General features: G+C 53.3%; 2 protein-coding genes across 3 annotated transcripts; one reads left to right on the forward strand and one right to left on the reverse strand.

Annotated features, from left to right (window-relative positions):
• Positions 1 to 21,624: 21,624 nt before the first annotated feature.
• On the forward strand, positions 21,625 to 64,927 carry PITRM1 (pitrilysin metallopeptidase 1). The gene is made up of 27 exons (XM_080810914.1): positions 21,625 to 21,725; positions 24,059 to 24,158; positions 26,252 to 26,358; positions 26,652 to 26,803; positions 27,309 to 27,423; positions 27,498 to 27,594; positions 28,779 to 28,939; positions 36,838 to 36,964; positions 37,241 to 37,329; positions 38,132 to 38,260; positions 38,863 to 38,976; positions 39,209 to 39,305; positions 40,240 to 40,374; positions 49,758 to 49,896; positions 55,375 to 55,491; positions 56,477 to 56,609; positions 58,031 to 58,151; positions 58,249 to 58,325; positions 58,526 to 58,691; positions 58,952 to 59,052; positions 60,368 to 60,488; positions 61,181 to 61,252; positions 61,798 to 61,910; positions 62,967 to 63,092; positions 63,825 to 63,970; positions 64,310 to 64,412; positions 64,509 to 64,927. The coding sequence occupies exons 1-27, from the start codon at positions 21,673 to 21,675 to the stop codon at positions 64,603 to 64,605; spliced, it is 3,108 nt and encodes a 1,035-aa protein (XP_080667040.1). The 5' UTR covers positions 21,625 to 21,672; the 3' UTR covers positions 64,606 to 64,927.
• A 728-nt stretch (positions 64,928 to 65,655) lies between these two features.
• PFKP (phosphofructokinase, platelet) lies at positions 65,656 to 118,232 on the reverse strand. 2 transcript variants are annotated; one of them, XM_080811234.1, is made up of 22 exons: positions 118,039 to 118,232; positions 104,191 to 104,264; positions 94,830 to 94,907; positions 92,160 to 92,349; positions 91,559 to 91,724; positions 90,663 to 90,707; positions 90,382 to 90,490; positions 87,571 to 87,666; positions 86,257 to 86,349; positions 85,562 to 85,687; positions 84,323 to 84,387; positions 83,792 to 83,861; positions 83,527 to 83,673; positions 81,941 to 82,011; positions 80,795 to 80,882; positions 80,157 to 80,309; positions 73,658 to 73,822; positions 72,089 to 72,150; positions 71,102 to 71,213; positions 70,087 to 70,186; positions 66,359 to 66,461; positions 65,656 to 66,075 (listed from the first exon to the last, which is right to left on the reverse strand). In XM_080811234.1, exons 1-22 carry the CDS (start codon positions 118,148 to 118,150, stop codon positions 65,928 to 65,930), a joined length of 2,373 nt encoding a protein of 790 aa, XP_080667360.1. In that variant the 5' UTR covers positions 118,151 to 118,232; the 3' UTR covers positions 65,656 to 65,927. The 2 variants fall into 2 exon arrangements, with proteins under 2 accessions (XP_080667360.1, XP_080667361.1); XM_080811235.1 differs by lacking the exon at positions 104,191 to 104,264 and having other exon boundaries at positions 118,039 to 118,082.
• Between the last annotated feature and the right edge of the window lie 22,893 nt (positions 118,233 to 141,125).

The following is a 141,125-nucleotide window of genomic DNA, read 5'->3' on the forward strand; positions in this document are numbered from 1 at the left end:
CCGGGGGGAGTCCTCGGGGCACCTGCTGGGGGTGCAGCCTCCTCTGAGCGAGTGGGCAGGACCGCAGAGCCCAGGCCCAGCACCCAGCGTCGTTTGCATGCCCTAAAAACATGCCCCAAAAGATGACATTTCAACACCAGGCAGCCTTGGTACTCTAGAATAATGTGATCCACTTTGGAGTCCCAGCCTCGGTCCTGGACTGTTTTTAGCAAACATTTCTCCAAACTTCCAAATAAAATCTCTTTTCAGATGAGTTCACATAAACTTCCTGGTTCTTGCCACCTGTTCTCTCGAGATGGTTCTTCTCCTGATCAGGCAACATTCCCTCCAGGAAGCAGGCAATTTTGATCTTCCCAGATATTATTCTTTTTTAAAAAAGATTTTTTTACTTACTTGACAGAGAGAGAGAGAGAGCACAAGCAGTGGGAGCAGCAGAGGGAGAGGGAGAAGCAGGCTCCCCGCTGAGCAGGGAGCCCCATGGGGGGCTCAATTCCAGGACCCTGAGATCATGACCTGAGCTGAAGGCAGAGGCTTCACCATCTGAGCCCCCAAGCGCCCCTCCCAGATATTATCCTGATAGACAAACACAGAGTTATCAGCAAACACGCATGAAGAACCAAGAACACGCTTACACTACATAGCACGTCTGACAGGACCTTGCACAGAGAAGAAGCTCAAATTAATATGGTCAAATTAACATGACCGCGGGTCCAATAGACGCCCTTCACTTTGGTCAGGAAACATTGGGTACTTTAAACAAAAGCAAATAAGCTTTTTGAAGCATAGTTGATTCCTGCTTTGAAAGAAGTAAAATCTTGGGGCTCCTGGGTGGCTCAGTGGGCTAAGCGTCTGCCTCCGGCTCAGGTCATGGTCCCAGGGGTCTTAGGATCGAGTCCTGCATCAGGATCCCTACTCAGTGGGGAGTCTGCTTCTACCTCTGCCCCTCCCCCTGCTTGTGCTCTGTCTCCCTCTCTCAAATAAATAAATAAACAAATAAAGATTTAAACAAAAAGAAAGAAAGAAAGAAAGAAAGAAAGAAAAAAAGAAAGAAAGAAAGAAAGAAAAAAGGAAGGAAGGAAGAAAATCTGCCACCACAGCTGTGCTCTGTCTACCCGCGGAATAGAATTCAGTTTAGAAACAGGGGTGTGGACAAATCCATAGTCACACGGATTGCAGGAGAAGAGGTGATCTTGTCCTAAGGGTTTTGACTTTCATTTTTGAATTTGGAGGAATGCAGCTGAGGGAAGATGAGTCAGTAGTCACGATGGGTTAACAAAAATTAGAAATGCTATTAGAGACTCCATTTTCTATTGTAATAGAGATAAAACTTAGAGATAGAAATTGTCAGTATATTCATTAATAGGGAGTCCTTGAGCACCAAAATGTTAACTCTATTGAGTTGTAATCACCTAATATTCAATTCTTGTTACAATCCTCCAAACCAGTCTCCCAGGAGAGGCTTTTGCAAGTTTGATTTTGCAAAACAGTTTGCAATTCACCAAAACATATTCAGCACAAAATCCAATCACATTAACACAAGTGCCTGAAAAGAGCAACCTGCAACAAAGGGCGAAATGAGCAGAGAAATGAATGCCCTTCTCCTGAGCCGGGAACACGGGCACAGGGGCCACCTCCTGCCGGCCCGCGGGGGAGCCGCTGCCACCTGGTGAAGGCGTGCGGGCCTCACTCTTGCCTGCAGGCACGGCTCAACTCCTGGCCAACGCTCCATCCTTGTGTGAGTTCCTGGCGGAGTATTTTCTCCCAGAAATGACTGCAATTGGAGAAGCTCTTTCCTAAAAGGAAATATGTCATATTATGTTAGAAAAGCCAGGATCTTTGTACAGGAATTTAGGGCTATTTTTTAGTAGTCGGAGTCATATCGTGAATCTCCCGTGAAGATGTTCAAAGAGATAAACTGATACTCAGCCTTTTTGACAACGGAAAGGCAGAAGGGAGAGCAGGACAGGAAGAGATGCTCCTTGTGGAAGGAGCAGAACGGAGCAAGTGGAGTGAGTGGAGGGGTGCCCAGCCACTGAGAATCACAATGCAGAAGAGTATTTGGGGGCAGAGAAATGTCAGCAGGAAGGAGTCTGTCTCGGATCACAACACTAAGTATGACCATATCTTTATAAACAAGTACACAGGGGGAAAAATAGAAGCAAAAACACCAAATATTGGTAGAGGAGGAGAAGGGGGTTCGAGACTTAGGGAGTCGATCAGGGGTGGCATCGCAGGTGAGTCGAGTAGGGCTCTGAAGACCCCGCTGTTATAAGACGTCGGATCTGGAAGATCCCTCTGTTACAAGACGTCGGAACACAGACGGTGCCTTTCAGTTTGTCAAACGGTGGACAAAAACCACGAGCTCATTCAATAAAGAGAAGGGGCCCCAGAAAACGAACTCCCCACAGGGAGAAGATGCACCATCAGCTTCTCCTCCCGTTTCCCGGATTTCCCTCCACGTCCAGGGTGTCAGGCTGTTAGGCTGATGTGGGGGCAGGTGCATGGATAAGCCCCAGACACACCTCACCTCGGGCTGGGAAGGTGGGTGCGCTCGTCGCCGCGGGGCTGACGGAGCCACGCCCGACGTCCGCTGCGGAATTCTCAGGCCACCGGTGGTTACCCGACGGGTTGCCCACGGCACACGGGGGACCTCAAAGAGGCGAGGCGAGCCCAGCGGAGGAGGGCCGCGTTTCCAGGAACAAGGCCGTTGGTCCAAGACTGCGTTGAGAAAGCCTCCAGGTCAGAAAATGGACACATGGATTTCGACTTTGTATCCCCAGGCGTCTGGGTTGTCCACCTTACAGGTGCGAAGACCCGAGAGCAGAGGGGGCCTCCGACACACTGAGTGTGGGGTACGGGAGTCCTGCTCTGCTCTCGGCCGGCATCTCCTGGGGGCCCGAGCCGAGAACGGAGAGCTTCCCTTAGAGTCCCCCAAAAAGGTCTAGAAAAAGGAGTTTTCAGCGACGTGGCTCGCGTGGTCGTTTATTGCTTACCCCATTTGTGCGGCCGCAGGGACAGAACGCCGGGGTGCAGGCCTGGGGCAGGTGACCATGAAGTCCACGGACACCAGCAGTGGGGTCCGTGGTGGGGCAGGGGGGTGGCCGGGGCAGCGGGGCTCACACCCAGAGCTCGAGGGAGCGGGGAAGGGAGGCACGCGAGGAGCAGGACAGCCTGCGCGCCCTTCGGGCCCCGGGTGCTGGGCTTCTCCGTCCAGAGACAGGGTCTGGGCATGTATAGACCGTCCGGGACCAAAGCTCCTAGTTTTCGGGAAACTCCTGCTTGCGGCTCATTGTCTCAGAGCAACGATTGCTTTGTCTCACGTATCCTTTGGACGCGGCCACCCAGGCAGCTCGAAGCGGTTGTGCGTTGGAATAACGGTCATGAAGCAGTTTCTGTAAAAATAAGTAAACCAGGGAAGGAGGCCGGTCGTCAGAGGTGGACGCTGGGCCCGAGGAGGACGGACGTTGAAGCAAGAGCCCCATCTAGTGGCTGCAGGCGCACGTGGTCGCCCGAGGTCTGACCCGGGGACCTGGGGACGCAGCCGTCTGCGGATCACTGCTTTGTCAGCCGGGGGAAGGAAGAGGACCGGGGAGTGGGTGTTGTTCTGCACCTTCAAACACAAGCCCTAACCGCAAACAATGGGGGAATTCATCAAAGAGTCAGCTGTCCAGAAACGACTTTCCTTCATGTCGTCGTGCCTGTGAGGGCTGGGCCCTTCCCCCGGCCGGCTGGGGACACTGAAACCTCCCTCTCCCGCCTGCTGACGCGGGCACGGCCGTAGTTCAGGGTTTCCGACAGGTGCGTTTCCGTTCAGGGTCCCCGGACCCCTCACCGCCACCACCGGTTGGACTCCCACGGCCAACCATGTAAGTCCTGGTAACCGAAGGGTAGGTAGACAGGGCAAGTCCCCCAAATTTATTATTTTATGATATGCTATGACATGACGTCATTTTCAAAGGTTAAAATCCACTACCAAGGGGCGCCTGGGGGGCTCAGTCGGTGAAGCGTCTGCCTTCGGCTCAGGTCATGATCTCAGGGTCCTGGGATCGAGCCCCACATCGGGCTCTCTGCTCAGCGGGGGTCTGCTTCTCCCTCTCCCCCTGCCCCTCCCCTCCTTGTGTCTCTCTCACTCTATATCAAGTAAATAAATAAAATATTTTTTAAAAATCCACTACCCTAAGACAGATGTATATTTCAGAACGACATACAGATGTAATATAGACAGGCGAGAAGTGAAATGAGGGAATGTTTTCTTGGGTTGGCGGGAGGGAGCGCCGTCTAGGTACAGACTGGCTCTTGTCACATTTTAAAAGATTACAAAACACACGAGTATACATCATGCTGGGTGGTGTTTGTACCAGAGAGGTCTGCTCATCTAGTCCATCCCTCAGCAGAATTTTTGTCGTCTGATGTGACACCAGGTCTGAGTTGCTTCAGGAGACAAGGGGACAGAGGTCTGTTTTCTCGGATGTTCACACGTCTGTAGAAAAGAGTGGTACTTGTTTAAAAGTTGGAGTCTCCCCTAAGGTCATCATTGCTGTCCAACGAATTCCTCAGATAACAAAAGGTTAGAACAGAAAGAGACCTTGGAGGTCTGCTGGAACCTCTTTATTTGGTAGAAAATGAATCTGAAGCCCAAAGAGGTTATGGGCGTTTCCCAAAGCCACAGAGCTAAGCAGGACACAGCCTTCAACTCCCAGCCCAGTGCCTGTGGAAGCACCCTCAGCGGCCACCTCCCAAATACAAATGAAGATCGGTGCCATGCCCATGACCTTGTTCTGCGTGACCTTATCAGCCTTCAGTGGACGCTTGCGAAATGCCTTTCCAAAAGCCTGGGAAAGAGCAGTTTGCCCTTGAACTCAGAGACGGGACAGACGCTATTCATGGAACAGCTTCATTTTGTCCAGGAACCAAACGGAGTGGATGGTGCACGGAAGAGACTTCTTTTCCTTATGAAATGTTTCATTAAATTATTTCCACCCACAGATCCAATGAAGTCAGATCGCTTATATTTGAGTTTTATATAAACCGTTGTCTATCACAATCACAAGAAATACTTCAATATTCATTATTGAACCGTGATGAAAATACCACTTCAGGAAACAGGAAATACAGTCTATCCTACTCAGTATTCATGGAAAATAAAATAAAAGGATACTGATTGTGAAGAACCAGCTAATATGTGGTCCATCTAGACCCGCCATTTACATTTTTAAAAACATTGGGCTAAACATTTTCTTATTAAAGGCATGCAAAGTGTTCCTCAAGGAGAAAGAATTAGTGATTCGCATCGCCTGTATTTTGAAAAACCTTCAACTTTCATTCAAAGTGAGGATGATCTAAGCTCCTCGTGCCCTTGACTGACTCAGCACTGACCTTTGATAATTGCTTCAACCTGCCTCTGTTGCTCTTAAGGACTAGACGCACTCAGCCTTGATGATGAGTGTGTGTGAGAGGCAACAAAGACATTGAAACTCAGAGGAATTTTTTTTTAATTTATAGATGTTATTTATTTATCTGACAGAGAGAGAACGAGCGTACAAGCAGGGGGAGAAGCAGGCTTCCCGCTGAGCAGGGAGCCCAACGCGGTGCTTGATCCCAGGACCCTGGATTATGACCTGAGCCGAAGGCAGACACTTAACCGAACCGACCGAGTCGCCCAGGCGCCTCTCTCAGAGGAACTGTTAAAAATCTTAAGAGGGAATCAACTGCATTATCATCCAAGATCCCACAAGGGGGGACCCTGGGACCTCACTCGCCGTCAATGTGATTCAACTACTCTGTGTTCTAGACGCTCCCCTCGTTTCCTGCTGGCCTGGCCGTTCTTTGCTGTCCAGTATAACTTTAGGCGAGGGCTTCCGGTAGGCTCCGCTGATAATGTCAATAAATCACATCTGAGCGGAGACTTTGGCATTGAATCATGCCGCAGCCCCGAGACCAGCTGGTGAACGGGCCGTCATTGCCTGCCAGGCCCATTTCTAAGTCAGGCTGGGCCAAAGGATCTGGTCCTAGGACGCATATTGGCGCTGACAAACACGGGCCACCCCAGGAATGGCGGCCGTTTTCTTGAGGGGCTGTGGCTACGTCAGGCACTGTGACTGATTTGTCTCCTATGTGTGCTAATTTAAGGAAATACGTTGCACATTCTTTCTGCAAATGCAAGGATAAGAGTCGTTGAACAGCACTGTGTGAAGGGTGTGGCTTCCCTGGTCTGGCCGCGGAGCACCAGCTGGGGACCTGTGTCTCTTAAGTTCGAAAGTATTTTTATAGTAATATGTTCAAGTGTGTGTAGTCAACAACTAACCAACCCCAGAGAGCACCGGCCTTTGCCCCTGCCCCCTGGACGGTCATCTCTAAGCCTCTGGAATGTCCTGCCTGATCAGAGTGTCTGTTTACCTGTAGACTGATCGTCTATAGTGGGATTTCTGGTAGGGTCTGTGGGATGCACGCTATCAGCTCAAGGTCAAGAGGGTCTGGAGACTAAAGGTCAGACAGGCGGGGAGTCAATTATGACAGAATCCTAATGAAAACTCCAAACACCAAGGCTCTGGAAGTTTTTCTGGTTGACGAAACTGCCTGTGTATTGCCACACGTCGTTGCCGGGAGAAGCCGGCGCTGCCCCCCGTTGCCCGGGACCGGAGAGCTGAAGACCTCGCCTGGGCGTGTCCCGCTCGCTGCTTCCCCACCGGCCCCTCTTCCCTTGGCTGACTTTTGTCCCTATCCCTCTGCTGTAACAAACAACTGTGAATAAAATAGCTTTCCGTGACCCTGTGAGTCCTTCTAGTGCGCTATCAAATCCGAGAGTGTCTTGGGAATGGCCGAACTCTGCAAAGCATGATGATTGTTTGCAGAACTTCAATGATCTAAACGGGTAACTGAAAGATCATCAAGTGAAACGCATGTGCGATTTAGAAGGACAAACATACACACACGAGCCAAATAAGCCACGACAAGTGCATCTCGGGAGTTAACATTCAGCCTTGCTGGAGGAAATGCCTTCATCAGATGTCAGCCAAGGGCTAAGAGAAACATCCTTGGCCTTGCCAGTTTTTCTCAGTGTCCTAATCCCAGGTCATTGTGTGTCCTCCTCTCCAATCCGTGTTGTTCTGTATGGACAGTGTTACTTCCTTACGTGCAGCTGCCTGCCGTTTTCAGGGTATGTAGCGGGGCTCCCAGGGCTGTGCTGGAGCTGGCTTGGGCCGTCCTTAGCATCTCTGCCCGCAGACCCTCACGCTGGTCCCTTGGAGTCACCCGCGACGGGTGTATTTCCAATCAGGGAATCTGCAGAGGCTATAGATTCTGGCTTCCCTCCCCAGCCCTCCAAGGCCATGGTTCAACGCTGATCTGCCTGCAAAACACGAGTCTTTAACAACCCATTTCCACATCGATTTGCTGCATTTCACCACCCACTCTAAACCACCAGGCAGGACCCCCATCTAGACTAGCATCCCGACCTCTGCCCAGCACACCCCGACCAGGCTGTTTGTATGTTTCTGCTCCAAGCTGTATCTCATAGAGCACACCGTTGGGAAGGGGGTCTGTAGGTCCTTCCAGGTGGTGGAGAGACCCCAGGCTAAAGGTCTCTCATTGCAGAAAAAGTGTTTCTCCCTGTGAGAACTTCCCAAGCCTTGGCAGGGAAGTTGGCGCAGGACCTGTTTTGTGTTTCTTTAATTTCCAATTCTGATGCACTGATTCTTCTTTAAAAAAAAAAAAAAAAAAAAAAAAAGCGCTTAGAAAGATTAAAAAAAAATAGGAACCCTACATTTTTAATAGGAGATTTAAAGAAGTAACATTTCTGTTGGAATGTTACAAAAGTTTCTAAACTTTCTAAACTCAATTTCTACACTAAAGTTTTTCAGTTTCTAACCTCCTAATTTCATACTCTGCCCTCTAAATGCTCTGGTCTGGGACTTAACTTGCTGTAGGCCAGAAAGACACTGTTCGTGGACCATCCCGAGCCGCAGAGAATACCCTCTCCACAGCGATCTGATCGTTGCCCCAGCAGGCGAGCATTCGTCCGTTCAAGCTACCCTGCGCCTTCCTGAAGGTCGTACGTCATTTGCATTTCCCACTGTTAGAGACCAGGCCTAGTGAGTGAAAATAAATCACGAGTTTGAAACTCAGTTTCATTTCACATAATAATTGATCATGGACAAGCAATTGAATCCTAACCAAGTTGTTCCAATTAGGTAAATTTGTCTGTAAACCCAGTGAGTACTGGTCTGGAGGCTCAGTCCTTAGGAAGCAATGAATTAATTCTATTGGAATTCATTGAGGTAATCCTAAGGCAATTGACCAGATCACCAATTAGTTGGTCCCAGTCATTTATAATGACAACCAAGGCAGCTCAACAGACCCACCGAACACATACGTATTTTCTCTGAATTGTAGCTTTATGTTCCTCTTCCAAGATCCCAAGAACATGAATATTCAGGTCTCCTAAAAGCCGGAACCTGTGTTGAAATTGTTCATGCCTGACTTATGTTGAGAAGAGAAAGCCCTACACGAGACATGTTAATTTGGCGGTTAGATTACCCGATACAGACGCGCAAGTGAGAGCACGAGGACCCATTTAACGGGAATCCGTGGAAGGTGCGGCAATGGGCTCCGTCCTCATTCCTACTAGGGGAAAATTCATTAAATCAGGATGATTGAACTCAGAAGCCTTGAAATGCACTTGCAGAGTGGCCACCCTCTGGAGCCGCTGAAGCTCTGGAAAATGGGTGCGAACAGCAGACTGTTCTCAGACACGTTCCTCTTGTTAGGAAGCAAATATACTATGGGATACAGGAAGTATATATACTCTGACTACAAGAGCAATTTGTGGGACAATGTGACTGGCACTTTGGGTCTGTTATTTCCTTAACTTTCAGCAAAATCCTATGAGTTCTATTACCACTAGACCCTTTAATCTTACAGAGGAGGGTACAGGTTTTTTGTCCTTTTTTTTTTTTTTTTGGTGGTTTTTGTTTTTTTTTCAGAGGAGGATAGTTTTATGCAATGAATCACGTGTCTGGAAAAGTTTACCGTGATCTGTTCCATTGGGTTAATTGCACCTATCTCTAAAATAACAATTTCAAATTTAAATATTTTCAAGAGAGGAAAAATTTTTAGCACTTACCAAGATTGTGAAGGGGCAAAAAATTATAAGCAGTTGTGTTCTGTGTATATGTACTTTAAAGTGACGTTTCTTAACTAGGAGTAGACCCTGTAAAAATTATGTTTGGGATAATTTAGGTTCCTAGAAGGCCAGTTATCATTATAGCAGTAGTAATTGGTGATAGCAGCTCTAAAGCTTTTATTTTTTCTTTTTAAGATTTTATTTATCCGTCAGAGAGAGAGAAAGAGAACACACAAGCACGGGGAACAGCAGGCAGAGGGAAAAGCAGGCTCCCTGCTGAGCAACAAGCCCGATGCAGGAATCAATCCCAGGATGTGGGATCATGGCCGTAACCGACTGAGCCACCCAGGCATCCCACTCTAAAGCTTCTAAAGTACCATCTATCCTTCTACGTAAAGGAGACAATGCCAAATACTTTATATTTTCTATGAGATAGGTACCATGGTCTCTTTTGTACGGGAAACTGAAATTTTAAGGACTTAGGTGATGTGCTGAAGCTCAAATTGTTCATCACTGGTGGAACTTTTCCAACTGGAAAACTGTATTCCATACAGCAGTGTCCTCTCAATGTAAAGGGTAATCCTAAGAAATTGGGTGGAATTAAATTTTATGCATTCTCATCAAACACAGCAGAGCCGAATGAAGAAATGTTACAGGAAGGAAGGCAGTGAAGCGATTGGGCATGAAAACACCCAGTATCTCAAAGCCTCTTCTCCTTCCCAAAGGAAACAAGAGGGGCTGTATGCGGAGGAAGAAGAGAAAGGAGAGACACTGAAGAGTCATCATCCCTTCTGAAAAGCAAAGAGCATGGAGGTGAGAAATCGCTCTCAGTTCACTTTTGTATTTTCAGAGATGAGCAAAACTAGTCAACAACAACAGAAACCCCTGAGTGCTCTCTACACGCTAGAGAATAAAAATTATTTTTATGATATAAAATTATTATAAAATAGTTTTATATTTCATATAAAACAAATGTATTTCTATAAATGCTTAAAAAATAATATTTTATTAAATGTTTTATAAATAAATTATTTTATAAATTATTTTATAGATTATATAAACAAATATTTATAAACATTTTATAAATAAAATTATAAAAATTATACCCAGTCCCTGCCTTCAAAGGGGGCTCAGAAGAGCAGAGGAATATACTTCCTTCCCAGGAAAACTCATGCAGAAAAGCAAAAGTTGTGAGCAGCACACTTTACATTCACACAGGAAAGGAGCAGCATAGAAGCCCAAGGCTTTTCTAAGTCATGGTTTCTATGTACCTGCTGGAGAGGTATCCATAGACATGGTATACATTCCTACTGGATGTAACTATTGAAGTCATAGATACACAGGAAAAAAGAAAGTTTCAGAAGGGTGTAAAGGGAAAGATACATATCCTCTATGGCTCACATCTGTTTCTACCCTCCACAGCCATTCTTAACAGATGCTTCCGGTTATTTTCAACTGCCATAACATGGATATCTGTGCCTACATTTCTATTTTAAAAAGTTTTATTTTCAAAAAGGATCGTACTAGTGGTTCCTCAAAAAATTAAAAACAGAATGACGACATGACCCAGCAATTGTACATCTGGGTCTACACCTGGAAGAATTGAAAGCAGGATCTCAAAGAGATATTTGCACACCTGTGTTCACAGCAGCATTATTCACGACAGCCGGAAAGTAGAAGCAACCCGAGTGTCCGTTGACAGATAAATGGACAACGAAATGCGGTAAATACAGACAATGAGATGCTTTCCAGCCTTTGAAAGGAAGGACGTCCTGACGCGGACTAGCACACGGATGAACCGTGAGGACAGTATGTCGAGTGCAACCGGCTGGGTGCGAAAGAAGAAACAACCGTCGTGTGACTGCATTCACACGAGGAGCTGAGAGTGGTCGAATCCATGGAGACAGAGAGGAAGGAAGCTGCCAGGGGCCAGGGAAGGGGAGACAATTACTCCTGAGTGTGTGCACAGTGCGTGCACGGTTTCAGTTTGGGAAGATGAGTGTTCTGTGGATGGACAGTTACACAGCAATGAACGTGCTTCCTGCCACAGAGCTGGTGATGTGAAAATGGGTAAAATGGTCAATTTTCTGTTACTTGCATTTTACTAAAATTAAGAGTTTTTTTTTTTTAAAGGAGGATTATACTTTTCACAATTTGTTCTTTTTTAGGCAATACTGTTGATGGGCCATCTTGTCCTATGGGCACACGAAGCCCGGCTCTTTGTTATTACAGAATATTGAATGGGTTGTCCTGTTTTTTAAGAATCTGCTAAAAAGGGGCGCCTGGGTGGCTCAGTGGGTTAAAGCCGCTGCCTTCGGCTCAGGTCATGATCCCAGCGTCCTGGGATCGAGCCCCGCATCGGGCTCTCTGCTCAGCAGGGAGCCTGCTTCCTGCTTCCTCCCTTCTCTCTCTGCCTGCCTCTCTGCCCACTTGTGATCTGTCTGTCAAATAAATAAATAAAATCTTTAAAAAAAAAAAAAAAAAAGAATCTGCTAAAAAATAGGGGCGGGACCAGGGCCCAGCTCGCCAGGGAGTGTGCCCCACGACAGCGGGTTGAGGAGCCCTATGTGGGTAGGGATGGCTGGCAGCCGCCAGCTCCGGACCCCGGGAGCTGGGCGAAGGTGGCCCAGCAGACCCGGACGTGGGCAGGGGGAAGGCCTGGGATTTGGGTCATAACCGGGAGCAGTGGGGTCTGAATGTACCTTTGCAGTGGCTGCAGGAGACTGGGAGGATGGCACCTCTGTGAGATGGGGTCAGCGAGCAGGAAGGGAGACAGAGAAATAACACCTCTTCCCTGGGCTCCAGCTGTGTCATCAACAGGGCATGGCCCTAAGGGTGGCAGGCACTTGCAGCACACTCCATGAGAAGAACGTGTGACAGTCTATTAGAAGGCACGTGGGCCCGTCTGCACTTACCACGACCCCATACACACAGTTCCGCCGTCTTTCCTGTGTCTGTGCCCCTGCTGAGCTGTGCGAGGTGACTGCGCTCCCCGGGAGCTGAACTATCTCACCTTTTACCCGTGCTACAGGTGTGCTTTTAGGTGCCTGCAGTGACCGGTGCTCCCACCGTGCGTGCACGAGGGCTGTTCCAGACACCGACTGTTGTCAAACACCTAAACCTTAGCCAGTGGGACTGGTTAAAAATGGTTTCACGTTTTATTTTAATTCTTATTTCCTTACTTGTGAGTTGGACTTTCTTCCTTTTTCTTTTTTTTTTTTTTTTAAGAGGTCATCTGTAACTCTAATTTGGAAACAACCTTGTTTGTAAAAATTGTTTGTGTGCTAAGGCCTTTTCCTGCCATGTGATTTTCAGGGTTTTGGGAGGGTTTTTTTTGTTTTTGTTTTTTGGGTTTTTGTTTTGTTTTGGTTTGGTTTGGGTTTTTTGGTTTGTTGGTCTTCTGACTTTTTAACGATACTTTCGCTGTGCCCATATTTTTTAATTTTGTAATGACAAATAAACCAGGTTTTTTATTTAGTTATTTATTTATTTATGTGAGAGAGAGAGTGCAGGGGGTGGGAGGTGGCAGAAGGAGAGGGACAACCCAACTCTACCCTGAGCAAAAGCCCAGTAGGGCCTCCATCCCACGACCCTGAAATCATCACCCGAGCTGAAATCAAGAGTTGGACGCCCAAACAACTGAGCCACCCGGGTGCCCCAAACCGGGGGTTTTTTTGTTTTTGTCTTTTTTTAATGGATTCTAGATTTTTATATCATATGTATAAGTAATTCCTGAATTGTGTTTTAAATTTATCCACCTTTCTTTTATGTTTTTATGCACTCATTTTATATTAAACTCATTGATCTATCTGGAATCTCTTTTGGTATAAAGAATAGGTCTGTACTGAACTTATTTATTGCAACATCATTTCTTAAACAATGGCCATTTACCCGGTGATTTAAAATGCTTCCTTTATCGTGGATGAAAATTCTGTATGTTCTGTTGTCTGTTTCTGGACACAGTGTCTGGGGTCCTTGAAACCAGTCCATCTGCTCCCTCCTGATAGCCATCCCTGCTGGTTTCCTGGGGCCACCATACCAAGCACCACAGACGAGGGCTCAAACAACAGAACTTTGTGGTCACCCAGTCCTGGACGCCTGACGTCTAAGACCCAGGCGTGGGCAGGGCTAATGTCTCCTGAAGCCTCTGTCCTGGGCGTCCAGACGCCGCCTTGTTCCCCCCATGCCCCATGTCCTCACAAGCTCTCCCTTCTGTGTGAGTCTGTGTTCTCATTTCCCTCCTTAAGAGCATACCAGTCAGATTGGATTCAGGCCTGTCCTAGTGACCTCATTTTACCTTAATCACCTCCATAAAATCCCATCTCGGAAAGTAGCCCCATTCTGAAGAACTGAGGGCTACTGGGGGTTAGGGCTTCAGCATAGGAGTTTGGTTGAGAAACGATTCAGCTCATAACACCGTCTTATAACCAGAGACAAAAGATGGTTTCAGGGGAAAGATAAAATCAGGAAGAAAATAAATCCTGTCTGTTTAAACCATAATGACTCAGATTATCCACTGTCTGCCTCCAAAGCTTTGCTAATGATCATGAATGGACATCCCAACACTTAATTTCTCTGGAAATATATCAGACAGGTCCACAAATTTAGAAAGGAGTCTGTGAGGCAGAAGGTGCAGAACCCAGACATCTGCTTCTGGCTTGTCCATTAAGCCCAGGTCTCTAAGTACCTTCCGCACACGTGTCAGGGTGGGGGGTGGGGGGAGCAGGATAGAAATGAGTCCGAACCGAGTGCTAACATGGGATGTGCGAGGTCCCTTAGGAACCCGTGCCTTTCTCTCATCCAATTCCTGATTCTTAGTTCTGTCTCCCCTTGGATTCAGACTTAATATTCGAGTTGAGACTTTCCCAACTTTGTGTTTTCAAACTCAGTTCCCCTAAAAACACTTTCATTAGAAACAGGACCAACCCTGCCCTGGAACAGGACCAGTCCTGTGCTCCCCACCACACACTAGCCGTGGGGGTAGAAGAGCCACTTCTTACCCAGTTTTATTTTTCAGTTTTATTTGGCTCCTGACCCAACAGATCCTCTTTGTTTCCCCAAGAAGTGTATTTCAACAAGGAGATGACTCCTTTATTATCAGTATTATCAATAAAGGAGTAATTTTCATGATTGATATGTTGAAAAATGTGTTGAAAGGAACGTACTTTAAAGATATGTTCTCTGAATTTAGAAAAGAACCAATTCAGAAGTAAAAAAACAGCTTTTCTCCCATTGAGCTTTAGGCTGTATAAATATGCTGTCGCCTCTGGCTTGTTTCCACTAAAAAGACATTTCACTAATGAATATTTATTTCACTGCCACTGATAATAATGCATAAAAATGCTAAATAAATGCTATCCTGGGCTTTCTTTCCCATCCTCCCTCCTCTGATATGCACCCATTTGTTCTTTCTCTAACTGACAGTTATTTGTTTCAAAGCTCCAAAAGTGATGTTTGGAAATTCAATTATAATATTCATTTCCTTCTATTTCTGGCATGTCAAAATTCCTCCTTCAAACAAATAAGCTAGAATACGGCAGCATGTTTTGCTGAAAAGACCAACAATTTGCCATAAAACTTCACATTTGTTCTGTGAAATAGTGATTTTGATCAGTCAGCGGAACTCAAGGAAGAAGCTTAGAGGGAAAGCCCAAGGGGTGCATGGGGGAAGGGAATGGCTATCCATAGACTTCCCCTTTTTAGGATATAAACCTGACAATTGTGTTCTAAAGTATCAATAGCAGATTAGTAAGATACTAATTTTAACAGTGTAGCACAAACATAAATATTAACATTTTATTTTGAAAGATCTTTCTAGCCTTTCATCATACAGGAAGCTGACTTATTGTAACATGGAGGTGGGGTAACATAATGGTTCCCAAGTATGTCCACATCCTAAACCCTCTAGAACCTGAGAGTGTGTTAAGGTACATGGCAGAGAGGAGACAAGGTAGCGGATGCAGTTAATGTTGCCAATCAGATGGTCTTTTTTTTTTTTTTTTAAAGATTTACTTATCTGACACAGAGAGAGAGAGTGAGAAAGGGAACACAAGCAGGGGGAGTGGGAGCGGGAGAAGCAGGCTCTCCACCGAGCCGAGCCGGGAGCCTGATGCGCGCTTGATCCCAGAACCCTGGGATCATGACCTGAGCAGAAGGCAGACGCTTAATGACTGAGCCACCCAGGCACCAACACCCCCAATCAATGAGATGATCTTAAAGGGATTATCTTGGATGATCTGGGTGGGACCAACATAATTACAATGGTCCTTAACTAGGGCAGCGGAAGACAGAAGCATCAGAGACAGAGAAGTGGCATCGGGAGAAAGACTGGACCAGCCATTGCTGGCTTTGAAGATAGAAGAAGAGGTCATGAGTCAAGGAACGTGGGTGGCCTCCCCAGGCTGAAAAAGGCAACAAACATTCTTCCTGGAGTCTTCAGGGGAAGGGCAGCCCCTTCACGTTTCTTTTAGCCCAGGGAGACCCGTACTTCTGACCTCCGGAACTGTGAGATAATTAACTTATGCTGTTTTAAGTCAGAAAATGTGTGGTAATTTTTTGTAGCATCAATGGGAAATAAATACAAACATGTCACATTGTTTATTAATTCCCTGTTTGGGGGAAGTCTGATGTGTCCCCTTCCCCAGAAAGGCTTCCCTGAGCCATCATTTGCCAGTAAAATCTTTGCCTTTGCCCTCTCAGTCATTTCCCACTTACTTGTCTGCAACCTGTGCAAGACCAAAAGCTCCATAAAGTGGGGACTATGTCTTTAGAACGAGTTTCTAAACTTTTCCCCAAGTTTTTGGCCGCAGCTAAGTCGCTTATCCTAGGAGTCCAATAACTACTTATCCAACCAGAGTGATTATGGACCCATTCCATTTCCCTCCCTGGAAACCATTTAGAAACATCATAAAGTGTTTCCAGTTTTATAAAATGGCTTGTCCTGTGAAAGATGTAACCCATGACCACAGAGCAGATCACAGGTCAAACACAGGGCCTGGACCTGAATATTGCAACCAGCCAACCGAGCTGTGGGTGAGTCGCAATAGCTACCGAGTCATTCACAAGGATAGAGTAGCATTTGGGTTGCAGATAAGACACCGGAAACAGACAAAACCATGAGAACATGAGCAATCACTAGCCTTGGAAAAGAAACATTCGAGGAAAATAAACTTGGGCTTTGGAAGTCCCCAGAGTTGTGTCTTCCCTCTTCATTTTATCCTTTCTACCTGGTGATGACACCCTGTCCGCACAGCCTTCCCCAACTACTCAATAAAAGCCATTCCGTCTTGTTGTGAGTTTTGGTGAATGAGCATTTGCATTTTAAGCATTTTGCTCAATTTGGAACACAAGTCCGTCTCCTTCTAAAGTATTTCAGGCAACAGTAAAGATGCGCTAAGGGCACGATGCAGGTGGAGGTCCTTTCTCTGCCTGGGTTCCAACCCTAATTTGCATCTTGGGGGATGGGGGGACAGATTTACTCTGCAATCATTTTAATCTCGAGAATTTCTCTGTTACAGAAGCAGAAACAAAATTCAAAATCATGTGTATTAAAAGCATAAGCGAGAAAAGTAAAACTTCTAACTCCTTTGAAGAAACATGATATCACTATGGCCTTGGGGTAGGTGCAGACTGATTTGAACCAGCAATTGACTTTTTCCCACATAAATTATAAGATTCATTGAGTCTGTTCTCCATGACCTACTTCCAGGTGCCTATTCCTGGCTTTCTTTATATTCCTTTAGACTCTTTGACTCTCTCAGTGCTAATATTAACACACTGTCTTATTTCTTATAGTTTTTTATAGACTTATAAAAGTCCTTAATAATAGGACTTGTCTTAATATCTGCTAAAATACGTTTCCCACATTGTCCTTCAAAACTTCTTTGCCTGTTCTTGAATCTTTTCTTCTTCATCTGTATTTCAGGATCATTTCGTGCTCCTAATCTATTGGGATTTTTATTGAAATTGCATGGCATTTTTTTAACAAAGAAATGACATCTTTATCACACTGTGTTTCCTATCTATGAATATAGACTGCCTTGCCATCTATTTAGTCTTCAAAAATTTCCTTTCATTAAAATGTTATGTTAGATCCATAATTAAAATCTCCTTTCAACTTGTTCCACTCAAATGGGAGTATATGTTTCCCACTCTATGAGAGTTTCAGTCTACATCCAGCTTTCTTTCCCTTACTAATCTGTGCTATACACGGATGAAAAATAATGCATATCCCTATTTTTACTATCTGTGTAGTATTCAGTTATATACTGTGTATGTATATACTGTATAGATACTGTGGTACTTCGTTATATAATGTGTTTTATTTTATTTAAGAAAACTCTTCTTGGTAGACTTTAATGTTATTCAGTATTTGCTATGGTTGAAAATCCTGCAGAGAACATTGTTACTTATAGATCATTGTGCCCTCATGAAAATAGAGCTGTAGGGTAATTCTCACGAAGTGTGATTTCTAATGAAAGAGTACACTCACTTAAATTTTGCATAAATTGTACCAAACTGCTTTCTAAAAGGTAAATAGAGAGGCAGAGTAGCACATAGTCCTAGAGCATAAAAGTACCTGATCTCCGTAACTTCACTAGCCTCACTGGTCTTAGATTTTATCCAACCATTACATCTGATAGATAAAATAATATTCCATTGTTATTTTGATTTTCTTTTTCTTCAATTATGATTAATCCTGGATTTCTTTCACATATGAATATATAAATTTGTAAGGTCTTTGAAAAATTACTATTATTAATATTAGAGGCATTAGGCAAGTGAGATCACAACATCTTAGATTTTTTGAACCAACTGTTCAAAACATCTGAAGTCAAAGTACATTCATGCGGAGAGCTTCTCTCCAGCAAAGGTGGCTATAAGATAGCATTCCCAGAAGCAGAAAGGGGACCAAAATCTGTCAAATTAATGTGAATTTCTTAATGGGTCATTGCAAGCAGACAGAAAAAATAAAGCTGAAGTCTGGGATTGATGCTGTACCAACGTCACTATTAAGACCTGAGATAACACAACTACGGGATCTTAGCGTTGAAAGTCAACGTGCAGAAAATCACAGGCTTGTTTTTATGAGTTCAGCAGAAAGATGAAAGGCTTGTATTTAACTCAAGGTGGCAGAGTTCAGGTTGGTAAGTAGATGACACGCAATTTATTTCTGTTGACTGAAAAACAGTAAAGGGGCACTGGCGCCAGGGCTAGGTTTTAGTATGGGGACTTCTCCTCCCTCCATGTTATTAGCGGTTTTTGTTGACATTTTATACATTTCTATAATTTCATAATTTTAAAGTTGGATGCCCTGAGGTAATCCCTTATCTTGTATTTCCGACAGTCATCACTTGTGGATTATGATAGACTCCGGAGAAAGGAGTTCCACAAAGTATGCATTGTGTCAATGACATGCAATCCTGAACAGCCGCACATTTTGTGTTTTTCTTCGGGAGGCGGAAGAACCTTGGCTTCTCTGCATTAGTTGGCTGGGGCGGCCATCACGAAGTACCACAAACTGGATGGTTTAGAACACCAAGTTCATTGTTCATCAGTAGACAAATTCCTTGTCTCTTCGGTCTGGAAGCCAGAAGTCTGAGAGCGAGCTGTGGGCAGATCGGTTCAGGGAAATCTTCTCCATGCTTCCGGTGTACAAGCAGTCCTCGATGCTCTTTGGTGTATAAAAGTGTCATCCTGACCCTTGCCTTCATCGTCACATGGTCTCTTGTACGTGCCAGAGGGTCCAAATAGCCCCTTTCGATAAGGACCCTGCTCGTATTCTAATGACTTCATTCTCATTTCATCACCTCTATAAAGACCCTACTTTCTAATGAGGTCACAGCTTTCTGGGGAGACGTAATCTAATCCGTAACCCTCAAATATTCACTCGATTGCTTTTCTACATCCCAGACAGCAGCCATTCTGATCGGTGCTCATCTTACTAAAACAGTGTTTCATTATGACACTGGATGTGTTTTTGAACATAGGATATGGCATAGAGAATTTTTTATTTTTAACTTCACCATTGAAATGATTTTTAATATATGTCGAGATTACATACAAGTGTTAAAATTATATTGGGTGCTGTTCAAATAATTATTTATAAACTCTTAGTATGTGTGTGTGTAGGTGGCCATCAATGAGGTTGTATGCTGTGGGAACAGAGCAGTAAGTGGCAATTACCAGATTTACACAGCATCTGTCCTTCAGAGAGATCAAAATACTCTAACTTCTGGTGCTTACTTCCCTAAACACTCAGTCGGGTTAATCACACCCAGCTGTGTCTGCAGGGTCACAGGCATGTGATGGTGACTCGGTAACAGTGATCACCCAGATTCCCCCAGGAAGTAAGGCTCATGCAGGGAGTGTGTTTGTATTTGCGGCTTCTTATCATCACCTCTCCTTGTTCTGGTTCAGCTGGTTCCTTCTCTGGATAAAGAGGTACTCAGTTACCTGCAGAATCCATGGCGCCGTGGAGGGTTTTTTGGAGACTTTTGGAGGCTTTTCAATGCGACATCACCCTCTGCATCGCTGCCACAGCACTTATATATTCAGACAGAAGGCGCCTGTCTACTTAGAAGCCTTTCTTTAGAGGCCAGAAGTTGGGGCAGGCAGGGGTTTGAGTCCGTCTGCACTAGAGGGCCTGGGGGATGAAAGAGGGAGAAAGAGAAGAGAGGAGGGCCATGGCCCTGAGACTCTGCAGACAGATGTGGGACCGGGTTTCTCCTCACTGCTGCAGTGCCCAGGGGTGGTTAATCCCAGATGCCCCTCCCCCCCCTTTTTTTAAAGATTTTGTTTATTTATTTGAGGGAGAATGAGTGAGAGAGAGCATGAGAGAGGAGGAGGTCAGAGGGAGAAGCAGACTCCCCAAGGTGCTGGGAGCCCGATGCGGGACTCCATCCCGGAAGTCCGGGATCATGACCTGAGCCGAAGGCAGCCGCTCAACCAACTGAGCCACCCAGGTGCCCCCCCCCCAGATGCCCTTCTACCCCACAGTCTCAATGCGGGCCCACCCGCATGACCTGGCCTCCTGGAGCCTGCCTGTCTTTGCAGTTCAAGAAGGGCACGTGGGTACTGTGAACAGCTTAGAAGTGTGCAGTCTTGGGGCGCCTGGGTGGCTGAGTGGGTTAAAGCCTCTGCCTTCAGCTCAGGTCATGATCCCAGGGTCCTGGGATCGAGCCCCACATCAGGCTCTCTGCTCAGCAGGGAGCCTGATTCCCCCTCTCTCTGCCTGCCTCTCTGCCTACTTGTGATCTCTGTCTGTCAAATAAATAAAATCTTTAAAAAAAAAAAAAAAAGAAGTGTGCGGTCTTCCCAGACACGAGATGCAGGCGGGGAAAGCCGTGAGTCAAAACACCCCTGCAGGTGCTCGGAGATGTCCTGCGGCTCCCTGGGGACATTCTGAGCGGGACCATTCGTAAGGAGGGTGGTATCAGGGTATCCCGACCCAGGAAACCCTCTGGTGCAGTCCTCAGACCATTTCCACCAAGCCCCAGAGCCGGGGGCTGAGGAACCCGGCGTGCCCGCACCGCAGACCGACGTCCTTCACTGTCACTCAAGTATCCGAGACCCGCAGGCAGAGCTGCGAGCACGCACAGGTGCGGGCTCACGACCTCCTCCGGGAGAGCCACAGGCCGCGGACCCGGCCAGCCCGCGTCCGCCCCACCCCAGGGAAACCCACTGCACCGGAGCTGGCCAGCCCCTCGCCCGCGCAGTCCCCGCCCCTCGCCCGCGCGGGCCCGCCCCTCGCCCGCGCAGTCCCCGCCCCTCGCCCGCGCGGGCCAGCCCCTCGCCCGCGCAGTCCCCGCCCCTCGCCCGCGCGGGCCCGCCCCTCGCCCGCGCAGTCCCCGCCCCTCGCCCGCGCGGGCCCGCCCCTCGCTTGCGCAGTCCCCGCCCCTCGCCCGCGCGGGCCCGCCCCTAGCCGGTACAGTCCCCGCCCCTCGCCTTCGCCGTCCCCGTCCCCGCCCTCACCGCCCCCGCCCCTCTCCCTCACAGTCCCGCCCTCGCCTTCGCAGTCCCGCCCTCCCCCGCGCAGTCCCGCCCCCCGCCTTCACAGTCCTTGCACCTCGCCCCCGTCCCTCCCCGGCTCAGGCCCGCCCCTCGCCTTCACAGTCCCTTCAGCCCTCCCTGAGCAGTCCCGCCCCTCGGCTTCCCAGTCCCCGCCCCTTCCCTGCGCAGGCCCGCCCCCTACCGCGCACGCCCCTCCCCATGCATGCCCCGGACTCCTCCCTCAGCGACGCCCCGCCCCCGGGCTCCGCCCCTCCCCGTGCCCGCCGGGGCTCCACACGCAAGCCCCGCCCCCCGTGCTCCTACGCTCCGAGGCCCGCGACGCTCCGCCCCCATCGCCCCGCCCACCCCGTGCCGCGCGGCCTTCGAGTTCCGCCCTGCCGCCGCCGGAGCCCACCCTTTTTCTCGCCAGCCTATTAGAGAGAGCGTCGGCGTGCTCGCTGACCAATGAGAGTCGCGGCCAATGCGTCACGCCCCCCCGTCCCCGCGCGTGTGTCTGGGTACGTAAAGCCGCGACCTCGGGTCTGCGGTGGTCACACGCCATGTGGCGCTGCGGCGGCGGGCTTCGTCGCTTCGTGAGGCGGCTGAGCGGCGGGTGAGACGCGCGGGAGCGAGGGCGAAAGGCGTTCCGGGCGGTCTCGGCGGCGGGGAGAACCCGGCAGGCTTCAGGGTCTCGGCCCGGCCCGGCGGTGCGGCACCGCGGCCCCCGCTCTGGACGCCCTCGCCCGGGGACCCCCGACGCCCCCCGCCCGGGGAGCCCCGGCTCCCGGCCGCCCCTCCCCCAGCCTAGCCCCGGGAGCCTTGCGGAGCCTGGGTGAGGGTGCGGTGCGGCCCCTGCCGTCGCATCCGCCGCCGGAGGAAAGGAGCTCCCGTCCAGTGGTCGGGGTTGGGGACTGCAGCCCCGAGAGCCGGTGGGAAGGCGGGCCCGGGCGCAGGGAGCCCCCGTGCCGCCGCCGCCGCCTTAGGCGATCCCGGCGGGGGCGGCCTTGCGTGCGGGTCGTCAGACGTGAAAATGGTCCTCGATGCGGGTTTCAGTCCGTGGCGTTAGGGTAGCCGCTTGCGGTTCTCATCGCCGTGATCGCGGCGGTGCTTCCTGGGCTGTGACCGGGGAGTCCTCGGGACGCCTGAGGCTTCCGCACTAAGTGCTTCCAAACTGCGGGGTTCTTGGTAGACACTGTAAAACGTCGCAGAGACGAACCGCAGTCTTCTTGATAAAATTGGAGCGTCCAGAAATGGACGTTTTTTTTGAATGACGAGGTTCATGGAAAACAGACACGATCCAGCCTTGAAGGGTCACACTCAGAGTTTGTAGGAAAGTTTCGTCTCGTGCCAATTCACAGAACCTCGCTTGTTGCATGGGGCGTGTGGCTGTTAGCCCACAGGAAGAAGTCGCGGTGTTCGATGCGGGTGCCCCGGGGGGGGCCTTCCTGTGTGCTTGGGTGCCCGCAGGCATCTCGGGGGGAAGCCCATGTTGCCTCCGTCTTCGGCATTTGCAGCACGAGCCTTGTTTTGGGGTTGTGTTCTCGGTGGTAAGTGATCTCCTGGGACCCTCTATTCTGTAACTGTAGGGTTAGCTCAGTCAGTCAGGGAAGCACTGGCTGCATAATGTTGCCTGAGTCCGTGTGTTTTCTTCTCCTGTGTGTATCTTCCTCAAAAGAAGTATTTCTTGTGAGGTGTAACCATGTAGAAAACTCTTTCAAGCATGTAATACAGTTGGGACGGAAAATACTTAAACATAGTGTCACCATTACCCAGATTAAGGTTACCCCTACGTGGTTATGACCGTCCCTCCCTCTCAGATGTGCTTTCTCTCCTGGTTTGTTTCCTGCTTCCTTTATAGATCTATGTGTGTATATAAGATTAATCTCCAGAGATAAGCAGCTGCAGGAGTCAGCGGATCCACAGCCCCTTTTCCCCCATCTCCCCACCCACCTCCCCAGTGGTGACATCAGTCCCTTCTCTGCAGTTGAGTCTGTTTCTTGATTCATCTCTTTTTTCTCCTTTGCTCATTGGTTTCTTATTCCACACGAGTGACATCATATGTCTTTGTCTTACTCGTTTCACTTAGCATGCTACGGTCTAGCTCTATCCATGTTGTTGGTTTTCTTTATATTTTTACCATCTATATGTAGTCCTACAACCCCGTTACCTGTTTAGGATAATACTGTGTCTATCCTTTGTGCTTTTTTGTTTTGTTTTGTTTTTTGGTTCAGCGTTATGCGACCCACATTTTTTGTTACATGTGGTTGTAGTCTGTCCATATTTCTGGCTAAGCTTATTTCACCTGTTGAATAGTCCCCAGTTTATCTGTTCTGATGACGGTCGCCCTGGTTGCTGGAGGTTGGAACTCTTAGGACTGTCGCCAGCATAAAGGGTGTGTGCTGGCAAATGATGAGTACTCGTTCTCCAGGACACACATATGTGGAGGTGAATAGTTGCTGATTTAAATGATGCCAGATGTTATTCCAGAATTACTATTTGCCCAAAGTGCAGTTTAGGCATTCCTGGCAATGATAGAGTTCTTACTTTTTACGAGTTTGGTAGATGTGTAATGGGAGTTTACTGTGATACTGTGTACTGAGACAGAAAAAATCATTTTAATGTGAGAGTTTTTTATATGGGTAAGGAAAATCGGTATCATAATTATAGTTACTTATGAGCATTTACACATAAAAGGCTTGAAATATACAATTATTAGTTGATATGAAGCTTTAGCTGAGTAGAGATAAAGATCATAAAATTGAAAGAACTTAACTAAGGATTCCAGAAATCAGTTTTCTGGAATCTGTTTGTAAGATGTAAGGTTTAATTTTTATTGGAAATGTCTTGATCATGTGAAAATGTTTTTGTGATGTTGCTGAATTACATTAGCCATACGGTTGTCCTGCAGGAGCATCTAACCTTGGTTCCTTTCCTCCCATGGAGCAGGGCCAGCCCCCAAGCGCGGAAGAGGAGGGACGCCAACGCCTGTGAGAGGGCACAGCAGTATGAGGTGGGAGAGCGGATCCATGGGTTCACCGTAAGCCAGGTGAGCATGGCCCACCTTGTTGCCCAGCCCAGACCCCAGGGGAGTTGGCATCTCTGTCCCAGGGCTTGGCTCATCCATATTTCACAGTGTGGGCTCTACTGAGCAGAGTTTGCAAGTGAAAGGATTTCCTGATTCTTAAATAAGGGATTCCCTGAACTGAACCCCTTGAAGCCAAATGTCTCTAGGTTTTAGAAAGTAAGTCACACACATCGAGGTTTGTGCGTCCACACACGTGGCTGGTCACTGTGCTAGGACGGCCCCCATCTGTGCGGGTCACGTTTTGCCTAGCACATGAGTTTGCGCTACACACAAAAGCTTGGTTTTTGAGCTGAGTAAGGAGCTTGTGACCCTGTACATTCACAATGTTGTTTTTTTTTTTTTCTTTTAATGCAGTAATTGAAACATATGTATTTCATATCAGTGACTGTTGGCTTCATACTGTAGATAACACTCTTTTTTTTAAAAAAAATATTTGTTTATTTGACAGAGAGATCAAAAGTAGTCAGAGCAGCAGGCAGAGAGAGAGGGGCAAGCAGGCTCCCCGTGGAGCAAAGAGCCCGATGTGGGGCTCGATCCCAGGACCCCGGGATCATGACCTGGGCTGAAGGCAGAGGCTTTAACCCACTGAGCCACCCAGGCGCCCCTGTAGATAACACTCTTAGAAGACAGGCAGCTCACAGTCCAGAAGATACAAGTGCAGCTGCAGTACGAGGGGGGACGTGAGGAACGTCTCTGTCTCCGGGGACGTGCAGAGACCAAGAGAAAGACGGGAGGAGAGGGTGCTCTGCTGGGCGGGGAGGTGTAGGGACAGGTTCACGGAGAACGGAGGGGTGTGTAAGTGGAAGACGGAGGGCTGGACGTGCCCGTGGCAGCAGTCCATGCTGGGCTCCTGGGGGGCCGGTTAGCTTGAGATGGGGGGACTCAGGACACTGGATGAGAGCACGTGAGCACGTGTGAAGCCCCTAGAGGCCAAGCAGGGGAGCTTGGCTGTAGAACAGTGACTGTCAGGGAGGACCTCAGAGCTGTGTTTCTGTGTTTTTGCAGTGTTACAGAAACTTCCGATAAAGCATTGTCCTTGTTTGACGAGTAGTTCCCATGAAAGAGGTTAGGAGGCGGACATTTACTGTTTGAACTGATTTTAAATACGTTGATTATTTCTTACAAAGTCAACTCTTAGCTATAGATAATTTAACACTTGTAAACTAAGCAGGCATTACAGGCCTCTTTAGGCAGTGTCATTTGCGTAGAAGGCCTCCACAAGACGGTCTGACACCCAGTTCTAATCTCTGCCCTGCTGGTAGCTTGCTGTGTAAGCACAGACGAGATACCTTCACAGCCTCTGAAGAGTGGGGCTTGATAAACAGTGTGGCTGTCGCAGTGATGCACTATTGTGATTGAAGGGGAGAGGACCCTGACGTGGTTGGACGATACAGCACTTTCTAAGGGCCACCAACCACAGAAGGTCTCGGGAGGCTTGCGTAGCTAGGAGACCACTGTCCTCGGGGTCAGGATGCTTTGTTCTTACTGGAGGTGATCTGGACCCTCCCAGTAGGAGCAGGTAACTGGCAATACCCCAGCGCACCCCTGGGAATTCCTCGGAACTGCAGCAACCAGGTGAGGCACAGTTCAGTCCCAGGCTGTGGGCCTGCTCCAGCCGGCATTCTGAGCATTCCTGCCGATGTGCGTAAAAGGAGGCCGGCTGCAGGCCTGGCCGGTGAGAGCAAGGCTCCTCTGGTGCAGCGTGGCGTGAGAGCTGGCGTCTGTGTCCCTATCTGACTGTTCCTCCGAGCCTCAGCCTTCCCATCTGCAGATGGGAGTGAGGATCGCCCCCTCCCAGGGTTCCCCGGGAACCATTCACAGACTGTCTCGCCGATAACAAGTGTGCAGAAGGCAAAGGCGCCCAGGATGGTCACGTACATGGGTCTTACTTGGCTCGTTTGTGAGATTCAGGGTTTAAACAAGGTAGTTTCTGCTGACATGTCGGCTCCCTGCTGTCACCGGAGACACAGGCCAGGGCCTGCGGTGTGACCATAACCTGTGCCGAAGGCCTTCCCATCTGAGTTCAGCTGCTCGCATGTTTCTTGTTCACGCAGGTAACGGCCATCCCTGAGCTGTCCCTGACTGCAGTGAAGCTCCACCATGACGGCACAGGAGCAAAGTACTTGCACTTGGCCAGAGAAGACACCAACAACTTGTTCAGGTGCGTGGGCATCGCGAGACGCGTCCCAGACTGGCTCCATCGAGAACATCTGTCAGACGTTAGACAGTATACCATCCCCGTTTGCTCACGTTTTAGTTTTCCTGACCACATCCTGGAAAACAAAAGAAAAGGTGAAATCAGTTTATGTCTTCAGCTGCCTAGAGTAAGAGCTGAGTCTGAATTAGTGATTTTCTGCGTTGCTGTGGGAGGCTGTTGCGGTGAGCGGCGGGGCAGGCGGGGCCAGAATCGAGCGTCTGCCTGGGCCTTCACCTGCTTCTCCCGTCTGGCCGCAGCGTGCAGTTCCGCACCACGCCCACGGACAGCACCGGCGTCCCGCACGTGCTGGAGCACACTGTCCTGTGTGGCTCTCAGAAGTACCCGTGCAGAGACCCCTTCTTCAAGATGCTCAATCGGTCGCTGTCCACCTTTATGAACGCCTTCACAGGTGAGCGGGCGTGCGCGGCGGCCCGGCCTCCTGGAGGCCGGAGCGGGCGCCCTGTCCTCTGGTCTGCTGCAGGGGCTGCTGGAAGTGGAATCCTGCTCGCGTTATAAAAACCAGTTTTAGGGAAAAGGTCTCTGATCTTTTTCGGGGCAAGATCAAATTAATAATCCTTTGGAAATCTTGCTATGAAATTTGAGCTGGGCGCCATATGTGAACATGGTGGCCGTGGTGTTTGAGTTGATTTCCAGGAGCTCGGCAGCGTGGGGCTGCTCCTGGGCGCAGAGAAGTGCCCAGGCCTCCGGGTAACTGGTGCACTCGGGCCGCGCCCGCGGGTCAGGTCGCTGTGTAGGTGTGTGAGGTCGTGGCTGGCTGTGGCCCTTCCACCTACTGCCAGCCAGGCCTGCCCAGGACAGTAAGGGCTCAGGGTGGGGGCCTGGCGGTGGGGCTGGACGTGGCTCATTCCTCTGGGAATCTGTTGAATTTTTAAAATCTTTTCATTTATACCCAGCTAGCGATTATACTCTGTACCCATTTTCCACACAAAATCCCAAGGACTTCCAGAATCTCCTGTCTGTGTATTTGGATGCAACCTTTTTCCCATGTTTACGGGAACTGGATTTCTGGTGCGTAATGATTAATTGATTTGGACATTAGTATTAGAGTTATTATCATTCTGTAATTACTTATCATTATTTAGGCAGGAAGGTTGGCGACTAGAACATGAGAATCCGAAAGACCCCCAGACGCCCTTGACCTTTAAAGGAGTCGTCTTTAATGAAATGAAGGGAGTGTTTGTGAGTTTGTTTGTTTGTTTTTTTCCTTTTTAAAACTGTTACAATGATCTTCTGTAAAATATCGGGATGTAAATGGGCCTGGGAGACAGCGGACATTCTTTTATGTCATTTGATATGCTTCTCATGTCGGAATTGTTGAACTAGCCCGAGACAGTGCAGTGAGCACCAGCTGTAGGACAGTAGAGGGCCACACACTCGTGGCAGCTGGCAGCTCTGGAGCTGTGGGGTGGGACCCCTGGCATGTGGTCTGTGGAGGTCTGTGAGATGAAACTGTTAACATGATAAGTGATAAGACCTTGTCTTTTTTTCTCAGTTCAGGACTTTCCCCAAGCCTGTGTTACATGTTTTGTAATAGTTTATAGGATACAGTAGCAGATAGAGTACCGCTGTCTCTCCTTAAGCCAGACATTAAGGAGATTTGCAAAATGTGCAAAACAGTGCTATTCTTCTCATTAATATTTCCGCTTTGTTCTGAGAAAGATTCCAAAAAAGTATTTGTTAACATATTGATGGGTTAAGATAATGAGTGGATAAGTAATGTTTTATAAGGTCTCAGCTTGAACTTCTAATGTGGAGAAGTTATGTGTACACACACACACCTGTGTAATCAGGAAACCCACATGACCAAAAGCTCTTTGGGGGCCTTGCTGATCTTTAGGAGTGTGGAGGATCTTGAGACCAGGCAGTTTGAGAACCTCTCCGCTGGGCCCGTCCTCCCAGCTCCTCTGACTTTGGAGTGCTGCCTTGACATATGGGGCTACTCGATTGGGGCCTCATTTCTTCCAGCACCTTCTGGAAACTCAAGCTATAGTGACCGTTCTTGCTCCAGAAGACCATGGGACCCCTCCCTGCAGCTCAAGGACAGGGACCCTTGTGCCTGTTTCCTTGGTCTGCACGTTCCCTCCCCTGCCCTCAGCTGTGCCTTTGCTGGCAGCCCACGCACACCGCAGAGAGTTTTTCCTTCTCTTGAGAGCCCCGGGTCTCTGGGTCCTGTGCGGAGGTAGTTGAAGGAGCGGCGCGCTCTGTTAGGCAGGATCCGCAGGGACCACCTTGCTTTCCACTGCCGCAGTTTGAACGGCAGTGTGTCACGCCTGTATGCGCCCAGAATGTGATTAATCTGCTGCATTGAAACGTAGCAGTGGGCGTTATTTTTCACACACGTGTATATTTGTTTATATTTGAAGACGGACAACGAGAGGATATTCTCGCAGCACCTACAAAACCGCCTCCTGCCCGACCACACGTACTCCGTGATCTCCGGGGGTCACCCGCTGTGCATCCCAGACCTCACGTGGGAGCAGCTCAAGCAGTTCCATGCTACCCATTACCACCCCAGTAACGCCAGGTAACACTTCCTTTCTGTAGATTAACTCAGGGTGGGTTGATTAAGAGTAGGCTCTTTTGCACACACTAAAGGGCATGGCTTCTCTCATGTGCGGCGAAGAACTGTTTGCGAAGAACTGTGTAAATTGAGAGCATTCTCGGCTTGGCGGATCGCCTCTCTCCTGTGGGTGCTCTTTCTGAGCGTCTGCAGCGGGAACCTCTGTGCCCGGCCTGAAGGGGACACCGCCTCCTGAAGGAGGAGCCGTGTGCCGCCGCGCTCCCTCCCTGCGCCTCTGCTTTCTCATGTCTAACACGGGAGCGCGGGCCGCTGTCCTCTCCTGAGGCTGCCCCGGGACCCGGAGAGCTCCTAAGTGGAGCTTGATCCTAGGACCCCGAGATGATGACCTGAGCCAAAGCCAAACGCAACCCACTGAGCCACCTAGGTGCTCCGATGTACCTTCCATTTTTTTTAATTGTAATTCTACTGTAGTTAACATACGGTGTTGTATTAGTTTCAGGTGTAAAAGACCGTGATTCGACACTTCCGTATATTGTCCAGCGTCCATCAAGATTCCCCGTCATTAGTTGTTAAAGCTAATGTCACCTATTTCCCCTGTTGCCCCCATCACCTTCCCTCTGGTAACCATCAGTGTGTTCTCTAGAGTTAAGACTGTTTTTTCCAGTTTCTCTTTTTCTTTCCCTTTGTTCATCTGTTTTCCTAAATTCCACGTGATGCTCGTCCTTCTCTGGCTGACTTATTTCACTTAGCGTAATACTCTAGCTCCATCCACGTCAGAGCCAGTGGCAAGATTTCGTTCTTTTTTACGGCTGAGTAATATTCCATAGTATATACACACCACATTTCCTTTATCCAGTCATCTGTAGACGGACACTTGGATGGCTTCCGCATCTTGGTTATTGTAAGTAATGCTGCTAGAAACACAGGGGTATGTACACATGTGCGTACCTGTGTTACTCCTGCATGTTCACAAGCGTGTGTACACAGCAGCTATACCAGTTTGCATTCCCACCAACCATATGAGAAGGTTACCTTTTCTCCACACCCTCACCAACGTCTGTTTCTTGTGTTGTTGATTTTAGCCATTCTGACAGGTGTGAGGTGGTAGCTCATCATGGTTTTGATTTGTATTTCCCTGGTGATCAGTGATGTTGAGCATCTTTTCATGTATTCGTTGGCCGTCTGGTTGTCTTCTTTGGAGAACTGTCTGTTCATGTCTTCTGCCCGTGTTTTAATTGGATTACTTGGGGTTTTTTGGTGTTGAGTTGTAAAAAAAAATTTTTTTTTTTTTAAAGACAAGGATGTCCTACATCCTGCTTTTTTTTTTTTTTTTAAGACTTCATTTATTTTTTTGTGTATTTATTTGTCAGAGAGAGAGAGCACACAAGCAGGCAGAATGGCAGGCAGAGGCAGAGAGAGAAGCAGGCTCCCTGCTGAGCAAGGAGCCCGGTGTGGGACTCCATCCCAGGACCCTGGAGTCATGACCTGAGCTGAAGGCAGCGGCTTAACTGACTGAACCACCCACGCATCCCTAGTTGTAAAAATTCTTTATGTATTTTGGACATTAACACTTTATCCGAGATGTCATTTGCAAATATCTTCTCCCATTCTTTTTCCCATTGAGTATGACGTTAGCTGTGGGGTTTTCATATATGGCTTTTATTTTGTTGAGGTGTCTTTTAGCTTTGTTGACTGTTTCCTTTACTGTGCAGAAGTTTTTTGTTTTGGTGTAGTCCCAGGGGTTTAATTTTCCTTTTTTCCCCTTGCATCAGGTGACCTATGTAGAAAGAAGTTGTGAAAGCTAATGTCAGACGGATTTCTGGCCTTGCTCTCTTCTAGGATTTTTATGTTTCAGGCCTGACATTTCGTCCTAAATCCAACTTATTCTTGTGTACGGTTTGGGAAAGTGTCCACTATCGTTCTTCTGCATGTTACTGTGCAGTTTTCCCAGCACCGTTTAGTGAAGAGACTGTCTTTTTCCCATTGCATAGTCTCCTGCTATGTTGAAGATTAATTGACCATAGGATCATGGGTTCATTTCTGGGTTTTCTATTTTGTTCCCTTGATCTGTGTGTCTTTTTGTACCAGTACCGTACTGTTTTGCTTACTACAGCTTTGTAGTATATCTTGAAATTTTGGTATTGTGATACTTTTAGCTTTGTTCATCTTCAGCATTGCTTTGGCTGTTGGGGTTCTTTTGTGGTTCAATACAAATTTTCACAAAATTACAAATACAAAACATTTTGTGGAAAATGCTGTTGGTATTTTATTGGGATTGCATTAAATCTACAGATTACTTTGGGTAGTTTTAATAATATTGGTTCTTCTGGGGCGCCTGGGTGGCTCAGTGGGTTAAAGCCTCTGCCTTCAGCTCAGGTCATGATCCCAGGGTCCTGGGATCGAGCCCCACATCAGGCTCTCTGCTCATGGGAGAGCTTGCTTCCTCCTCTCTCTCTCTGCCTGCCTCTCTGCCGACTTGTGATCTCTGTCAAATAAATAAAATCTTAAAAAAAAAAAAAAAAAAAATATTGGTTCTTCCAACCTATGAGCATGGAGTGTCTTTCATTTCTTTGTGTCCTCTTCAGTGTCTTTGGTCAAGAGTTTTGTAGTTTTCAGCGTACAGGTCTTTCCCCTCTTTGGTTGTGTTTGTTCCTAGGTTGGTTTGTGTGTTCGTTTGCTTGTTTGTTTGGGTGCAGTTATGAATGGAATTGTTTGTTTGTTTTTTTTTAAGATTTTATTTCTTTATTTGACAGAGAGACAGAGACAGTGAGAGAAGGAACACAAGCAGGGGAAGCAGGAGAGGGAGAAGCAGGCCCCCTGCCGAGCAGGGAGCCTGATGTGGGGCTCGATCCCAGGACTCGGGGATCATGACCTGAGCTGAAGGAAGATGCTTAACAACTGAGCCCCCCAGGGGCCCCGGCATTGTTTCCTTCATTTCTCTTTCTTCTGCTTCATTATTAACGCATAGAAATGCAACGGATTTCTGTGTGTTGATTTGTATCCTGCAGTCTTATGAATTAATTCAGTTCTAGTAGTTTTTTGGTGGAGTCTTTAGGGTTTTCTGTACATAATATGTCGCCTACAAATAGTGAAAGTTTTAGTTCTTCCTTACCAGTTTGGATGCCTTTTACTCCTTTTGCTTGTCTGCTTGCTGTGGCTGGGACTCGCCGTGCTCTGGTGAATAACAGTGACGAGAGTGGGCATCCCTGTCGTGTTCCTGACCCATAGGAAAAGCTCTCAGTTTTTCCCAGTTGAGTATGATGTTAGCTGTGGGTTTTTCATGGATGGCTCCTACTACCTTGAGATGTGTCCTTTAAATCTGCATCGTTGAGGGTTTTTATCATGAATGGATGTTGTGCTTTGTCTGATGTTTTTTCTGCATCTTTTGAAATGATCATAAGGTTTTTATCCTTCCTCTTACTGATGCAGTGTGGCGTGTTGATTGACTTGTGGATATTGAACCATTTGCATCCTGGGAATAAATCCCACTTGATGGCAGCAAATGATTATTTTAAATATATTGTTAGATTCAGATTGTTAATGTTTTATTGAGGATTTTTTTTCTATGTTCACCAGAGATGATGGCTGTGGTTCTCTCTGTGTGTGTGTGTGTGTGTGTGTGTGAGCGCGCGCGTGTGTGTGCCCACGCGCACATGCATGTGGTGTATTTATCTGGTTTTGGTGTCAGGGTAATGCTGACCTCATAGAATGAATTTGGAGGTTTTCCTTCCTCTTCTATTTTTTGGAAAAGTTTGAGAAGACTAGGAATTAACTCTGCTGTGAATGTTTCATAGAATTCACCTGTGAGGCTGATTGGTCCTGGACTTTTATTTATGGGGGTTGATTACTGATTCAGTTTTGTTTCTACTTATATAGGTCAGTTCAAATTTTCTATTTCTTGCTGATTCAGCTTTGTTGGTTAATATTTTTCTTGGAATCTATTCATCTTTTCTAGGTTGTCCAATTTGTTGGCATATAGTTTTTCATGATATCCTTTTATAGATGTTTGTATTTCGGTGGTGTTGGTTGTTATTTCTCCTGTTTCAGTAGAGTTTTTGTTTATTTGGATCCTCTTCCCCCCCCACCCCAACCCTTTTTTTTTTTTTTTTTCCGTGAGCCTGGCTAGAAGTTTTATCAATTTTGTTGATGTTTTGAAAGAACCAGCTCCTGGTTTCATCTGTTCTATTTTTTTTTTTTCTAGTTTCTGTATTATTTATTTGTGCTCTCATCTTTATTATTTCCATCCTTCTGCTGGTTTGGGGTTTTCCTCGTTATTTTTCTAGCTCCTTTTAGGTGTAAGATTAGGTTATTTGAGATTTTTCTTGCTTCTTGAAGTAGGCCTGTATTGCTATAAAGTTCCCTCTTAAAAACAGTTTTGCAGAGGGCGCCTGGGTGGCTCAGTTGGTTGAGTGACTGCCTTCAGCTCAGGTCATGATCCCAGACTCCCGGGATCGAGTCCTGCATCAGGCTCTCAGCTCCAAAGGGAGTCTGCTTCTCCCTCTGACCTTCTCCCCTCTCATGCTCTCTCTCTTTCAAATAAATAAATAAGATCTTTAAAAAAAAAAACAAAAACACTTTTGCTGAATCCCAGAGATTTTTGGACTGTTGTGTTTTCATTTCCATTTGTTTCCATGTATTTTTTAATTTCCTCTTTGATTTCTTGGTTGACCCATTCATTGTGTAGTAGCATGTTACTTAACCTCCATTTATTTGTGGTCTTTCCAGATTTTTTTCTTATAGTTGATTTCTAATTTCATAGTGTTGTGGTCAGAAAAGATGCGTGGTATGACTGATCTTTTTGAATTTGTGGAGACTCATTTTGTGGCCTAATATGTAATCTCTTCTGGAGAATATTCAATGTGCACTTAATAAGAATGTGTATTCTGTTTTAGGGTGGAATGTTCTGGATCTTTGTGTCAAGTCCATTTGATCCAGTGTGTCATTCAACGCCATTGTTTCGTTACTGATTTCCTGTTTAGGTGGTCTGTCCAATGATGTAAATGGGGTGTTAAAATCCCCTATTATGGGGCGCCTAGGTGGCTCAGTGGGTTAAAGCCTCTGCCTTCGGCTCAGGTCATGATCTCAGGGTCCTGGGATCGAGCCCCGCATCGGGCTCTCTGCTCAGCAGGGAGCCTGTTTCCCTTCCTCTCTCTCTGCCTGCCTCTCTGCCTACTTGTGATTTCTGTCTGTCAAATAAATAAATAAAATCTTTTAAAATCCCCTATTATTGTTGTATTTTTGGTTAGTTCCCTTATATTATGAACTGTTTTGTGTATTTGGGCGCTCCTGTGTTGGGTGCATAAGTATTTGTAATTACATCTTCCTGGTGGCTAGTTCCCTTTGTGGTTATGTAGTGTCCTTTGTTTCTTGTTGCAGTCTTTGTTGTAAAGCTTATGTCATCCGGTGTAAATATTGCTGCCCCGGCTTTCTTTTCACTTCCGTTCGCGTGAGAGTTGTTTTCCATTCCTTCCCTTTCAGTCTGCAGCCCTTTTTAGGTCTGAGGATGGATAGGTCTTGTTTTTTTAGTGAGTCACCCTGTGTCTTTTGATGGGAGCACTTAGTCCATTTATATTCAAAGTAGTTATTGATAGGTATGTACTTAGTGCTATTTTGTTACTTGCTTTATGGTTATTTTTTTGGTTTTTCTCTCTGTTCCCTACTCTCTCCTCTCACCGTAAGTTATTTTTTCAGTGCCATGCTTAAATTCTTTTCTGTCTTTTTTTTTCATACCTGTTACTGGGTTTTGATGTGTGGTTACCATTCGGTGTGCATAGAACGTCTTCTGCTCATAGCAGTCTCTGTTTAGTTGATGGTTGCTTGCTTGCCCCCATTCGTGACTCCCCGCCACCCGTGTTTTAGGTTATGGCGTCATCCTTTACATCCTTTTATGTTGAGAGGCCCTTGAGTAATTTTTACAGACACACTTACTGCTTTGTGTTTCCTACCTTTTTTCCTCTTACTAATGTTCTTTTTCCGTTCAGAGTCCCCATGAACATTTCTTGTAGGGCTAATTGAGTGTTCATGAATTTCCTTAACTTTTGTTTGTCTGAGAAGCTCTTCATCTCTCCTATTCTGAGGGACGGCCTTGCTGGATACAGTGTTCTTGGCTGTAAATTTTTTCCATTCGGCTCTTTGCTCTGTCATGTCACCCCCTTGGGGGCCTACAGTGTTTCTGTTGAAAAACCCACTAATAGCCTCATTGGGTTTCCCTTTTACCTAACTTTCTTTTGCTGCTTTTATAATTCTCTTTATCACTGTTTTTTGCCATTTTAATTACTCTGTCTTGCTGTGGACCTCACTGGGTTGGTTGCTTGTGGGGGGGTCAGACTCTTTGCCTCCTGAATCTGGATGTCTGTCAGCTGGCTTGCATTAGGGAATTTTTCAAGTATTATTTCTTCACATAAGTTTTCTGCCTTCTTTTCTCTCTGGAATCCCTGTAATGCAAGTGTTACTACGCAAGTCTTGGTATTTTGCATAGGTCTTCTCTTTTCCCGAGTCCAGTGAGTATCTTTATGGCCATCACTTTAAATTCTCTGTCAGGCATGTGACTTACCTCTGTTGTGCTTAGGTCTCTTGCGGTTTTGTCCTGTTCTTTCATTTGGACCTTATTTCTCTGTCCCCTCATTGTGGCTCGCTCTCGGCGTCTGTTTCTGTGCATCGGGAAAGTCTGCCGTGTCCCCTGCTCTTGACTGTAGGGGTCAGTGTGTACAAGGTGGCGCTGGTTCTCTGCCAGAGGAGAAGCAAGGCCCCTGGGGGGACCGAGTTGGGTGGGGCGGCCTGCAAAGGGCACGTGCACGGGGTTTTAACAAGGTGTGTGCGTGTCTCCCGCTGGAGGTGACCAGCCGCCACCACCACCACCGGGACCGAGGCCCTACAGGATGTGTGTTTGGGAGACACGGTGTTGGCCAGGAGTGCCCTGATCCTCTGTGAGAGGGGACCCCGCTGCACCGGGCTAAGGCAGGCCTGGGTGCAGGGGTGGGACACGTAAGCAGGTTAGGTGGTGAGTGCCGGTGCCCGGCTGGTTCCCGCAGGTGGCTGTCTTTATGCTGAGGAGCAGGGGTGGGAAATGGTGTCATTCGGCTCCGTTGTCCCTGGAGGAGTCTCCCATCACCTCTGTCCCCGTGGGAAGCTCTGAGGTAGTCGCCCACTCTCCCTCCTGAGCGCCCCTGCCTTCTTCAGGCCGCTGCTGCTGCGGCGCATGTCCCTGCGGCGGTCGCTGTGCTGTCTCTTTCGGGCAGAAACTCCATTTCCTGTCACCCTCCAGGTTCTCCCGGAACAGAGCCTGCCGAGTTTTATTTTATTTTTTAAAGATTTTTATTCATTCAGGAGAGACAGAGGCAGAGGGAGGTAGAGGCAGAGGGAGAAGCCTGATGCAGGACTCGATCCCAGGCCCCTGGGATCATGACCTGAGCTGAAGGCAGAGGCTTAACCCAGTGAGCCACCCAGGTGCCCGCGCCTGCTGATTTCTAAAGTTCGAGGTTTAAATCCCACTGGTTGTAAGAACTCATGAAATTTGGCCCCTCTGGTTTTCAGAGCCAGGTGTTGTGGGGATTTGTGTGCCTGTGTGGGCTCCTGGTGTGACCCGCTGCTTCTCCCCCTGCCCACGGGTCCCTTCCTCCGGCAGACAGTCCCGTGGTGCAGTTAGTCCCTCAGCCACTCTGACCTTCCCACCCTCTCCAGGGCGGTCTCTTCTGTCCATTTAGTTGTGGAGTTTGTTCTGCCTGAGTTTGGGTTGTTGTCTGGGTTATTTACCCTGATGGAGCTGTTACCTGGTTGTATGTGCGGGAGGAGGTGAGTTTAGTTTCCCGCTCTGCACGTCTTCCATTTCATACAGAAAGCCACTGCGCTGATTTCTCCTCTTTTAAACTAAGATCGACTGACGTCTTCTCTGACTCTTTCAGGTTCTTCACGTACGGCAGTTTTCCATTCGAGCAGCACCTGAAGCAAATTCACGAAGAAGCACTGAGTAAATTTGAGAAGATTGAGCCAAATACTGCGGTGCCGGCTCAGAAGCCTTGGGATGAGCCAGTGAGTTCCCCACCTGGAGAATAAGCAGTGTTTTTACTTACTAAATCCACTGAGATGAAGAGTCGAACTGCGTATTAATGACAAGATTTTCAGATGTGGCCTCTGACTTGAATGTAAAAGCTTCTTACCCCTTAGGAATGATTACTTACTTGAAAAGAAAATTTAGTGGGAAGCATCTCTTGGACCACTTTGTACCTATGTGGGTAACTCACTCTGGTGTAAACCCAGTCGTTCGTACTGTGCACTGACTTAATAAAGTATCATGTCGTTGTACAGAGGGAATTCCATATCACATGTGGCCCGGACTCCCTGGCTGCGGGTTCCTCTGGACACACAACCGTTGCGGTCAGCTTCCTCTTACCAGAGTAAGTGTCCGTTGTGAAGAGGGGAAACGTGTCTTTGCTGGGTTGGAGGCGAATTCTCCACACTTAACGGCTCAATGGTTAGGGTTTAGGAGTTGAGCAGCTCTTGGATGCCAGGGAAGATGTTAACATCTGGGATGGTTTGGGGGTAGTTGCCTTTAGTAGCTACCCAGGAAAAAAAGTAACTTCTTACCACGTTTTAAAGCTTATTTCTGTGGAGAAAATGGGACAGCTGTTAATATTTATGGGCGTGGGATGCCCCTAAGTGCGAGAAGAGCACGGTGAACACGGGCTTCAAAACAACGTTCGACCACTGAGCTCTGTCCTCAGAGAGGCGGGCACGTGGGCGGGCGCGCGGGCAGCCGGGCATCCTTGGCCAGTGGGCGGCAGACTTGGCTGCCTCAGTGGCCCTGCTGCTCGACCGACTTCCCCATCTCCTCACTGCTCTTGTCTGTGTGTGGACAGTGCCCTGTGATTGAGATGACCCAGGTCAGAGTGCTTGGCACCCTATGATGGGATGACACTTGACATGCTGCCAAGTCAACTTAATGCTTCAGGTCCCCCAAAGTAGTCTAGCATATGAGAGCTTTGCAAACCAAAAACAAAACAAACAAAAAAAACAGTTTACTCTCTTTTTTCCACATACCTTAAAACAAAGGTTGAAATACAAGCATTTGTAGAACATCTGTTTCTTTGGAAATAAGTGTGTCGATTTGGTAGTGATTTTAATGATTTTGAAAACACAAGAGCCAACAGTTTCCCTTTTTCTTCCCCCCCCCGCACCCCATCATGGTTTTAAACGAAGCATCACTGATACGTTTGAAGCCTTCACGTTAAACCTTCTGTCCTCACTCTTGATCAGTGGACCCAACTCCCCCTTCTACAAAGCATTAATTGAATCTGGACTTGGCACAGACTTTTCTCCTGATGTTGGGTAAGTTTCATTAGCCGAACAGATCAGTGGTGTTTGCACTTGGGGCCAGTTTTGACGTCGACAGTATGTGGACACACCTGGGGAGGGTTATTGGCCTCTGCTAGGTGGGGTTAGGGATGGAGAATGCTGGAGATCCCACAGTCGCAGGATAGGTCCCCTGCTGCCCCAGCACAGAACTGTGCATGAGAGTGCTCGTCCAGTAAAGCTGTTTATTATCCCTTGGAGAGCACATTTGGGAAAAGAAAAAAAGGTAGCTTATCCAGGATCTGAGAATGGCATACAGCTGCCTGCTTTAAAAGCCAGGTTGTTAAATATTCTTTCAGATCTTAAGATTTTGTAAAGCTCAGCAGTTTTGTTTCTAGATTTAATTTTGCCGTAACTCTAAAGTTTAAACTGCACTGATTTTTAGAAATGTGAGAAGGACAGAACGTAATTGTGCCCAGTTATGTCTGAGAACTCGGCTTCTGTGCCTTTCTCTTGGAAGACTTGGAAGGTTGGAGTGTCCGTAGCTCTGTTCTCTACAGTATCGGGTCTCTGAGTGAAGCATGTGGTGATGATCAAGTTGCTGGGTTTCTGCCGTGTGACCCATGTGTGTATTGTAGATACAACGGCTACACGAGGGAGGCCTACTTCAGCGTGGGTCTGCAGGGGATCTCGGAGCAGGACACCCAGGCCGTCCGGGACATCATCGACAGGACGATCGAGGAAGTCATCGAGTGCGTGTGGCTTGCACTCTGCAATCCTGACACTGTCCTGACACTGTCCTCGCATTGTCCTCGCACTGTCCTGACACTGTCCAGTGAGGGTGCCCACCTCCCCGTGTTTGGCTGTCTCTTTACCTCATAATACACACGTTGGTCCACTTAGAGCTATTTAAAGATTATCTCTGCTGCCTTGTTGCACGGGGACTGGTTTCCTTTTTAACATCTGTGTACTCTGTTCCTTTAGGAAAGGGTTTGAAGAGGACCGCATTGAGGCTCTCCTTCATAAAATTGAAATACAGATGAAGCATCAGTCTGTCAGCTTTGGACTCAGCCTGACGTCTGTATGTAATTTCTCTTCTGCTTTCTTCCGTTTGTCCTTTGCTTTTACTGCTGTGATCGTTGGGTACTTGTCAGCACTGAAAACACAGGTGGGCATTCATAGTGCCTTTCATTTGAACCTTGAAATTTGTGCTGTTTTGGGTCTGATACAAATTTATTTTTAATTTAGTTTTATAATACATCGTGCCTTTTTACCAGTGCAGTTGGCTTTCTGATATCCTTTTTTTTTTTTTTTTTTTTAAGATTCATTTATTTTAGAGTATGTGCAGGGAGGATGGATAGTTGGAGAGAGAGAATCCGAAACAGGCTCCACAGGTGTGGAGCCTGACTCGGGACTCGATCACGTGACCCTGAGATCATGACCTGAGTCAAAGCCAAGAGTCGGACGCTCAACTGACTGAGACCCTAGGCCCCCCGATATCTTATGTTTTTATAGAGGAGGACACATTCCTACAGAGTATGTATGGGTAGAGATTTATAACTGTAGATATGTTGGTAATTATATTTCCTAAAATTTTTAAATTTTTAAAAAAAATTTTTCTTTTTAAAGATTTTATGTATTGATTTGAGAGAGAGAGAGACACAGAGATAGCAGGAGAGAGCACAAGCAGGGAGGAGAGGGAGAAGCAGGCTCCCCGCTGAGCAGGGAGCCCGATGGATACAGGACTCAGTCCCAGGACCCTGAGATCATGACCTGAACTGCAGGCAGACGCTTCCTGGACTGAACCGGCGAGGCGTCCCTCCTCAAAATGATTTGAAAACCTGTGCTTCACTTTGTCAGAGAAAAAACAGACTTAAAATTTCCTAACCAAAATATGATTTAATTTTTGTCACAGTCGTCGTGGTCTTTTTAAATACGGAAACGGAGATAAAATGTTAGGTTTGAGGTCGAGGTGCTGGTGTAATGTGCGCACGGTGTGGCGTTCTCGCTTGCAGTACATCGCCTCCTGCTGGAACCATGACGGGGACCCCGTGGAGCTCCTGCAGCTGGGGGCTCAGGTGGCTCGGCTCCGGCAGTGCCTCAAGGAGAACCCACACTTCCTGCAAGAAAAAGTAAAACAGTACTTTAAGGTAAGGAGATGGGAGAATTTATATAAATAAGTGACGTGTTTCTTAATGATTGATTAATGTATTAACAAATTTAGCTCATTCTGATGCAGTTTGGCTTTTTATGTGAATATGTGAGTTGTCTTTTATATATGAAGGTATCGTGTGTGTGTTAATTAACAGAGACATCTGTAGGCATTTTTGTTCTGTTTTGTTGAAAGAAAGATTATACTATACACCCGTCAGTTTTTCGGAAGGTTTCGATAAGAATTGTTCACTTGTCGTTAAATGATTGGTGGAACTCACCCGTGAAGAAATACATTCCTGGGATTTCTTCCCTGGGAGTGTTTCGCTTTTCTTTTCCACGGCTGGTTCAGTGTCTCCCTGAGTCCCTGATCTCTGCGGAGTTTTCTGTGTCTTGGCCCTTCAGCCTCGGGAGGTGCCGCGGCTGTGGACGTCTGTTCGTCCAGGTCGTCCCGGTTGCCGTCCGGTTCTTCCGAGAGTTCCCTCGTGTTCGTTGCTGTACTGTCCGCGCTCCTGTGCCTTGTCCACGTCCTAGTTTCGTTGAGTCTCCCTTTTGTCTTGGTATATGAGAAGGTTTGGCACTTTGGTCCATCTGTTTGAAAAAGTCTTATCTGTGATGTAATATTTAGGTGTTCTTTGTTCCGCTCTGGGTTTGGCTTGATCTCACTTCTCCTTAGTGAGGGGGTGATGATAGGTTACTCACAGGTCTTTGTTTTTGATAGAGGAGTTCACCGTGCATGTGTCACTCTTCACGCTGGTTTTGTGGGGTCCTGTAGTTTTCGGTGTGTTCTGCTTACAGCTTCGTTTGTCTCGAGGTATTTTCTAAGATCTCCTGTTACTTACTCTTTAACCTGCTGCTTGTTTAAGAATGTGTCACTTCCATGTGTTTGTTGATTTCTGGTCTTCCTTCTGCCGGCCTGCCTTGGAGATGGCACGCGCATGGCTGCTGAGCCCCGCGATAAAGCAAATACTGCAATAAAGCAAGTCAGATGAATGTTTCGGTTTCCCGATGCAGATAAATGTTGTGTTTACACTGTACTGTAGTGTGTTATGGGTGCAATAGCATTAGGTCTAAAAAAAAAAACAACAACGTACACATCTTAGTTAAAACATCCTGCTGAAAAGTGCCAATCAATCATCTGACCTTTCAGTGAGTCCTAATCTTTGCTGGTGGGGCGTCTTGCCTCGGTGTTGGTGGCCGCTGCCTGATGAGGGTGGCGGCTGCTGAAACTGGGGCGGCTGCCGCAGTTCCTTAAAATAAGACACCGGTGAATTTTGCGCAGCGACTGACTCTCCTGTTCACGAGTGAGTTCTCTGTAGCAGGTGGTGCTGTTTGATAGCATTTTACCCACAGCAGGACTTCTCTCAGAACTGGAGTCCTTTTAGACCCTGCCACTGCTTTATCAACTGAGTTCGTGTAATATTCTAAAGATTTTTATTTTATTTTAGAGAGAGAGAGAGAGCATGTGAGAGAGCAGGAGGGAGGGGCAGAGGGAGAGTGAGAGAGAGAATCCCAAGCAGACTGTGCTGAGCACAGAGCCAACATGGGGCTTGATCCCACAACCCGGAGACCACAACCCGATTACTAGATCATAAGTAAGGTTGTGCTATTTTTTTTTGTTTGTTTTTTAGATTTTATTTATTTATTTGAGAGAGAGAGCACAAGCAGGGGGAAGGGCAGAAGTAGAGGGAGAAGCAGGCTCCCCGCTGAGCAGGGAGCCCAATGCAGGGTTTGATCCCAGGACCCTGAGACCATGACCTAAACTGAGGGCAGATGCTTAGCTGACTGAGCCACCCAGGCGCCCCTGTTTTTAATTTTTGGGGAACCCCCACACTGTTTTCCAGAGTGGCTGCACCAGTTTTCACTCCCACCAGCAGCGTGGGAGGGTTTCCCTTTCTCCACATCCTCGCCACATGTCTTCTTTCTTGTGTTGTTGGTTTTAGCCATTCTGACAGGTGGGGGGTGACTTCTCACTGTGGTTTTGATCTGCATCTCCCTGATGCCAAGTGATGCTGGGCATCTTCTGTGTGTTGGCCATCTCGACGTCTTTGGAGAAATGTCTGTTCGTGGTCGTTAAGCCAGTATCGTACTGTTTTAGTTATCACGGCTTGGAGTTGTGACGCCTCCTGCTCTGTTCAAGACCGATTTGGCTGTGGGGTCTTCTGTGGTTCTGCACACATTGTAGTGTTGTTTGTTCTGCTTCTCTGAAAAATGCCTTCAGTATTTTCACAGGGATTGTATTTAAGCGGATTGCTTTAAGTAGTATAGACATTTTAACAATATTTATTCTTTCAATCCATGACCAAAGAATGTGTTTCCATTTCTTGCATCATCTTGAAATTTGTTTTTAATCGGTGTTTATAGTTTTCATAGTATAGGTCTCTCATCTCTTAAGTTTATTCCTAGATAGTTTACTGTGTTTGCTACATTTGTAAGTGGGATTGTTTTCTTCATTCAGTTTCTGTGGCTTCACTATAAATGTGTAGGAATACGCAGATTTCTTGACATTGATTTTGTATCCTGCGACTTTGCTGGATTCATTTGTCAGCTTTGGCTGTTTCTTGGTGGCCTTTAGGGTTGTCTGTCCATGGTACCGTGTCATCTGCGGATAGAATTTTACTTCTTCCTCACCACTTTGGATGCCTTTGATTTCTTTCCGTTGTCTAATGGCTTGGACTTCCCATACTGGGTGGAGTAAAAGCAGTGAGAGCCAACACCTCTGTCTTACTTCTGACCTTAGGGGGAAAGCTCTCGATTTTTCACCATTGAATATGATGTTGGCTGTAGGTTTTTCGTGTAAGGCCTATATTATGTTGAGGTATGTTCCCTCCTAATCTGCTTTGCAGAAGGTATTATAGTGAACAGATGTTGTGCTTTGTCGTGCTTTTTTTACATCTATTGTAATAACGTTGTGGTTTTTATCCTTTTTTTAAGGATTTATTTATTTTTATTATTCCTATTATTTTTTTTACTGATGTGACATATCATGTTGATAATTTTGCAAATATGAACCACCCTTGCTTGGGAATAGTCTTGGGAATAAATTCCACTTGACTGTACTGTGTGATGTTTTTAATGTGTTGTTGGATTTGGTTTGCTAATCATTTGTTAAGATTTTGTGCATCTAAATTCATCAGAGATACTGGTCTACAGTTCTCTTTTGTTGTGGTGTCGTTATCTGGTTTTGGTATCAGGGTGATACCGGCTTTATGGAATGAATTTGGAAGTTTTCATTCCTTATCCGTTTGTTGAAACAGTTTGAAAAGAACAGGTATTTACCGTTTCTTTAATGTTTGGTAGAATTGGCCTGTGAGGCAGTGTGGTCCTGGACTTTTGCTTTTTGGGACATTTTTGATTACTGATTCCATTGCATTGCTAGTAATTGACCTGTTACAGTTTTCTGTTTTCTTCCTGCTTTGGTTCTGGGAGGTTATATGCTTCTAGGAACGTATCTATTTCTTCTAAGTTGTTGAATTTGTTGGCATGTAGGTATTCATAATATTCTGTGACATTTATTTGTATTTTTGTGGTGATGTTTGTTATTTCTCCTCTCTTATGAGTGGTTCTGTTTATTTGGGTCCTTTTTCTTTTTTTCTTTTTTTTTTCCCCCAATGAGCCTGGCTGGAGGTTTATCAGTTTTGCTGATCTTTTCAAAGAACTAGCTTCTGGTTTCATTGATCTTTTTTAGTTTCTGTGGCATTTATTTCTGGCCTAATCTTTATTATCTCCTTTCTTCTGCTGATTTTGGGTTTTGTTCTTTTCCTAGCTCCTTTAGGTGTAAGGTTGGGTTGTTTATTTGAGATGTTTCTTACTTGAGGTAGGCCGATATTGATAGAAACTTCATTCTTAGAATTGCTTTTGCTGCCTCCCAAGGATTTGGGACCATTGTGTTTTCATTTTCATTTGTTTCCATGCATCTTTTTATGCTTTTCTTTCCTGGTTGACCTGTTTATTATGGAGTTGCATGTTGCTTAGCCTCCATGTGTTTGTGCTCTTTCTGGATTTTCTTCTTGTGATTGAGTTCTAGTTTCTTAGTATTATGATCAGGAAAGATGCATGTCAGATGCTTTTTCTGCATCTCTTGAATTAATCACATGATTTTTATTCTTTCTGTTATTGATGTGATGTATCACTTTGATTGCTTTGCAAATACTGAGCCACCCTTGCATTCCTGGAGTAAATCCCACTTGATTGTGGTGTATGTTGTTTTGTTTTGTTTTGTTGTTTTAAGCTTGTTGAGACTTGTTTTATGCCCTAATATGTGATCTGTTCTGGAGAATCTTCCTTGTGCCCTTGAAAAGAGTGTGTGTGCTGCTGTTTTAGGATGGACTGTCTGAATATGTTAAATCTGTCTAATCCAGTGAGTCATTCAAAGCCACTATTTCCTTGTTGATTTCCTGTTTTGATGATCTGTTCATCCATGAATGCAGGATATTAACCCCCTCTACTATTGTTTCCTATCAGTTCCTTTATATTATTAACTGTGTTATGGATTTGGGTGCTCCCACACTGGGTGTGCAAATATTTATAACACTATGACTTCTTGCTGGATTGTCCCCTTTATTATGATGTATTACCCTTCTTTGCCTCCTGTTACAGTCTTTGTTTTAAAATGTTTTATCTAGGAGCGCCTGGGTGGCTCAGTGGGTTAAAGCCTCTGCCTTCAGCTCAGGTCATGATCTCAGGGTCCTGGGATCGAGCCCCGCATCAGACTCTCTGCTCAGCAGGGAGCCTGCTTCCTCTTCTCTCTCTCTCTGCCTACTTGTGATCTCTATCTGTCAAATAAATAAATAAAAATCTTTTTAAAAAAAATAATAAAATAAAAAAAATTAAAAAGAATAAAATGTTTTATCTAATGTAAGTATCGCTTACCTTGGCTTTGTTTTCACTCTATTTGCATGATAATTGTTTTTCCATCCTTCACTTTGAATTTGCAGGGGTCTTTAAGTCTGAAAGGAGTCTCTTTCTGGCAGCATATAGGTGGGTCTTGTTTCTTTATCCATTCTGTCACCCTGTGTCTTTTGATTGGAGCATTTAGTCCATTTATATTTAAAGTAATTATCAATAGGTGTGTCCTTACTGCTGTTTTGTTTCTTGTTTAGTGGTGGTTTAGATTTTCTCTTCTCCCTTTCTTGCTCTCATAGTTTGTTGGCTTTCTTTAGTGATACAGTGGATTCCTTTCTCTTCATTTTTTGCATATCTATTCCTGGTTTTTGATTTGTGGTTACTATTAGGCTTATGTATAACATCTGGACATAGCAGTCTCTGTTAAGTTGCTGGCTGTTAAATTTGAACACATTCTTTACCTCTGTCTCCCTCACATTTTAAGTTATGTGTTGTCATATTTTGCATCCATTTATTTTATGAATCCCTTGACTGATTTTTGCAGAAATACTTATTCTTATTGCTTTTGTGTTTTTTACTTTTCATAATCTTATTTACAGTCTTTCCTTTCCACTCAGGGTCCCATTTAGTATTTCTTGTAGAGCTGGTTTAGTGGTCATGAACTCTTATGTTCGAGAAACTCTTTAGGTCTCCATCTATTCTGAATGGTAGCTTTGCTGGGTAGTGTGTTCTTGGCTGCGTGTTTTTCCCTTTCAGCACTTTGAATATGTCATGCCACTTCCTTTGGGCCTGTTCCTGCTAAAATAATTCGCTCATAGCCTTAAGGGGCGTTCCCTTACATGTAATGTCTCCTTTTCTCTTGCTGCTTTTGAGATTTTTTTCTTTATCAGTAATGCCATTTTAATTACTGTTTGGGTTGATGCGGACCTCTTCAGGTTGAACTTGTGGGGTGATTTCTGTGCCTCCTGGGTCTGTCATCTCTTTGGTTTTTTCCCCCGAATTAGGAAAGTTTTTAGCTATTAGTTCTTCAGATAAATATGCTGTCCCCTTTTCTCTGTCTCCTTTTGGGATCCCTATAATGGGAATGTCATTCTGCTTGATTGGAGTCAGAGTTCATGAAGACTTCTCAATTTGCAATTTTTTCCTCTCATATGTTCAGCTTGGTTACTTTCCATTGCTCTGTCTTCCAGAGACATCTAGCCTATTTAGTCCATCCATTGTATTTTTTATTTTATTTATGTTCTTCATCTCTGATTGGTTCTTTTTTATCTCTCTGTTAAGGGTCTCACTGAGGTCCTCCACTCTTTTCTGTAGTCCAGTGAGTATTTTTTTATTATTACTTTAAATTCTCAATCAGGCATACTACTTAAATCATTTCACTTTAAGTTTCTTGCCGTGGTTTGGTCCTTCGTTTGGGACACACGCCTCCCCCTCTTCGTTTTGTCTGCTCTCTGTGTGTTTCTTTGTGTTAAGAAAGTCAGCTCTTTCTCTTGCTCTTAACCGTGGTGGCCTTACAAAGAAGAGATCCTGACGTGCCCTGCAGTGCAGTGTCCCCTGTTGCCCAGGGTCAGGAGCTTCAGGGAATGTCCTGCTGTGTGTGTTGTGTGTGCCATGCTGTTGAGTCCTGGCCTCTTTTTTCCCTTTGTCCAGTTTTCTCGAGAGGCTCTCTTTGCCTCTTGTGGGCAGTGTTTGTTTCCCATCAGGGGTAGGACGTGTTTTAACAAGGTGTCCAGTGCTCTGCTTATGAAATGAGCCTTGCCCCCACTGCCACCAGAACTGAGTCCTCCTCAAAACACATGGGTCAGAGATGTGGTGTTGGCAGGATTTGTGCCAGCCTTTGGGGGAGGGAGCCCGCAGCTCCAGGACTGAGGTGAGTGCTACTGGGAAGGACAGATCCACTGAAGTATGGTGGAGGTGAGGCTCGGTGTCAGTTAATTGAGGAGTGTCCATGTGGTTCTGGTTCCCACAGATGGCCATTGTTTATGTGGGGGGTGGGCGAGGAAAGTGGTGCCTACTAGCTCCCTTGTTCCTGCAGGAAACTCTCCTTGATCCGTGTCTCTCTGGGCCACGCTCTGAGATCACTGTCCCTCCTGTCTGCCCGTGGCGGTTCTCAGACTGCTGGTTCCATGCTAGATCTGCACAGCTGTTTGACGTGCTGTCTCTTTAAGGGCGGGTTTCCGCTTCCGAACACCCTCTGGTACTGATGTTTTAGATTCCAGGCTCTGTTTCCTACTTGGTGTAAGAACCCACGACATTCAGCCCCTCTCATTTCCAGAGGCATGTTATGGGGATTCTTGCTCCCCAGTGGTGGGCTCCCCAGCGTGTCTGTTTTTCACCCTTCTCTGCATCACCCGCTTCCTCCCTGCCCTGGACGGCGCTGGTTTGTTTCTCTCCCAAACTGCTTTTTGGCTCTTCTTACCTTCTCTGATGTGACCTCTTCTCTACCTAGCAAGGAGTCTGTTCTGCCAGTCTCGAGGTCGTTCGCTGGGTTGACGTCGATGGGACTGTTTCTAGTTGTATCTGTGGGACGAGGTGAGCCGATGGGACGCCATCTTTCCAGCCAGCCTGAGTGTCCTCGTGCCGGTTCCATACTGTTCGGATGACTGCAGCTTGGTAGTTCAGCTTGAGATCTGGGATTAGGATACGTCCAGCTTTGTTCTTCCTTTTCAAGATTGCTTTGGGTATTCTGGGTATTTTATGATTCCTTATGAATTTTAGGATGATTTGTTCTTGCTCTGAGAAAAATGCTGTTGGTATTTTGATAGGGCTTTGCATTGACTCTGGATTGCTTTATAGTATAGACTTGTAACAATGTGAATTCTTCCAGTCCATGAACATGGTAGATCCTTCCATTTATGTCATCTTCCGTTTCCTCCATCAGCGTTTCATAGTTTCCAGAGCACAAGTCTTTTGCTCTTTCGGTTATATATTCCTGGGTATTTTATTCTTTTTGATGCCATTGTATATGAAACTGTTTTCTTAATTTCTCTTTCTGCCACTTTTTTATTGCTGTATAGAAACAGCTGATTTCTATAAATTTTACTGAATTCATTTATTCTAGTAGTTTTTTTGGTGGAGTCTGGGGTTTTCTGTGTTTAGTATCAGGTCATCTATAAAGAGTGAAGCCTTACTTCTTCCTCACCAATTTAGATGCCTTTTGATTTCTTGCCTGACGGCTCCAGCTAGGACCGTCAGTGCTGTGCGGAACAGAAGTGGTGAGAGTGGACATCCAGGTCTCATTCTTGATCTTAGAGCAAAAGCTCTCAGGTTTTCACCATTGAGTATGGCGTCAGCTTTTGCTTTGCCTTATGTGGCCTTTGTTATGTCCAGGTATGTTCCCTCTAATCCCACTTTGTTGAGAGTTTTTATCATGAACAGATGCTGACTTTTGCAGATGCTTTTTCTGCATTTTTTGGCAAATGATCATTTTAATGTTACTGCCGAGTGTGGTTTGCTGATGATAATTTGTTGGCGATTCTTGCATCTTTGTTTATCAGGGCTATAGGCCTGTCATTTTCTTTTTCTGTAGCGTTTTCCGTTTTGGTATCAGGGTAATGCTGACCTTGTAGGATGTATTTGGAGTACTTTGAGGAACTTAGGTATTAAACTCTTTAAATGTTTGGTAGAATTCCCCTGAGAAGCCATCTGGTACCTTGACTTTTGTTTGTTGAGAATACAGAAACGGTCACCTGAATGTGTGGTTATTTTGTTTTGTGATGGATTCTTACGATGCTTGCTCCTTTGTTTCTCATTTGTTTGCATTTGCTTCAGGGCATTTGTAGTCTGCGTATGCCCTGGTAGACTGTCAGGAATGTGGTAGAACCTAGCAAGCTTTACTATGGGGGTTGGACAGTCGTATCTATGAAGAGCCGCTCTGTCGTGCTGTGTGCCATTAGGGACATGGGGCATAGGTTTGGCGCTTGACCTGCCGTTGCTTGGTTACTCCAAGTCGCTTGGTATAAAGTTTATCCTGTACTCCGGTTTTCCTTCCTTCCTGTAGTATTACAAACAGATGAGTAGTGTGTGTGTGTGTTGAAATGAATGAGAGAAGCACATTAAATCCTCTAACATTTTTATAGTAGGTGGACATCTAATTCGTCCTCATGTTTTAAAAAATGACGAATGCAGAATTTAGTTCAAAATCTTTAAGAAGTTAATACTCTAAAGAAGATTAAAGATTACATTGTTTTATTGTTATTTTTGCCTTAGAATAAAGTCAGAGATTTATAATGTTAAAACATGTACAAAGAAAATGTCGAATGTCGGTATGTTTCGGGTTTAGACGCGGTACCCGTAACAGTAAGTGCACCAACAGTGAGAACCCCAGCATGCATGAGTGACGGTTACTGCGCAGTGGCCAGGGTGCCCCATGCCTCGTGTGCTTTCTCCAGGACCACCTTTGAGGGCTGCTTTGTTATCACTGCCCAAAACAGATGGGCACCTCTTGCCACAGAGCACCACGCTGCAGGCTGGTCAGCGTGCCGGGCTCCAGTGACACCACATTTCAACTTGGCCTTTGTTTCTGTGCCTGTTGCAGAACAACCCGCACAAGCTGACTTTGTCGATGACGCCCGATGACAAGTACCCTGAGAAACAAGCACAGATGGAGACAGAAAAACTCAAGCAAAAGGTCGACTCTCTTTCCCCGAAAGACAAGCAGCAGATCTATGAAAAAGGTCGGATGTTTGATTTTGTTCTAACTCCCTCGCCTTCTCCCAAGCCCAGTGAACTTTGTAAAATGAATGGATAGTTGGAAGCAAGTATCATTTCGACTAACAGATGTTTATTAGGCGCCAACTGAGGGCAGTGTTGGACGTGATGGCTTCGTCCCCAGTAGGACTGCCCTTACTCTCAGGACACTGGTCCTGTAGTTCAGCAGGAAAGGCAGGAGTCGTAGGAAGGAGGCACACTGATCCTCCGATCGGCCCCGTCCGGGTCCCTGGTTCTAGTCACCTGTCAGGCGCGGTCTCTGGAAGGCGGCGCTCCCTCTGATCTGTCGTCAGGTCAGCGGCAGCCTCCTGCTGCGCCGCAGGGCCTGCACACGCGCATCACTGCGTCTCCCCGCGGAGGCGTTCTCTCACCTCCCACCACCACAAGAGATTTTTTTTTAAGATTTTATTTATCTGAGAGATTGAGAGAACACGAGCTGGGGGAGGGGCAGAGGGAAAAGCAGGCTCCCCTCCAAGCAGGGAGCCTGACGCGGGGCTTAGTCCCTGGACCCTGGGTCATGGCCTGAGCCAAAGGCAGATGAGTACTGGACTGAACACCCCAGGCGTCCTACGACAAGAGATTCTGAGAGCGAGACAGACCACGTTCAGCGTAACTTTATGATGGTTTATTGTTGTCAATGTTCTGTGTTATCATTAGTTGTTGTTCTCTTGCTGTGCAGAATTTATAAATTGAGCTTGATTATAAGTAAGTATGTAGGGGCGCCTGGGTGGTTCAGTGGTTAAAGCCTCTGCCTTCAGCTCAGGTCATGATCCCAGAGTCCTGGGATCGAGCCCCCCATTGGGCTCTCTGCTCAGCAGGGAGCCTGCTTCCCCCTCCCTCCCTGCCTGCCTCTCTGCCTACTTGTGATCTCTCTCTGTCAAATAAATAAAATCTTAAAAAAATAAATAAATAAATAAGTACGTATAGGGTTAGGTACTATCCATGGTTTCAGGCGTTCTCTGGGGTGTTGGGAACTTGCTTCCCACAGATAAGGGGGGAACTACTGTAGCTTCGTAAGTTTATTCATTTTACAAATTGTATAAGTACTTGCTGTTTGCCAGGGGCTGTAATAAGCCACTAAAATATATGTTATGTTTGATCTGTCATTAATTGCCAAGTGAGCACTGCATACGGTGTGATTTTGCATCAGAAGGGGCAGATCTTGGTGAAGACGAAGGCCTTGCGCTGGTCCTGAGGCCCTGCTTGGGTCCTGGGGGTGCAGGCGCAGGTGAAGACTGAGTCCGTTATGTAATTCCTCACTGTCTAAACACACATTATTAGGCCCAATGGTCTGTTCCAGAATATGTGCCCAAGAGAAACGAAAGTGTATGTCCACACACACTTGCAAGAACCCACATTTCCATCAACATGGTATATCCGTACTGTGAACTACTACCCAGCCGCAGAGAGGAGCAAAATACTGATATACTTCCCATTGATGAATCTCAAAAGCACTGTGCTAAGAGAAGTGAGCAGGCACAAAAAATACATACTCAGTGAGTCCATTTATATGAAACTGTGGAAATGGTAAAACTATACTAACAGAAGGCAAGTGAGGGCAGGGGATTGCCTGCAGGGAGCCAGGAGGGAACCTTCTGGAGGATGGAAATGTTCTGTGTCACTATGTGATGATTACATTACTTTTTGCATTTGTCAGAACTCATTGAGTTATATCTTTAGAACTATGGATTTTGTCATATGTAAATTCTGTATTAACAAAATGTACCAAAAGAGGTATACAAGACACACAGCACCTGTCCCACCAGGGTGGTAGTTGGCCAGAGTTACATGAAAGATTTGTCAGGTTTGTCAGGCGGTAAAGTTGGCTTTCTTTTTCTTTTTCTTTTTAAAGAGTTTATTTATTTATTTGAGAGAGAGCATGAGAGAGAAGGTCAGAGGGAGAAGCAGACTCCCCATGGAGCCGGGAGCCCGATGCGGGACTCAATCGAGGACTCCGGGATTATGACCTGAGCTGAGGGCAGTTGCTTAACCAACTGAGCCCCTCAGATGCCCTAGAGTTGGCTTTAGATAGGAAGTAAGTAATGCTAAGTTTCAGCTGATTTCATCTAGTTGAGGCAGAGTTAATTCCAGCGTGTAACCTCTTACTCTCTGTCTCCGAGTTCCTGTCTGCATACAGCTGTTGCAAGCTCTTCCTACATTCAATAGCTCATCATGAGTAACGTGATCACGGAATGATCACTTCTGTTACGGGAGTGCCAGCTGGCAAGTCCCATCTTCCTTTTTTATTTTTTTATTTTTTTTTAAAGATTTGATTTATTTATTTGACAGGGATCACAAGTAGGCAGAGAGGCAGGAAGAGAGAGAGGAGGAAGCAGGCTCCCTGCTGAGCGAAGAGCCCGATGCGGGGCTCAATCCCAGGACCCTGAGATCATGACCTGAGCTGAAGGCAGAGGCTTTAACCCACTGAGCCACCCAGTCACCCCATCCATCTTCCTTTTTTATTTTTTATTTATTTTTTATTTTTTTTAAAGATTTTATTTATTTATTTGACAGACAGAGATCACAAGTAGGCAGAGAGGCAGGCAGAGAGAGAGAGAGGAAGAAGCAAGCTCCCCGCTTGAGCAGAGAGCCCGACGCGGGGCTCGATCCCAGGACCCTGAGATCATGACCTGAGCCGAAGGCAGAGGCTTAACCCACTGAGCCACCCAGGCGCCCCCATCTTCCTTTTTTAAATTGAGATACTGATTGCTTGCCAAAAGGCCAAGATCAACTGTAGTGTCTATTCTGATGTGTTTAACATCTGGTGCGCTCTCTCTTGGAGCACGGTCTCCTGAGTGGACTGAAGTCAGCGAGTAGAGGTATCCGTGGTGCATTATGTGAACTTGAAATGTGTAGCACCACGAGTGGACAGTTTGCACAGAGTGCAGTGATCACAACGGACCACGCTGACCTCTGTCACCAGCCACAGTTTATTTTTCTTGTGCTGGAACTCATGAGATCTACTCTCTCAGCAACTTTCAAATATGCAGCACGGCACCATTACCCGGAGTCACCAACGCTCTGCGTTGCGTCCCATGACTTACCTAAGTTTGTACCTTTTGACCCCTTTCACCCGTTCCTCCCACCCCAGCCACCAGCCTCTGGCACCCACCAATCTGTTGTTCATGTCTGTGAGCCTGGTGTTTGGTTTTTCGGGTGCCACATATGCGTGAGATCGTACAGTGTTTGTCTTTCTCCATCTGACTCATTGCACTTAGCTTAATGCTCTCTGTATTGCCATAAATGGCAAGATTTCATTCCTTTTCTGCGGCTGAATAATAATCCGTTGTGTATGTACCACGTCTTTGACCATCAGTGGACACTTAGGGTGTTCCCACATCTTGGCTTCTATGATCAACTCTGTAATGAACATGGAGGCCCAGGTACCTTTGCAAGTTGGAGTTTTTGTTTTCTGTGAATGAATACCCAGGGGCAGCATTGCTGGGTCATGTAGTAGTTCTGTGTATGATTCCTACTGGAGGAGCCTCCTTGCTGTTGCCCAGAGCGGCGGCACCGGGTTGCATCCCACCAAAGTGCACGAGGTTCCCTTTCTCTGCATCCTTCAACACTGTTTCTTGTCTTTTCGACTTAAGCGGTTCCGATGGGTGTGGCGTGATATCTCATCATGGTTTTGATTTGCATTTCCCTATTGACGAGTGACGTGGGGGACTTTTTCATAATCTTGTTGGCCCTCTGCATGTCTTCTCTGGAAGAAGGACTATTCAAGTCCTATGCCCATTTTTAATCAGAGTATTTGGGCTTTTTCTTGGTGTTTAGTTATTATATAGGTCCGTTTGTATCTTCAGATATTAGCCGCTCATCAGATGTGGCCTGCCAGGATCTTCTCCCATTCTATAGATTGCCTTTCATTTTGTTGATGGTTCCCTTTGCTGTGCAGAAGCTTTTAGTTTGATGTAGTCCCATGTGTTTTCCATTTTTGATAAAGCCCTTTATAGCACAGAATGTAATTCCAGGCCTAAGCAACAGATTGTACATTCCCTGGGTTGTCAGATTCTTGGCCTGGCCGTGAAGGTGTGTGTGGTTCTAAGAAAACGCATGTGCTCCGGACCACACTCACATGTGAGTGGATGGAGGCCCGTGTTACATAAACGTGTGTTTATTTTACAGATCACCACAGAGTTCCATTAGGTAGGAGACAGTGCTGGTGCATTTCAGGGGTATTTCAGGTCAGTCTCAGTTGTGGACTTCTGGGAGCAGTCTGTGAATCTGTAGCTAACCACCAATGAAAGCAGTGGCATTGGAAATCAATTTACGAAGAACTTTAAACAAGCCTCCAGTTTGGGGTATTGCTGTGTAACTGGCCCGGTACTGTTGCAAAGGGTTATAGCCCCTGCCATTGGGAGCTTGTTACCTGGCGGAGGAGAAGCTGCTGGAGACTGCCCTGCTGACCCGGGGGTGTAGGGAGAGGAGCGACAGGGGTCAAGGTCAGGCGACTGCACAGGAGGAGGGGTGGACCCTGGAGCTGCTCTTGGAACTGGATGTGGGGAGAGGCAGGAGGCGGGCTTCTCAGATCCTGCACACAGACCCGGAAGGTGTCCAGGGGCAGAGGGCAGCCGATAGTTGAGGGCGGGCCTGGGAAGTCTCTGGAAATTCGCAGAGAGCCTACTCCTTGTGTCTCCCAGAGCTAGTGCTGTGGGCCAGCCCCCCCGGGGCGGGGGAGCGGAGGGAAGGTGGCCAGCAGCAATCCCTGTGCCCGTGCAGGGCTGCCCTGAAGGTCCCCCAAGAGGACAGGTGCTGGGGACCTCAGGGAGGCAGACGTGGAGGCGAGTTCAGCCCAGCTCCTCAGACTGCCACGGGGAATGAAGCTGCCATCCGTTTGTTTGACGGAACTCTCAACTGGCGTCATCCCTCGGGCACCGTTCAGTGCTGTCGTCGGGCGCAAGGGCTGAACATTTGGGGTTCCCTCCTGATGGGCTGGGTGGTTCTGTGACTCCAGGAAGGAGCGGTCTCTCCCCTCTTCTTACCAGATGGGTGAGGGCCCCGGCCCAGAAAAGCTGTCCTTGAGCATTTCTAGGATTTGGGGAATTTATGTGATGACACAGGCGCGGAGCTGAGATTGGTGCGGATGAAGTTAAAATAGAGAAGTGTAAAAGTCACTGACCTCCATTCCAGCCAGAAACGTGTTGAGAACCCTGAAAACAGTGGACTCAGTGTAAAATGCGAGGTGGAGGGGAAACTACTTGAGCCAACTACCCCCCTCCAGCCCAGCAAAGTAGTTCTTTCATGGCGTGAAGAGGAGAGAGCAGGCTCGCGGGCTCCGGAAGGGCTTGCTGGGGCCAGCGGGGCTGTGAGACGACGGTGGGCGCGCCCGGGCTGGCCGCCCACGCTGGTCCCCCGGCGCTGTTGCGAGCAGATTCAACGGCGGAGGCGCACCTGTCCGCGGCTGGCGTGTCCTGCGCGCTCACCACCCAACTTGTCTCTAGGCTTAGAGTTGCAGACCCAGCAGAGCCAGCCACAGGACGCCTCTTGTCTGCCAACCCTGAAGGTGTCGGACATCGAGCCCACCATGCCGCTCACCAAGCTGGAGGTGGCCCTGGCAGGTCAGTCCGGGGGCGCCGTGTCTGTAGGAGGGGGCGCTACGTGGGAGTGTTTTCTGGGAAGCGTCTCACCACCCTCTTCGTGGGCTCACTGCCCCCATGGCGTCTGGGTGGGTTTTCCCGTGCGGGGACCACGGACTTCCCTGCCTAGAGACCTCGGCGCTTCCTTGGCGGGGGCACTCCCAGGACCCTGTGGTGCTCTGCTTCCAAGGTCGCGAGAGGATCCGGGTCTGGTGGGGGCTCACCTGAGTGCAGCCGCTGGGCAAGCTGTGCCCCGGGAGTCCAGACTGCCCGCCGCGCTCCAGGGCCATCTCGATTCCCCTTTCCCAGGCTGCTCCTTTCACCAGGGCTGGTGCATGGGGGCACACGCACGGATGAGGTCTTTGTCTCTGGACGAGGCCTCTGGAAAGTGGGCTTAGTGTCCCGCTTGTGTTTTAGTCTCCCCCAGTCTTGGTTTAACAGTGAGGTTCATTGAGTGTTGACGAAGGGAGCGAGTGAGGGTGAGTGACAGGTTGAGTCCGTGCCGGCTCCCTCTGCTGGTTTACAGCACCGCGCTGGTGCTGGAAGGACCGGAGCGCACAGCATGTGCCCCCGAGGGACTCGGGACCCGGACGATCATCAGATCTGAGGTTGGGGGGAGGGCGGGATTTGAGATGGGTGAGAGAGGAGCGTGGGGTGTTGCAGGTGGGAGCTGTCAGTCCCGTGACAGCATGGAGGGCTGCATGGAGGGGGTGTAGAGATGGGGAGAGGCGGGCTCTGCCGGCTCAAGCTCCAGGGCGGCCTCAGAGCCCAGAGAATGCTGCGCCTGTTCCCGCCCTCCCGAAGGCGTGGGTTACTTTAGTACTGAAGGTTGTTTCAGTGTTTACCGTTGACGCGTAGTTCGTCTTTGCTGATGTAATGTTTAAACACTCTTGCAAAGCAGCAGCATTTTAAAAACCTTAAACGATGATTTCATGATTCAGAAATCAGCTGCCTTGTGCTTCCGCAGCCGGCCAGACCCCTGTGCAGTTCTGCGCGCAGCCCACCAACGGCCTGGTGTACTTCCGGGCGTTCGTCAGCCTCCACACCCTCCCCGAGGGGCTCAGGCCCTACGTCCCGCTCTTCTGCAGCGTGCTCACCAAGTAAGTACGACACAGGGCGCCTGGGTGGCTCAGTGGGTTAAGCCTCTGCCTTCGACTCAGGTCATGATCTCTGGGTCCTGGGATCGAGCCCCGCATCGGGCGCTCTGCTCAGCGGGGAGCCTGCTTCCTCCTCTCTCTCTCTCTCCCTGCCTGCCTCTCTGCCTACTTGTGATCTCTGTCTGTCAAATAAATAAATAAAATCTTAAAAAAAAAAAAAAAGACACATATTTTGGGAGCGGGGCATCTTTGCATATTTTGGCCCTGCGTTTTTCTGTATATATAGTTGTTTTAGTGCATCAACTATCATTTTTTAGCATATCACTTTAATTTTAAAAACCCATCGTGTTATTAAAGTGTATAAGTAAAATTGTAAGGTATTTGTTGAGAATTTTTCCTATAGAAGCCATATTTTCGTTTTAAAATGTAGGACTTTATTTATAAGCCTAGAGTATAAGGTGATACAGATACATCTATCTCAGCATCTTAGTTTCTTATAAAACTGTGAGAATGCTGGTTTTTCATCAGAAAATATAAGTAATTGACTCTGACACGTAGGCATCTTGAGAGGCCGTGTCGTGTGCCCTGCTCTGAGCTAACTGAAACCCCACTTTACTCCCGCAAAGCTGGTGTCCCGGTCGATGTGAGAACACGGGTGGGTACGTGCGGCCGCAGCTCGCCCTTCCTCTGCTGAGTGTCGGTGGCCGAGGGTGCCGGGCTGAGTGGCAGGCAGGCAGAGCGCTGAGGTTTCCTTTTCCATGTGCCGGGACGGTGAAGGGGATGGCGAGGGGAAGGAGCCTCTTAGGGAGTAGGCCGGCCACCCCCTAGGCCACGCACATAGCCTTCCCAGTGAGGAGCCAGAGGACATGGGTCCTGTGTACCCTGGCAGGCGTCAGGAGAAGACCACTTGGACCTTTTCCACGTTCTCTGCCCTCCAGGGCTCCCCTTGTTGGCCCTTCTGCGGCACAGCTGTTTCAGGGCGACCTCATGAGCATCACTGTGGCCTGAGTTACATTGGGAACAGGATGTGTCTTGGAAAAGCATCACCCACCTGAGATGACTTCTGCTTTTCGTAAAAGCTCTAAAAGATCTCCTTTGTGAGCGTGAATATTTGGACAGATGCCCTCTGTGCCAGGACCTTTTAGAGCAGAGGCAAGCCCAGGGGGCACTAGGAGGCCCGGCAGGCTTGGGCCCGCAGGAGCAGAGCGCTGTCTTCTGTCGTTCGTGCTGGGCAGCGGCCACCTCTGTGCACATGGCCAGGGCGCCGCTCGGTGACCTCCTGAATGTGTTGGCGTCTGCCTGGAGCGTTGCACGGCCGCGTTCTGTGGTGTCGTGCGGGGGGTGGAGGCTATAGCAGCTCGCGGTGACCGGGGATGTGCTGAGACCGCGCCGGCGGTTGGGGAACCCTCCTTTGCTGTTGACAGGCTGGGCTGCGGCCTCCTGGACTACAGGGAGCAGGCGCAGCTGATGGAGCTGACAACGGGGGGGATGGCCGCGTCGCCCCACGTGCTGCCCGACGAGGCACATCTGGACACCTACGAGCAGGTAGAGCCGTGCTTCCGCATCCCGGGACGCTCCGGAGCGGGTCTCCACCTATTTTCCCTCTTAAATAATGTTTTCTTTCGTTTCTTTCATGATTCAGGGTGTGCTTTTTTCATCTTTCTGCCTTGAGAGGAACCTTCCCGACATGATGCATCTGTGGAGTGAAATATTCAGCAGGTGACCGCTCGCAGGGCCCTCCCCCTGGGGCTGGGTCAGAGGGCCGCGTCTGAGAGCGGTTGGTTTCTGAGCTTGATTTTGGTTGTAACCCCTGAGCGTATTCACATCATCTGACAACTTACGTCTAGTTAATTCTCCCGAGTATTGAAAAGGGTATGGGAGGGTCTCCAGGAACGGAGTATGGTTTTCTTTCCCCACAGCCCGTGCTTTGAAGAGGAGGAGCGCTTCAGGGTGCTGGTGCGGGCGTCCGCTCAGGAGCTCGCCAACGGGGTCCCCGACTCGGGCCATCTCTACGCGTCGCTCAGGGCGAGCAGGACCCTGACGCCCGTGGGGGACCTGCAGGAGACCTTCAGTGGGATGGATCAGGTGACGAGCCGCGTCTTCCGGAGTTGGTGACAGACTGTTTCTGTCTCAGAAAAGCTAACTCTCACGGACCCCACGGAATGGGGAAAGAGTCTGTTCATTCATCCTCCTCCCCCACCCGTCCCCCGGCCAGGCAGCTGCATCCCACACCCAGCCCGGCCGGATTCCCGAGTCTAGGCTGTCTGGTTTCTAGACCGGGAAGGAGCGCCTGTGGTCACCCCTGCCTGCGGGTCCGTCTCTAGATCTCGGTTTCTCTGGCTTAGGTGAGGCTGATGAAGAGGATCGCGGAAATGACAGACATCAGACCGGTGCTGGCAAAGCTCCCACAAATCCAGGAACATGTGCTACACCGTGACAACATGAGGTACTCACCACCACCCCCCCCCATGCCCCAGGCTGTTTCTGCACAGACATCGTCTCATTCTTCCCATGTCCCTAGGTGTAGTTTTTACGGTCTTCTCACTTGAAGCTGTAGTTACACACACTTTAGTTCAGAGAGATCATTTGCGGTAGGTCATAGAATTCATTCTAGTCCTCAGATGTTCTTGTCATCAAGAAGTCATTTTTTTTTTCAAGAAGTCATTTTTTAATGGGAAAAAAAGTTTAATAAACATGGGAGGTGGGAAAGCAAGCAAGCTAATTTAATCCTAGACCTGTTAAATTGATTTCTTACAAGTTATGTTGGTTCCGGAAGTAAATTGCAAGACAGGTAAGGTTAGCTTGCTTAAGAGCAAGGTAAAAATGCACAGTTTCTCATGAGAACAGTTCCGTGATGATAAGAGGAAAAAATCTGACACCATCAGTGCGAATGGAATGTTCAGTGACGAATGGCGCATTCTCGGGTTTCACTAGCAAGGCCACAGGTTTAGATTACTTGTACTACCTTGTCGAGACCCCTGCCATCTTCCCGGGTTGGTTCTCAGGAATCCGTGACCCTCTGGGATGGCAGCACTGGCTTTCACTGCCTGGGCCGCCACCCGCCCTGCACCCATGGTGTCCTGGGCAACGAAACCACTCGGACCCTCTGTTTCCTTCTCCGTAAAACACTGTTGTGTAAATTTAGGCGAGGAATAAACGAGCTTCTAAAGCAGTTGGTGTAGTGCCTGGAACGTAGTTCGCATTGATAGGATGGTACTTGCTATTAATTAGACGAAATTCAGGAGTGAGGGCAGTGTCAGGAAGAGACACTGCCAACTGTCCGTATGGTCAAGTAGCACGAGACGGCGGTGTTTGTGACTGTGGCAGGCGGAGGACTTACGCACAGGGATTCTCTGGCAGCTTCTCCACGTGAACGACCAGTTCACATCTTCAAATTGTTGATTTCTCTTCTAGACAATAACATAGGTTTTCTCCCTTCAGATAATGTAAGTCGCAGGCACGGTTGGCAGATCTGTGTTCTGTGTTCTCCCCGGGGCCGAGCGTCAGAAGTGCGCTCCTGGCGTCCCGATGGCCGGGCCCCGGCTCTGGCCCGGACCGACCGGCAAAGCCTTTTTGGTAGCTTGGAAGCACCGTGGAGATGGCTGTATTGTTTGCTACCATTTGTTTTTAATTTTTTTGAACATGATTTGATTCAAAATGGCTGTAGTAGTCCCTTCTTTGTATTATTCATGGAGAATACCAAATTAGTAAAACTTTCATTTCTCTAATGGTTTCCTCCACGTTTGTGGTGTTCTGCACAGGTGCTCCGTGAACGCTACACCTCAGCAGATGTCTCTGGCAGAAAAAGCAGTAGAAAACTTCATTAGAAACCTCGGTCGGAGTAAACCAGAACAGAAGCCGGTGTGCCCGTACGTGGTTGAGGTGAGTGCCGCGGGCATGGGTCCCTATGTGTCCAATACCCCTGATGCCCCCATAGCACGTGAGGAACCAGAGCCTGGCAGGGGGCAGTAGCTTTTGCCCAGTGTTAGTTCACCCAGGGGAGAAATGAATCCACACCCTTCCATCCCGGTCCCCTTGTCGTCACTGGAACCTTGGCGCTGAACACTCTCCTGCCGGGGAGGAAAGGCCGGTTTGAGATCCGCATGAGAACAGGCCAAAACTGACCCAGGAAAGCTGGGACCGGAACGCCCCAGCGCACGGCCGTTCTCTAGGTCGCACCTAGTACAGGCTCCCTGGTTCCGTGACCATCAGAGCGGGTTTCATGGAGCTCGACAGAACATTCTCGTGGAGAAGGTGGGCAGTCCATAGATGGGGCAGAGAGACCGTTCCTGCTCTCTTCTCCGTGATGTTCATGTGCCTATGACCCTGTCGGGGAGACCAGGCCTGTCTTCCCAGTGAGCAGAGCCCCTGGCAAGGTGGCCTGCTGCTGCCTCTCCCTGACCGTCTGGAAATCCACACAGAAATCCCACTTGTTTCAAACAGGGTTGCTGGAAACACGTAAGCGCGTATGCCCCAGCACTTGTATTTGGCCGTGAGTTTTCTAGACCATTCCTTAGCTGTATAAGGTGCGTTTGGGATTTTTCTCATCTCTCTTGGGAACGTTTCATTTTCAGAAACCTGCACCTAGTGGATCCAGTGGGAGCGCCCACGCTAGCGGCCCCCAGGTCATAAGGAAGCTGATCACAGTGAGTGGACACAGCCCCTGTCCCCTCAGGGAGAGCAGCTTCCCATCTTATCTGTGCCCTGTCTGGGATGGGGTGGCCGGTGCCACGGGGGCTTCTCCCCTGCAGGGGTGCAGCAGGCCCTGGGCCTCTCTGGGGCCCTTGTGTTGCCTGTGTCCTCCCCGCGCTGTCCGCCTTCACTCGGGCGCGGCGGGGTCGCCATCCGCGGGGCATTCTGTGCCCTTCGCCCTGCTTGGCTTTAATGGTGACGGTTTGGGTTTGGTTCATCAGACAACGGTGATTTAACATATTTCTGGGGAAAAACACAAAGGTGAGGTCAGTCACTTATGGATGGAAACCACGTAACATAGGAGGAAATCTTTCTAATTGAGGAACTACATTTTGAAGCCCTGAGTTTTGGAGTGTTTTTTGGTAAAGCAAGTGCTTGTGTGGACCGACATGATCGCCAGTGCCTTGCCCTTAGCCGTGAGCACATGGTGGGGCGGGGCGGGGCGGGGAGGGGAGGCGCAGGGGGAGGCGGGGCAACACGGCCTGCCTGTCCTCCTCAGGATCCTACCTTCAAGCCGTGCCAGATGAAGACACACTTCCTGCTCCCGTTCCCAGTGAACTACGTGGGTGAATGCATCAGGACCGCCCCCTACGCGGACCCGGACCACGCCAGGTACAGGGCCAGGGGAGGGCAGGGATGGCTGGTGGGTACGCAGGGCCCTGGCACGCAAGGCTGATGCTAGGTTCAAGGGGAAGTGCATTTCCGAGAGGGAAATGGAATCATGGGATGGCATCCAGCTGTGTGGCCAGTTTGTTTTCATGTTTCTAGGAAACAGATGTGTTCTCGACGCTGAGCCAGCCCCACAGACCAGAGATATGTATCGTATTAAACAGACTTAAAGCACGAACAGGTTATGAGAAGTACCCTGGGTAGTATCGATTTCTTTCCCCCCTTTCTTTGTATTTTATAATTTTCCAGCAATGACCTTATGTTCCTTGTGTAGTACAGAATGTTCACAACTGGGGCGGGTAAGCCTCCCAGTCCCTGCTGGTGAGGGGAGCCTGTCTGCACAGGTCTGGCACCGCGAACCCACGCTGTGAGTGGCTCGCCCTCCCGCATCTTCCAGGGACACCTGTTTGCTTCTCTAGCCTCTGGACTTAGACCAGTCAGTGGGGGGCCAGCAGGGCCCCACTTCCTGTCCTGTGAAGGTATTTGCTAGAACGTTCCTTCTCTCTTCCGGGGCGTCCACTGTAACTGCACTTCCAGTGTGAGTGTAGGACTCAGTTCAGTCTGTTGCAGTGTTTTCTCAGGGAGGGTACCTACGGAAATGTTTGAGAGCTTCCTGGATTTACAGAGACACGCGCACACCAGCGGGGAACTTGGAGAAGGGATGGTTTGCACATTTGCCTGCGCGGTAAATTTAGTAACACGTTCCCTCGGTCACATTGTCAGTGTCCCTGTGTGCTGTCGCCCGGGGGAGCCTCGACGTGTCTGAGGGAACTTCCCATCCCTCACCACCTCTCCCCACAACCCTGGTTTGAAAATTCATCTCAACGTTTTCCTGTCGTAGTTGTCCTCCTCCATCAGGAAAGGGGGGACTGTAGTGTTTCTTGCCGTATCTTGTTTTCACCTAACCCAGAAGGATAGCGAATACGAGTACATCACATCGGGCACTTCCCTGCTGGGCCTACGGTTTTTTAACTTGTGTTTTTTAATCATTTATTTCAGCCTTAAGATCCTTGCTCGTGTGATGACTGCCAAATTCCTGCACACAGAAATTCGAGAGAAGGGCGGTGCTTATGGTGGTGGCGCCAGACTCAGCCGCGACGGGGTGTTCACACTGTACTCGTACCGGTGAGTGCAAGCGCACGTCTCCCAGCTCTGCTAAGCACCGCGGGCCGCTGTCTTACGCGTGGGGCCCAGCCTCTGAAGAAGTATTTCCCCCCTTGTTTCGCGCTTCCTCGGCGCATCACCACACCCAGCAGCATCCCCGGTTGTCCATGGCCAGGAGCGGCGGTGCCTAATGGGAAACTTTGGCTTAATTAAATACGCCTGTTACCCAACACCCAGACTGAGTTAGAGGCGGCAAGTCGAGAGCTTTCTGGGCTCGCGTCCAGCACAGAGGCCCCGGCGTGGGTGCTGGGCGCTTCGTGGTCACGGCCCCTGACTCTTCTCTCCCCCTCTTGGTTAGAAAGTTTCCGAGGACATAGGGAATTCAGGAATTCAGAATACCCTGCAGGCAGGACGAGTTTGCTGCCCCCGATGCAGTCTCTCCCGGGACACTTGGAGGACGTGTGCACGCCCGCAGGAGCTGCGCTTGCGGAGGACAGCAGTGCCGCTGTGACCCCCTCGGTGTCTGCTGCCAGGACGTGGGCTAGTGCGCACAGAGCTGGGGGCAAGGGCGTCCAAGCTCTCTGGCCCCTCTGAGGGGAGCGTGGGGCATTCGTCTGTCCCGGGTGTGTCTTAAGGAAGTGTGTACGTGAGTCGTCTTCCCTGTGCACCTGATCTCTCTCCACGACACCAGAGAGGGGGTGTTTACTGATCTGGGGGTGGAGCAGGCCAGCACGTGTCTCTTCGGTCTCCTAGGGATCCCCGTTCCGCAGAGACGCTGCAGTCTTTCTCGAAGGCTATGGACTGGGCTAAGGCTGGGAGGTTCACAGAGCAGGACATTGACGAAGCAAAGCTCTCCGTTTTCTCTGCTGTAGACGCCCCCGTGGCTCCTTCGGACAGAGGTATGTGCAGTAAACCACGCAGGGCACCCGATGTGAGGTGTCGCCACGGTTCCCCTCGCCCGTCCGCCCCTGTGCTGCGCAGACGCCCCCCAGAGCTGCAGTTTCTCAGCGTTGGCCACTCGCAGAGGGGGGCATCCTGTCATCCCAGAGCTTGAGCCATCCGAGGCCCGAGTCTGGGGGAGGAAGGCCCTCGGACTTGACCTCCACATGCCCACCAAACCTCTCCCCTCGGGGTGGAGGCCAACAGTGTGACCTCCCGTGGAAGTGTGTCCCTTGGGTGCCCTTAGAACAGGGTCCGTGCCCCGGGCCGCTGCCCTGAGTTAATGTGCTCACGGTCAGGGCTGGACCACTTCTTGTGCGGCCTCTCGGATGAGATGAAGCAGGTGCACCGGGAGCAGCTCTTCGCCGTCCGCCACCAGGATCTCATCGACGTGAGCAACAAGTACGTACCCGGGGCCGGGTGTCGAGAGCCCTCCCGCGACCGCACCAGGCTCCTCCTGTGGGAAGCAGCCCTGACGTATCCCCGCCTGCTTTCCAGGTACCTTGACACTGGGAAGAGCACACACGGGTTGGCTCTGCTGGGACCAGAGAACACAGAAATCGCTAAGGACCCATCGTGGGTGACCGGCGAGTAGTTCTGACCGCCCAGGAGTCTGACCGCTCGGCTGGAACTACAGGCGTGTGGGGCTCCTCGCCACGGAGCCTGAGCGGATTCAGTTTGAAAGGAGAGAAAAGTTACTGTGTGCCCCACATTTTGCTCTTACCTTGTTCTTATGTGGCCAGTCAGCCCAAGCTGCTCTGTCTTGGAAGAGAAGATCACGAAGAACTTGAAATAATCACGTATTAAAGGCTAGAGTTGCACAGACTATAACTAAAGTTGATAGAAATGCTGCTTACCTTATTAATTCTGGAGCATTTATTTTAAACACTTAGAAATAAAAGACCACTCTGACCTGACCTACCTGTGCTTTACTCATTATTTTAAGTGACATTTTGTTAGAGTAGTTCTCAAGGCCTTTATTAAAAAATAAGTGAACAAAGGCCCCCGAGGTCCCTTGGTTTGTGAAACCAGTGTGGTCACACCACGGACCCGTGGAACAGTCTGGAACAGATGGACGGCCTGGCGGATTAAAAGCGCGTTAAGCTTCTCCCACGGGCTTTACGGGAGGGAGCTTCTGTCACCCTCCGTAACTCCCGCAGGAAAGCCCCGTCCGCGCCGGTTCTTCCTTGGCCGCTCCCCCAGCTCCCGAACAGACTTGGTGGGGCCCTCCAGCTCGCGGGCCTCTCTGATGACAGAAGAGGCAGAAACACTGCTCGCTTCGCCCCGGCGTAGGTGAGCGCACGCCCTTCCCCAGCGAAGCCGGCCCGTCCGCCGGCCCCTGGCTGGGCCCCTCCCGCGGCTCCCAGAGGACCTGCGCGGGAAACCAGGGGTGTGCACGGCCACCCTGTTCTCCGCGCACGCTGCCCGTTTCTGTTGTAATTCTACACCTGGCTTCGCTTTAGGAGGAGTTGGGTCACCTCACCTGGGGTCCTGGGGTCCCAGTCCAGGGCCGACTCCGCACCCTCGACAAGTCACGCCTCCGTGGATCAGAGCGGAGCCTCTGCCCTCGCACCGGGCCTGCTTCACGGTGGCCCGCGGAGCCTGAGGATTTGAAGCCCTACCCACAGAAACAGAGCACCACGGTTGGAGTTTGAGCTACTGTTTAATTCTACTGCCTACACACGCTCGGAAGCAGGACAGAGTACGAGACGCAGCAGACAGCTCGTGCTGGAGTCTTAGGGTCCCGTGGGGAGGAAGGACACAGGACGGGGGCTCTGTGAGTAGGTATTCACGTCAACAACAGTCGCATCGAAGGGCCGATAAATAACTTAAGTGTTACAAAAACGGGCGGGAAACGAAGTCCAAAGCAGTGCTTGCTAGCCGGCGGGGTGGGTCCGGGTCCGGGTCCGGCGGTGTCTAGATGGCAGCGGGCTCCTCGTGGCCTCGGGGGTGCACGGGCTCCAGCTGGTTGGAGTCGGAGACCTCGTAGCTGGCCTTGTACTTGGCCAGGATCTTCATGAGCGGCCGCAGCTTCAGCCACCACTGCTCCTTGGGGATCCTGTGCCTGTGGGCGGCAGGAAGGGGTTATCAGGGCAGCCTGGCCCCGGGGGAAGGGCGTCACGGGGTCGGGGCTGAGCAGCTCCGCGGCATCTGCTCGTTTCCCTCAGTGGCATGAGCCCGTTCTGTCGACTTCTAGAAATCCTGCCCTGTTTCTCAAAGGCTTGTGTTTCCTGAGTTGTGGGGACAGGTTAGTGCCCCTATGTCTAGCGGCGGCCGCATCCCCCCGCCCTGTCCTGCACACCTTCCGCAGCCCGGACGTGTGGACCCGCAAGGGCTGATTGACTCACTCGAAGTCGGTGTCCTTCCTCAGCTGTGTCACGGGCTGGAAAAGAAGGTTTCTTTTGCTTATTCCCAGCACGCAAATGGAATCCTCACTCATAAACCTTTTTCCTGTAAAAGAGAGAAAAAGCGATGTCAGAACAAATTCTCAGTCATGTTGAGGACAGGAGGAGAGGTGAGGGAGAAAGGAGGTTTGCTGGCGGCGGGAGCAGGGTCCTGGGGGGCAGAGATGAACGCGGACGGCCTGGAGGCAAAGCGCCCCGGGTGCTCTGGGGTCTGCGGGCGGGGTAGGGAACGAGCCCAGGTGACAGCGGCGTGACCCTGCTTTCTCAGGGGCTGCTGGCTCCGGTCCGCCGAGCCCCGCAGGGCTGGAGCGGGGAGGGCGGAGACAAGGAGGCGCCTGGGTCGCCACGCAGCCCTTCATGCCGCACACACCCCGACAGGGGCCGGGGACACACACTGGGCGCTTCGCCCCCCGAGCTAAGGGAGGACGCGCGCTTCTCGTGGCGAGGCAGGGGCTCGCTGAACACCGGCGGCAGCGCTGGCCTCCCCCGTGGGCAGAGCGGGCTTCGCGGAGACGGCGGAGGGAGCCGAGGCTCGGGAGTGCACAGACGGGAAGGCTGCGGGGTCCCGAGAGGCGCGTCCTCGGTGGCGTGGGAGAAGATCCCACGGTAGAAATGGAACCCGAGCCGGACTCCGTTCTCTGGAGACTAAAATTACGTCGGATCTGTCGGCCTCACTGTTTTTTAAGTCAAAGTTTGGAAATCAAACTGACAGACACATCTGGTCAGACTGCTCTGGAAAACGGGGGGGGAGGCCCAGTGTCCGCAGTAACGGCGGGGGAAGCGCCACGTGCACAGGAGGTGTTCCAGAAACAGAACCTACAAACCCGGTCACAGAGCAGCTCTGCTCTTTCCGTTAACTTAGGGAACTCCACAGTCTCCTCTGCCCGCAAGGTGAACAGGAGGCTTGGTGGTATCCACGGGAAAACCCCCCCCCCCAGACTTTGTGCAAAGCCAGAGCGAGCTCGCGCCGCACACCCCACAGGGACAGGACGCGTGGGCAAGTCGCTGGAGCAGGAGGCCGTCGCGGGAAACGGTCCAGGAGCCCGTGCCCAGGGCAGGGAGCGCGCCGCAGGAAGCAAGACCGGCCCCGCACCAGCTCCTCGGGGCCAGCCGGCCACGCGCACCTCTGTCTGTGCGAAGGCGCGTACAGGTTCCCCGCTTTGTCCCAAGACCTGCACTGGGACCTCTCTGCACGGACAGAAGGACACCCAAAGACGATTTTAGCTTTTACAAAAAGTGAAAAGCACAAACCTCGCAAGTGGCACCACCCAGCGCCCTCCCCGGGAACTGCCCGCGGCATCCGCGCATCCAGCCGCCTGAGCCGCCCCTGTGCGTGTCCTGGCTTTACCCTGAGTAATTTCGTGCATCCGTGAGCAACGGGTGTGTCCTGAATGACCTGGGGGGGCCTGGGGATGCTTAGGAACTTCTGTATAAACTGCTTCTTTATGCCACTGTGGCTTACGAAATGGTTTCCGAGGAAACCCAGAACACGCGCTCATGGTCAGAGGAATGCATCGCGACAGCAGCATCATGACCGCAGACCCACGGCACTCGTGAGCTGCAGAAAGCCCTCAAACAGCTACCGAGCGTGCTCAAGGGCGCCGAACGCATTCCCCGTTCCCATCAGGGCTACGGCCTGCACAGGAGCTCTCCCCACTCCCGCCCTTCAGGATTGCCCTGGAGCGACACACACACACACCCACGAGCCGCAAGAAAACATTAAAAGGCGTCCAGATGGTCCTGTCTCCACGGACGTGAAGAACGGAACAGACTGGCAAATAATTACTAGAATTCAGAGTGTGTAGAAAGTTGTGGATCGCCAACTTCTTTACAAAAGTTGTATTTCTGTATGCCAACAGTAAGTTAAAAAAAATACCATTTACGGTAACATTTTTTAAAATGTCGAGTCAGGAATAAATTTACAAAAGATACTGCAAGATCTTTATGCCTTCATAAGAGATAACGAAAGGCCTAAGTATATGGAGATAGTGTTCGTGAACTATAAAATATTTTTAAAATCTCAGATCCTCCACCATGTAATTTACTGATTCCAACAGTTTTTGGTGAACTGTAGCAGTCTGACTCCATTTCCGTGACAGCACAAAGAGCCAAGGATAGTGGAAACCAAAAGATGTCCACGGCCGTGGGGCCTCACTTTTCCCGCTATCAGAAATTATCTATAGGGGCGCCTGGGGGACTCAGCGGGTTAAGCATCTGCCTTCACTTCAGGTCATGATCTCGGGGTCCTGGGATCGAGCCCCACATCGGGCTCTCTGCTCAGCAGGGAGCCTGCTTCCTCCTCTCTCTCTGCCTGCCTCTCTGCCTACTTGTGATCTCTGTCAAATAAATAAAATCTTTAAGGAAAAAAAGGAAATCGTCTATAAAGCTGGCATACCGGTGAGGATCAATAACTGAATGCCAGACCGCACACCCACTAACCCAGACACCGTCCCACCAGCGTCACAGCTACCTGGTCTCTGACGGAGATTAGAGGCAATGCAATGAATGCGTGGGAGTGAGTACCCACATGAAGTCAGACCTCAGACTTCACATCAAGTAGATCAAAGAAGGAAATGTAAAACTGTTTCAGCAGGAGAGCTCAAACCGTAAAGGAGAAGGTAAACGGTCTACCTAAAGACTGAGGAGCGATGCTCGCACAAAACGACAAGCCCCACAGGACAGCCCTGTCTGCAACATGGGCTGGGCAGAATGTGAAATTGAATTTCCTAGAACATAAAGTAGAACAAGTTTCTGTAAAGTCATCGAAACATTTTTAAATCTATACAATGATATAAAAGCAAAAATTATGTGTCAATAAGGGAAATGTTACTAAGCAATAGGAAAGAAGCCAAATACCGGAAAAGCGCACAGAACGAGCGGGAGCCTGAGGAAGAATGAGGGAAGCTGACCTCCCTCCTCGCTTTGGAGAGTTCACCTCAGAGCCACAGGAAACTGCCCACATCACAGTGACAGCCCGCCAGGGACGGATCACGTGTCACCTGGGCAGGAGGAAGGAGACCGCATGCCCCATGGGTGACCCTGTGGTTGGGGATACCGGGATGCGGGCCAAGGGTCAGGAACACCCGTCAGGTGTGCATCAGAGACCAACGTCCCAGCAAAGGGAAATGCACGCTGCTGACTTCCGTCCCCGTAACCACAGGAGCCTGTGAAGGTGTCCCCGAGGTGGCAGGACCATGGAAAGCAGAATGATTCTGCAGTTCTGAGGTCTGGTGGGGAGGGAGGGCAATGAGCAGGAGAGAACATGCTAGATTCGGAAGGAGCAAACCGTCCAGACACCTGCCAGTTCCCAGTTTTCTCTGAAAAGAAGGGTCATGAAGAGTCCCTAAGTCCTCGGTGTCCTAAGTCAAGGCCAGTTGAGAGGGTGCTGTGTGGCCAAACACGAGGGCAGTTCACACCTAGGGTCCTGCCGGGGGAGCCCCAGGTATGGGAGGCATCCTTGATGCAAGGAGCACGGCGCTAAGCTACCCGAGTGCCCCCAACCACCAAGGAGCAGGAGCCAAGCCCTGCCTTTGAGGAATCACTGCCAACGACAGCCTGGAAGGTCCCAGAGCACCTGCAGAGCAAGTCCCTGTGCAGCTCGAGGCCGAGCACGTGCAGAGCAACAGGCACCTGCCCCCAGAGCGCCGGCCGCCCCCAGCCACGGTGCCTACCTTTGCCCGGAGCCTCCTTCAGTTTTGTGCTGATCCACTGCATGGCCCTGGCAGAGATTTTGGTCCCGAAGTTTCGATCGAACGGTGAAGGCGCTCCGCCCTGCGGACAGTCGGAGGTACGGGAGCCGTTACGGACACAGGACAGCGGCCCGGCTGCTTTTTAAAATGCACTGAAAGGTATGAGGGCTTACAAAGTTCACTTCCTGCTCTGACGAGAGTCAGACCCTGTAAGTGGGGGCTCGGGGGTCTGTGTTTTTGTTCTTGCATGTTTTTACCTGCTTGTAGGTAGCTGGGACCTGCGGCCAGCGCTCCGCCCCCGAGGCCAGCTTTCCAGCGCTCACCCCCACCCCGCACGGGGCTGCGCAGCTCCCGGCTTCGTTCTTTTCAAATCTCCTGTCGGAAAGTCTTATTTTGGGGTAGGGAGCAGGTCACAGTTTCCATTAAGAATCTGACCGACCCTGTGGGCTAGCTTTCACAAAAATACACACACACCATTTCGTCACATAAGCAGGGGACCGACGGGCCCTCTGCAATGGATGAGTGGGTAAGTTAAGACCCTAAGATGGTGGGGGAGGGGGAGTAGTGTTGGGACCAGGACAGGCATGCCATCTGGCGACGGTGGCCCTTACCCCACGCCCACCTCCAGCTCTGTCATCTGGGGCACGCTTGCAAACCAAAGCACACCCCGAGGTTCCTTCCAGACCGCTCTGATTCTGTGCAGACCTCAAGCCTCATGTGTCTGATGTGTGAGTAGTCACTAAGAGCCAATACCGAATGAAGTACTTGGTCACCAGAACACCGGAGGTCTCCCATCTACCCCTGCGCAGAATGTCTACAGCTGGCGGAACGTGGTGGGACTTCCTAACGGAACCGTAACGTGGTGAAGTAAATGCCAAGATGTTTGAAATCTCTCCTGAACACACATTTTTTCCCCATGACAGCTAAAATAAGGCATCCGTCTACACCGAGCCTCCTGGACAGCGGCCTGCTTCGCACCCGCAGGCCCCGGGCCCACCTGCTGCATGTGGCCCAGCACGTTCTTCCTGCAGTCGAACACGCCCTTGCCCTCCTCGGAGTACAGCTGGTAGATGAAGTCCGTGGTGTAGTTCTCGCTGCAGCTCTCGTTCCTGCAACAAGAGGACCCATGGCTCAGGGCGCCGGTGGGGCGTGCAGCCGGCCCCGCACCCGTCCCGCACGACCCGCGTCCTCCTGTAGAAATGCCAGTGGCCACCCGAATGTTTATAGCAGCAATGGCCACAACAGCCAAACTGTGGAAAGAACCTAGATGTCCATCAACAGATGAGTGGATAAAGAAGATGTGGTGTATATACACAATGGAATACTATGCAGCCATCAAAAGAAATGAAATCTTGCCATTTGCGACGATGTGGATGGAACTAGAGGGTATCATGCTTAGCAAAATAAGTCAGTCGGAGAAAGACAATTATCATATGATCTCACTGATATGAGGAATTTGAGAGGCAGGGCGGGGGGTTTTGGGGGGTAGGGAAGGAAAAGAAGAAACAAGATAGGATCGGGAGGGAGACAAACCATAAGAGACTCTTAATCTCACAAAACAAACTGAGGGTGGCTGGGGGGTGGAGGGTAGGGAGAGGGATAGGGTGATGGACACTGGGGAGGGTATGTGCTATGGTGAGTGCTGTGAAATGTGTAAACCTGGCGATTCACAGACCTGTACCCCTGGGGATAAAAATACACTATATGTTTATAAAAAATTTTAAAAATTAATAAAAAAAAAAAAAGAAAAGAAAAATGCCAGTGGCTTAAAGAAATGACTTGGTAACACCTTAGGGAAAAAAAAAAAAAAAAGAACCACAAAGCAAAAGTGCATTTTCAGACGTGCCCTTTAGTTACACGAATGCGTGTGCTGCGCCTCCTGCATGTCTCCAGGGGTGAGCGACGACCACCCCGGAGTGCTTCAACCCCGTGGCCAGGTCGTCTGGGGAGCTGGGGCTCAGTGACCGAGGACAAGCGTCCGTACCTGAGCACGAGTCCCCTCTGAATGGTGGTCTTCATTTTCTCCGTCAGGTGCTCCACGTTGGACTAGGAAAGAGCGTTCAGTTAGCCCGGCACCCGCCACCACACGACCCCAGGGTCGCACGCAGCGGGGAGCGCGGGAGAGCACAGCTGCACGGCGAGACCCGGCCGGGGGTGTGAATGGAGCAGAAGAGGCCAGCACCTGCGGGCAGGCAGTGCGCTCGGCCCGGAGGGCAGCCGCTCAGCTGGGCACACAGACAGTGTCCGGGGACCCAGCGCCCCTGCAGCACGCAGGGGCTATGGAATAAATAGCTTTCCCTCTTAAATCACAAATTCACGTCCTCTGTGCACCAAACCCGCGTGTACCAGCGCCCCCGCTCCTGTGCCTCACGCGGTCTTCTCCCTCGGAGGACCAACTAGCACACCTGAATTTGTGCATCATCTCCGGACTGCCTGAGCGGGATCTGGGGGCCTGGAGAAGCTTTTCTAGCCTTGCACTTGTGCACAAAGTTTGTACAGAAAGGGATTCTGGATCTTGAGCACGGAAAACGTGCACGGGAAGGAGGTGTGTGCGTGTAAGCGAATCTGCCGTCCTCACAGTGGTTGCCCGTGTGCTGGGGCGGAGACGCGTACACACCGAGCCCTGTCTCCTGGTGGTTTCTGAAGGACGGATGGTCAGAGCCACGGTGTGGAGAAATTCATAGGTTAAGTCTGGTAACAAGTAAAATCATCAAGCGGGTCTCTGCTTGGTTCGTGGGGTCCAGAAACATAAAGACTTTAAGGTTCCTGTGCTCACTTCTGCAGCACAAACGCAGTTTTATCTATATTTTCGTGTGAGCTGTGTCTGTCTTCCTAAGGCCTGTCCTTGTCCAGTGCCCGCCTCCTCCTGCCCCGCGGGAGGTGCGCAGCCCGACGCCCCTGCACTTGCCACTCACCTCCCAGTAAAGCTGGGGCCCGAGGGAACCTTGGCCGATTTGGAAAGCGCGTCTCAACCTTAGGATCCCCAAGTGAACCCTGATGTCAGCTGTGGCCCCAGGTGCAGATGACACGTTAGTGTCGGGGGAGGAGGGTCTGTTCTGACATCGGTCCCGCCTTGGCGGGGGTGTTGTCGGGTGTGGGGCAGGCATGCAGGGGACCTCTGTCCTCACCCTGAAACTGCTCTAAAAAATACATTCTGCTAATTTAAAAAAAATCTTTAAAGGAAGCATACAATCAGAAAGCAGGTTCTATTTTGTTCTTAGTGCCTTAAGCCCACAGTCCCAGTCTCGCCAGCCCTGCGCGCGCCATGCACTCCCCCGTCACACCCAGCCTTTGCGGCAGGGAGGCCTCAGCACTCCAGGGAGCATGTGCTCCCGCGACCCTCCCGCACGGGCACCCACAAGGACATGGGTCTCAACTGGAAGCCGGGCGTCCGCTCACGCCCCTCGATCCAGTGAGGGATCCCTGAAAGCGTGTGTAGAAGTTGGTGTCCTGTCAACCCCGTCACTCTCCCCTCGGAGCCAACCACCACACGTGCAACCAGACAGCATCACCAACAACCATGTCACCCAGGGGCCCCGCGGCGGGGACGTACCTGCAGATCTCGGATGTCAAACGGCTCCTCAAAAATGTAGGCAGCATCAGCTCCGGCGGCGAGCCCCCCCATGTTGGCCAGGTAGCCGCAGTAGCCCCCCATGGTTTCGATGATGAACACGCGGCGCTTGGTCCCGCTGGCCGACTGTTTGATGCGGTCACACGTCTGGCCACAGAGGAGGACACAGGTCATTCCACTGTGGGGGCAGCCAGGGCTGGGACACGGGGACAGAGGCTGCGGTTCCCGGAGCCCCCGGCCCTTGCGGCTGTGCTCCCCATCCCTGTATCCTGACATGCCCACCGGGGGGCCGGACAGCTCGCTGGAGCTGCCCGTGCAGCCTCGCGGGCTGTGGGCCCCGTCCGGTGGGTGGGCTTCTTCTGAAAGGCTCCCTGTGACATCTGGGTCCCGCTCCTCCTCAGTCTAACCCCAAACATGACACCCCGCGAGGGCAGCTCTACCCGGAGCTGGACAGGGGCTCCTAGACAGAGGTCCTCTGAGAGTCTTCCAAACGCTCAGACAGTGGGCCTCCTAAGGAAACGCCTGCCATGGGTCAGCCTCGGGACACAAGCTCAGGGCTGACACAGCACACACTCCCGTCCTCCGCCGTCCCGCGGCCTCACCAGTGCCGACACCCGTGCACGCTCGCGGGACCACAGCGTCCCCACCTGGCCCCATCCCGGACGACCACTCTGATCCGGGTCTGCCAGCCCGGCCCCGAGACAACGTCTAAGTACGTATCTGAGCCTCTCCCTGGCCGGCCCACTCCCAGCACCAGATGCAGCCTCTGTCCTGCTCCCAGAAGAGAGGACCGGGGGACGGTGGCCCCCGGACGCACCAGCTCCTAATCCAGCAGCCGGGCCCCTTAGGTCACTAAAACCAGCACCGACAAAGCTTCAGTACAGAAGGCAGCCCCACCCCGCACTGGGGGCACAGGTCAGGGGACAGGGAGGAATCAGGAGCGTGGAGGTCCCCACACCGGCCCCGTTCACGGTGTAGGGTCCCCTCCCAAACCCAGACGCCCTACCGTGGCAGCCAGACCGTTCTCCCAGCAGTCCCCGGGCCACAGTCCCACTGGCCTTGAAACTTGGAGTTACAGTCCCAGCGCGGCTAATGTCTCGTCACACGTGTTTTTTTAACAAATTGTGTGAAAACGTGAGGAGGGGCTCAGAACAGGGTGAAGACGAGAGCCCCGGACCTGGATCGGAGGACGCAGTCTTGCTGGGAGGTTAGCCCCCACGACGGGGATGTTCCTGAGAATTAGGTCAAGAACATGGCCCTCCCCTGGCCACCTGCCCTCCTCCTGTTGGGGGACCACGCCCCACAGCAGTCCATCACTACGGTATCAATGTCTGGTACCCACAGACCAGACGGTGCCCAGGGTGGGGCCTGCCGGATCCCCAAGGACGGGAGCCCCTTTCTAGGAGCAGAGCCTCCCCCTGCACAACCAAGGGCTTGCCCAAGCCACAAACGTGCCTGCTCTCTCTCCCCTGGAGAGTTCCCACTCCCAGGCCCTGAATCCCTGCACACACACGCTCCGGACTTGCGCTGAGCCCTCCTCACACAGCACGGCAGGCTGGCCGTCCCCGAGCGTGACCGCAAGCCTCCTGGGCACAGCCCATGAGAGACCAGGGCATCCTGCTTTGGGGTGTGCAAGAACGAACATCACCCGGAGCACTCAAGGACCAGCCCCGTCCCCGCTATGCCACGAGCTCCCACGGACCGACCGCAGAAGGAATCCTAACCGCAGCTCGCTCCTTCTGCAGCACCGGGTGGGCCCCTCCTCCGCGCCCGCGAGAGGGGAAGAGAAACCCCCCGCCCGAGTCCGCCCGATGGAGCCACGGGGCCTCTTACCTCCACCACGGCATTGAGGCCCGTGTCCGAACCCAGGCTCACGTCTGTGCCCGGGACATTGTTGCTAATGGTGGTCGGCAGGAGGCAAATGGGAATGCAAAACTCCGGGTGGTGGTCCCGCGAGTCAGCGAACAGAACGGCACTCTCGAAAGCCTGAAGCAGCGGTGCGAGCGGTCAGGGGGCGTCCCCAGCACCCCCTGCGAGCTGCGTCCGTGGGGCCCGGGGCGTGGGAGCTCCAGGACTGCGGAAGGGGAGCTGCGGGAGCGGGGCACAGGCCTCCAGGAGGAGGGGATGCGAGCCAGTGGGCAGCAAAGCAGGAGCCAGGGAAGGCGGCGTGTCAGTGGACGGACAGCCAGCCGTCCTTGGCAGCTCGGAGGCGGCGAGGGAGGCCAACTGGCGGCGGGTGTGGGGGCTTCATCAGGGGCCAGGCCAGCCCGGCAGCTCTGGGCACACAGGGGCCCTGCAGCCCGGCCTCGGCAAGGACCCCAGCACCGGCATGAAAGGCAGCCGGCAGGGCGACAAGCACTGGGCTGGGGAGCGCAGCCGGTCGCGCCTCTGCTCTTCCCCAAGCCCTTCCCAGGACTGACACAGCAGCCGGGGGCAGCCAGAGCCCCCCCGCTGCTCGGGGACCCCAAGCTGAAGAGTCTGCCTCCGAGGTCAAAGAGGGACTGTTCGCAGGCTCGTGGGGGGAGGTCTGAGGTCTCTGCCTCTGTCAGTCCAGTGTTCGTTAGTGGCACAGGCCCCCCATCTGCCAGCCCTGAGCCCACCAGGCTCGCCGGACGGCCGGGTGGTTTGAGAGACCACCCACGGGCACACAGATGCCCGCACGGGCTGTACTTCTCCCCCCAGGTGACCCCCGTGCACTGCGGCAGGAACGCACCGGGATTCGGCGGGGAGGCCCAGGCCTCCCAGAGCGGCGGATGCTCTCCATGGCCTCGTGCTTCCCAAAACACATCAGGTCCTGGGGCTGCTGTGGCGCGAGGACCTGTGGCCGGTTAGTCCAGGGAGCAGCCAGGAGGCAGCTGAGGGGGTCACCCCCCTGCCTCGTGGCCCCTCCGCCTTCACCCTCCTCCACCTCAGCCTGCCCCCGTCCCTGCACAGACCCTGCTTTTCGGCCCCCAGGCCAGGTCAGGGCCCTGCGTGTAGAGCCAGCGCGGGCAGGTGTGCAGCCGGCTGTCGGAGGCCAGGAGGGCGGTTAGCATCCCTAAATCCGGCATCCCCCAACCACAACGACTTTCTACGTTCTGGTTCCTGTTGCTCCTCTTTTTCTCCTCCATCTCCAGGAAAATGACTGGGACCCTCCAGCAAGGACAGCCCTGCCCGGAGCGGGAGCAGGTGGCTGGAGGGGATATCTGGCCCCAGGCCTGGGGAGCAAAGCAGACTTCCGCTTTGGGCTCCAAGTGCACGGAATTTACAACACAACAGCCCCGCGCTAACGCCGAGAAAGACGGGACCCTTGGTAGGGAAATAACCCTGCTCCCATCTCGTGCTCCCAACTCAGGAGGCCACCCTCCCGCCCGCACGGCACCACGAGGCTCAGATCGGATGGGGATGTCTTGGGCGCCAGTTCTGGGGACGCAAACCCAGCCCCTCACGAGCCGCGCAGCCGTGGTGGGACAGGTTTCTGAGCCCCTGCTCGGAGGGGCCCGCGAGTCACCACAGCCTCCAGGGAGCACGAGACGCAGAGGTTTGTCTGAGGGATGCCCAGTAAGCCGAGCGTCCTCGCTGACACGGAGGACATCAACTGTAAGGACAGTGACCGAAGTGCCCAAGATCACGACATGTCCGGGGGCCCGGGCCCTGTGGACACTGGGTCCGATGGCTCCCTGCAGCCGGGCCATGCTGAGGTCGTGGGGGTCAGCAGCAGTCAGGCCTCTACCCACCACACACCAGTGGCACCCCCACAGCCCGTTCTGGCGACCGAAACCACCCCTAGGCATTGCTCACGCACCCCGGGGCAGAACCCCAGCACAAGAGACACTCAGGGCAGCCGGCGCACCTGGACAGGAGGCCACGGGCCCACAGCTGGCCCCCCCCGGGCAAGAGCTCCTGGCTGACGGGCGCACACCTGCACGGGTCCACAGCTGGCCCCCCCGGGCAGGAGCTCCTGGGTGACGGGCGCACACCTGCACGGGCCCACAGCTGCCCCCCCGGGCAAGAGCTCCTGGCTGACGGGCGCACACCTGCACGGGTCCACAGCTGGCCCCCCCGGGCAGGAGCTCCTGGGTGACGGGCGCACACCTGCACGGGCCCACAGCTGCCCCCCCTGGGCAAGAGCTCCTGGCTGACGGGCGCACACCTGCACAGGTCCACAGCTGGCCCCCCCGGGCAGGAGCTCCTGGGTGACGGGCGCACACCTGCACGGGTCCACAGCTGCCCCCCCTGGGCAAGAGCTCCTGGCTGACGGGCGCACACCCGCACGGGACTTGCTCTGGTGCTTGCTCCCTCTGGAACCCGTCAAGAGCAACGCGAGGCACCCTGAGCGGTCCCCTCAGCCCCGACGGCCCCTTTCCAGCCGGCTGCTCCCCTGTGCGGCCAGCCCCGCCGGGTTCCAACCCAGACCCAAACCCCACACGGCTTCACTCCGGCTTGCACAAACACCACTCCATACAAAACCCAGCCACGTCCACACACCCTGCCTGGGTCCCAACCAGGACACGATCTGCAGGAGTGGGTGTCGAGGCTCCTACACAGGTCCCCCTGGGCATCCAGCTCACTATGGGTCACAGGTCAGGACAGGGACCCTGGTGCCCATGAGAACACCCACAGGCCTGGGCCTCAGGACACCTGCACACCTCCTCCCCTGTGCGTGTGGGCCTGGACCAGCCCGGACACGAAGCTGCCACCTCGTAACAGGGCAACCGGCTTGAGGAAACTCAGACAAGTGAGAAACCCAATTTAAAAGCTCATCTACCCAATTTCCAAACCCCTCCAGGGGAGCAAGGCGGACCATTTAGAGTTTCTGTACGTATTTTTCTATCTGATCTTGATAACCTGGAAACCACGTTTTTAAGCAGAGGATCCTGGAACTCTAAAGTGGGAGACCCCTGGCTTCATGCCACAGAACACACACCCAATGTCACAGGGAAACCAACGCCAACCGAGGCCCACCCCGCTGCCGCCGACTCCCGAGTACCCCTCCCCCAGCCCCCGGAGGGCTCCAAGCAGGCGACAGGAAACATGAACTTGCGGTTCCTTCCACCGAGCGTAAGCAGATGCGGACTCCAGCCAAGGACAGAGAAACAGCAGGAAAGCACGGATGACGGTCACACACAGGGAGGGACAGTGACCCTCCCACGGAAGGCTGGAGCCTCATCAGGGGCCGAACTGGTTCCCAGCAGGCAAAGCAGGAGCAACAGTCACCAGGACGGCGGGCGCGATGGCCCGGAGACAGGTTAGTGGTGCGGACAGGGGCGCTCCGGCGTGGACGCACAGGAGACACAGGGCAGGGCTTTTTAGTAAAGAAACCGCAGAACGGTGAAGCATCTCAGAAAAGCAAGACAAAACAAAACACAAAACAGCAAAGTGCTAAAGCATTACTTACCGCCTGAATTTTATTTAAAAAGCTTCTCTTTTATTTACCAGCACTAGAGACAAATGTGATCCCACTGGGTTAAGAAAAAGAATCCTAGAAAAACACCCCTGGGATCTGTGTCCTCACGGGGAAAATAAAGACTGGAGAATTTACTTTAGAATTGTGGACGCTAGATTAAAAAGGAGAAGCGTATTCTGCTGGTTACTGTGCTGTGAGCTCCCACACCATTTCCCCAGCATGATCACAAACAGGGCAACACGGGCGTGTTTGTTTTGCTACTGCTTTTCGGCAAAAACACCCAGCATGGCATCACTGATTTTTCAGGTGTGAGTTAGTGTCCCTGAGTTACAGTGGGGAGAACGGTGCCAGCGGCAGGAGCCACAGGGAGGACGGAGGCCACTGGTGGATTCAGGTCAGTGGACAAATTACAGAACCCTCAAGCTCAGGTTCTAGCCTCATCCATTCGGGGGCATCAGACCCAGGATTTGTCATAATAAATTATGTTACGATCCAGGGCTTCCCGGGGGGCTCAGTCCTTAAGCATTTGCCTTCGGCTCAGGTCATGATCTCAGGGTCCTGGGATCAAGCCCCACGGCGGGTTCCCTGCTCAGCACGAAGCCCGCTGCCCCCCCTGCTTGGGCTCGCTCTCACCAACTGTCGCTCTCTCTCAAATAAACAATAAAGTAATTTTAATTACTTTATTTAAAATTTAATTTAAAATTTAATTAATTTTAATTAAAAATTAATAAAGGATGTTATGGGGCTGAAGTAAATTTGGTCCAGCCAAAAAAAAAAAACAACAAAAAAAAAACAACAACAAAAAAACGAGCTAACTTTAATGATTAGCCGAATCACAAAATCCTAGCCCACAACTAGGGGAGCCTCAGACGCTCCTGGTCACTCGAGGGCTGGCCGCAGCAGAGCCCCGGTGCTGAAACAATTCTGGGGATCGGACCAGAGACGGTCAGGCTTAAGGAAAAAAAGGGAAAAAAAAGGCGTTTCTGGAAAGAAGTCGGGGTCTCGCTGCTGTCTCTAGTGCATGGCAGATAAAAGCGGGCCAGCGCCCCCGCGTTAGCATCCGCCGCACCTGCTCTGCCGGCCGCACAGACTTACGTCGGTGATGGTGTTGAGCGCTGTGTCCGCGCCGATGCTGAAATCAGAGCCTGGCACATTGTTGGAGACGGTGGCGGGGACCATGACCATAGGGACACAGAGCTCCTCGTACCTGTCCCGGGCAGCCGACAGCTCCAGCAGTCCCAGGTAGGCCTATCGGGCAGTGTGCAGGTGTGGGGGGAGGGGGAGCAGAGGGCCATTAGGAACACGGAAGGCGTGAGGGTCACCAGAGAGGTCAGGCGGGAGGGACACCGCGTCTCCTGGGGGCAAGCGTCTCATTGTCTGAGACCCTTACATTTTCTCTAAAGCGAGCGGAAAGGTTATTAGGGGACCGATCACGGTTGAATAAAAAAACATAAGGTCTGCGGTCCAACGTGCGACGGGATGCAGTGGGGTCACGTGACCACCCTGCCTGCTGGTGGCCCACGGGCCTCGAATTCGAGAGAGACGACCACCTGTGCGGAGGGGAGGCGCACGCGTCCCAGGTGGGGAGCCCCGCTCCTGCTCCCCGACTCGGCTGCACCCGCGGCCCCCGGGCCCAGGGGCTACCGCCCCCCACCCACTGCACTGTGCTCGCCGAGGCCTGCCCACGCTCACCCCCCACCCCGCCGGCAGGCGCCCCGGGGCCAGGGACGCACCTCGAATCCCCCGATGATCAGCAGGGCGTTGATACTGTGCGTCCGCATCTGCGCGGCGATGTCCTCCAAAGACTTCCCAGGCAGTGTGCTAGAGACAGGCCAGTGCACACGTGTGGGCTGGGAAGACCCCGCACCGTGGGCGACACCCCCGCCGGCACCCGGGAGCCCCGCGACCCCCACGAGCCGCACCCTGCTGGACGGCAGCGCTGGAGAAGCAAGGCTGCAGGGAGTGTATTTAAAACAACAAAACCGAACACCACGCATGGGAAGGGATGCTCGGCTGTGCGGTGCCTGGAGCGCAAGAGAATCCTGACGCCTCCGCAGGGAAACGCTCTATCAAAGCTTGTGGGTGTTCCCAACACCCGGAACCCCCTGCGCGCGCAGCTCGCCCAGCCCTGCTCTCCGTAACGCCGCACGCGCTCCGCTCGCTACTCCCCTCCTGCCTTATCGCCTGGAACCAACGCAGGGCCAGCGTGGAGGACCGGACGCGTGACCGCTGGCCCGGCCACGGCCGCAGAGCCGCCGACACCCGCCCGCCTCTTTCCTCCACGCGGACAAGATGTGTGTGCTTTCAGTACATTTAAAAGAACTCTCAGGACAAAACTGCCCGGGGCTGGGCGGTCGGGGCAAACCAGGGGGCTCGGTGGCAACGACAGGGTCCCCCCGCTTCCGCGGCACAGCCACCACCCTGGAGCAATGCCTGGGCTCAAAAGCACGAGCACGTGGGTGTCAGAGCCGATCGGAAGGGGCCCGGGGCACACAGGTGGACACGTCTGCTCTTGGATGGAGCCCCGGCATCCCCAACAGCGGGGGCGGGCAGCGAGCGGCGGTGGAGAAGCCGTGGGCTCCGTAGGGCCCGCCTGCAGCCACCATGGGGCTCTGTGCATCAGCGGAGATCGAGGACACTGCGACAGCAGTCCCCGAGTCACGTGCCTCGCCTCTGCTGCAGGGCACATCTCGGGGGCTCCCCAGAGCACGACCTGGATCCCTCATGGCGGGGAGGGGGCTGGCCCGTAAGCCAGCACCAGCTGCCTTCGGGGTCCCTTCCCCAGAGTGAAAAGCAGCAGCTTCAGCCCCAGCTGCTCGTCTAAGATGGGAGCCCTTCCCCTTCCCAAGAGCTGGTCAGAACGGGGACGGGGAAATTACCGTTTGGTCCCAAGAATGGAGCCTCCTTGGCCGGTCCAGCCTCCGACATCCCCCCAGCCGATCTCCTTTATCTGGTGTGCAGACACAGTCGAACAGGGGGGGCGACAAACAAGGGGGTGAGCTGTGCGGACAGACGGCTCCCAGGTCCGCACGCCCTGCAGGGGCACCTCCCCAGGGGCCTGCGAGGCACTCGGAAGCCGTCCCCGTCGTGTCGCTGAGCGGGTCAGGTGGGTCCGGTGGAACGCAGGACACCTCACCCCAGCCCTCCCGCCGCCTACCCCCACCATGCAGATCCGATCCGGACCTCAGCTGGCCATACTCTACCCATGAGAATGAAAGAAAGACAGATATTGTTTTTCTTAGTTGATAGAAAAGAAAACTTCTTTAATTAAAAATCAAAAGAAATCTTAAGAACGCAGGTGAGGCCAGCTAGGCATGCACACAGGCCGTCTCCTGGGCTGGCTCCCCTCCCCGGTCCCAAGAGAGTGGTCTGGTCCGCGTGCACCAGTCCCTCCCCAACTCCGGTCTCCAGCCCACGCTTCTTAAAGACCCCGAGCACAACCCCTGCCAGCTCCCAGGACACCTCCCCCCCGGGAATCCGGTCACCCGTCCACAGGTCCCATCCTGCTTCTTCAAAACCCTCCTGTCTTCTCTGAGCAAAACCCAAGTTCCTTCCAATCACCTACAAGCCACGTGCCCCCCCCTTCCATTCCCCTGCTCCCCTGAGGCAGCAGCCACGTGAGCCCGCCATCCCGAGCCCCTCTGGGCCTTGGCGCTGTCCTCGCCCAGCCGGCACGTCCTCGCGGCCACTGGCTCAGCGCCTCCGTCCCCCGTCTGAGACTCCCTCCCCAGGGGCGTGTGTCAATAGGGTCCCAGGGCAGACCCCTCCTCTGGGCGTCTGTGCAGCGCTGGTCCCGGCCCAAGGTGCCCCATCCCGTGCTTCCCCCCTCGCTCACCATCCTCTCCCTCCCCAAGCTACAACCCGGCAGAGGGCAGCTCTGCTTTCCGTACCAGCTGGCTTCCCCGGGGTAAGAACTCGGTACATTTTGGGGTGATCAGGCCAATAAATACTGTCGCGCAGGGCACACTGCAGCATCAGCCACATTATCTCAACTCCTGCGGCATGTGACCTCGGTCATGCTAATCCATGTCTCCATGCCTCAGTTTCTAAATAAGGAAAATGCGGCTAATATCTCAGGTCTGCAGCTCTCCTTGGAGTACTGAGTGTGCACAGTAAGCACTCAAAGTTTCCGTTCAGTCCTTTCACCAAAGCTTTCCTCCAAGTGCTTGTTGGCTGCGTCCCACTCCCACGGCACAACAGCCTCTGGGAGGCACACGACCCGTCCCCTTCCCTCCTAAGGCCGGCTCCCACGGGCCCCACTGGCCATACTGCCTGCAGCCCCTGAGGAACCCCGGAGGTGCGCTCCACACGGAGCGTCCAGCAGCACCCAGGGCGCGTACCCCACGGCGGATCTAGAGCAAAAGTCGTCCTACAGAGCAGCGTCTGCGCTCACCATGTGACAGAGCCCTAGGTTTGCAGCCTTGGGAGGTCCTCTGTCTCCCAATGACGTCCCCCAGGGACCCACCTGGCCTTTGGCGAAGCCCTCGAAGCCGTCGTAGATGGCGAGCATCTTGTGCCCATCTGCGATGCCCACGCGCACGGCGGAGCGCACGGCGGCGTTCATCCCAGCAGCGGGCGCCCCCACGTTTATGACCGCCACGTTACAGTTGCTCTGCAAGACAGCGAGGGCACGCTAGGAGTGCGGGGCAGGCGCTCAGCCCAGGAGCCCGGGGGTGGGGTCCACGGGGAACGCGGGGCTGGCTCTTGGGGCGGTGCGCAGCGTCACCGACCTTCACAATCTGATCGTCCGGCAACTTGATGGCGAGCCGCTTGTAGGTGTTGAGATTGGTCTCGAAGCTCCTGGAAGGAAAGGGGACCATCGGGCGGAGGTCGGAGGGCGCATGGAGTGTGAGGGGAGGCCCTGGGAGAAGGCCTGTGCCGGACGCGACAGTCCACACACCCCTGCTCGGAGCGCTTGGGGCAAACAGGCAGCCCTGGGATCACCCCGCATCCCCGAGGCCCCGGTATCTCCAGCTACGGCGGCCGCCTGCTGAGAAACCTGGTCTTTCATGCGCTCCGGTGTCCCACCGGCCGCGCCCCTCTTTCCATCCACCCCTCCCTAAGTTCTCCAGCCCCCGGCCGGCCAGAAAGCAGACCACACACCAGCTGGTCCCCCAACTGCCCATCAGGGCCCTGGAGCTGCCCAGTGGCGCCCTGCAGCCTGTCTCAGCTTCCGACTTTGTCCGCTGCGACAGAGGGAGCACAGCCCTGGGGCACATCCCACGCCAGCCCCGGGGACACAGAGCGCTCCTGACAGTCACCTCCCGCGGAGCTGCACAGCATCCTTAAATCTCCTCTCGTCCATGGCCTTCTGCACGTCCTGGGTCTTCAAACAAAGAAGGAGAAGAGAACATGTCAAGGCTCACACGTCTGTGGACGATTAGAGCTGCCACACCCGGCGGCTCCTGCCGACTCAGCCCGGTCGTCCCCACCTTCCAGGCTGGGAGCCCAAACTCAGCGAGTCACTTGCCACTGCTGGCAGCAGCCGGCTGCAGGGGACACGCCCGGGCCTGCCCAGCTCAGGCAGCTTGGTAACAAAGGATGGGGTGGGGGACGGCCAGCAAGCCTGGAGAGGGAGACCCTGAGATCCCCGGGAGAGCAAAGCCAGAGCGAAACCAGGCTCTCCGATGGACACAGCCTTCTGAGCAACTCCTGATTTGATTCTGATGACAAAGAAGCACAACAGAACCAGGCTCTCGGGGGAGGGGGTCGCCGCGGGGAGGGTGACAGTGCGGGGAACAGGTCCCCGAGGAAGCGGCCCGCCCCTCTCAACCTGAGCATCTTGGGTAAGTTAGTCCCTCTCTGAACCTCAGCTCCCTCTGATCTCCACTGCCGTCGGGGGTGGTAGGACTGTGCCAGGCCCTTGACGGAGAGCAGGTGCACACACACGCAGCCTCGCACACTCCCGCACACCCATCTGCTCACCCCCAAGGGCTTCTGGGAAGTGTGTTTCTGTGGCTGTGTTCAACGCATCCCTGCATGTAATCACGTCCCTGTCTAGGTTACACAACACATCCACTCAGAGCTGCCAGAAAGGCAGGGAAGGGACGGTCACGGGCAGGCTCCAGAGAATAAGGACAGGTGCATCTAGTACAGCTCGCTGCGCCCAACGACCTGGGAAACCATAACCTGTCCCTGCATCCAGGGGCCTGAAGGAGGCCGGGGCACGTCCGGATGCCACCTGCCTTAGCCGCACCACGGCCACCCTCCGGTCAGAAGATGCTGAGGGACAGGAGGGCAGGGACGCTGAGATCGGAGCTCTTCAGCCCCACCCCCGTCCCCCCGGGACGCCCTCCCCGGAGTCCCCACAGACCTGCGTTTCTACACGTCATCATCGTCTGCACATACCCCCTCTCTCAGCGTAGCGGAGGTTACGTCCCGTGCCCCAGACCGATGACCTCAGAGCCCCCGTCCTCCCCGCAGGCAGCAGCTTGGCCCTGGGGAAGCTCCCGGAAGCCCGTGTTGGACTAGCCGGGGAGCGTGGGACGCCCGGAACTCACCATCTGCACGCACTCCACCAGGGGCAGCCGCACGGCCTGGTTCCCGCTCAGCGACACCACGCAGGCCGGGGTCTCCGGGGTGGCCTGGAGAAGGGCGACCACGGCCTCCACCCCCATGCGACTGGCCTGGAAATGACAGTCACGGAGGTCGGAGACAAGGTCCAAGCCCGAGGCACCATGGCCCCCCGCCTGGCCCCGGGCTCCACCGAGGCACGAACACAGTCCCCCCGGCAGCTACATCCCTGAGCAGAGGCCTGCCCCACGGTGTTCAGAGGGACCCAACCTGCCTCCTGTCCTCCAGGTCTGGGTCCCAGAGAGCCACTGACCGTCCACCCGCCTCCAGCAAGGAGATTCTGACCCCACTAACAAGTGGCTGGCAGGGGGCAGTGAGGGGGAAGGGCAGAGGGCAGAGAGCACCCAAGACCGACACCCACGAGTGCGGACTAGGCCACCCCAGGGCCTGCCTCCAGACACGTGCACATGGGCTCTGTTCCCTGGGGTCCCTGTCACCCTTGGACCCCCAGGTCTGGGGTCTCCCGGCATCTGTGTGACTGGGCACCAAGGCTGGTTAGCATGTCCAGGACGGGCCACCCACACTCTGCTCAGGCAGAAATGCTCTAAACGGGACGGTGTGTGGGCAAACCGTTCCTCCTCGCCCCAGGCGAAGGCACCTGACCATCTCCCTCCTCACTCACCAAAATTCTGTCAAAGGCTGAAGGAGTCCCACCTCTCTGCACGTGTCCCAGGATGGTCACCCGCGTGTCGTACCCCAGCTGCTTGACCACGAGCTGCAGGAAACACAGCAGGTTAACCCAGGGGGTCACTGCGTCCTGGGCGTTGGCATCCCCGGGTCTTGGCTACTCCTTCTTCACACCGACATGGAAAAAAATCCTAGTTTCTAAATTTCATTTCCTAAAAGGATGCTTCATTTAACGGTGAGCTGAAGTTTGTTTTTGTGAAAGAATGCTTTTGTTATCACATAAAATCTCTGTCTCTCCTACTTCGCCAATGAACCTAAGTAACATGATTTTTGAAAAAGGACATGGGATCCCAGGTGTTTTACAGGAATGTAGACATTTCCCTAAGTCACCTTCAGCGGGCACAGCTGTATCTGAAAAGCACACCGTGGTCAACCACGGCATCCCCACAAGGCTGGCCCCACGAGCGCACTACAGGCTGTGGGGTCAGGCCTCCATCCTTGCCAGACCTCACCTCCTCCTCTATGAAAACACTAGAAGGGGGGGACGTGAAGCCCGTGGCCCTTGCTCTCCGGGCCCGTGTTCACTCTCGATGTGCTTACGTGGGGAAGGAAAACCTTTGCCCTTATTCCTTCTTTCAGTACTGGCCAAGCGCCTTCCCCCACAGCTCCCCAGGCCTCGAGGTCAGGTGCTCAGCTGCTCAGGGAAGGAGAGGGCGTGACAGAGAAGCCACGTTGCAAAGCCCGGCTGACAGCGTCCTTTGGTCTGTCGGTCTGTCTCCCCAGCGTTCCGTCTGGAACACGCACAGTCACCTGCCCCGCTGGAGAGCCTGGGCCATTCCGCCGGCCCCGGGGCTGGCACGCCAAGCCAGCACCTTCCAGCGAGCCGCACAGCAATGGGACCTCCTGGGCGGCCCTCCACGGGGCCGGGGGCGGCACAGGTGTCCATGTGACAAGTGCTCTCTCATCCGCAGGAGCACCGGGGCCGCGTGTCCCAGTGCCTGAGCCTTGTCCCTGGTGGGGCAGCCGGCGCCCAGCACTGGGTCCCCCTGTCCACCCCGATGCGTCTCCCCGACCACCAGGGCAGCTCCCGGGCCTCCGGGAAGATTCCCGACAATAAGGCGGGAGCTGCAGGAGACTGGCCCCGTTAAAGTCATGAGTCATTACGAAACCATCTATCAGTATCAGGAAGAACAAAAAGGGTTTTCATGATAATAACACAACGTTCCAAACGCGAATCCTGCCAACACCGTTAAAATCTCTCCTTTCCGGGCTGGCGCCCGAGGAGAATTGCAAAATCGGACACACTCACCTCCTTGATTTGCTCAGAGGTAATGGGTTTATTCTGGGTGTCTATGGCTCCCTCTGCCACAATGATGATATTCAGTCTTTTTTTCCGGGCCCGGTTCTAGGGGAAACAGAAAATGAACATCCTCAAACACCTAAACTGTTTAAACAACAAACAAATCCCCGGCCCTTTGCCCCAGGTGAATGGCCTCTTGCCGGGTAGAAACTGTCACCTAGTTTCGCAAGCAGGGTTTCCACCCATCCGGGCCGGGAAAGGCCCTCCCAGTGCATAGCTGGAGGTGGCAGGGGGTGGGAGGGGCCTGTAGGATCGCCCCAGAAGCAGGCTGGGAGCCGGGCAGTCCCAGACCGGGGGCCACACTTCTTGGCTGTTTGGTCCCAGAAGGCAGTGAGCTCAGCAATGCGCCCCCATGGCGCGTCTATACAGCAAACCAGGCTTCCGATCTCCTCAGAAACCAGAGCTTCCCACCACCTCCCCGTGAGCCCATCCGAACACAGAGTCCCGGGCCTGCACAGGAGCCTGGGGGGGGAGCGGTGGGGGGAGCGGGGGAGAGTGCGGGGCTGGGGACAGGCCCCGCTGGCACTGTGCCCACACCTGCCGTCCCCACAGGTTCAGGGCAACTGTCACCCAGCGACACCCTGAACTCATTCTCAGCCAGTCCATTCTCTATCCCATCCCAAGTTACAGACCCTCCCCCGGGGGCGGGGGGGGGGGGGCTGTGAGCCCCAGCGCAGACAGTGCCTGAAGCCGCTGCAGCCCGTGGAGCCCGGGCGAGCCCCCCGGGGCGTCCCAAAGACACCTGCCGTTTGGGGCTGGGCTGACTGCTTTTCAATAGACACAAACATGCTCTACTTCGAGGAGCTCACTGTCCCTAGCCAGGAATGTTTTCTAGGAGATGTAAAGATGTGGCTCCGAGAGGGACTGGGACGCATCCATGAGTACGGGAATATGGCCACGGAGCCGCATGTCATCTATAAAACGTTAATATTCCTGAGGGTTACAGAACCCAAGTCCTCCGCACAGGCACGCAGGAAGGTAAGCCGCCTTGCCTGGACGGGTGTGCAGACGCCTCTCACGTCCCTGCCTGGACGCATCCCCTCCCTGAGTCCTCAGGACAGCATCAGGGACCTGAAGAACGTGGGGTCATTGCCCAAGGTCACCGTGCAGGTGGCAGAGCCGAGACCCAACCCCAGGACCTGTGACGCCTCAGAGAGGCCTCTCCCGTTCTAGAACAGAACGCCCGGGATTGGGGGGCACTCTGAGGCTTGCTTCCTAAGCCAACTTACTGGACAAGATATTCGGAAAAGACTTAACAGTGCTACATCCACGACCAATAAACAAGAATTACAGACACGGTGAGATCAAGTGTTTCCGCAAGAGGGTGTCCAAGCCAAGCCATCCACCTTACGTCCCCCGACCCTCCCCGAGGGGAACCCCGACATGTTCTTGTTCTTGTCCTAAGCTCATGGTTCATGAGGCCTGAAACCCAAGGGGGTCTGCAGATAAGGCCACACCGTTAGGGAAATAATGGCCAAATCTAACGGAGGGCCTCAGTCCTCTCTCGCCCGGACGCGCTGACCACTATGCAGGGCCTCGGAGCAGGGGCGTGCTTCCCCGTCCCCGAGGGCTGACACCAGAACTTGCCTGTGACCGCGCGGCCCTGGACCAGGCCTGGGGGTGTTGGGGGGAGGAAGGACGGCCGGCGGGGACGGGCACAGCCCCTGGGGGGATGCGACCACAGGTAACGCCCTGTGGCATTGGTGATTACATGCGTGTCTCAGAGCCACACAGAAGGACCAGCCTAAGACCAGGGCCACCCCCAATGTCACACAGCCAGCCGCGAATCACCCCACGCCACTGGCCCACGTCCCCAGGTCGGAACCAAAATAACAAGTGGATTTATTACATCCACGGGACCACTGGGATGTGTTCCTGCATTCGCCGGTCCCCCGCAGCCGCGGCCCACCTTCCTGGGGGTACGATTCTCCCAGCAAAGCCGTGTGTCATCACCAGCTCCTTACGTTTGGATCAAGTACGTTGCTCAAGTTCCTTTCTTGGAACCTGTCACCTTGAAGCTGGCGGCAATGTCCTATCGTGCATGTACCCTGGCTGCTCGCAGAGAGCATGTCCTTGCTGAACACAACCACAGCCGGCCTGGGCCGTACGCTTACCTCCCCACCTGCAGGACGGGGATGACATGGTCGGGAAACGCGTCCCGTGCCCGAGTTCCGCCCCGGGGGCTAAGCTCATAGGCCCTCCTCAGAGGCCCTCCTGCAGGGAAACCGCCCTCCACGCATGTGGGGGACACAGGCAGCCCCGGGCCACAAACAGAGGGCAAAGCCTGGTGCAGAGAACGCCGTCTGCAGCCATGCCTGAGGCCCGCCCAGAGCGGCGGGGACCGTACAGCCCAGGAGGGGCTGCCACCTGCCCCACACTGCTCTGCGCCACTGCGGGCCGGGGTCGAGACGCGGGTCTGTTCACACTGGTGTGCGGAGACAGAACAGGAGGCGGAGATCCCCCCCCACCGCCGGGTTTCTCCTAACAGCCTCATCTCTACTCAAGATCCTCCTTCAAACTCCAGCTGCTGCTCTACAGGAAAAACAGTTTTGGGGTCTCTCTACGGCGCCCCTTCACGACCCCAGGGGGCAGCCGGACATGCGAACCGCCAGTGTGCGCAGACCCTGCGTGACAAGCTCCAACTCTCCTGAGAACCACGGAGTTCCCACGTGTTTGTGACTCTGCCCAAACTGGGGCCCCGAGGCTGCCGCCCATCGCCGTCAGAGGCCCTGGCGGTCGGGGACACGGAACGCACGTTACCTCGGAGAGTTTGACACACATGTCCTCCTGCCAGCCCTCTTCTGGGGGCGACTCTGGAAGGAACACCCAGTCCGCTCCACAGGCCAGGGCGCTCACCAGGGCGAGGTACCTGTCCAGAGACAGCACTGGTTTTGTGAGGCTGCGGCCGGGCACCCTCAGCTCGGAGGCGGCCCCGGGCAGGCAGCGCACGAGCGTGCAAGGGGGACAGCGGGCCACCGGGGGGCATCCAGGGGGCCAGGCGGAGGGTACCCGCCGTGCAGGCTGCGTCTCCCCACACGTACCCGCAGTGTCTCCCCATAACCTCGAGAACGAAGGTCCTCTGGTGGCTGGAAAAGACAAAGGAAACATCCACTGACCACCATGGGGAGCAGCGAGAAAACCCAAGAGGAAAGCGCCGCCAGGTCGGAGAGGAGCCTGCTTCACCATGACGGCAGGACCTACGCTTCCCGAAAGCGCCCATTTCCTACAAAAGCAGATGCCACTGTGCTAGCATTTCGAGCTCTTGTGAGCAAAGGGGTTTGGGGTTACTCACTTCACAGCCAGTGTTTGCTCTCCCGCACACACGCACATTCCCGGACACCTCTGTGCCGGTGACCGGCTGCGGTGCTCAGCACAGGCGGGGCCGGGAGCCGCCCGGGCTGGAGCCCCCCAGAGCCGGGAGCACAACCTCCGGGCTCTCCCATCGCCCACAGGGTCCTCGCCCGCCCACGGAGCCAGAGGACGCGGGGCATATCCAGTCCTGCTGCTCCTGCCAGAGACCCTGCCTGGGACTTCCCAGTAGCATTAGTCTGTCTTTCCTCCAGGACACACTTTTTTCTTCTAAAATCAGGGGTAGGAGTAAACTTTCACAGTTGAAAATAAACAGTCAATGGGAAACAGTTTTCTCACTCTGGTTTCTAACATTCAGTAACAAGACTGGATCAAACACCCGTCTGGGGAACCCTCCAGGGCCGGCACGGACGTCTACACCACAGCACAGAACACCCCCATGAGGGAATCCTCCAGGGTCTACACCCTAGCACAGAACACCTGTCTGGGGAGACTTTCAGGGTCAGCACAGACGTCTACACCCAGCACAGAACACCCTTAAGAAGGAAAAATCCAGGGCCAACACGGACGTCTACACCGCAACACATCTAACCCACCAGCCCCTCCCAGGCTCCCGTGTCCCTGTAACCTCTGGGCGGTGGTCATGATGGCGTCCACGACCTCGATTATCCTGTGCAAGGCAGAGTCAGTGCCGATGGTCATATCGGTCCCGCAGAAGTCATTGTCGATGGAGCCCACCATGCCCACGACGTTGAGGTACGCGTGCTTCTGCACCTGCTCCTTGTCGATCTCACCTGCGCGGAAACGAGCACCGGCCATGACCGGGAGCTGCCACAAGTGGACGTTCAGGAGCCCCCGTGGAGTGGGAGGAAGAGAGCGGTGGGTGAAGGGAAGCCCAGCGCACCCTCCCCTCCGCCCCCCAGTTCTCCTCTGCAAAGTGGGGACACACAGGAAACCTATCCCAATGACCGTCACGGGCGCTACCCGAAACTGTGCCAGGGGTAGGCGGTGCCCGGCCTGGGGCAGGACCAGGTACACAGAGCTCATCGTTTTCGGAGGCATGAGGCCGAGTGCCCAGCCTGGGGGACCGGGAGACCGGCACTATCACCACTGATGCCTCTCCACAGTCAGACAGCGGGCACGGGGGCTCAGAGCTCTCCGAAGGGAACAGAAGAGAAACAGAGGGAACAGAAAACCCACAAAGGCAACACACAGAGGCAAGGCTGTACCATTTTGAGCCAACTCCTCCAGCAGCCCACTCCACTCTTTCCGGAAGATATTGGCCCCGGTGAGACTCCCGTCCCCGCCAATCACACACAGGTTGGTGATGCCCCGCTGAACCAAGTTCTGAGCAGCCTTCAGGCGACCTTCCCGCGTGCGGAAGGCTTTGCAACGAGCACTGCCGATAATGGTCCCTCCCTGGAAGAGAAAGAAAATCACACGTATTTTTCTTCTTCCTGCAGGAGAGGAAGTGGCAGAGCTCAGCACATGTGAATACCACTGTACACACATAGGACTTGCAAGTCTAGGTTCCCCTCATTTAATCTTGTAAGTTGGTCAAGTGTGGGGACAATGGACAAAGGCACGGGCGTCATGCCCAGGGCAAGCCGGGGAGGGTCTGGAGACCAGGACGGCCATCAGGTAAACACGCAGAGGATAAGAGTCTGCAGGACGACCCAGCCATCCAGGAGGCCTATGGCGGAGTGGTATGGCGTGGGGTGCCGGCCTCCGCCCCCACCGAGCCTCAGATGGACCCGGCGCTGGCCAGCAGCTGCGGTCAGGGAAGGCATGACCGGGAGCCCCCGTAACAAGTCCCCTGTTCCGCCAGAGCTAACCGTGTGAAAAGGCAAGACAGGAACCTGTGAGCCAGAGGGACTGATTTTTGCACATCTCCCTGCCCCTCCCTTTTTAAAGGCTACATCTTAAGAGAACGCAAGTTGGATCAGACAAACTTCCGAGAGCGAGAAGTCGTGATTTTTCACATTCAGTTTTTCAGAAACAAAAGATTCTTAGTTGTCTTTAGAAAAAAGCAGGGTTCCTTCCCACACACCACACGTGCGCTTCTAAAACCCCCATCTGTGGGCCATCCTCCAAGGGCACGCTCACTCCGCAAGGCAAGCGCCCCTCCCGGGAAGGGAGCCTGTGTTAACGACTGGGAGTATGGTGGGGACGGCGCTGCGGCCCGGCACAGCAAAGGGGAGCCCGGGGCGGAAGGCGCAGGACACCCGGCCACGACCAGCGGGTTCTCTGGACTCGGCCTCCACCAAGAGGGATCGGAGCGTCATGTGCTTTCTAGCGACCGAAAAAGCGAAATCGGCAGCTGGTCCGCACCGAGGGGATCCCAGGTGTGGGACAGCCAGAGCGAGACCACACCTGAGGAGGGTAAAGGGGGCGCCCTTCCCTGCCCCCACACACCCAGGGCCACCTGCACACCCCGTCTCCCCAGGGCAATCACATACCATCCGCCCTCGTCTCCCCCCCGGGGCCCCCGAGATGTAACGGGCCGAGAAGGTCGCGTGAGCTCGGGCGCGTGGGGCGCCGTGATTCACACGCACGGGGTGACGTGACCACTGCACTACGGTGCGTGGAGATATGCGGCTGCTCTGTCATTAGCCTTTTTTGTCTTAGCGCTTTCAACACCCACTATTCTAGCAACTTTCAATATTAGAATTATTAGGCAGCACTGTTAACACCGTTAACACGAGGATTTATGGGAAATGATCCCCGTACTCAAGTTCCTTACCTCGTCCCTCACCTCAGCCACCTGTGAGTGTGCGTGTTAAGAATGAAGACTTACTCTCCGGGCGGCTTTTGAGGGTGCAACACGGTGTCCTTAACCACCGTCACCCGGCGGGAGGTTCCATCTAGAACTCACTCGCCATCAGCCGGGCGTGTCCGGCAGTCCCCGTTTCCCCTCCCCAGCCCCCTGGCAAACACCGTTTTTCTGTTTCCGGGAATTCAGCTTTTTCAGATCCCACGTGCGAGTGAGAACCCAGGTATCTGTCTGTCTGTGTCTGCCTCGTCTCACCCTGGAGGTCCACCCTCGCCGCCCCAGCCCGCAGGATTTCCTCCTCTTCGTAGGGCTGCACATGTGCCCTTTATACCTCGAAGCCGCGTCTACTGGACCCATTCCGCCGTGCACTGGCGCCTTCAGTGGGACCAAACTGATTCCAGTTTCTAGTTTAAAAATACCCCACGTGGGTTCCAGATTAACACAGAGCTTTTCAGCACGTCCATTCTTCTCACCTAATCCGCCTCTCCCAGGATTGGGAGGCCTCCTTTAGCTACCGGCTTGGGGAATTTATAGGCAGGAAACATCCTGGCAGGTTTCTTTCAAATTCAAAGTAAGTAATTGTTTTGCCTGAAGCCGTCCTTGCCTCTCTCCCGGGCACACCAGAGCAGTGAGCCCGGACTGGTTCAGGCCAGAACAGGGAGGCCGCTTCCCACTACGTCCTGCCATCCCGGAGGGACCATTCCCAGCCTTTGTTACAGGGACACAAAGTGACTCTCAAAAATCCAACAGGAGTGGGGGAGAGGGGGGTCTGTGCCCTGAGCACAGTGCCAACAAACGCAAGAAGCCTCCATATCAATCTGGTCTTAAGACGACAAAACCTGAAATCCACTACAAGGACCACAGGGAACACGAGCGGTCACAACATGACTTTTTACTGCAAGAATAATCCTGTTTGCACGATGTAAAGCTTTCTAAAAATGTTAGTTACATGACAAATAAAGGCTGGTTTGGTTTTGTTTTGTTACTGTGTAAGTAGGTGAGAATAACGCCAGCCAGGACATTAATCCCAGTTAAGTACTACTGGAGCTTATGCGCAGAACATTTCCAGGTAAAGGAGGGACTTGACTTACTTTAGAGAAACAGAGTTTTGGAAGTCAGCACGTACCACTTGCAGAATGCTGGAGACGCTCTCCCAGTTGGCTTCCACGATGTTTCTGCCGCCATCGACCATGCCTTGGTAACCCTGGGGGAAGGGAACGGAGATCCTTGTTAAAACGGAGCTAAACTCCAGTGAGAGCTCAGATGGATGTGTGAGTTCTGTAAAACACAAAGGACGAGGACCCTGAGCCCCGAAGAGCCAAGGGGTTGGGGGCAGCCAGAGGCGAGTGCTCGCTCCAAGCCTTCCGTCAATGGGCACTTCTTGCCAGGCTCGCCAGGAGCGCTTCGGGGAAGAAGACAGTTTATCACCCAACAGCGTCCAAGAGCCTGAAAGGGGAGATGCTTACCCCAAACACAAATTCCCATGCAAACAGTGGTGTCCATCACACTGCGTTCAGGGGAGCATTCCCGTCGGGGCCTCAGTTTGCCCGTGTGACCTGTGCTACCCTGCATAGACACACCGTGTTTCTGAAAAGCACCGCAGACATCCGTGGGCCCTATCCTGCGGTCAGCAGTAGCTGACCACCCCGAGGGCCGGGGAGTACGTGGGATGGGAGCGCTCACTTTCGGCCGGAAGCCCAAGGACCGTGACCTTCCAACTCCATCTCGCTTTCCCCTCCAAGACCACACAAGATCAAGGCATCCGGAAACACCCATGTGTGTCCTTACCTGCGTGACTCTCTCCAGGACACTTAACCTTACAAAGGAACGGACACTGACCACTTACAAAGTTTATCATCACGGATCCTTATGGGGGATTCAGAGCCCCTAAACCAGTGAAGGTCAAGAGGAACGGAAAAAGTAAGGATTGCTCAAAATTCAATGGTCCACTGAGTAGAGAACCACGTGTGCAAGTTAGCCAACAGGACGGGGGCCTCTACAGGCCATCAGGACGCACCTGTGCTTACAACAGACACTTTCTGCCAAAAATGCGCTACCATCTTCTGTAAGACACTGGGTCAGTATGTTCCATCTTAGTAACATGTAACACATATTAACCTATTGTATACAATACATGTAATGTATGACTAGTATCTTTATATCATGAAACATGGTATTATAATTTCTACGTTATACGGAGAATACATTTACATATACTGTCATAAATTATACAGAACGAACCTGCTCTCAACTTCGCTCTGTTCTCTTTCATTCCATGCCACCCTCCTCTCTCCTATTTGTCACACACAGAACACTAGGCTACCAACACACACCTGGGTCTGTATGTGTATATATTTAATATGTTACATAGATATACATTGTATATAACATGTAATTATATGTTTATATGTTTCTAATATACTGATACAAATATGTATTTTATATATCATACAGAGAACAAATTGTATATAACAGAATACATTACAGTCCTGTAGTATTTTATACTACATACTATACGTATACATAAGTACAGGTAAATCTGTGCGACAAACACCGAAGGGACAGGTGGCCTGGAATGAGGTCGAGAAGCCAAGAGCAGGTGCACGTTGGAGCTGGCAGCCTCCCTCTGCCCCCGGATGGAGGATATTACCCGGGGGCTCTGGCTCCCCCCTCACAGTCCCCAGAACAGGCCCACCGTCGTCACGGGGCAGCGATGCACATCTTCTAAACACAGCTCCCTAAACCTCACAGGGCGTGTGTTGTGCCTTTTCAGCCCACTCCATATAAGGTAACGAGCCGCGGCACCTGTCACTGTGGAGGGGGAGCTTGATAAGCAGAAGAGGCTTTGATCCAGGCCCGGTCTCTGGAAAGGAAGCCCTTCAGAGGCGCCGTCTACACCGGGCCCTGTGTGGGAGCTCCCCCAGCAGAGGTTACAAAAGCCAGCCCTCCCTGCTTCTAAGGGACTCCCAGGGATCTTCGGCAGAATGTTAACAACAGGGAGAGAGCCAGGTGATAGCTGGACGGCAGCAAGACAGAGGACACACAGAGGGAGGGCCCTGCCTCCGGGGTGCCTTCCACTGAGCCCTGCAAACTCCCGGGCTCCCCTGTCACTCTGCACGCACGCCCAGCTCCGCACGCCTCAGATACGGGCCCAGCACCCAACAGCCGGCAGCAGTGCAGACGGGGAGCTCGCTTCCAGGAGGCCTGGTGGGCGGGGGCCCTCCCACCCCGGGAGCGGAGCGGGCCTGCAGGCTGGCTGCAGCTTCCCGAGCCTCGGCCACCGCGGGGACACGGCTCCTACGTGGAGGCACGATGTCCTACCACCCCAGCCTGCATGGGGCTGAGGATGAGAGAAACCATTACTCATGAGGCCGGAAGGGCACGTGGAGAGCGGGCTGTCTGAGCAGGGCAGGGCGGAGAACTGCGCTACCCATAGGCTTTGGCAAAAACAGGACGGGGACACCCTCCCCATGCCCACTCAACAACCACAGCCAGGGGGATGATTTCTGCACAGGCACCGCGAGGTCAACAAAGCGACCCAGGGGACGGGGCCGCCCTAGACCCCACAGGGCTGATGAGGACACGGAGGCCGGGGGGCCGTCCCCAGCTCATCAGGGGCCATCTCTGCTGCACACGGCTGTCAGCACCAGCCCATGGAGGATTCCGGCAGCTCATGCTCCGTGGACAAGCCCTGTGCCCGGCTTCTGCCCCACAGGTGCCAAGCCGGGAGCACAAAAGTCCCCTTTGCCTTTATGATCATTGCTCTGCATTTATACAGTGACTTCATGAAAACATTCACAAACTCCTTTGCTGCTGGAGCAGGAACGTGGGAAATCGTTCTGTAAATCATAACGTGTGTTCTGTAACATAGAACATTCTCAGAAAATCCTTGAGGTCGGGTGGCACAGGGACCCTGGGACAGCGAGGATAAAGGGATTTTGGAGATTCGAGCACCCACCCCGCTCCTGACCGCACGCCTGGGCGGGGCAGGAAGTGACGCAGGAAGTGACTCACCCTCCCTCCCTCTCCGCAGACTGCGGGAGCTCCTGCAATCCCCGAAAAGGCCTCCCAACGGCAATTCAAGCAGCCCTTCACTTACAAGGAAGTGTTACTAAATTAAGACGACTGATTTTACACAAACGTACCATAATTTATAAATTCGGATGCGTGTTTTTCTGTGGAAGTCTCTCTGGAGGCTTGAGTACTTGCTGCCGACACAGCCAGTGCCCCAAATCTTTTCTTTAAAATTCTCCTTGGAATCTGCCTTCAGAACCAGTTCCATGACTCACGCAGGAATCAAACCACAGCAAACCCTTCCAAGCCACACTCGGTTTTTAACCCAGAGTAACCCGGCCCGCCTTGCCGATCCCCGTTCACACCGCCAGCCCCGGAGACCATCCAAGTGCGCTGTCCTTTGGGTGATGTCTGAGAAGGAGCCACAGATTCCGCAATCAGCTCAACTTCTTGTTTGAAACGTTTCTGAACAATGGGGACATCAGCGTAGACCCCATTTGCTCCTCTGGAGACTGCGCTGCGTTTTGGGGAACCTGTTCAATCCGTTCAGAGGAGAGTCTGCGCTAGCCCACGGCAAGTGGCCTTCTCTTGTAAGAGACCTCACACTACGTAGGGTTTCTGGGTCCAAGACCCAGAGGGAAATCACAGTCCCGTGCTCTCTGGCCAACTAGGCTTCTCCCCTCGAACACGGATGCTGGATGAGTGCACGGGCCTTCTCAAGCTGAAAATGGCTTTTCCACATCTGATTTCCTGGATTACTCAGTCAACAACTCACTGTTTGGGCAGCAAACACTCTGCTCCCAGCGGAGACAATCTACAAAGATCACGTCCTTCCAAAGTATTGTCTAGATACGGCAGTGACCAACAGCACAGACTCCTCCCCAGGCTTCACTGCCTCGAGTAAATACAAATTTTTGTCTTGCTGGCTTATTCCTTAATAAATTAAAGCATTTCACTTACAGCACTTGAGAGCAAGCCCATGGAGAGGTCAGCTCTGAACCGCTCACGTGTCGGAGCTGGGAAATGCCATCGTGCAAGACAAGCTGGGCACAACAGAGGCAGGCACAGGTCCTCTGGGTGGGCAACGGCTTTCCAAGTTCAGGAATCACGACTCTTTTCTGCACCAGGAAGCTCACCGCAGACCCCCAGATCACACAGTCCTTCCCGCACCCACCCCCAGCCGTGGCTCAGCCCCCACCAGGACCCTCTGGGGCACGGACGCCCTGGCCTCGGGACCCCTGCTCAAGGAGCCCATGACTTCAAGGATGATGCCTGCAGGCTTGCCTTTGCATGGGTCCGTGGTGAGAGGTGGCCAAACTCTGACCTTCTAAAATAGGTCAGAACACACGAGGCCATTGCACTTTGTGCTTGTGGAAACCTGACAACGGAGACCAGTGGGACTGATTTAGCCGTCCGGTATTATCGGATTGCTTTACACCAAAGCTGCTAATCCCCGGTTCCAGGTACATTATAAACCCGAGGCCGCCGCGGGACACAGCAGGTGCAAATCCTCCAGGAGGGAGAGCCCACCACCTCTCAGCCAGCCCCTCACCCAGCCGCACGGTGATAACGCAGGGGCGCGCAGACAGCCAAGGAGACCATCCTTTTGTGATTAAAACACTGGAAGGGTAACTAGGACGAGCCTGGGAAGAGCCACGGGGATGGCAGGAGGACCAGGCAGAGCTGGCTCTCAGAGATGATGCTCAGGGCGAGCTTGGTGGGTTCCACTGTCCAGCTGGGCACTGGCCACAGGGCCTTGGTGACTCGTCCACTCACATGCTGCCTGCTAGCCAATGGGCCACGCCCCCTTCAGCTCGGTGGCCTCCACCTCCCGGTCACCTGCAGACCGATCCATTTCACTGCACGTTCAGACACCCTATTACTATTTTCAGACGGATGTTTTGTGGTGAAGCGGCTCTAACTTTAAGGAAGTGAAGATGCAGAAATAGTTTTGTGGGAAACCTCCGGCCGACGGGACAGCGCGGCTCTGGCCACCGTGCCTGGCCTTCCGGCACTTGTGGGAAGGGGGAGGCAGAGACAGGACGGGTCAGAGCAGCCATCGCAAACCAGTCCCCCAAAGGCCACCCCCGCATCCGGGCCCACTCTCCTCCCAGCGCGGGGTGTCACCGCCCAGCGGCTCCGACAGCGGCCACCCCACGGGACACGCAGGGAAGCCCAGAGCCCGACCCTGACGGGAGGTCAAGCCAGGAGGGGAACCACCGTGTCTGCGAGAAGACCTGCCCGGTGTGTGCTGGGAAAGGTGGGGTTTGGGTTGTCTTTGTGGTTCTGCCACAAGCATGCCACTTCCGACGTTCAAAATTGTGGAAGCAGCAACTCAACAGATCCGAGAAGTCACGTGCCCCCCAGCAAGCAGAGGGTTTCCGTTCGGAAGGGGAAAATGACATTCATCTGTTGGCAGACACAGGGAAGCTGGTTTATCTGATTATTAAGTCAGCCCTGAGGCCCAGGGCCCCGGCCCACTGAGCTCTGCGGGAGGCGGGGGTCCGGAGCGAAAGCCTCTCGGGGACTTCGGGCCGGGTCTGACTCTCCACCTGAACACCTGCCAGCGGCCCTCCCAGCGGGAAACTCGGACAGACCGGCGCGCGGAGGGGCTCGTTTCTAAGACAACCGGCTGCTGAGCGTGATGGGCGTCACTCCGGCCGTCTTCGAGGCTCAGAAGATGGGGGACGGCCCGGTGGACACCTTCACGTCGGCATGAGCAGGTCCAACGGGGAAGTAATGTTTTCAAGAGGAAAGCCTTCTTAAGTGGGTCCTATTTAAAGAGCTGTAATTTTTCTCAATCTGCAGAAAAGCCTTCAGCTAACGGGATTCTGAGCCCGCCGCCTGCTTGAAACAGGACCGGCCGAGCTCGGCGACCAGGAGCACAGGAACAGAGAACAGATCTCCTCCCCTGCTCCACCAAAAGCCAGGGCGGTCTGCGGCGCACGGTCTTGCAAAACCATGGGACGGCCTTGCCATCCGCATCCCCGGCAGCTAAAAACACCTGTAGGTCTCTAAGGAAAAGCCCCAGCCTGAGTGGGAAAGAAAGCAATGGGTTCCACAGCGGCAAGCATGGGTTAATCCGCTGCCCGCCCCGGCCTCCCCACAGGGCGCCCTGGGGCCCCGCATGCACCACACGTAGACCGGGCCCAGGCTGCCAACCTTCGCCAGGGGCAGCCAGACAGCACAAAGCCGGTGCCAGGCCCTTGGCAGGAAGACCAGCGTCCTCCCATCAATACCCTTCCCACAAACTGTCTGCTAAGGAAAAATCCCAAAAGCCTTTGTTTACATAACAGGAACCTGTTTCACTGTTTAGGGGAGCCGGCAACCTTGAAGCTCCAGGCAAACTTAAGAGACTGGACCACAAGTGAGCACACGTGTGGGACAGAGCGCTGACGAGGTTCAACCCACAGAAACCGACATCTTCTCAGTTTGCGCCCAAACAGGTCTGGGACGGACGCCCTTGGCAGGGATGAGTTAGCTGCCCCCCACCCCACCTCTGGGAACAAGTGCCGATGTCCGGAGACGTTTCTGTCAGGGGGTGGTCCTGGCCGGTGGACCCCGGCCCCGTCTTAGGGACGGTCACACGAGGAGGGCGTGGATGCGTTCGGAAAAACTGGCAGATTTGAGAGAGGCTGGGACTCCAGAGACAGGGTCATGGAGATCTGTCATGAAGAGCTGATGTTACCGCCAACGGGGGTTCATGACACGCTGTCTCCCAGGGCAAAGCCCGAGGGTCCGGGGGGGGGGCTGAGGACCACCCCCCCATGCAGCTGTAAGGAACAGGCCTGGTTCCCTACAATTTCTCTTTTTTGTTGGGGGGGGGGTGCGGCAGGGAGGGGTGTCACGAGAAGCACGGTCTGCTCTCCGGACCGGTGACCTCAGCCCCGGTGAGTCCAGCTCCAGGCCACTCCCGTCTGCTCCCCTCTCCGGACTCGCGGCGGACGGCCCCTGGTGCCAAGCCACAGCCCCTGCCATCTGCTCTTCTCCGCACACACCCCTATCCTCCATCCAAGGCCCCAACTGCCAGGAAACCAGTTACTACGAACATACCCTCGCCCTGACACTCGGCACCGTACACCCGGATTCTGTCTGGCTCTTCCTGATGGGAGAAGCTGCACAAATGCCCTCACTTCCCTGAAAGAAACGCGATCCGTTCAGACTCAGGACTCCTCGCTGCCCACCCCAGTGGGCGGGAGCCCTGCCCATCCTCCCTCCAGAGAGGGCGCGAAGGACACGGGCCCTGCAGTGGGCAGGAGGGGGTGCTGGGGGGCAGCAGGTGAAGCCTCTGCCCTCGGCTCAGGTCATGATCTCGGGGTCCTGGGATCGAGTCCTGCACTGGGCTCCCTGTTCTAAAGGAGTCTGCTTCTCCCTCTGCCTCTGGTGCTCCCCCCTGCTTTTGCCCTCTCTCTCTCTCTCTCTTTCTCTGTCAAATAAATAAATAAAATCTTTAAAAAAAAAAAAAAGTGGTCAGGAGCAAAGCAGGCCACATTGCCCACCTCTCCCAGCAGACAATGGGATGGACGCCTCTGGCTCCCTAGTCAAGGTTCCTCCGAAGGAAATCCAAGACGCTCTTCTCCTAAGGCAGCCCCAGTGTTGCTACGTGGGGGCGTACCGCTGTGCTCCAGCCCAGCCCCTCACCGGGGAGTGTGGGCGGCCTGGCAGGAGAGCTCCCACTAAATATCCCATCTAAACCCCCCGGATACAGAGCCAACAGAACGAATGGGAGGTCCTAAGTCTGAAGGATTAACATCCACCGTTCCCAGGTCAGCTTCCACACCCAGAGAGTCAGCACGCGCACAGGCCCGGCCCCTGCTCCCCACGACACTCACCCGGAGGATACGACCGGCCCTTGGCTCAACGCGGGCCTTCCTGGCCTCGGCACCACGGGCCCCGAGACCGGGATACGAATTCCTTGTTGTGGGAGCTGTGCTGGGCGCCACGGGGTTCCCACCCGCATCCCGGTCTCCTCTGGCGAGATGCCAGGAGCACGGCTCTCACCCTGATAGTGGGACAGTCAGACACCGTCCGCCCTGGGGGGCGGATCCCAGCCCTGCCGCTGGCTGGACCCCAGAGAGAGCCAAACGGAACAGGACCGAACAACAGCCTGGGAGAGCTGTGGTGGGGCCCATCGTGTTAACCTCACCCAAACCCGATAAACACAAACCCCAAACTCACAGAACCACAGCTCAGAAAAGCACACCAAAGCCCAGGGAAAAACAAAAACAAAAACAAAACCCCCCAAAAAACCCTCTTTCCAGCAGATAACACACACACCCTCATGTGGCCCAGCAGGCACAGGCTTAGGAACAGCCACTTTCCAGAAGGAGAAAAGGACGGGGACAGCCGGCACTGGAACCCAAGCCGGCTCCCGGGCTGGGGACTGGGGGGTCGGGTCGGGGCTGCACACAAGACAGGCGGTCAGCGCCACCACTTCGGAGGCCGGCTGGGACACGCGGGGGCGAGGGGGCGAGGGGCGCTGGAACCAGGGTCAGAAACCACCGCGGCCAAACGCACCTGTCACGAGGGACGTGCACTTGGGGCCTGTCTGTCTGGGGAGCAGAGTAATCCCGGACACTGCCTAGGTCTCCCGCCAGGACAGCTGGAAAGCACAGTTCAGCCGCTTGTGAATGGCACGTGTCCCCCACGGGGACTATGACAGACACTGAAGTGGTCGTGCACGACACTGCAGAGAACGGGCACGACGGGGGCACAAAGCACATACACAAGGTGTATCTGCCATGGTTTTAATGGTGTCCAGATCCCCGTCCCGACTTTCACACGTCATCCTGGAAGCATCGGAACACGAAATACTAATGATGGTTTCGCAGGAATCAAGTCATTTAAAAAAAACACGGGCTCTTCTGTGTTTTCAGCTTTCTCAGATCTCATAAATTTAAAAAGTAAATATACACTATTTTTTTCCTGATAGTTCCTGGGCTAACCAGCAGGGTCCAAACTACACCGGGGCCTTCCTTCCCAACGTCGCCCACTTCTCCGCGCTCAGGACCCCAGCAGAGAGCGGGCCGGGCCTGCTGTCCTGTGTCAGGCGCTCAGTTTCCAAGTGAACACGTGAACGGTGGTTAGGGAGGAGGCCTGGGTTCTACAGAAACGATGAGAAGCTCCATGTGGCCGCTCTCTCCTGCTTACCTCAACGCTTACTCAAATTCACCCCCACTTTAAATAAATATTACTTCTTTAGGGAAGGAGGGCTACAAATAAACACATTAATCCCAGGAGACCACTGTGTGCCCCGTGGGCTCTCCCCTCCCCACGCCCTCCCTGCCAGATCTCGTAGACCTGCTCCTCGACCAGGGAGCACCACCCCCTCCCCGCGCCCCCCCAGGACCCCCAGCCCCTGGGGCCCTGGCCCGGCCCCGCCTGAGCGTGCCCATCTAGGTCAGCAGCACCCGGGCAGGCGCAAGGCTCAGGTCCCAGAGTCAGAGAAACCGGGAGGGAGACGCAACACTGACCTCATAGATAAAGTACACTTTGGCCCCCACGTAAATTCCCATGCGCACCACGGCACGGACAGCGGCGTTCATACCTGCGGAAGGAATCAGGGACAGGAGTCAGTGACCAGGCGGGGGAGAGTCTGGCTGGGCCACTGGACCCGCTGGGACCAGGCGTGAACCGTGTGGCCGCAGCAGGTTCCTTACGCGGACCACGGGCCTCGCGCGTCCCTCGGGGGTCAATGTCAGCCCAGAACGCGTCACCGTGAAAGAGCGGGGGCCCCTCCGAGTCGCGGCAGGCAGGCATGGGACGCCCACTTGCGGGGGGCTGCGGGCAGCACCGGCCGCTCCCCAGACACCAGAGGGGCTGGGGGGTTACGTGCAGTCGGCCCAACTCAAACCTATATGGAAAAGGGACAATCCCGGTGATCTGAGAAGACGAAAGAGAAGTGCCTGATTTCAGGAGCAGCCCCCAGAGCAAAACAGTGTTTTAGTCAATGGCCTTAACTTCAAAATAAGTCCCGCTGTTCTATTAAAAGAAAAATTAAACCAATATACTATAAATAATACCTACTCAAGATAAATCTAGGACATTTTCCACACTTTCCCAGGGGCTTTTACTTATTAAAAGTGACTTTTTTTAAAAAAATATTTATTTATTTGAGAGCGAGAATGCGAGAGAGAGCACGACGGGGTGAAGGGCGGAGGGAGAAGCAGGCTCCCCACTCAGCTGGATCCCAGGGCTCGATCCCAGGACCCTGAGACCGTGACCTAAGCCGAAGGCGGAGGCTGCACCAACTGAGCCACCCAGGCGCCCCTAAAAGCACCTGTGTGCGCCGCGGCCTCATGTGCCCGCTGCTCTCCCGCTCACTCTCCCTGGGAGCCCCAGTTCTGACCGGCTCACCCAGGCCGTGCAACCACCGTCAAGACCTAGGTGAACAGGTCTGGATTTCACCCTTGCAGAACCCTGCGTCCTCACCGTGGCTAAGAGCTGGGCCCGGGAGGACGGGGGTGGGGCCGGGGACTCAGGGAGGACATAGTCCCAGGCCTCCAGCACTCAGCACCCAGACCGCCAGCCAGACTCCCCGCGCACACCCACCCGACGGCCCCAGGCGGCCTTCTCCGAGAGTTTACGGTTCAGAAACCAACATCAGGTCCGAAGACGCTGGAGAGCACGACCCCTGAAGTAAAGCCACTCCCAGTCACAGCCGACGGAGGCACTGTGGCTCCCGGGGGCGTAGCGGACGCGGAGACTCCATCCGTGGGCGCGGGACGGTAAGCCGGCTCAGAGGACGTCGCACTGACCCTCGTGATGCAAGAATAAGGGTGTTGGCTTAAGACGGACGCGGACGTGTGCGTCCCCGAGCCTCATGGCTTCACATCCAAACCAGGCCTAGGACACGAAGACCTTGAACGAACTCGTGATTAACGGGTCTTCATCCCTCCAGACCCACAAACTCCATAGATCAAGAAGCAACCAACTCCTCTTCCCCGCCCCCACGCCCCCTCTTCCTGCCCGACCGTGTTTGCTCTCCTGCCGCAGGCGTGGTTCGCGGTTGCTCACGCACTGGACGCAAGCCCTCCACAGCCCATAAACCTGACATCTGTCCCGACATTTGCCCCAAATCCTGCCTCGTCCCTCTAACGTGGCCAGAAGGACTTGAAACAGGTTTTTCTCTTTGGTTAGTAATTATATAAGCAATTTATAAATACATTCTTCCTGTTAAAAAAAAAACAAAAAAACAAAAACATATTTTGGAAAAGACAAAACTACGGAGACGATGCAAAGATCACGGCTGCCAGAGGCTGGGGGGACGGGGGAGGCAGGGATGCTATTCTCTCCGATGCCACGCGAGTGGTGTGGGTCATCCCACATCTGTGCAAACCCACAGGACACACACCACCAGCAGCGACTCTGGTGGAAACCACTGGCTTCGGGGGAGGATGGGGAATCAGGGCGAATTCACGGGCGGTAACACACGGCCGCCAGGTGGGGAGGTGGGCAGCAGCACACTCTGCACCTTCCACTCAATCTTGCTATGAAACAAAACTGCTCCAAAAAATAAAGTCTTTAAAAAAAATCAGGGGCATCTGGCTGCTCAGCCAAAGGACCATGTGACCCCCGATCTCCAGGGAGCATGTGACCCCCGATCTCCAGGGAGCATGTGACCCCCGATCTCCAGGGAGCATGTGACCCCCGATCTCCAGGGAGCATGTGACCCCCGATCTCCAGGGAGCATGTGACCCCCGATCTCCAGGGAGCATGTGACCCCCGATCTCCAGGGAGCATGTGACCCCCGATCTCCAGGGAGCATGTGACCCCCGATCTCCAGGGAGCATGTGACCCCCGATCTCCAGGGAGCATGTGACCCCCGATCTCCAGGGAGCATGTGACCCCCGACCTCCAGGGAGCATGTGACCCCCGACCTCCAGGGAGCATGTGACCCCCGATCTCCAGGGAGCATGTGACCCCCGATCTCCAGGGAGCATGTGACCCCCGATCTCCAGGGAGCATGTGACCCCCGATCTCCAGGGAGCATGTGACCCCCGACCTCCAGGGAGCATGTGACCCCCGACCTCCAGGGAGCGTGTGACCCCCGATCTCCAGGGAGCATGTGACCCCCGATCTCCAGGGAGCATGTGACCCCCGATCTCCAGGGAGCATGTGACCCCCGATCTCCAGGGAGCATGTGACCCCCGACCTCCAGGGAGCATGTGACCCCCGACCTCCAGGGAGCATGTGACCCCCGATCTCCAGGGAGCATGTGACCCCCGATCTCCAGGGAGCGTGTGACCCCCGATCTCCAGGGAGCGTGTGACCCCCGATCTCCAGGGAGCATGTGACCCCCGATCTCCAGGGAGCATGTGACCCCCGATCTCCAGGGAGCATGTGACCCCCGATCTCCAGGGAGCATGTGACCCCCGATCTCCAGGGAGCATGTGACCCCCGATCTCCAGGGAGCATGTGACCCCCGACCTCCAGGGAGCATGTGACCCCCGATCTCCAGGGAGCATGTGACCCCCGATCTCCAGGGAGCATGTGACCCCCGATCTCCAGGGAGCATGTGACCCCCGACCTCCAGGGAGCATGTGACCCCCGACCTCCAGGGAGCATGTGACCCCCGACCTCCAGGGAGCATGTGACCCCCGATCTCCAGGGAGCATGTGACCCCCGATCTCCAGGGAGCATGTGACCCCCGATCTCCAGGGAGCATGTGACCCCCGATCTCCAGGGAGCATGTGACCCCCGATCTCCAGGGAGCATGTGACCCCCGATCTCCAGGGAGCATGTGACCCCCGATCTCCAGGGAGCATGTGACCCCCGATCTCCAGGGAGCATGTGACCCCCGATCTCCAGGGAGCATGTGACCCCCGATCTCCAGGGAGCATGTGACCCCCGATCTCCAGGGAGCATGTGACCCCCGATCTCCAGGGAGCATGTGACCCCCGATCTCCAGGGAGCATGTGACCCCCGATCTCCAGGGAGCATGTGACCCCCGATCTCCAGGCTGTGAGCTCAAGCCCCAAGCTGGGTGTAGAGATTACTTAGAAATACTTTTTTTTAAGATGTTATTTCTTTTAGACAAAGAGTGATGGAGGGAAGGGGCAGCAGGACAGAGAAAATCCCCAGCAGACTCCGCGCCCTACCCCAGGTAGATCTCAGGGTCCTGAGATGGTTACCTGAGCCTAACCCGTGAGTCAGATGCTTGACTGACTGAGCCAACCAGGCGCCCCAGAGACAAAATCTTAGAAAGTAAAAGCTGCGCTCTGCCCTCTCCCCTTGCCTGCCCCCTGGAGCCACCCGCAGGAGCCCCCATGGAAACGTGGGAACACGCTACTGCCCCGCCCTGTCACCAGCCGGAGTGTGACATTTCTGTGCTCTCCAGAGGTTTACCGGATCGGCCTCCACAAGCAGGAATATGCCCACGTTCTTGCTCCGGATTCTACCCGGGGGGCCTGCACGCATCACCCCATCCGCAGGGAGATTCTCCCCCGGGGGAACTCCTCCTACCTGCTAGCCCCGCACCCTCTGAACCTCATAGCGCGCTACACAGCACAACCCAGAGCTCCCCCAGGACCACCACCACGTGCCATCTGTCCCAGCTGCTGGGCACCGTCCCTCAACCTCGACCTGCAGGGAGACCCCCCAGCGAGCCCCCCCCCACTCCTCTTATCCCTGGAAGAGCTCCCTGCACCCGCGTATGCAGTGGGGTGGGGGTGGCCGGAGGGGGAGGGGCCCTGCCGCAGGTGTTGGCGCATGAGCTCATCTGCGTGCCCAAGTGCGGGTCTCTCCATGGCGCTGCCCCCGAGGACACAGCCTCGCCCCCAGACCTGAGCGGGATGGAGAGACACAGCTGCTTGCGGTCCCTTCCCACAGACGCAGGATTCTAGGCCTGGCACTGCGGCCCCTGTCCCGGGGGAAATTAGTCCCCCAGCACTGCAACCACGCCAAGACGATCGCCAGGTGACAAGCATGATTAACACGGGGCTTCACGCCCTGGCTCCCCTGAGCGGCCCTTCTCTAGGGGGACACAGCTCCAGGGGGTATCTCGTAAATGCACGATAAATGCGGGGTTCTAGACAATGTAACCAAGGGCAGGAGGAAACTGTGGCAAGTACACCTGATCCAGAGGGGACGCCCGGGAGACCTGTCATGGGAGGTCCGCACACCTTCCCACCAGCCCCCATGCCTGACTCCCATCCCGGCCTCTTGGGGGGAACCTGCGCTCCCCTGAGAAGGGGCAGGTCACCTGCAGCACTGGGTGCCCCTGGGCCCTGGCAGAGCCCCCCAGGGGGGTGGGGGGGCTTCCAAAGGGCAGGGACAGAGGAGCCTGAGCTGGGCACCTTCCGTGAGTTCGCCGGGAGGGTGGGCGGCAGCTGGGCCTCGGAAGAACCACCTCCTGGCCCCAGGAGGCTTTCATTTAAAGCGGTGAGTGGAGCCGGCCGGTTCCTCCCACAGCTGGGGCTGGTCCTGTTGGGGGGGATGGGGGGATGGGGGGGTGGGGGGTGGGGGGGCTGCTCCAGCTCACGGAGGCTCCGGGGAGCCTGTGGGGTCCGGAGTCCCCCTGGGGGGATGAGGAAGTCAGGCTCTGAGCAGACACAAGGAGAGCCAAGGGAACACAATTAATAAAGGACACAGCTGGAGAGTAAACCTTCGTCTCAGCTGTATTTCAACTTAAAAGACGAGCGAATTCCCTCCGGTACAATGGCGCAGCTTCAGAATCTCAGAAGGGAACTCGGGGAGTGAACAGGCCTGCTGGGCCCCCACTGTGGGTTCCGCTGTCTGGGGCAGGGCCTGTGGGGCCCTGCCAGGGCTCCCTGCTGCGGGGCATGGGCCTGGGCCCTGCGGGTGGACACCTTCCCAGGAGGGAACCCTGGAGGACAAAAACCAAGCACAACAGAGAACGCCCCCATGTCCCCCCATGGCCTCTGTCACACACAGTCTGGACGATGGGCTTCGTTCCTCGTGCTTTTTGCTTTTGTTTCCGGAGCCAGATCTGGGAATTCAAACAACTCTCCCAATCACTACCACGGGAACATGGGATCCTGCAAGCAGGTCAGAATCCTAATACTCGGAAAGGAACCTCCTCCTCATTTGTAAATCTTGAGACTCTGGCCTGCTGGGAATGAAGAGGTTGGTTATGGGAACCAAAAACAAACAAATCTTGAAAAAATTAGGGAGCTGCTAAGTGGGAACCTTGTGATCAGTCCTTGAGATGGGACGGACAGGACAGGTCGTTAAACCCTTGTCTTGATTTTACATATCTGCTGCTTCCTCCTAAAACATCCTGCAGGGAAAAACGGCCTTCATGATCATTCCTTCCTGAATTAAAATACAAACTTTAAAAAAAAAAAAAAAAGGAACGTTCAGTCACTCTATTGGGTACCTGACACTAATACGACACCGCGTATGAGCTACACCCGAATGAAAATGAAAACTTAAAACATAGTAATAAAAAAATTAATAATTTAAATTTAAAAAAAACAAAAAAGATCATTCCTTCCCTGAGGTCACAGAGTGCAGTGGACTGGCTCTGGTGACATTTAACGTTGGAATCATTTCTACGAAGCGGATCCTAATGAAATAATGGGGGCTCTTTCTTGTTGTGTCCTACGTGATCTGAACAGTACGACCAGCCTCCTTACCGACCCCTTCAGACCGGACTGTCCGGAGCTACGTCCCCCGCTCATCACCGTTCCCTCGCTAACGTCAGTACTTAATATTCCATTTGGAAAGTCAAGTCCGGTTGTTCGGCTGTCTTACCGGCTTCCCCCCGAAATCCCGTCGTTCTCAGCTTTGTACCAAAGCCGTGATGTCAGCCTGTGTCAGAAAACAAACCTGCACCACCGTATCTTGCCCTCGCTCCCCAAGCTCTCCATAAAAGCTTCCCGACTAGGGGCGCCTGGTGGGGCTCAGGTCATGATCTCAGGGTCCTGGGATGGAGTCGCACATCGGGCTCCCTGCTCGGCGGGAAGCCTGCTTCTCCCTCTCCCACTCCCCCTGCTTGTGTTCCCTCCCTCGCTGTGTCTCTCTCTGTCAAATGAATAAATAAAAATCTTTAAAAGCCTCCCCGGGGAGTTACTCAGGAGCTGGAGGTCCCAAAGGAGCCCTGGGCCCGGCGGATGGCTCCCCTGCAGATCGGTAATGAAGCTGGGACCGTCTCTGCGTCCCGCCCCACCCAAATCACTGAGCTCAGGGTGCAAAGTCAGAGGAAAGCTTGAGACAGGTCTGTGAGGGGAGCTGCGTCCATCCGATGCCCAGGGATGGGGGCCCTTCTCTCGGCCAGGCACTGGGGCGCTCCATCCATGACGGAGCCGTCCGTGATGAACACACACACCGCGCCCCGCGCAGGCAGGTGCGGAGGAGAACACGCAGCCGGGAGGGGCTGGGGGACGCGGGGAGGGAGCTCGCGCAGGCCTCCTCCAGAAGCCCTAGTGACAGAGAACGGAAGAAGCCAGCCAAGGGGACATCTGGAAAAGAAGGCCCTCCAGGGCCATGCGCGGCGCCCCAGCGTCCACTGCAGACACGGCGACCGCTGCCAGCAGCCCCGGCCCTGGCATCCGAGCTTCAACACAAACACTCGGGAGGGACCCTGTGAATACCCGCTCGCCACGGCCGCCCGGGATGGCCGCCCCACGTGCCAGAAGCCCACTGTGGCTGGGAAGGCCGCCGGCCACAGCGAGAGGCCCTGCACCACCGAGCGGACTGCAGGGCGCGGCGTGGAGAAAAAGAAGGTGGGATGTCTTACTGATGATCCTTATACTGATGAGGGACGAAAACTAGGCTGGACAAAATACACGTTTACATTAATTGTTTTAACGTGGTGACAGGATAAAGTCACACATGTAACAGGCTTCGCGTGGGATCTAGTTCTGAACGTCCTCTGTCGTGACCGCTTGTCTGTCTTGCCGCGGGAATCAGTGCGAAGCTCTTTGTGCAAGGGTCACTGAGTGTTCCCTCCGGGGATCCTAATGGAGCTAAGCTCACACTGACGGCCTCTCGCTGGTGTCCCCCTGCTCACTGGTGTTCTCGGCATTTCCTCCTGCTGCACAGATGAGCTCCTATCTGAGGCCAAACCCTCCACTTACAAAACGCGACCCACACCCCTGGACGCCAAAGGGGCACCCTGGGGCAGGAGCGCCCCAGCCCCACCCCTGCAGCCCTCCAGCTACGGCCCAATTCTGGTGTCCACGAGACCCTAAACTTGGGCTTCCCACGCCAGCCCTCCTGGCCACGCCACAAAACTACCCTTATCCGGAGCAGCCAGTACCTGCAGCGGCTTTCCTGCTCGCACCACCCCGGCCCCCCCCGCCCCCCACTAATCCAGAATCCTCACTGCCTGCCCCTCCCCACAGCCTCACCCATCCCGCCCTGACCTCCTCCTCCCAGCCCTGCACACGCTTCCCCCTCGCCAGGCTGCTCTGCACTAGCTCAGCCCTCAGTTCCCGGTGGGCTGAGGGTTGGGTGGAGGGTCCCCGACCACAGGTACCCTGGGCCTTCCAGAAACAGGGACTCTTTCCTAGGTCTGGCCTGCTTCTAGACTCAGTATGAGCTCCCTGAGAGACGGCGGTCCGCTGTCTGCCTGACCCAGGACTGCCCATCGGTGGTCATCGTCCGTGGGTGGGATGAGGACATGACAAGGAGACCAAACCACAGGAATGTTACCCCAGAGCTGAGCCAGTCACCCTCCGCCACTCTTCTGAACATTTTCTGGCCCAGAGAAACGTCCAGCAGCATCACTTACTTACAGCTTTTTCCAAGGGGTCCTAAGTTAACCAACCTTCCCAGCCAAGTTCCTCATCAAGGTCGGAAAGCCATCCTGTGAAACCGCTTCACGCACCCAGGATGCAAGTGAGGTGCTGAGCCGGCCTGAGGCACAGGCCCCCACTAGACCCGACCTACAAAATCAGAGCAGGCATCACCTCAGGAAGAGCCTGGGCCATGGCCGGGCAACCAGGAGGGAGGAAGCTCCTAGGGCAGGGGGGCGGGCGTGGTCCCCAGCAGCGGGGCCTGGTCCCAGCCGTGGGGCGTGGTCCCCAGCAGCGTGCTGCACTTTCTGTTCTGCACACCTCCTCCTGGCCTCTGCCCTCCCCTGAAGACCTGCACTGGGGAGACAGGAAGAGGAAGGGGGAGGCAGAAGGGGAGGGGAGAGGAGAGCGGTTGACTCTGCCCACATCTGTCCTTCGCTGTTCAAAGGATGGAGGCCCCGCCCACTGCGAGCCGAGAACAGAACCTGGAACCAGGACCTATTAATCAGTGTCTTGACTCTCGAGGCGCTGCTCCGCCACACGCTTTGCTGCGTCTCGACCCGACAAGCACAATTACCATAATTCCCAGCATGCTAAGTATACGGTGGCGAAGATGCGTGGGATACAGGGGCAGTGGGAGGACACGGGGCTTCCTGGCAGGTGCGCTGCATCGAACAAAAATGGAGCACCGGGCCAAGCTTGCACAAGACCACCTGTTCTTACCCAAATACGCCTTCCTGACCTGGTTACAACCGCACTAGCTGTACAGTTTGGGGCCCTGACCTTTCCCTTTCCCATGTTGCCGGCCCATCCCCATTTTTTGTTTGTTTGTTTTTTATTTTAAGATTTTATTTATTTATTTGACACAGAGAGAGAGATCACAAGTAGGCAGAGAGGCAGGGAGAGAGAGAAGGGGAAGCAGGCTCCCTGCTGAGCAGAGAGCCCGATGTGGGGCTCAATCCCAGGACCCTGAGATCATGACCTGAGCCAAAGGCAGAGGCTTTAACCCACTGAGCCACCCAGGCGCCGCCCCACCCCATCCCCGGGTTTCTAACGGTGACTGCTTCCGACAGCCCCTCAGATTGGTGGAATGTGTGCCACAGGCCCCAATTCTCCCTGATGGAAGGTCCCAGCTCTGAACAGAAGCTATTTGTCCCCCGCCCCCCAAGGCAGGACTGAGCGCCTAACTTCGAAGGGTCGCCGGGGTGGGCTGCGCAGAGTGTGTGCGTTACGGAACACGGAGCAGGGGCTGACTGCCCATGGCACTCAAGGGATGAGCGTTGAAGCTCTAACCACCACCTCCTAGACACAACTGTGCTTGCTAAATTATTAAACTGCACATGGGGAAAAAGTCCTCCCACTACAGAACACATGTGTCCAGTAAGGGGCCCCCGAGCCTGGGGAGGCGAGAAGCCAGCAGCCCCCCGTTCCCCCTGCACCGAGCTGGGCTCTGCAGCCAGTGCAGCTCCGGGCGAGCACAGAAGGAGCCCGCACCAGCAGGGCCCCAGGGCGGCGTCCAAGCAACACAGGGTCAACGGCAGAGCTGCCGCAGGCCTGGGCTCCGGCCACCAGTGCCCCGCACTCCGATGATGGCTGTAAAGTCCCAAGCTTTGAGCCATTAGCCACTCCCAGATACTGCTCTGCAGATAGAAGGCTGCTTTTGATCAGTGAAGGTTCAAGTCCCTGAAATGACTTAATGAGAAAAGGAAGGAGCCAGGATGGCAGTCAGCCCGCATTTTATGAAAGGGAGTGGCCCCAGAGATTCAGGAGGGGAGCTATCCCGCAAGCACCCGAGAGCCTGCCTCATGCCGAGTCCCCGCTGGACCCCAGAAAGCACTGAAGACGACCTCCCGTGCTCTCCGAGGCCCCCTGGCCCGGCCCGGGCTGCCACCTGGAACTCAAGGAAGCCAGTCCCTCGCAAAGCCTGCTTGCTCCCTCGGGAATCGGGAACAAGTTACCGCACGTGAGCACGGCGCCCGCCGCCAGCAAACGTTAGTGGTTCCTGCTGTCCTTTTAAAGACCAACAGAGACTCAATTTACGTGAACTCTCTGGAGACTACGTTCATGTTTGCTTTGCCTCAGGCAAAAGAGGACTTTACAGTTTATTGCTGTGATGCCCGCTGGGGGGACCCAACGTCTCCACCTTCTCATCCGAGCCCACAGTCAGTGTCCACGCCCGTGAATCATTTTTGGTGAATGACACAATCTCGCTTGAGGGTGGCTACTTAGTCATGGAAAGGCAGCCTGTCCAGCACGGTGGAAAATCCGTTTAAACTTGCAGACATGCCTTGGGACAGCAGAAGACACCCAAAGAATGAGAAAAAGAACCAGCCCTAGAAAGAGTCTTCCTTAGTGGGTGGGGCTGAGGCCGCTGAATAGACATGCACAATTTTCTTCTTTTGTATTTTAACAATTACTAAATTCGACTGGAAAACAAAGCGCTTCATCACTCTGGTATCAAGGGTCGACGCATGGCTTCGGCTGACCTAGGGCTTTCCCTGTAAAAAGGTGTTTTCTGCTCCACTATCAAAGCTGCTTGGAAACCACCTGGGGGCACCTGAGGGGCTCAGCGGGTTCGGGTCTGACTCTTCATTTTGACTCAGGTCGATCTCAGGGTCCTCAGACTGCCCTCAGCAGGGAGTCTGCCTGGGGTTCTCTCTTCCCCCTCGGCTCCTCCTCTCTCACTCTGTCTTTCTGATAAGTACATACATATATAAATAAAATCTTGAACACCTGGACTTCCGTTTTACAAGGCCCCTGGAGAGCATGGCCTACTGGGAAGGCCCCGGGGCTGAAATCGGACAGAAGTTAGTTTAAATCCTGCCCAACGCCCCACATGAGCTGTGTGACCCGAACCAGGTCACTGATGTCTTTGTAGCTCTTCCTCCCGCCTCCAAAACGAAGACGACGTGTCTGGGAGCAAGGTGGCCGGGCCCGAGAGAACAGTAAAGTTCCTGGTACACAGAACGAGCCCAACAAGCAGTAGCTACGCTCCCTCCCCTCCGCCCCAGGCAATCTGACCAAAATTTCCCGCCGAAACCCCGACATGAAGACTTGCAGATGCTGCTCCCCTGGATCTCAGGCAGGAGCAAAATTCTCCCTAGCGCAGGGAGAGCACGTCCTGACGGAACTCGGAGTCAGGCTAAAAATGGCAAAAGAAAAAGCGGAGTGTCTCAGGCACATCTCCAGCAACGACCTTCCTACGAACGTGCGGCCGCGGAGACCAGACCGCGGGCCCAGGTCGAGATGAGCCTCCTCAGAATGACGTACCCCCAGATGCTCCATCGGGTCTAAGAAGGGGTAAAAGCAGGGCATCGCGCTTTGCACGAAGTCCAAGAAAACCCCAAGTCAGAGGCCTGCCCTGTACCACGGTGAAATGCAGGGCACAGGGCTCTCCCTGGGCCGCCCAGATGGGCCAGCGGAGAGCACTGGGCACCGCCCGTGCCAAGCGGGCTTCCCATGGGATTCGGATTCTCGGAGGATCGTCTCCCACTGAGCAGAGGACAGGGGTACTGACGGCCTCGGCTGGAACCACTCCCAAGGGGCGAAGCCGGGCAGAAAAGCCGGGGCAGAAAAGGCTGACTCTGCAGGTCAGGTCATCGTCTCGGGTGCCCACACATCATCCACCAGGTAGCTGAGCAAACTCTCCGAAACAGATCCCAAAGAGTGGACCCTTACACATTTTTTTTCAACAGACAGAGCCGCACTTTAATTGTCAAGTAACCGTGAAACTCTGGCCTCGAAGCCGGGTGGTTCGGAGACCAGTTCCTCTTCCTTTGCCAACGCTGCCCTACCAAAGCCCAGATTAAGATTCAGGCCAGACGCTTCCTAGCTCGTGCTGGGGCAGGTCTCCAGACGCAGGTGCCTTTCGCGCCCCGGCGCGCTGTGTGACAGGGAAGCCACTCTCGGCCGCACCGCGACCCCACTAGGACTCCACGTGGCACACCTCTGGGGGTTCATTAGAGTCACGTGGGCGACGTCCTCCGTTTCACCGCATGTCCCCAATCCGGGCCTTAGCTCTATCACAACATTCTCCTCCTCCGGAATGTTTACATCGGGGCTCACCAGGAGAACACCGGATCGGACAGAACAGCCTCGCTTCCCGGCTTCCCTCACGGAAGCAGACGCAAAGGGGGCCCTGGGGTGGGGGCGGGGACTGGCGCCGCTGCTCCCGCCCTCAACAGGACGGGGCGGGTCTCGCCGGGGACTCAGGCTCCCGGGACGCTGCAGGCGTCTGAGCGCCATCCCTCACCTCCTGCACGCGCGGCGCCCGGTGCCTGATGCCAGGGGCCAAGGGCGCAGGGCGCGCAGGAGGCGACTGGCCGGGCATCACGTAGGCGCGCGGCGGGCGGGGCTGCGGCTACAGCGCCCCAACCTGCCGCCCCCGCGTCAGCCCCGCCCGGCTCAAGGGCAAAGGCAAGGTCACGCGCGCGGGGGGCGGGCGGCGGGGGGCCAGGGCGCGGGGTGCAGCTTCTGAGCATCCCTCCACCTGGTGTGGCCGGGAAACCTGCAAAAATCAGGCACCAGGGATAGGAGGAAGAGGAAAGAAAAACCAAACGCAGCTCGGGGAGGCGTCTCCAGCCTGGGCGATCTCAGGCTCCAGGGACGCGTCCGCCTGCAAAGCGGAGACCCACTCGCCAGCGGGCGGCTCGCCTCTTCCAGGAACGTACCAGGATCAGGAAACCCCACTGCCTGGGAATCCCTGTGGCCCCACGTGCCGCAGCGCCGGGGGCCCGGGCGTGGCCTTGTCACTCCCTCCTTCAAATTTAGAGACTCTCTTTGGGTGTCCGCGGGCCCTGCGCTTGGGTGCCCTTCTCCCCCAGATCTGCCTCCACATGGTGGGGGGAGGGAGGCTGGACTCCGCGCCCGGGGCGCTGGTGACATCCCGGAGTCCCCGCTTCCTGGTCCTTCCCAGCCGGAGGAGGCCGGCGGGGCGGGCCTAGGGACCCATTTCAGTTTTCGGTTTTGCCCGGAGAGCGGCGGAAACCCTTCAAAAAGCCTCCCGCGGAAACGAGGCCGCTGGGCATCCCGGGCGGGTCCCCGCGAGCCCCCACCGCGCCCCGCCCATGCAGCAGCGGGGACCCCGCCCGCGCCGCGCGGGGGACGCGCATCCGCGGGACTCGCGGCGGGGACCAGCCGTTGCTTCCAGCCGGTGGGGGCGGGGTGCGGGCCGGGGCGTCCAGGTGGCCGCGCGACTCCCAAGCTTCCCGGGGGTGTCGGCCCCGCCACGACTCCGTCGAGCACCGACTTCCGAAGACCGTCCAGGAGGCCCCGGCGCTAGTCTCCATTTAAAAACTAAGCGTGGATGGGGGGGGGGGTGTAATTGATCTTCGCGATAAAGGACCCTAAGGCCACATTCTTCCCTTCTCCTGACTCCCCTCCCCATCGCGGCGACTCCTCCCGAGGCCGCACCGCCCACCCCTGCCCCGGAAGGTGCCCCGCGGTTCCCGGGCGCCGGGTTTCTCCCCCACCCTGCTCGGACCCGCAGCACCCCCGCCTCCTCGCTTTTTCCTGGGGCTCCCATCGCGTGTCCCCGCTTGCCCCGGGGACCCCCCCATCGCCTCTTCCCGGTCCCTCCTCCCATCACTCATGCCCCGGCCCGGTCAGGCGGTCGCGCACCTTGGGCATCCCCGCCGCTGGTCAGCACTCCGATGGCCTTGCCGGCCCCGGAGAGGTGCTCCAGGCACTTTCGGAAGGAGACCTTGCGGTTGGCGACATCGTCGTCGTCCATGGCGAGCAGGCCGAGACGGTGCCGAGACTGTGCCGGGGCGGGTGCTCAGCAGGCAGTGCCCCCGCCCGCGCCGCCGCGACTCAGAACCGTCCGCCCCGCCCGCTCGGCGCGCGCCAATGGCCGGCCAAGGGCGGGCTCCGGGGCGGGGGGGGGGGGAGGGGTGCGGCCGGCGGGACGGGCGGGGCTGGGGCGCGCCGCGGGCCAGTCGGGGAACTCGGCCGTGGGGGAGCTTCCAGGGTGGGGGACGCCGCAGGTGGGGGGAGCTACGAGGGGAGCGGGAGGACCCGGCGCCGAAGGTGGGCGGGAGGAGCGCCGAGGGGGAGCGCCACAGGTGGGGGTGGGGGGAGCGGACCGTCTCGGAGGGGCAGTGCGGCAGGTGGAGGGCGCAGCGCGGGTGGGAGGACGATCAAGGGCCGCTCGGGAGCGCCCCCGCGGGAAAGAAAAGCGTGGCAGGCGGGCGGAGCGTCTTCGGTGGGCGGGTCACAGTAATCGTGGGAGCACTGCGGGTGGCGGGGAGCGCCGCAGGTGGCGGCTGGACCCGGGGGGAGGAGCCTCGCAGGGGGCAGACGTCCCCGGCGCTGGGTAGGGAGCATCTCCAGTGAAAGGGAAAAGCACCACAGGTGGGTGGAGCTTTGCAGGTAGGAGAGAGCTCCGGGGTCGGGGCGCGGGTGGAGAGAGCGCAGCAGGTGGCGGAACCGGACCGCAGATGGCCGGAGCACCCTGGATGGGCGGGCTCGCGGCGTGGAAGGGAGCGCCAGAGGTGGGGGGCGCTGGGCCAGCAACTATTAAGGAAACAGAACCCCAAGGGAAACCCTCCCCGAAGGATTCCTTCCCCCGGACGCGCTCGGAGCTGCGGGCGCCCTGAGGCTGGGGGAACGTGCAGCGGATGCTCCAGCTGGTGGCAGAAGTGAGGGTCGGTGGCTGGGGACCATCAAGCCCTGGGCCTGACCCCCCTCACCCCCCCTCCCGCTAGAGGGGGAGCAGGAAGTGACCCTGGAGATGGCCTGAGCGACACTGTCAGCTGGACCTGGATGCAGAGAAGTCAGTGGGGCCCCTGGCTGGGGTGGGGGGCTCAGGAAAGATTTGGCTGGGGAGATTAGACCTAAGTTCTTACCTAAAGAAACCGACTTGTACCTGTGTCGTCAGCCTGGCATCTCCAAACGGAGAACATCCGTGCGCGGTATCATGGGGGAAGGACGAAGGAGCAGCGGACTCTTTACAGAGCTCAGCTCAATGCCAGGTACCTGCTTCGGGTGTGGAGCCCATCCCTCTCAGGGGCCTAGGGTCCCCAGGCACCCAGCACTTGCTTGGAGTGCAGGTTACCCCAAGAAGAGTTTCAGAGATGCCCCGTGGACAGTTCATGGCAGGGATGGCACCGGGCCTCCGCCTACAGATAGAGGCTCAATAAATGTTTGTCTGGTGGATGCAAGAGGGAAAAAGAGCTCCAGGCAAGACGCGGAGTTAGCCGGAGACGTCTGTAATAGCAGAACCAACACGCAATCTGCACAGGGCTGCCCCCGCCAAAAGATGGCGGTACCCGGAGTCCGTGCTCGCCTCCTCCCAGCTACACCTGATCCTCTCGCTCATCTCTCTGAGCATCAAAAATTTATTGTAAGACAGAAAGAAATGCCTGCCTTACACAAAGCTGGAGGCCTGACCTCTCCTGACCAGTATTAGTGGTGAACCCCTCAACCCCATGGCCATCAGAACGACCCTGGCCTGGTTTTTCCCAGCCCCACCAGAACCACCAAAGCCCAGCTTTGGCACGCAGCCAGGGAATATGCATTTTTTTTTTTTTTAACAAGCTCCCCTTGTGTTCTGATGATTGCAAAGCCTGAGAGTGACTGCTCCAATGGATTGAGCCTGAGCAGCGCAGGGGCGGCTGGAAAGGAACCCTGGGCCTTTTTGGGGTGGGGGGCGGGTGTCCTTCACTCTCCCAGGGCAGGGGAGGAGAGCCAGGCTGCACCCAGAGGACCTGAACCCCCTGCCCAGGATCCGTGCTCTAGAATCACCCAGTCCTTCCCAGAGCATCCTGCATTTAAAACATCTGGGCACGCTGAATTCTGTCTTAGCCAAAAGGCCTTTGACTTCTTATACATTTGGTATTTTTGTGATGTAAAGTTAGAGATTGGCCATCTGTCATTGAATTGTCTGCAATATAGAAAACAAAGGATATAAACGGAGTCCAGTCATGACAGTGGGCTAAGTAGATTATGGTAAAAATCATATACTGGAATAATGTTCAGTTGTTATTACTATTATGAGCATAAACACTCACGGACATGGAACTATGTGCAGGATCTATCCGCAAGAGGCAAATGCCATGAGCCCACGCATGTGCATGCACACGTGTGTGCGCATATATGTAAACAGATCTAGATTTTTCCATTCTCTTTCTTTCGCTTATTATGGGTATTCTCTTATTCTGCTACCAACAAGTATTGTTTTGGAATAAATACGTGATAGTTAATTAAAAAACAATAAGGTTGAGATTCGTCAGATGCCCGAGGTTCTGTCTGTTTTGCAAAAGCTAAGGTCCGTGTGTGCAGAGTTGTAGCTCAGGAGCGTCACCCATCTCTCCCCCCGGGCTGCGCCCCAGAGCCCTGACCCGTTGCTCAGTGTATCAGAATACCGTGTGCAGAGACCGCCAGCGAATGTGGCGAGACAGAGCCATCTCCTTTCTTCATCTCTTGCAGTATGTTTTAATAGTTCTTCAACCCCTGCAACTGGATGGTTTTGGGCGGGGGGGAGGTTGTTGCTGTCGTTGTTGTTTTCCTTTTTGTAACTTTGGCCTTGGAAGAGAATCTCTGATACAGAGAGGACGACTGCATGCCCCAATGACTGCATCGTTTACCTCCAGCAGGACAGGACACGTGCGCGATTTCTCCTTTGCTGCCTAAAAATTACCAGCACACACTTCCATCACAGGGAGAGTTGTCCCAGGGTCAGGAATGCAAGCAGGCTGTGCTGGCCCCTGCCCGGAGCCTGCCACAGGCAGCAGCCGGTGTGGGCTGGGGGTCTGGAGGCTCATGGGAAGGCTCCGCTCCTCACACACCCCCCAGGCTGCTGTCAGGATTTGTTTTCTTCTGGGCGGCTGGAGGAAGGGTCCCAGTCCTTCCGGCCTGCGGGCTTTAACGCTGCCCCTCATCTTGGCAATTTCCTTCCCCTCCAGGCGTCCGGCTAGCTTTGAGCTAATCTGCAACCACACGCCACGGTCTTGCCTTTTCCGCAGGCCTCACGGTCCCTCTCCTCCTTCCTAGAACTTGGAAAGTCCACGCACCAACGCTCAGTCATCTGGTAAACTAGGGAACGCGGCCAGCACCCCTGCCTCCCTGGGCCGGGTATCACTCAGTGTCCTTGTCCAAATTTAAAAATAATTCTGCTCTGCGTCTGACAGCTAAGCTTTAAGTTATATATAGAACAGTTGGATGCTCTCCAAGACTATCTAGAAATAGGGGGGGAAGGGGAGGGGGGAAACAGTCTCACTATTTCTCCAAGCGTGTGTAGTTCAGAGTTTTGACCCTCTGGGCATCTCCGTCAGTAACCCGGAGCCTCTCACTGAATAACTTCATGTCCTTGGAGGTGCGCTGATGCAGTTTGGCTAATGGGGACTTCCCCATACTTCCAGCACGGTGAGCGTGCCAGGGGGCCACAGCCACGCATGCGGCGTCCGCGGTGAGTAGGTGGAGAAGTTGGTCTCTTGTCCCCGAGGAACATCATCTGAGCCGTCCCGTGCTTGCTGGCGCTTCTTTCCTCAGAAAGCAGAGGGCAAGGGGGACGGTCGTCCTAAAGCTCACATCATAGGGGGATCGCCCAGTTAGAAAAGGCGACTGGGATTCTAGCCACGTGACGAGCCAGACGTTCCGCTACACAGGACTCTGGGCATGTCTCTGGCGAAGGTTAGCATTTGACTCTAGCGAAATCAGAGAAGCAGATCTCCGGCCCAGATGTCGGGGGGCTCACCCCGCCGCCTCCTGAAGAGACTAGAAGGCAGAGGGAAGGAGAATTTGCTCTCCCTGCTTGAGCTGGGACACGCTGTTCTCCCGCGCTCCTGGTCGTTGGCCTTCGGGTTTGGACTAGAATCACACTCGTGGCTTTTCTGGACCTCCAGTCTACACATGGGACATCATGGGACATCGCAGTGTCCGTAGCTGCCTGAGCCAATCCCGTAGGAGAAACCACCCCGGATGTGTGTAAGGACATCCCATCGGTCCTGTTTCTCCAGAGCACCTTGGCTCGGACTCACCACCCGGTTAACCACGCGTTCCCCGTGAGCTGTGAGATGCTCAGTCTGAATGCTGATTTGCAAACTGCCTCTGCCAACCTCTGTCCTCTGTTGGCGCTTGAACGTTTGGATTTATACTGCCTGGTTTGTAGGGCTCCTTGTCAGAATTGAGAGGATGCGTGCCCCGGGGCTTTCAAGGGCCAACTGTCTGAAATGTCTGAAAACCGAGCGAACCACAATAACCCATTTTCAGTTTGCAAATGGGCACGCAGACCATGTGCGTGTTAGAGGCACGGGCCAGCATCCCGTGGGAGTTTTTAACATTTGGGATAAACTTTCCAAGATTCTGATACAAGCCACAGACCTCCTCCGCCCCGAAGTACATATATACTCGTGGGACCAACACATGCTACAAACATATGAGGGGACTCCCGGGCCAGGGGAGTGGCCAGTGCTGGCCCAGGGCTGACGGCTGGAGGGCAGAGCCGGGGTCGCAGGCCCAAGGAGCAGACATCTCTGGCTTCTGAACGGTCTCTGGCTGCCCACCGGCAACCCCTCTTATCCTAGGAGGCCAAGCCTGGCTGGTGGTGGTTGAGCCCGGGCCAAAAACGGACAGGGCCCTGCCCCCTGGGGAGGAAGCTGGGGGTGCTGGGCCTGAGTCTGTTACCACATTGGCCATTTATGCTCAGCCCCCCCTCCTGTCCCCTGCAGCCTGAGAGCACTTCAGAGCTCTGGGTTTCTCCTGCTGAGAGGGGGGCATGGGGATGCTCCTGAGGTACGGATCCCTTATGAACCCTCTCCAGCCCCGGGGCACTCGCTTGGGCCTTTCCTCCTCTCTTCAGAAGCACTTCACTGTGGAGCACGCTGGCCGCTGACCGTCTCTGCCGCGGGGCGTACTCTCGTCGCCTCCTACACAGGCCACTTCCCGCTCGCCCCTCCTCGAGTGGGGGTCCCTCCTCGAGTGGGGTCCCTCCTCACGTGGGACCCGACAGCCCGCGCGCAGAGGGGCCCCAGTCCCATTTCCCGGGTGCGGCACCCGCAGCTCACGCAGGGGCTCACTGCCCTGGGCACAGCCCTCCAGGCCCGCGCTGGCCCGGGCGAAGGGCCATTTTTGGGGCCGTCCACGTCAGCTTGCTTAGCCTAGGAGAGTGGAGGGCTGCCGACAGACAGAGGCAGAGACAGGGAGATGCACTCAGGCGGGCAGGGAGGAGGGAGAAGCTCACTCCCCTGCCCCCGCCTTCCGGACCTCGACTGTCTGGAAACGTCTCCCTGACCCGTCCGGGTCTGCCCGCGTCACCAGCTGACCAGCGAGCTTCCGAAAGCTGTGCCTCCACTTGATCTTGTTTCTCTGCTGCTGTAAGGAGCGCGGTGCTGTCTCCTAAACCCTCCCCGCGCCCCCACACCTTCTCTCTGCCGGGGTTCTGTTGCTGTCCGCCGCCCTTCTGCACGCGTGCACGCGAAGACGGAGCACTCGCCGTCTCCCGGCAGCAGCCAGCTTGGGGTCCCCTTCCCTCCCAGCTTCCGCGAGAAGCCCATCCTTCATCTCTCGCTTGGTGGCTCTTGAGATGCCAAATAAAGGTGATAAATGTCAAGGTTCCTCCTCCAAGTGCCGGGTCCATGTTCTGCTCTCCTTACCCTGGGTGAGTGCCGCCTGCTTCCCGCGCCCCAGAGGTTTCTGGAGGAGAAAGCACGCAGGAAGCCCTGATTCCCCCCCGCCCTTCATCAGATCGGAGATCCCCCCTGGTGTCGGGAAGACAGCACTTGCCCCCAGCGCTACAGATTCAGCCCTGTTCGGCACAGTTCCTGGAAGAGCTCTCGGAGCGCGGACGCTCACCCGAACTCACAGCCTTTACGCCGAAGCTGCGAGGCGACAGCTTCGGGACCCCGAAGAGCCTGCCTTGATTCCTTCCAGGCTTGCCGGAGACTTGTCTCCGTCCACCCCCACCGGGGCTTTAGGCTTCTCTCCCCAACTCCCCACGAAGCTGCGTTGGCATGAGCCGCCAAGAAAAAAAAGTATCTTACAATTACATATAGTTGACCTACAAATCTTCCAAATTCAGAAAAAAAAGAAAGAAAGAGAAAGAGAGAGAGAGAGAAAGAAAACATTTACAAGCACAGGAATTTTCAGCAAGGTGAGGGTAGATCACGCAATATCCCACAGATCGACCCCATGCTTTTCTATATGGCCCGAGCTGGTAATACTCCCCCAGGACATCCATGAATTTCCCACTCCTCCCTCAAGATGCAACTCAAAAGCAAATGCAGCTGATTCCCCCGTGTCTTCTAACTAACTGCATACGCCGGCCCAGCAAAGGAGGGCACCTCCTGGTGTCTTTGTCCATCGGCCTGGCCTGGCCTGGCCATGTGACCCTATTCTGGAGATGCGAGTTGGATTGTTGAGGAGGACTTTCAGAAAGACTGCCTAAAATGAGTCCAACTACCAGCATTTTCCGTCTTCTTGCTGCTTGGAATGCTGTTGTGATGGCAAGATCCAAGTCACCACTGGGGAGTGTGAGGCACTCTGGAAGATCCTCAGGAAAGACAGCAGAGGGAGCTGCGGAGACGCTTGGCCCTCTGAAGTCTGGACCTACTGCACAGCGGGGGACTATGGCCGGTCTTCAGAGTCCTTCGATGGAACGGATAGACCTTATGTGTGTAAGCTCCTCTGAGCTCGTGTTTTGTGTTCCATGAGCAGAACATGACGCTCATCGGCATGTACCTCCTGCTTATATTTTAGGCTGATCTGTCGGGAAACCCAGAAACTCCTAGAGAGTAGGAAGGGTTTTAGGACCACATAACCCATCTTCCTCACTGGATAAACGAGGACCTGGAGGTAGGAGCGGGGGGATGGTTGTTCAGGCCTAGAACTGCATGGCCTGCGCCGCCTCATCTCTTACTCCTCCTCTGGAGCTGCTTAGGGGAGGCTGAAGTTGCAGCCGCCCACTGACGGGGGGCACCTGTGCGGCGTAGTCGGTTGAGCACCCGACTCCTGGTTTCAGCTCAGGTCATAATCTCAGGGTCATGAGATCGAGCCCCGTGTCGGGCTCCACTCTCCCAGTGGGAAGTCTGCTTGAGTTCTCCGTACTTCTCCGTCCGCCTCTCCCTGCTTCTCAAATAAATAAGTAAACCTTTAAAAAAAATAGAAAGAAATTTACCCCCGACGGTGCAAGGTGTTCTGAACATGGCGAGGAAAAGGAAGTCCAAACACACTTACAGGCAAGTGCACCTCAGTCCTGGGTCCTTGCCCCCGCCCAAGCCCCGGGTGATGCTTCTGACCGGAGGTGCTCTGCCGTCTCTGAGCCCGTCAGGATCCAGGCCTGCTGTGTGTGGTCTATCACACCCTGACTCAGAATTACTGCCTCCTGGGACTCACCAAGCCTGCCAAGTTCTGATCGGTTCACAGCACCCGCGGGCAGTCGGCCGCGCTGAGAGGGGAATTCAGTAACTGAACAAACGCCGCAAGCATCTCCGCCCCCCCACCTCCACGTTTAACACAGGAAAAGAACAATACAGAAGCCCCCCTCCCTCCACTGCTATTGTGTGGTAGAATTATTTCCTCCCTAACTTCTTTTCTCAGTATTTGCCCTTAAACGGAGCTCAGGGGCCCAGCGCCGTCTGCCGTCAATGCCAGAAAGACATTGCAGACTCTCTTCTTTAAATATAAGTCTAGTTCTAGTTGTTCAATCATCTAGTAGTTTGATTCTTTATTTTATTATCTTTTTGCTTACAGAGTCTTGGACAGGGAAGGAGATGTCCGTGCCATTGCTACTGGCAGGGAGAGAGAAAGTTCTTCCCACGGTCAAGTGCACCTGGGACCAGTCTGGCTCTTGAGGCCGGCCTCTGCGTGCAGGACGGGAAGAAGGACTGTGACCCCCGTGCCCGGAAGGACTCAACATTAGGGGACACCCACCTGCTTCCTTTTCATCTGCATGCATGCCTGCTCCCATTTATTTTTAATTTGGCAAACCGTCAGTAGTAAGCCATGAGACCTGCTTTCAGTAACGTCCCCCCAAAAGCAAGTGCTTAGCTGGTGGGTCTGGGGAAGGGCCTCGGACTTTGGCCAGTCCAGCAGCCAGCGCTGGGACTAGAACTTCTCTCTGCTGTGCCTCCTCCTTTCTGTTATCCCCTTATCATGCTCCAGACTTCCTGGGCTCTGTAGCTGTGCTCAGCCACATCCTACACCTGTCTGCTCTGCTTCCTGCCCCACTTTGACGTCCAGCATGAGGACAGCTGGGCGCAGACCCGATGAGGGAGCAGGAGGCTGGCTGAGGACAAAGCAAAAGCTGGCACCTTGCACCCCCTCTCCACCCGCTCCCCTCCCCTCGGTAATATATGCGACATTCCTCAGGCACCTCTAACTGCCCTAAAAGAGAAACAAATAGTTAACTTGCAGAGATCACAATCCTGTAAGACAGGAGTCTCCCTTGGTTTACTAATGTCCTAGAGATCTACAAACAAAGAAGTTACCTTATCAATAGCACAATTTCCAGAGGCAAATAACTCAGTTCCTCAAGCCCTAAATAAAGTTAAATTTCTTCTAAACCCAAATCTCACTAACAAGGACACTTGATAGGAGAAATGTGAAACTTTATCTCTAGATCTCCAAGATAGTGTCGAGAATCATTCCCAAGCATATGGCCCACTGATATACATCTAAAGGGTCTCATAAGAAGATTTTTACTACTAGTAATAAATAACCTTTCTCCCAACAATAGCTAGCCCCTCAAAGCCCTGGAGACCTTGCTTCCAAAATTCCTTAGAGACTAACATCATCCCCTTTGTTCTCACCTACCCAACTCCTGTGTATATAATCAGCCACTCCTCAGGATAGCGGGGCAGCAGCTCTTCCTGCCCATGGGCCCTGTCCCCGTGCTTTAATAAACCACCATTTTGCACCAAAGATGTCTCAAGAATTCTTTCTTGGTCATCAGCTCCGGACCTCAGCCCACCAAACCTCACCTAGGTTCTAGAACTTCATCAGACCCACCCAGAAGGGCAGGAAGCAGATACGCATTGCTGTGAGCAAGGAAGATAATGTTCTTCTGCAGACAGGTGTAATTAGTGGCTGGGAACACGATGCTGGTTCATCACGTCTCCACTAGCGCGGACCACGGGGGGCCCAGGTAATCTGAATGCTCAGCCTGATCCGGGATGCCAGCACTCACAGTGTCCCTGACCCCTGGGGACACCGAGGGAGGTCAGCCCGCTGCTCGGCACCAGAGTCTCTGATCTCCCGGAGCAGAATCTCGTGATTCGAGCCTCACTGCTGTGACCATGAGCCTCAACTCCACTCCAAGGCCACTCTGTGTCATTGCCTCACTTGATCTCTGCCTCTCTGGCTGGCACACAGTGCCTTCCGGGCGCGCGGGCCGGTGGAGCCGCACACAGGAACCTTTGTCCCCGCACTGGCCGCCTGGTCCTGGCGTAGGAGGCCCAGATCTGGGGCTGCCTGGCTCCTGGTCTCCCACTTAGCTCCAAGATTCCGACCTCAGGAGAGGGTTCAGAAACTTTCTTTTAAAAACTTATTCTCTCTCTCTCTCTCTCTCTTTTTTTTTTTTAAAAGCAGACCACCAAAAAATAAAGCACACAATTAAAGTAAGAAGAACCAACTGGGAGTGGAAAGTGTAGGTATCGACATGGAAATTGCACGCCCACTAGTGGTCAGCAGGGCTCTGGGCAGGGTGGGACGCTCACATTCTGTTTCACGGTCAAGTCTCCCTGCTTGGATGATGGGTTTTGCAGATTTTTTTCCCCTTGACATCTAGTGATTTGGAATCACAGAAATAATACAGCAGTAGGTGTATATCACAAGTAGGTGGGCGTTTGCAGGTGGGCAGAGTCATTGGAAACCAATGTGCGAATCAGAGGGCAGTTGGGTACGTGGGGATGAGCAAAAAGGGTGCTGGGTTATTTTGATGGAATTTCCCACCCAAGCGTTAACCGGAGAGAGAGACAGAGAAAGACAGGGAGACAGAGACGTGGAGAGAGAAACAGAGAGACGGAAGGAAAAGAGGAACAGTGGATCACTTTTGCCAGAAGATGGGGGCGGACTCTCCGGAGCCTTCCCTTGTGGCATTTTGGAGGGGGGCAGGCGCCATTCAGGCCGCTCCCCTTTTTCTAGATCATGACTATTCTCAGGCTGCTCTGATTCTGCTCTTGACTTTCCATTTTAGAAATGAGGCTGTTGTGATGAGAACTTATTTTCACACCTTGTTAGCGACGGCTTGGTGACACTCCAGAAATGACTGCGGTTATAGGAGCAAATGGGTGACATTCTGTGGGACGAGCTTTGGGAGGTCTTCCCTGGAGATGGCTAATTCCAGAAGGGGTTGATGAGCTCCGAGATCTCGTTCAAGCTCCCTGTCTCCCCGGACTGGTTGCCGGGAAGTTGCTCTGTGTGTATGTGTGCGGGGGGGCACGCGTGCAGGCACACGTCTGCACACCCACTCGCACGGGGGCAGGTTAGCACGCTGTGCCTGTGTCCCTGGCCTTCACGAGCAGGAGCCGCAGGACTCAGCATGTGTTCCGTGTCCGTGAACGCCAGGCTCCCGGCCGCGGAACAGCCTGCCTTCCAGGATCAGGGACAGTTTTCAAGCACGCAGGCCTTATAGTCCTTTCTTGGGACTTGGCCCCTCCAGGCCTTCCCCAGGTATCTCTCTAGTGCACCGACCCTCCCCTGGCCGGGCCTGGCCAGCACGGGGTCTGACCCTCCCTGGGCTCAGGAAGCATGGCCCAGACCTGCGGTGGGGTGTCTCAAAGTCAAACCCAGTCCCAGGAGCTTAACTGGCTTCCAGAAATGGCGACGTGACCTGTGGCTAGGAGGACAGTTGAGGTTAGGGAATATTCCGGGCAGAAGGTTGTGTGTAGGAGAAAGCAAGCTGTGTGGGAAGGGCAGAGGGAGTGCAGGGGGAGAGCAAGGAGAGTGAGGGAGGCAGGAAGAGTAGAAAGAGCAGGGGAGTGTAGGGAGATCAGGGCAAAAGCGAGGAGAGCAGACAGCAGGGCGAGCAGAGAGGGCAGGGGGAGAACAGGGAGAACAGGGTGAGCAGTGACCGAGTAGGGGGAGAAAGGAGTGCAGGGGCAGGGAGGGCAGGGAGAGCCGAGGGAGTCCGGGCTGACCATGCAGGGTGGGGGTGAGGCGGGTCCTCCGCGTTCCCAGTCTGCACCGGTGCTGAGGTCACAGTTGGGGGACCGGCTAAGTGAGAGGTGAAGACAGTGGTGAGGTGTGCTCTGTGCTCTCTGCCCGTGCAGTCAGGGCTTCCCCCGGGAGGCAGGAGCTGCTCCCTTGCCCTGTTTGGTGCCTTGGGCGGGGACAGATGGACTCGAACTCTCAGACCCAGGGCAGGGCACTGGTGACCCCCTCCCTTCCGGACCTTAGCCCGTGCCACTCTTCCAGGGAAAGGACGTGGTCACTAGGTGGGGACCTGTGGCTTTCTACCAAGGACAAGTCAAAGGAAACGTGTGTGACTGTGAGGCCGGCAGGTCAGCAGGCCTCTGGGCAGGGGCCCAGGGCTGATGTCATCCTGGGCAGGGACTTCCTTGTGAGGCCAAGCGGGCAGCAGGCAGCCAGGGCTGGGCTGCAGGGGCGGGGCGGGCTCCCTGGGTAAGTTCCAAAGGCCAGGAAGGGAAGGAGCTCATAGAGCAGGGCACAGGCTGGGGCTGCCCTGGGGCCCTACTTCCAGGCAGCAGGGAGGGCTGGGGGGGGGGGTCCTTGCCGCTTGTAAGAACCCCTGGGTCCTGCTGCCCACATCAGCCTGGTAGGTGGTGACCGGCAGGTTCTGTCTGATGAAAGGAAGAGAGTCTGAAGTACGGGCCATCCCGGTGAGTGAGCCTCCTGCTCTCTGACCCCTGCTCCAGCTGGGCGCAGGTCAAGAAAGAGCCTTTCTTGGTGGTTTCACGGCTTTCAAATAATAGTGTGAGTGACTTCTCTTCAGTAAAGCCGTTAAAAAGTCTCCTGAGATTCACGTACTGATTTGGGAAATGGCTCCCCTGCTCCCTCTCCCCCTCCCTCTCTCCTCTTGTCCAGCCTTGTTGGGCCTTCTGGTTAGGACCGGAAGGCTGGGCCCAGGCCCCCAGGGGCCCACCGTACAGGACATAGATCAGGACGGACACGGTCTCAGTGTCCACAGAGGAGGATGCCAGCGCATCTATGAGGCAGTGTGGAGATAGGCTAAAGAAAGGGGCTGTCCGTAGGACCCAGTGGCCCACTCGCTGTCCCACACGGAGACACGGTCACACATGGAGACAGAGATGGTGGTGCATTTCCATTTGTATCACATGGGAACCAATAGGAATCCAGGTACATTGTGTTTGTCCTTTTCCCCAGCTAGCTAAAGTTAGAATTTAGAAAATACCTACATATGTAAAGAGCAATTTCAAATTGATAAGCTGTATATACATGTTCCTGGGACTGAGATCTTGAGAATGCAAAATCCTGATCAAGCAGACTTGGGAGTTCATAGCTTTCTGGAGAGCTGGCAAGGTTCTGTCTCCCAGAGGCTAAATTTGGCCAAGAACATCGGGAGCCTCTGTTCTGAGCACCATGCGATGCCCCAAGCTAGACAAAGCCTCAGTTTTTCATTGCAATCAGGAAAGTGTGCAGTGTGTGTATATGTGCGTGTATGTAGGTGTGTGATACAATATCATATTATATTATTCTTCAGATTTATCTCAAAATATTAAAAACAACCCATTGCGGGCCCCCTGGGTGGCTCAGTTGGTTAGGCTAAGCATCTGACTCTTGGTCTCAGCTCGGGTCTGGATCTCAGGGTCGAGAGCCCAAGTCGCACGTTGGGCTCTGCGCTGGGTGTAGAGACTAGTTAGAAGAAATGATGCTTTGGAATGTGTTTCCATCTGTCCTCACTGCCTTCTGCCCCGTTTCTGCAAGTGCGGTCCGTGCTCCTGGGAACCAGCGTCCCTCCGTGGGATGCAGAATCCAGGGTTTCACTTCAGCATAACCCTCCAGCTGGCTGTATGTGTATTCAAATCTAGGAAGCACTTCAGTCCCAGAAATGGCCTCAGCTTGTGAAGAAGAGCCCTGGTGTTCGGTACCTGCAGCCGCCGACAGCCCCTTAGGTCTCCCCCATAGCCCTCTAGCGGTGCCCGCTCTTCCTGCTCGCCCACGGCACAAGGGCCCCAGAACCTGCCAGTGGAACCCTGGAGCCTGCCTCGGGGGCCCTCTGGGGTCAGACTGCATCTGCGACCCCTGATGGGAAAGTTAGGGCCCTGGGTGTCCTCTCCTGACCGGTGCTAGCTACATGCTAGGACGGGACACAGTGTTACTAGCCACGGTCTCCGGGCTCTGCTTCAGACACGCAGAACTTACTCATTCAGAGCTGAGACTTGGTGCCTTCTGACCAACCTCTCCGTCAACCACACCTTCACGACAAAAAAAAAGAAGAAGAAAAAAAAAGAGAGGAGGGGAAGCCTAGGTGGCTCAGTTGGCTAAGCCTCTGCCTATGGCTCGGGTCGTGATCTCAGGATCTTGGGATCAAGTCCCATGTCCGGCTCCTTGCTCAGTGGGGAGTCGGCTTCTCCCTCTGCCTGCTGCTCCCCCTGCTTGTGTGCTCTCCCTCAAATAAATAGATAAATCAATCTTTTTTAAAAAAACAGTTGGGGCGCCTGGGTGGCTCCGTGGGTTAAAGCCTCTGCCTTCGGCTCAGGTCATGATCCCAGGATCCTGGGATCGACCCCGCATCGGGCTCTCTGCTCAGCGGGGAGCCTGCTTCCTCCTCTCCCTCTGCCTGCCTCTCTGCCTACTTGGGATCTCTGTCAAATAAATAAATCTTAAAAAATAAATAAATAAATAAATAAATAAAAAATAAAAAACCAGTTGAGTTTCAGTTATTTTTGCACATATAGTGTGAGGTAGAGCTTACATTTTATCATTCTTGCTTTTTTCTCATTTGCAATGAACAGGTTGCCCAGCTCCACAGCTACTCATCGAAAGACGAACCCTTTCTCCCCGAATTGTGTCTTCGCTGTAGCTGGCGATTAAAGGGGCCCACGCGTGAGTGTGTCGCTCAGTCCACACCACGATCCGCCAGCCCTTCCCTTCCCACACCGTCTCCTCCTTCTTATCTCAGGACTCCAGAAAGCCCCAGATAAGGTCGTGTAAACCTTGCCTTGTGTTCCTTTTAACTGACTGGTGTTTTGAGCCTTCCATGATACAGGTTTCCCAGGGATATTGGCCTGAAGTTTTGGTGCACTCGGCTTGTTTTTCCAAATTGGCTTTGTCCATGTATGGGTTACACCAGGGAAACAATTTCCCTGAATCTCGAACTCCGCCTGCTCTAAGACCCGCCACTGTTTTCCGCACCAACCAGAAAGACACAAAGAAAAAGCCTCTGAGTGTAATACGCACCCTGGGTTGGAGACTGTTATTAGAGTGTTAAAAATGTGGTGTCTAGCGTTAATGAGAAGGGGTCAAGAGCAGAAAATGATAATGAAACGTGCCGATTCATTATGGTGGCATCGTCCCCAGAGAGGCGGAACATTCTCTCCGTTTCATAAAGGAGCAGAATCTCCTTCGGGTGGAAGGAGCTGCTTTCTCCTCTCTAGAAAACCAGGAAACACATCTTTACACAGACACGCAGATACACAGATGGCCCCTGGTGCCACCTTCCCCTGTATTTCTTGGTTTCTTGTTTCGGTGCTTGGAGATGTTTAGACATTCCTCGTTGGTAACTAATTCATCACGGGAGACGTCTGGCACGAGGCACGCGAGCGCTCTCTGCTCTGTCATATCTTACAGCTGCGAGTGCCTTGACCTTGGGGTAGTCCGTTGACCTTTACCATGGCCCCTTCCACATTAGTTCATCTGCTTATCACAGGACAGATCTGCCAGATTATAGTCACGGGTAATTTCCCAGGGATGTGAGGGTCACGTTATGGAGACATAAATACAGCCGGAGGTCACCCCTCGCACGCTGGGTGTGACGCGCGGCTCTGAACAATCCTGTGTGTATGATCTTCGCCCTCAGACGGTCTTACAAAGCAGGACCTCCAGGACCCACACGTTACCGCGGGGGAAGCCGAGTCTCAGAGCTGGTGGAAACTTTCCGGCGGTCTCACAGCAGTCATGAAGGCGCGGGGCTTAGAACCTGCACAGCCACGGCGCAGAGCCGGGCTGTCACCCCCAGGAGCCCCGTCTGCTCCCCCGTAAGCTGCTTCACCTCGTGCCTGGGATGCGAGGCCATTCTGGAGAAGTTGTTCACCAGAAAGCTTTCCAGATGAACCGTAAATTCAGAGTTACCCATACTTGCACAGAGAATATTTGGTTTCTGTCTTTTTCTCACGGCCCATCTTGGCGGCTCTTATTTTTACAGAACGGTTATGGATAACATCAGTTTTTATCCCTCTGATGAAGTTCTAGAACCTAGGTGAGGTTCGGTGGGCTGAGGTCCGGAGCCGATGACCAAGAAAGAATTCCTGAGACATCTTTGGCGCAAAATGGTGGTTTATCAAAGCACGGGGACAGGACCCGTGGGCAGGAAGAGCTGCTGCCCCGGGTTGTGAGGGATGGCAGGTTCTGTACCCTGCGGTTGGGGGAAGGTGAGGGGAAGGGAGGTTTCAACGGAGCTTTCATATGCTAAAGAGGGCCTAAGAGGTGCCGGGATACCGGAGGTCTTGCGGCCTGATCAATGTCGCCTTTTGGCGAGCCATTAACATCAAGATGGTTGGGAGATTCCCGGTGGGTTGTCCCAACCCTGCTATCAAGCGTCTTTGTTAGTGAGATTTAGGTATAGGAGAAACTTAACTTTACTTACATTTCCTTCTACCCCAGCCTCCCTCAGTTTTGTTTACGGAGGGGAGGGTGACATTAAGGCTTGAGGAACTGAGTTATTTGCCTCTGGAAATTGTGCTATTGATCATGTAAGTTCTTTGTTTGTCGATCTCTAGGACATTTGTAAACCAAGGGAGACTCCTGTCCTGCAGGATTGTGATCTCAGCAAGTTAACTATTTGTTTCTCGTTTATGGCAGCCAGGGGTGCCTGAGGAATGTCACACACATCACCGAGGGGAGCGGGTGGAGAGGGGGTGCGTGGTGCCAGCTTTTGCTTTGTCCTCAGCCAGCCTCCTGCTTCCTCATCACCTCGGTACTTATTTGTGGCTTTCCACGTTGTGACCTTAATTGTGCAGACTCTTCTGGATGAAGACTCTAGACTCTAAACCACCTGCAACTGTCACATCCTGTGGATGCTTCCCAGATCCTGAATTGTGATATTTTTTAGACATATTTCCCTTCTCCCATCCCTCCCTCGTTAGGGGCTGGGGTGCATCATTTCCTTTGCCTTTAGCTAAAATCCCACTTTCGCCTTCGTCTTGCAGATGTCCCCACCCCCTTCTAGGCTCCGCAATTTTGCAATCCTATTAGGCATTGGTTCCTGTGCTCATCCCCGGTGGGGTAAATGTGTGGTTTTATTCTGATGTTTTGACCTCTGCCGTCTTGCCCTCTCCTAGAGCTGGTGAAAGACTTGGTTGGGGGCTCGCTTTTTGAAAGCAAACCAAGCCAGTCCAATCCGGCACACCCACCCTCCTCTGCTGACTGTGACACTCCTGGGCTACGGTCCCCAGCCCTTACCCTGCAGAGTCAGGTGTCTGCTGGGGACAGCTCTTTTCCCCAAGCCACCAGAATTAATCAAAATAGCCATTCCTAACCCTGTGCATGTTCCCTCCTGGGTTCCTTCTGGCCGAAACCACAGTACAGGCTCCTGCCCACATTCTGGCATCGCTGCTGGTGCCTCCTGCGCTCCCTAGTGCAGCTGGGCACGGGGGTGGGGAGGGGGGCAGGTAATGGGTGCTACTCCCTCCAGATAAACTATCTTTTCAAGGACAGTCTTGCTAATCTCTTGGTCTCACCATCCCAAATAATAAGCCGTCCATTTACAAATACATTTCCAGAAAGTATTCCTTTCTTCCCATGGGAAATATTTGCAAACTAGCCTGGAACCATGAGTGCCTGGTTCTGAATGAGGTGGGGAGACAGGTGTCCTGTAATCTGGTCAGTTCAAATCTGCTAAACACAAATCCTCAAGGCTGAGATGACACAGCCCCGCACCTGATGCTCCCACCACGGACACTTGACCGTGAAGGGGTTCGTCATTGCTTCAGCTTCATGAAACAACATACCCATCCCACACACTTGTCAGGGGAAAACGTATGCGTCACAAATTCATTATAATGGATGTGTGGCCTCGGTCGCTTTTAAGTGCAGAACAGCAATATTTTTCTCCAGAATCTTACATTTGCTGGAAGGTCTCCCTGGTTCTGAGGCGGACGGCTTCCCGGCGCAGATGGTGTTTGTTCTTTGAGAGTCGTTAGCCGCCGCGCGTAGGTCCAGGCTCTGATGTTACACGAAGCCCGTTAGTGAACGGCTCTCATTACGCATCTGGCCGGCCAATATAGACATATCATCATCGAGTGTCAGATGTTTTATGATCGTGTTTAACCCTCATGACATTGAGCTCGAAACGATCACACAGAGATGTTCCTGAGTAGTTTGGGGTGTGTGGGAGACAGAGACAGACAGACAGAGATGTCCTTGAATAGTCACGGCACTATTCACACGAAGGACTCATTTTCAATTCCTTTTCTCGGTGGAAAGTGGTTTCCTGGAAAAAATGAACCCCAAACACCACCCTTGTTGCCATAACAGGAAGAAAGAAATAAATCCTCTAAGGGAACAGAGGGAACACGCCGAGGGTAGAGATGCGTAATTCCTGCAAATCATGTCTGAAATCTTCTGGAACATACGAAAGGAAAGCGCGGCCTGGCGTAAATCACCGGGATATGCAGACTCCGCTCGGAACAAGTTTATAAGCAAAGACTATACTTAGGAATAAGCATCTTGAAGGGAGAAGGAGGCATCTGTGGCATGAGGTCGGAGACGCAGGCAGGAGTTAGAGAAAACACACTCCGGACCCGCAAGAAAGTTCCTGGCATGACAGTGGAGACAGTCCAACCCCGGTTCTTTACCGAGAAGGAGGGGTCAACGGAATCGAGTCTATCTATGGCCCCGTACCCTGTTGTGCCCGAGGAGTACTGGACTGGTTCTGTTTTCACCGGATTCCACTTAAATACGTTCCTGTAGATGTACGGGGTTCATACTGCCTGACGACAGAGACTCTGGTGCCAAAGAATATAAACGGTCAGGCTCATCCGATCCCCCACCCCCCCAGAAAGAATCTGACTTTAGGAAGGGGATTCCCTGCTGAGGGTGCCGTGTTTAAGGACCATTTCTGACGCATGATTTTTGAGACTGTCGTGGGTCTGCCCTAAGCCTTTCTCTGGATCTCATGAAGGCAGTATTTGCTTTAGAGAGAGATGAATTAATTATTACTCTGGGGCTTTTGGGTAAACTTGTTAAGGAGATGCTGACTCATGATGAATGTCTTCTGGAGCTGAGCGTTCCCTCTGGACTCGAAGTTCGTTCCCATGTTTATAGAAGAATTTGGCCCTCTAAATATTAAGATGGGGGGAGGGTAACAATGCCAGAGGTTTGTTTTAAAAAAATGACTTGATTTAAAACTACACACATAATGTGCAAAGTCTTGGGAACGGTCAGGATAACGGTCAGAGCAGCCTTTGGACTCCCTGGTCACGAATTCCTTGTGTGAACTGGGAACAACGGACATTTTGCTATTTATTCGTTTTAGGTTATCTCATTCTTCTAAGGGGAATATGAGAAAGTGCACACTGCGAGTTCACGGTCTCTCACATAATTTTGGCTGTTTTGGTCACAGGGCGCAAATGGGACTCAGCCATGAGCCAAGACCGGGCAGCCCCGTCTTCACTTTCTGCTCGCCCTCGGGGCGCCGGGTCCTTCTGACTCACTGCAACTGCTTGAGGTTCCTCAATGCTTGTATGGAAACCAGGCTATGTTACAACTACGTGGTAATCGAGGGGAACTTCCCACCCGATCTCCTAACCGCATCTTAGCTTCCACTTGGTTGAACGAGGATCCCGTTTATTTGACCTTGAGATAACTGAGATCCTTTCCCAAAGATCCGTTGTGCTCACTTGATCCCAGAAAGAATTTACACCCTTGAAGTTCCTGTTCACGGGAGGTCACGGGTGGGCTCAGAAACGTGTGGCTCGGACACAGGACGGGAACACAGCGAGGAGGGGGACTCCCCGTCCTCCCTTCTCCTGTCGTCTCATGTCTGTTTGCAGATCAGATCCAACAGCTTCCGAGCAGGTCCCCACATGACACAGCTCAGAGTCACCTCAGTCAGCGCGGGGATCCTCGGTTACAGAAGCTTTGTGCCGGCGGGTGCTGGGTCTCAGACACAGGACCTCAATTGGACCTTGGACTTTTGCATGGAGATGCATCAAATTAAATGGTTTTTCAGGGCACCTGGGGGGCTCAATGGGTTAAGCCTCTGCCTTCGGCTCAGGTCATGATCCCAGGGTCCTGGGATCGACCCCGCATCGGGCTCTCTGCTCAGCAGGGAGCCTGCTTCCCCCTCTCTCCCTGCCTGCCTCTCTGCCTACTTGTGATCTCTGTCTGTCAAATAAATAAATAAAATCTTAAATAAATAAATAAATGGTTTTTCAGGGACTGTTGTGCTATGTGGGGCGCCGCTCTTAAGCCCTATGAGCGTTTTTAACTCACACAATCACCTCCTATCCCTGTGAGGGAATGCCTGCTTGTGTTCCCCGTAACTAGACAGGGACATGCGGTGACAGACTGACCTTGCCCACAGTCATACACTGGGAAGATCCCGTCCAGCCAGTCTGGCCCACGGCCCCGGGCACTCGGCCACACGCTCTGCTGCTCCTCTAGGACCTCCCGATATGCAAGCAATTTGGGGTTTTTACGTATAATACAGAATAACCTCCGCATCCCAAGTGTGAGCTCAGGAGCGAGTCTCAGGTTTGCAGCCGGTTCAGCCACTTCCTAGCTGGGGGCCCCTCAGGAAGCGATTTAAGCACGTCTGTCGGCTTGGTCTTATCAAGGAAGTGAAGATAAGCCAATGGGAAGGGCTGTCGGGATAATTCGAGGGCACAGATCACCCACGGCAAACACCTGAGCTTCCGGGGCCCTGGGGACGCAGCTATCCGTAACCATCGGTTAAATATTAATAATAAGGCAAATGGGTGGGAAAAGCAGGGCTGGAAAGAAGGAATTTTTGAAACCGACCGCCCTGCCCGCACACAGCTGAGCCTGTGCCTGTGGGTTTTCCCACCCCTTACTGGCCGGGCCTGTTGGAGGCGACACCCGCAAGCGCCGCGCCTTCACCAGCGGCTTGAACCAGGAGGCCAGTCTGGTTTCCTTTTTTCCCCCAAACACTTCCTTAGTGTCCTGTTTTCCATTACGGATCAGGTTCACGCTGCCTTCCCAGGTATTTGTGGGGTAAATAACACTATTTACTGACGGCAGAAATCTTACCTTTTCGCTCTTTAATAGGTTCAAGGCAAAGAACACTTTAAAAAAAAAAAAAGATTTGCATTGAAACCACAAAGAACACTTCTTTTTTTAAACTTTTATTTATTTATTTTATTTATTTTCAGTGTTCCAGAATTCATTGTTTCTGCACCAAGAAAGAACACTCCGTAAGTCCTCTAGAAGGACACTTCTTAAGTCTCTGTTCACAGGAGTCTGCGTCGGCCTGGGTCTCCCTCGACCCACCGGCTTGACGTCATCTGTCTTTTTCCTGAAGTATGTTAATGTTCGTGCGGCTTTCATGACGTCATATTGTATTATCAAATATGCACACTTGTTTTTTCTTTTCAAGATTTTATTTATGTCTTTGTCAGAGAGAGAGCGCGTGAGAGCACAAGCAGGGAGAGCAGCAGGCGGAGGGAGAAGCAGGCCCCCCACTGAGTCGGGACTTGATCCCCGGACTTAGGATCATGACCTGAGCCGAAGGCAGACGCTCGACCGACTGAGCCACCCAGGCGCCCTGACTCCGCACACTTCTTATCCAGGATGAGTTCGTGAGTCTCTCCCCAAGTCTGGGGCTGCCACAAACGTGGTTTTCTGTGGTCGCGGGGCACGGCACCTTGGGCACTCAGGGTGACTCAGTCTGCCGTTCGCTTTCAGGTACAGACCACATTCCATTTTGGTCCCCGTCAGCAGTTCGAGTTGTCACTGTGGATTAAGAGGGACGGGTTCCTCTTTCTCCTACCAGTTTGCGTTGTTGGCTGAGAACCTACAGGAAGCAACCCATTGCATTTTAAGCTAAAAGCATTTCATCTTTACGAGGACGTAACACTGTCATCGTTGTCAACAATGCCCAGGATGGCCATGGGAGCCGTCCATGCAGGGAGCCAGACAGCCTTCCTGGTAACCCTCCAGGAGCCGGCTCAGAGGGGTGGGGTACCCGTGACACGCTTATTTAAGTGCTGGTGTTGGGTGATTCTTGTTCATCGATACCAGGCGGTATTCCACGACAGTAAGAGCGAAGTAAACCTCACTCGTCTGGCGTGTGCGGAACCGTGGGTGGTGGTGTTTCAGGACCCACCGTAACAAACTAATCATTTCACATTTTAAATTAATCACGTTCTGAATGTAACGCAATGGCAGGCACGCAGGCCCACCCTGATCTGGCAGCAAGAACAAATTCTCTCTCTGTGTTCCTTTCATATGATTATTTTTGGTATTTTAAAAATAGGTTTAAAGAGAGATTCCCAAATAATTTAGGTTGTACCAAAAAATGCAGAATAAATAAAGTATTTCTGAGAGAAGCGTTTTCTAGTTCTGAGACAATTTACCAATTCTGTTTGTGAGGCCGTGGCGCCAGTGAGCTTCGTCCCTCCTCCCAGAAGGCACCTGAGTGTCTCCGTGCGACCGGACGGTCCCTGCGGGGCCAGGCAGAACCGTCTCACCCCCTCTCAATGAAGTGTTTAAGGTGCAAACCTGTCTCTTGCTTAATATGATCTTTTTTTTTAATTTTAATAAACATATAATGTATTTTTTTTAAGATTTTATTTATTTATTTGGCAGACAGAGATCAGAAGTAGGCAGAGAGGCAGGCAGAGAAGAGAGGAGGAAGCAGGCTCCCCGCAGAGCAGAGAGCCCGATACGGGGCTCTATCCCAGGAACCTGGGATCATGACCCGAGCCGAAGGCAGAGGCTTTAACCCACTGAGCCACCCAGGCGTCCCCATATAATGTATTTTTATCCCCAGGGGTACAGGTCTGTGAATCGCTAGGTTTACACATTTCACAGCACCCATCATAGCACATACCCTCCCCAATGTCCATATCCCCGCTTAATATGATCTTAAGTCGGTCATCTATGATGCCCGGATAGTAGGTGTTTTTTGTTTTAAACCTACTTTGTGCTTCACACTTTAATGAAATTATGGATTACTGAAGAACGAGCAGAGTTTATTTTCTTCAATGAATTAGACAAGTATCCACTTACCATTTCTTGAATTTTCTGTGGTTTGTGGTCAGTCTGCTGATTTCTTGCTTTGTAGGCACAAGTGATTATGTTATTCTGGCGATGGGGTGGGGAGAAAACGGTTGCATATTTCAAATCCAAGATTGAAACTGCTTAAAGTTTTGATGGACAATTCAATGATTTGTGGTATTCTGTCCGCATTAAAAAAAAAATAACTCAAAAGTGTTTGATATGAGACTGCTAAATGTAGTCTTTAAGATTATTCTCATTTCACAGGGCCTTTTTGATATCATATTCCTAACAAACATGGATAAAAGTATTTGTGTGAATATGTTTTATTTATTTATTTATTTTTGCGTGAATATGTTTTAAAAGCACATCAACATTTAGTTCAATTGGGC

This window comes from Martes martes, assembly GCF_963455335.1.
Source record: "Martes martes genome assembly, chromosome: 8".
In the NCBI taxonomy this organism is placed as follows: Eukaryota; Metazoa; Chordata; class Mammalia; order Carnivora; family Mustelidae; genus Martes; species Martes martes.

Excerpts from the sequence above, each read along its gene's own strand:
- PITRM1 (XM_080810914.1), top strand. The coding sequence starts at position 21,673 with ATGTGGCGCTGCGGCGGCGGGCTTCGTCGCTTCGTGAGGCGGCTGAGC. Across the intron at positions 37,330-38,131 it reads GTCAGCTTCCTCTTACCAGA|CATCACTGATACGTTTGAAG; the intron begins GTAAGTGTCCGT and ends TTTTAAACGAAG. Across the intron at positions 58,326-58,525 it reads TGGAGTGAAATATTCAGCAG|CCCGTGCTTTGAAGAGGAGG; the intron begins GTGACCGCTCGC and ends CTTTCCCCACAG.
- PFKP (XM_080811234.1), bottom strand. The coding sequence starts at position 118,150 with ATGGACGACGACGATGTCGCCAACCGCAAGGTCTCCTTCCGAAAGTGC. Across the intron at positions 92,350-94,829 it reads TCTCCAGCATTCTGCAAGTG|GGAGGGACCATTATCGGCAG; the intron begins GTACGTGCTGAC and ends TTTCTCTTCCAG. Across the intron at positions 83,674-83,791 it reads CGGACGATCAGATTGTGAAG|AGCAACTGTAACGTGGCGGT; the intron begins GTCGGTGACGCT and ends GCTGTCTTGCAG.